Here is a 144,179-nt window from a genome sequence, read left to right on the forward strand (position 1 = left end):
AATAAATTTATTTACATTTATGATAAGCTTCTTGCATTGCCTTACATTATTTTGAATTTGCTGTAGGTATCTTTATTTGCTTAAATAGATTTTTTGATGTCTATATTCTGCATTTTTCTCTTATAGAGAAGATCTCATTGCCCAGCGCCCGTTTAATGAATATTTATTGAGTGAATAATCAATGATTGAATGGATGACAATCACATCAATCCTGTATGAGGCAGAGATTTACCTGACCAGAAAGAGGGAAATAGCAGAGTCCACACACACACACACACACACACACACACACACACACAGAGTGAAATGGCAGATATTGTTTCAATATCGTGCACATGAATATTAAAGTGTTTCACACACAGAAAAAAATCACTATTTCCCTTTCCCCTATTATTCACTTCCTCAGACCAGAGCAGATGTTAGAAAATTTAGATATGCTTTTGATATAACCTTCATAGGGTTAATACCATTGGGTATGAGTGAAGAAGGCATTTAGGACCAAGTAGTAGATGTCTTTCTTTAACATTTTATTCTAGAAGAACCACACCCAGGTTACAGGTAGAGAATGGGTGGCCAGAGTACTAACAGACATGGATACTACAGAAATGATTCCACATTTTCAGAGAAATTAGAAGAGACAATACCAGAAAACTTTTCCCACTCTATGATGGTATGGGTAAACGAAAGCCACTAAAAACCCAGAAATCTAAAAATAACAATTAAGCCTATAGTTTTACTTAGAAGTTAAGTTGGTGATGAACTCTCAGGTCTAAGATATGGAATTGCAACTCAAATATCTCGTAGATTTCAGCTAATAAAATAAATAGAGTTAAGTAAATCTACATCCAACTTTTAAGTTCTTGGATGGAATAAGAAACGTTAAACATGTAAACTTGAATTATGTCTACTTATTTTTCACACACTGTTCAATACCAGCCCACTATTTTTCTTGTAGAATTTGACTCATCTTTTGAGACTTTTTTTTTGAGATTAAATTAAATGTCTCCTTCTCTATGAAACATACCCTTATCTCCTCTGAAAATTTGTCCTTTCACCTCGCACAACACTTTTTTCTTACAGCAGTCAACACACTATATATATATATATATATATATATATAAATGTGCTTCAGATAAGGTTTACAGAGCAAATTAGTCTCTCATTAAACAATTAGTACATATATTCTTTTCTGACATTGTTTGCCAGCCCCACGATATGTCAACACTCTCCTCTTCTCAACCTTGTGTTCCTCCTTACTAGTTTTCTTGTTCCCTCCTGCCTTCTTGTCCTTACCCCTGGGCTGGTGGGCCCATTTAGTCTTGTTTTGTTTTATGGGCCTGTCTAATCCCTGGCTGAAGAGTGAATCTCAGGAGTGATTTCAGTGCTGAGTTAAGAGGGTGTCCGGGGGCCATACTCTTAGGGCTTCTCCAGTCTCTGAGAGACCCGTAAGTTTGGTGTTTTTTCGTGAGTTAGAATGTCCTTCTACACTTCTCTCCAGCTCTGTCCACGACCCTCTATTGTGACCCCCGTCAGAGCAGTTGGTGGTGGTAGTCAGGCACCATCTACTTGTGTTGGACTCAGTCTGGTGGAGGTTGTGGTAGTTGTGGTCCATTAGTCCTTTGGACTAATCTTTCCTTTGTTTCTTTGGTTTTCTTCACCTTTCCTTGCTCCAGATAGGGTGAGACCAGTGGAGTATCTTAGATGGCTGCTCATAAACTTTTAAGACCCCAGATGCTACTCATCAAAATAGGCTGTAGAATATTTTCTTTATAAAATCTGTTATGGGAGGGGGCCAAGATGGCTGACGAGGCAGACACTACCTCGGATCCCTCTTGCAACAAAGACTTGGAAAAACAAGTGAATCAATCACATACATAACAATCTACGAACCCTGACCATCAAACACAGACCTAAAGAGTTGACCTGAGTGACAGGTGAGCGAAAAGCTGAGTCCCGGAACCCGCAACCCACCCCACAGCCTTGAGCCCCGGCGGTTCCCTGGTGACGAGTGGTGGGGATGATTGAGGCTTGCTGAGGTGGGGCAGGCACGGGACACAGCACTAACCCCTAGTCCCCTAGGGTAACCTCCGTAGAGACTCAGCCAGCACAAGCAGGCTGCACACTGACAGGGCTAACGAGAGAATGAACAACCACAGGGAAGCAGTGACTGTTTTCGGAGCCTGGAGCCAGCACCCCAGTCAGAAAACCTTGAAGCTGGGCTTTGGACTGGGTGCAGGGGACTGGAGCACGGCATCCTGAGATGGCGCAAACACGGGTCGCAGCCCTAGCCCCCAGAAGTGACCTCGGGGGAAGCCCGGGCAGTGCAGCACGCAGCGCAGTGATGCGGCTGACAGGAGGAGAAGTCACCGGGAGGCAGCAACTGGTTTTGGAGCCTGGAGTGTAGTGTCCCAGCTGGGGAATCTTGGCGCTGGGCTTTGGACTGGGAGTGAAGGAACTGACCATGGCTTCTGAGACAGCGCAAGCACGGGACGTGGGCCTGACCCTCGGGGGCAATCTCTACCCAGTCAATGCACACAGTCAACGCGCCCCTTGGGAATCTCAGACAAAACAGTCATCCCAAGGAAGATAAGTAACTTTGTATATATTCCAGGGTACTACTCTCTCCTATCTATCTGATCCCTCCCCTCCCCTTCCCAGGCGGCTTCATTAACATTGGAATTTCCTGGGCCAGAGAGTGAAGTGCTCTGCAGTTTTTTTTTCTTGGTTTGTTTTGTCTTTTCCTAATCCATTCTCCTGGCTTGAGAGAAGCAGCTACAAAAAACCCAGGGACCAAGAATCCTTCCCTGACTTCCCAGAATTGGACTACAAATACAGAACCAGCTCCAGCCAAGTATTTGAGATCCATATTCTTGGGCTTTGATCCCTACAGGGAACAAGGTGGCTATTATAATGCAAAGGCAATTCTGATAGGGATCTGACTGTAATTGTTTTAGCGGATTACTGGAAAGACAAGTTTCCCAGGTCTGATATCTCTACCTATTAAACAGAGCCCTCGCTGACCCACAATGGGGAACTAAGGGCTGAAGTTCCACCCAAACCACCTAACCTCCTGCCATAGGGGTCTGAGGATAGTGACATCTACCAATCTGTAGAGGTACGTGCATTGGGTGCCTAAGGTACAGCTGCAGAGCCCACCCACAAAAGTGCTTTAGGAATAGAGACACACCTACCTCACTGGCACTTGGGGGAAGCCTCTCAGCATCCTGCCCCCCCTGGAGTGTGAACCCTTGCTGCTACTAGAATCTGGTGCACACAACTATCACCACTACTCCTCTAAGTGAATAGGTGACAGACTACCCGCCACACTTGGTGACCCAAAATCAGATTCTACTCAAGAATAGTGAATGGACTCTTAGGCTTATATATCTGGTAACAGCCCAAACCAGCTGGTAAGAGGACATAAGTGATTCAGTGGCTACAACAATCAAGGCAGCGCAATCTAGTAGCCCATCTACGTACATTGAAAGAAAACAAAACAAGATAAGTCTCAGTGAGCAAATAAAAAATAAACCACTACAATATCTTATAGATGACTCAGAGACAGCAGTTGATATCAAACCACATAAAGAAGCAGACCATGATTGCTTCTACAACTCCCCAAATTAAAGAATCAAAATCTTTCCCAAATGAAGATACAATCCTGGAATTGTCAGATGCAGAGTATAAAAAACTAATATACAGAAAGCTTCAAAACATCAAGGATGATCTCAGAAATGAAATAAGGCAATCTACAGAAAAAGCCAAGGAACACACTGATAAAGCAGTTGAAGAAATCAAAAAGATTATTCAAGAACATAGTGTAAAAATGAATAAACTACAAGAATCCATAGAGAGCCAGCATTCAGAAATCCAAAAGATTAACAGTAAAATTACAGAATTAGACAACTCAGTAGGAAGTCAGAGGAGCAGAATCGAGGAATTGGAATGCAGAGTGGGGCAGCTGGAGGATAAAGTATTTGACACCAATGTAGCTGAAGAAAAATCAGATAAAAGAATTAAAAAAAATGAAGAAACCCTAAGAATCATGTGGGACTCTATCAAGAAGAATAACTTGCGTGTGATTGGAGTCCCAGAACAGGGAGGGATAACAGAAAACACAGAGAGAATAGTTGAAGATCTGTTGGCAGAAAACTTCCCTGACATCATGAAAGACAAAAGGATAGCTATCCAAGATGCTCATTGAATCCCATTTAAGATTGATCCAAAAAGAAAATCATCAAGACATATTATCATGAAACTTGCCAAAACCAAAAATAAAGAGAAAATTTTTAAAACAGCAAGGGATAAAAGAAAGGTCTCCTACAAAAGAGAATCAATTAGAATAAGTTCAGACTACTCAGCAGAAACCATGTAGTCAAGAAGGCAATGGGATGACATATATAGAGCACCGAAGGAGAAAAACTGCCAGCCAAGGATCATACATCCAGCAAAACTCTCTCTAAAATGTGAAGGTGAAATTAAAACATTTACAGATAAACACAAGCTTAGAGAATTTGCAAAAACCAAACCAAAGCTACAAGAAATACTAAAGGAAATTGTTTGGTCAGAAAACCAGTAATATCAGACACCAGCACAACACAAGGTCACAAAACAGAACATCCTGATATCAACTCAAATAAGGAAATCACAAAAACAAATTAAGATTAATTTTAAAAAGAAAAAAACGCTCAAAACAGGGAATCTTTGAAGTCAATATGTAAAAGATCACAATAATCAAAAAGGGGGACTAAATACAGGAGGTATAGAACTGCCGTATGGAGAGGGATACAAGGCAATATAGGACAATACAAGTTAGGTTTTTACTTAGAAAAATAGGGGTAAATATTAAGGTAACCACAAAGAGGTATAATAACTCCATAACTCAAAATAAAAACCAAGAAAAACATAACGACTCAGCAAACATAAAATCAAATACTATGAAAATGAGGAACACACAATTTACAAAGAAAAACGTCTCAGCACAAAAAGGTAAGTGGAAAAATGAAATTGTCAACAACACACATAAAAAGGCATCAAAATGACAGCACTAAACACATTCTTATCAATAATTACACTGAATGTAAATGGACGAAATGCACCAATAAAGAGACAGAGAGTCTCAGACTGGATAAAGAAACACGATCCGTCTATATGCTGCCTACAAGAGACACACCTTAGACTTAGAGACACAAACAAACTAAAACTCAAAGGATGGAAAAAAATATATCAAGCAAACAATAAGCAAAAAAGAGTAGGAGTAGCAATATTAATTTCTGACAAAATAGACTTTAAAGTTAAATCCTCCACAAAGGATAAAGAAGGACACTATATAATGATAAAAGGGACAATTGACCAGGAACATATAACCATATTAAATATTTATGCACCCAATGACAGGGCTGCAAGATGCATAAAACAAACTTTAACAGAATTGAAAACTGAGATAGACACCTCCACAATTATAGTAGGAGACTTCAACACACCACTTTCGGAGAAGGACAGGACATCCAGTAAGAAGCTCAACAGAGACGTGGAAGACCTAGTTGCTACAATCAACCAACTTGACCTCATTGACTTATACAGAACTCTCCACTCAACTGCTGCCAAGTATACTATTTTTTCTAGCGCACATGGAACATTCTCTAGAATAGATCACATATTAGGTTATAAACAAACCTTTGCAGAATCCAAAACATCGAAATATTAACAAAGCATCTGCGCAGACCACAAGGCCATAAAAGTGGAAATCAATAACAGAAAAATTAGGGAAAAGAAATCAAATACTTGGAAACTGAACAATACCCTTCTGAAAAAAGACTGGGTTATGGAGACATAAAGGAGGGAATAAAGAAATTCATAGAATGCAACGAGAATGAAAACACTTCCTATCCAAACCTCTGGGTCAAAACAAAACCAGTGCTCAGGGTCAATTTATATCGATAAACGCACACATACAAAAAGAAGAAAGAACCAAAATCAGAGAACTGTCCCTACAACTTGAACAAATAGAAAGTGAGCAACAAAAGAATCCATCAGGCACCAGAAGAAATCAAATAATAAAAATTAGAGCTGAACTAAATGAATTAGAGAACAGAAAAACAATTGAAAGAATTAACAAAGCCAAAAGCTGGTTCTTTGAAAAAATTAACAAAATTGATAAACCGTTGGCTAGACTGACTAAAGAAATACAGGAAAGGAAACAAATAACCCGAATAAGAGACAAGATGGGCCACATCACAACAGACCCAACTGAAATTAAAAGAATCATATCAGATTATTACGAAAAATTGTACTCTAACAAATTTGCAAACAGAGAAGAAATGGATGAATTCCTAGAAAAACACTACCTACCTAAACTAACACGAACAGAAGTAGAACAACTAAATAGACCCATAACAAAAAAAGAGATTGAAACGGTAATCAAAAAACTCTCAACAAAAAAAAAAAAGCCCTGGCCCGGTTGGCTTCATTGCAGAGTTCTATGAAACTTTCAGAGAAGAGTTAACACCACTACTACTAAAGGTATTTCAAAGCATAGAAAATGATGGAAACTACCTAAGTCATTCTATGAAGCCACCATATCCCTGATACCAAAATCAGGTAAAGACATCACAAAAAAAGAACCTATATCCCTCATGAACATAGATGCAAAAATCCTCAACAAAACTCTAGCCAATAGAATTCAACAACATATCAAAAAAATAATCCACCACGACCAAGTGGGATTTATACCAGGTTATGCAAGGCTGGTTTAATATTAGAAAAACCATTAATGTAATCCACCATATAAATAAAAGACAAAAACCACAGGATCTTATCAATTGACGCAGAAAAGGCATTCGACAAAGTCCAACACCCATTTATGATTAAAAACTCTCAGCAAAATAGGAATTGAAGGAAAATTCCTCAACATAATAAAGGGCATCTATGCAATTTTTTTTTTTTTATGCAAAGCCAACAGCCAACATCATTCTAAATGGAGAAAGCATGAAAGCATTTCCCTTGAGAATGGGAACCAGACAAGGATGCCCTTTGTCACTGTTCTTATTCAACATTGTGCTAGAGGTCCTAGCCAGAGCAATTAGGCTACACAAAGAAATAAAGGGCATCCAGATTGGCAAGGAAGAAGTAAAAGTATCTCTATTTGCAGATGACATGATCTTATACACAGAAAACCCTAAGGAATCCTCCAGAAAACTACTGAAACTAATAGAAGAGTTTGGCAGAGTCTCAGGTTATAAGATAAACATACAAAAATCACTTGGATTCCTTTACATCAACAAAAAGAACATCGAAGAGGAAATTACCAAATCAATACCATTCACAGTAGGCCCCATGATTATAAAATACTTAGGAATAAATCTTACCAAAGATGTAAAAGACCTATACAAAGAAAACTACAAAGCACTAGTGCAGGAAACTAAAATGGACCTACATAAGTGGAAAAACATACCTTGCTCATGGATAGGAAGACTTAACATAGTAAAAATGTCTATTCTACCAAAAGCCATCTATACATACAATGCACTTCCGATCCAAATTCCAATGAAATTTTTTAAAGTCATGGAGAAACAAATCACCAACTTCATATGGAAGGGAAAGAAGCCCCGGATAAGTAAAGCATTACTGAAAAAGAAGAGGAAAGTGGGAGGTCTCACTCTACCTGATTTTAGAACATATTATACAGCCACAGTAGTCAAAACAGCCTGGTACTGGTACAACAACAGGCACACAGACCAATGGAACAGAATTGAGAACCCAGATATAAATCCATCCACATATGAGCAGCTGATATTTGACAAAGGCCCAGTGTCAGTTAATTGGGGAAAAGATAGTCTTTTTAACAAATGGTGCTGGCATAACTGGATATCCATTTGCAAAAAAATGAAACAGGTCCCATACCCCACACCATGCACAGAAACTAACTCCAAGTGGATCAAAGACCTAAACATAAAGACTAAAACAATACAGATCATGGAAGAAAAAATAGGGACAACGTTAGGAGCCCTAATACAAGGCATAAACAGAATACAAAACATTACCAAAAATGACGAAGAGAAACCAGATAACCGGGAGCTTCTAAAAATCAAACACCTATGCCCATCTAAAGACTTCACCAAAAGAGTAAAAAGACCACCTACAGATTGGGAAAGAATTTTCAGCTATGACATCTCTGACCAGCGCATGATCTCTAAAATCTAAATGATTCTGTTAAAACTCAACCGCAAAAAGACAAACAACCCAATCAAGAGGTGGGCAAAGGATATGAACACGCACTTCACTAAAGAAGATATTCAGGCAGCTAACAGACACATGAGAAAATGCTCTCGATCATTAGCCATTAGAGAAACGCAAATGAAAACTAAGATGAGATTCCATCTCACTCCAACAAGGCTGGCATTAATCCAAAAAACACAAAATAGTAATTGTTGGAGAGGCTGCAGAGAGATTGGAACTCTTACACACTGCTGGTGGGAATGTAAAATGGTACAACCACTTTGGAAATCTATCTGGCGTTTTCTTAAAAAGTTAGAAAGAGAACTACCACACAACCCAGAAATCCCACTCCTCGGAATATACCCTAGAGAAATAAGAGCCTTCACACAAACAGATATATGCACACGCATGTTTATTGCAGCTCTGTTTACCATAGCAAAAAGCTGGAAGCAACCAAGGTGTCCATCAACGGATGAATGGTTAAATAAACTGTGATATATTCACACAATGGAATACTACGCATCGATAAAGAACAGTGACGAATCTGTGAAACATATCATAACATGGAGGAACCTGGAAGGCATTACGCTGAGTGAAATTAGTCAGTTGCAAAAGGACAAATATTGTATAAGACCAGTATTATAAGATCTTGAGAAATAGTACAAACTGAGAAGAACACATACTTTTGTGGTTACGAGGGGGGGAGGGAGGGAGGGTGGGAGAGGGTTATTTACTGATTAGTTAGTAGATAAGAACTACTTCAGGTGAAAGGAAGGACAATACTCAATACACGGAAGGTCAGCTCAACCGGACTGGTCCAAAAGTAAAGAAGTTTCCGGGATAAACTGAATGCTTCAAAGATCAGCGGAGCTAGGGTGGGGGTTTGGGGACTATGGCTTAAGGGGACTTCTAAGTCAATTGGCAAAATAATTCTAATATGAAAACATTCTGCAACCCACTTTGAAATGAGGTGTCTGGGGTCTTAAATGCTAAGAAGCGGCCATCTAAGATGCATCCCTTGGTCTCAACCCACCTGGATCAAAGCAGAATGAAGAACACCAAGGTCACACAATAACTATGAGCCCAAGAGACAGAAAGGGCCACATGAACCAGAGACTTACATCATCCTGAGACCAGAAGAACTAGATGGTGCCCGGCCACAACCGATGACTGCCCTGACAGGGAACACAACAGAGAACCCCTGAGGGAGCAGGAGATCAGTGGGATGCAGACCCCAAATTCGCATAAAAAGACCAGACTTAATGGTCTGACTGAGACTAGAGGAATCCCGGCGGTCATGGTCCCCAAACCTTCTGTTGGCCCAGGACAGGAACCATTCCCGAAGACAACTCATCAGACATGGAAGGCACTGGGCAATGGGTTGGAGAGAGATGCTGCTGAAGAGTGAGCTACTTGTATCAGGTGGACACTTCAGACTGTGTTGGCATCTCCTGTCTGGAGGGGAGATAGGAGGGTAGAGAGGGTTAGAAACTGGCAAAATTGTCACGAAAGGAGAGACTGGAAGGAGGGAGCAGGCTGACTCATTAGGGGGAGAGTAAGTGGGAGTATGGAGTAAGGTGTGTATAAGCTTATATGTGATAGACTGACTTGATTTGTAAACGTTCACTTAAAGCTCATTAAAAATTATTAAAAAAAAAAAAAGCACAGCCATGGTAAAAAGCAGTACTTAAAACAGAGAGATATTCTGGAATGGCAGAGTGAGGACATCAGTGAACCTATTCTCTAACAAATACAGAAAATACCGGCAAAACAACTATTTCAGAACTCTAGAAGTCAACCAAAGCCACAAAATACACTGAAAATTGTCAATCCAAGAGAGACTACTGAACCTTTGTTAGACAACAGAGTCTGTCATTTAACTTGGAGCTATTCCCATTCCCCTTCCCTCTCTAGCTCAGTCGGTGGTGCGGTAGCTGTGAAAGGCCAGCAGTCTTATAGCCAGTGGAAAGGATCGACCTCTTCTGGACCTCTATTAAAAGCCCATTCACAGAACACAGCCAATATATAGTCCAAACTAACAGCTAGCTGGAAAATTTTCACTCCCAGGTGTTGGGGATATTTGATTTGATTTAGAGCTCAGCTCAGAGAGAAAAAAAAAATCCTATCTTCAGGATATTACCCAAAACAATAGCAATTTTCTGGCAACCTCACAGGCACTGTGCAAAGGCTGTGATCATAGTTGGAAAAAAAGAGCATGGCCAACAATTTAAAATGATATTCTGAAGAACTAGACAAATATAGAGAAATTTCAAATGCTCCCACATATTTCTGGGGATCTAGAAAGCAGTGTGCTTGTATAAGGATGGGCTTGGGAAAGGAGAAGGCTCCAGTCACTCCAGGTCATTTCTGACTCACATTGAGGTTTTGCACAAGTAAGAAGTGAAAGCTAAATCTGTCTTGTAAACTGCCTGGAGTTTGATGGCATACTTTTACACACAGATCCCTTTGGCAAAGGGTGAAAGGGATACAGGCAAAGAACTTAAGGAAATCTTTCAACGGATCATTGGCTGACCCAAGAATGATCCCTAAAAATTCAGGCTTAAAAATAAAAACAAGAACTTAAAAAAGAAAAAAAAAAAAGAAAAGCTAGCAGATAACTCAGTGGTCACACATTAAATAATTAGTTCAGCAAAGTTGCTAAACAAATAAGCAGCAACAAGGAAAACCACAACAATGACAACAAAAATCCATCAGCAATACCAAACTTGGGGGGTGGGGTGGGTGGGAGCAGAAGTTGATACCATAGTTGTTACAATATATTATTTAAAATGTCCAGTTTTCAAGAAAAATTGTGAGATGTGCAAAGAAAAATGAGATATGCCACACACATAGGAAAAAAGGCAGTGAAGAAAAATATCCCTAAAGGCCCTGATGATGGAGTTAGTAGACATAGACTTTAAATCAGTTATTACAAATATGTCCAAATAACTAAGAAATTAAAGAAAAAGTTGACAACAATGTCCTATCAATTAGAGAATATCAATAGAGATTGAAATCATAAAATCAGACATTGTGGAGTTGAGAAATATAATAACTGAAATAAAAAGTTCACTAAAAAGGTTCAAAAGCAGATTTGAGCTCACATAAGAAAGAGTCAGTGAATTTGAAGATAGGTCAATCAAGATTATCCAGTCTGAGAAACAGAGAGAGAAAAAAAGGAACATCACCTCAGTTGACACAAGTGTGTGAACACACAAAAACTGAGGATTGCCAAACAGGAGAAGAAATAGATATAAAATCTGAAGAAATAATGGCCTAACCTTACCAAATTTGATGAAAAACATTAATATACACATCCATGAAGCTCAATGAACTGTAATTAAGACAAGTGCAAAAAGATCCACACTAAGATACATTACAAACAAACTGTAAGAAGCCAAAGAAAAAGGGAGAATCTTGAAAACAGACAGAGAGAAGCAACTAATAAAATACAAAAGATCCTCTTCAGAAACCATAGAGGTTAGAGGATAGTGGGGTGACATATTCAAAGTGCTGAAAGAAAAAGTCTGTCAATCAAGAAGTTTATATCCAGAAAAACTGTCTTTCAAAAAAGGACAGAGAAATTAATACATTTCCAGATAACCAAACTTGGGGAGAATTTGTTAATAGCAGAGCTGATCACCACAACTTGTCTGTCAATTTGTCATACTGTGGTGGCTTGTGTGTTGCTATGATGCTGGAAGCTATGCTACTAGTATCTCAAATACCAGGAGGTTCACCCATGGTGGACAATTTTCAGTGGAACTTCCGGACTAAGACAGACTAGGATGAAGGACCTGGAGGTCTACTTCTGAAACAACTGGACATTGATAACCTCATGGACAGCAGTGAAAGATTGTCTGATATAGTGCCGGAGGTGAGCCCCTGAGGTTGGAAGGCACTCAAAATACGACTGAGAAAGAGCTGACTCCTCAAAGGAAAGCCAACCTTAATGATGTGAATGGAGTAAGGTTTTGGAACCTTCATTTGCTGATGTAGCATGACTCAAAATGAGAAGAAATAGCTGCAAACACCCACTAAAAGTTAGAACATGGAAGGTATGAATCTAGGAATATTGAAAGTTGTCAAAAATGAAATAGAACTCTTAAAGATAGGCATTAGAGAGCTGAAATGCACTGGTACTGGCCATTTTGAATTGGAAAATTATATGGTCTACTGTGCTGGGAATAACAAATTGAAAGGAATAGCGTTGAATCCATTGTCAAAAAGAACATTTCAAGATCTATCCTGAAATACAAGGCTGTCAGTGATTACATAATATCTAAATGCCTACAAGGAAGACTGGTAAACGTGACTTTTATTCAAATTTATGCACCAACTACTAATGGCAAAGATGAATTGAAGATTTTTACCAATTTTTGCAGTGTGAAATTGATCAAACGTGCAAGCAAGGTGCACTGATAATTACTGGTTATTTGAATGCAAAAATTGGAAACAAAGAAGAAAGCTCAATAATAGGAAAATATGGCGTTGGTGATAGAAATGATGCCAAAGATCGCATGATAAAATTTTGCAAGACCAATGATTTATTCATTGGAAATATCTTTTTTCAACAACATAAATGGCAACTATACATGTGGAACTTGTCTAATGGCCTACACAGGAATTAAATCAACTACATTTGTGGAAAGAGATGATGGAGAAGCTCAATGTCATCAAATAGAACAAGGCCAGGGGCCGACTGTGGAATAGACTATCAGTTGCTCACATGCAAGTTCAAGTTGAAGCTTAAGAAAATTAAAGTGAGTCCACGAGAGTCAAAGTACGACCTTGAGTATATTCCACCTGAATTTAGAGACTATCTCAAGAATAAATTCAACATGTCGAATACTAATGACCAAAATCCAGATGAGCTGAAGGATGACATCAGGGCATTATACATGAAGAAATCAAAAGATCATTAAAAAGACAGGAAAGAAACAAAACATCAAGGTGGATATGAGAAGAGACTTGTTTCTGAACACAGACTAGCTAAAGCTAGTGGAAGAAATGATGATGCAAAAGAGCTGAACAGAAGATTTCAAAGGTTGGCTCCAGAAGGCAAAATAAAGAATTATAATGAAATGTGCAAAGACCTGGAGTTAGAAAACCACAGGGAAGAACACACCCGGCATTACTCAAGCTAAAAGACCTAAAGAAAAAATTCAAGCCTCGAGTTACAATATTGAAGGATTCTATGGGCAAGTATTGAATAATGCAGAAAGCATCAAAAGAAGATGGAAGGAATAAACAGTTGCTGTACTAAAAAGAATTCGTCGATGTTCATCCATTTCAGGGGGTAGCACGTGATCAAGAACTGACAGTACTGAAGGAAGACGTCTAAGCTGCACTGAAGGTATTGATGAACAAGAAGTCTCCAGGAATTGACAGAATATCAATTGAGATGTTTCAACAAACTGATGCAACACTTGTTTATGCCAAGAAATTTGGAAGACAGCTACATTGCCAACTGCTTGAAGAGATCCATATTTGTGCCTGTCCCAAAGAATGGTGATCCAACAGAATGCTGAAATTATCAAACAATATTGTTAATATCACATGCAAGTAAAATTTTGCTGACAATAGTTTAAAAAATGGCTGCAGTAGTACATTGACAGGCAAGTGCCAGAAATTCAATCCAGATTCAGAAGAGGACATGGAATGAGGGATATCACTGCTGACATCAGATGGATCTTAGCTGAAAGCAGAGAATACCAGAAAGTTGTATACCTGTGCTTTATTGAGTGTACGAAAGCATTCGGCTGCGCGGATCGTAACAAATTATGGATAACATTGGGAAGAATAGGAACTCCAGAACACTTAATTGTGCTCATGTGGCACTTGTACATAGACCAAAAGGCAGTTGTTTGAACAGAACAAGGGGATACCGGATGGTATAAAATCAGGGAAAGTGTGCGTCAGGGTTATATCCTTTCACCATAGTTACCCAATCTGTATGCTGAACAAAGAATCTGAGAAGCTGGGCTACATGAAGAAAAATGTGGTATCGGGATTGAAGAGAGACTCATTAACAATCTGCAATATGCAGATGACACAACCTTGCTTGCTGAAAGTGAGGAGGACTTCAAGCACTTACTGATGAAAATCAAAGACTACAGCCTTCAGTATGAATTACACATCAACATAAAGAAAACAAAAATCCTCACAACTGGACCAATAAGCGACATCATAATAAAAGGAGAAAAGATTGAAGTTGTCAAGGATTTCATTTTACTTGAATCCACAATCAGCACTCATGGTAGCAGCAGTTAAGAAATAAAAACCAAAACCAAACCAAAACCAGTGCCGCCGAGTCGATTCCAACACATAGCGACCCTATAGGACAGAGTAGAACTGCCCCATAGAGTTTCCTAGGAGTGCCTGGCGGATTCAAACTTCCGACCCTTTGGTTAGCAGCTGTAGCACTTAACCACCACGCCACCAGGGTTTTCTAAGAAATAAAAAGACGTATTATTGTATTGGGCAAAACTGCTGCAAAAGACCTGTTTAAAGGGTTAAAAAACAAAGAAGTCACCTAGAGGACTAAGGTGGGGCTGTCTGACTCAAACCATGGTATTTTCAATTTCCTAATATGCATGCATATTTTACTGACTATGCTATGGTATTCGACTGTATGGATCATAAGAAATTATGGATAACATTGCAGAGAATGGGAATTTCAAAACAATTGTGCTCATGAGTAATCTGTACGGAGATCAAGAGGTAGCCTTTGGAACAGAACAAGGGAATACTGCATGGTTTAAAGTCAGGAAAGGTGTGCTTCAGGGTTGTATCCTTTCACTATACCTATTCAATCTGTATGCTGAATAAATAACCCGGGAAGCTGGACTATATGAAGAAGAACAGGACATCAGGATTGGAGAAAGATTCATTAATAACCTGGGTTATGCAGATGACTCAACCTTGCTTGCTGAAAGTGAAGAAGCCTTGAAGCACTTACGGATGAAGATCAAAGACAACAGCCTTCAGTATGGATTACACCTCAACATAAAGAAAACAAAAATTCTGACAACTGGGCCAATAAGCAACATCATGATAAACGGAGAAAAGATTGAGGTTGTCAAGAGTTTCATTTTACTTGGATTCACAATCAATACTCAAGGAAACAGCAGTCAAGAAATCAAAAGATGCATTGCATTGGGCAAATCAGCTGCAAGAGATCTCTTTAAAGTGTTGAAAATCAAAGAGATCACCTTGAGGACTAAGGTGAGCCTGACCCAAGTCATGGTGTTTTCATTTGCCTCATATGCATGTGAAAGCTAGACAATGAATAAGGAAGGCCAAAGAAGAATCGATGTCCTTGGATTGTGGTGTTGGCAAAGAATATTGAATATACCATGGACTGCCAAAAGAATGAACAAATCAGTCCTGGAAGAAGTACAACCAGAATGTTCCTTGAAAGCAAGGATGGCAAGACTGTGTCTCACATATTTTGGACATGTTGTCAGGACGGATCAGTCTCTGGAGAAGGACATAATGTTTGGTAAAGTAGAGGGTCAGTGAAAAAGAGGAAGATCCTCAATGAAATGGATTGACACAGTGGCTGTAACAATGGGCTTACACATAGCAACGATTATAAGGATGGTGCAGGACCGGGCAGGGTTTCATTCTGTTGTGCATAGGGTTGCTATAAGTTGGAACTGACTCGATGACACCTAAAAACAACAACAACAAAACGTATGTGAAAGCTGGACAATGAATAAGGATGACTGAAGAACTGATGCTTTTAATTTATGGTGTTGATAAAGATGTTGAATATACCATGGAGTGCAAGAAGAATGGACAGATCTGTCTTGATAGAAGTACAGCCGGAATGTTCCTTAGAAGTGAGAATGGCAAGACTTCATCTCACGTACTTTGAATACATTATCAGAAGGGACTAGTCCCTGAAGAAGGACATTATGCTTGGTAAAGTGGAGGGTCAGTGAAGAAGAGGAAGACCCTCAATGAGATGGACTGTCACAGTGGCTACAACAATGGGCTTCAAACATAGCAATGATTATGAGGATGGCACAGGATCAGTGTTTTATTCTGTTGTATGTGGGGTCGCTGTGAGTTGAAATCAACTCAGTGGCACCTGAAAACAGCAACAGAACTGCTCAATAAGAAATACTAAAGGAAGACCTTCAGGCTAAAATGAAAGGATACTTTCATATTTTTATGCATTTGTTTGCTGGTCATGCTCCCCTCCCCCTCTCACCACCATGACGTGCTTTTGTTTCAAGCACAGTATGCTGTTTGTTTTTTTAAAGCAACATGTGGAAAAGAATTGGCATGGTGATGCTTTGTGGGTACCTTGCTGGGGGAGGGCACAGCCTGTAAACAAGCGCAGAAGGTGCACATTATGCATAAAAGTGTGGCAGATTATAACTGAAATCTACGTGAAATAATAGAGCACCAGAAACAGCAACTACATGGATAAATATAAAACACAATGTAAACACGTTTTGTTTCTAACTCTTTTCTTTTTCTATGTGAGTTTAAAGACAAATACATTAAAGAATAATTATAAAGCTGAGTTGATGGTTTTATAATCCATAAAGATGTAATTTGTGTGATGAGAATAACACAAAGGAGGTATATTCAAACAAAAATTTTGTATACTATTGAAATACAGTTGGTATTAATCCGAAGTATATTATTTTAAGTTAAGATGCTAGTTTTAATCTCCAGGGCAATTACTAAGAAAATAAATATTTAAAAATATAGTCAATATTGTAATAAAAAACAAGAGAGTCAAAATGGTACAGTAGAAAACATGAATTTAACTCCAAAAAGGCAGCAATAGAGAAACAGAGGAACAAAAAGATACAGACATATAAAACAAATAGTATAATGGCAGACACAAATCCTACCTCATCAGTATTTACATTAAATGTAAATGGATTAAAAATTCTAATAAAAAGCATAGGTTAGCAGAATATGTAAGAAAATACGACCAAATTATATGTTGTCTACAAGAAACACACTTTAGATTCAAAGACACAAATAGGCTGGAAGTAAAAGGAAGAAAAAAGATAGGCCAAGGAAACAGTAACTAAAAGGAGCTGCAACGGCTACACTGTATCAGACAAAGGAGACTTTAAGACAAAAATTGTTACTAGGGGAGAAAAAAGGAATATTTTATAATGATAAAATCATCAATCAATCAGGAAAACAAGATAATTAGAAGCATATATACACCTTACAGAGCCCCAAAATACTTGGAAGAATTGCAGGGAAATTTGTAAAAAGAAATTAAACAATCACAGTTGGAGGCTTCAATACTCCAAAAGATCAACAGAGAAATAGAGAGCTGAACAAAACTATAATCAAGTAAACATGATTGATATCTATAAAACACTCCACTTAACAACAGCAGAATATACATTTCTCATTAACACATAAAACAATTGCAAGAATATATCATATGCTAAACAATAAAACAAGCCTCAGTAAGTTTCAATGGATTGAAATTATACAAAGTATTTTCTCTCATCTCCTTGGAAATTAAAAATGATAAAAGTTTTGGGAAACTCACAAATATGTGATAATTAAATGACATACTCCTAAATAACCAATGGGTCAAAAGAAATCATGAGGGAAGTTTAGAAATACGTTGAGGTGAATTAGAATAAAAACACAACATACTAAATCTTATGAAATACAGATTAAAAAAAAAAGCTCAGAAGAAAATTTATAGCTGGGAAAGCCTACATTAAAAAAGTAGAAAGATATCAAGTCAGTAATCTAATCTTCTACCTTAAGAAACTAGGAAAAGAAGAACTGAACTCAAAGCATGCAGAAGGAATGGGATAATAAAGACTAGAAATAAATGAAATACAGTTGAAAACAAGAGAGAAAATCAAAGAAACCATAATTAATAACATAAGGAATGAAAGAGTGTGCCAAGGGTAGTTGTGCCAGTACCCAACCTACCCATGGGTTATAAGAGGATACTATGGACAACTGTGTGACAACAAGTTATACAAGCTAGGTAAAATTGACAAATTTCTACAAGGGCACAAACTACCAAAATGGATTCAAGGAGAAATAGCATATCTGATCTATTACAAGTAAAGAAATTGAATCAGTAATTTTAAAATTCTCATAAAGAAAAGCCCAGGTCTAGATAGCTTTACTGATGGATTCTACCAAACCTTTAGGAAAAAAAAAACTATAGCAATCTTTACAAACTATTCTAAAAAAAAAATATAGGATGAAACACTTCTTAATTCATTCTATTAGACCAGTATTACCCTGATATGAAAATCAGACAAAGATGTCACAAGAAAAGAAAACTACTGATAAATATCCCTTATAGATATAAATGCAAAAATATACAACAAAATACTAGCAAACTGAATACAACAACATACAAACATATAAAAAGGATTATACACCATGATCAGGTTGATTTAACATGAAAATCAATAAATGTAATACCCCATATTAATAGAATAAAGGACAAAAACTCATCTTAATAGATTCAACAAAAGTATTTGTCAAAATCCAACACCTTTTTATGATAAAAATTGTATTAACTGTTTAATGAGAAACTAATTTGCTCTGTAAAGTTTCACCTAAAGCACACAAAAAGGAAAATCCCAAGGAATCCACACACACACACACACACACACACACACACACACACACAAAACCCCAGTTGGAACGAATAAATGAGTTCAGAAAAGTTGCAGGATATAACATCAACGTATAAAAATCAATTGACATATATTAGCAATTAATAATTCAAAAATGAAATTAAGAAAACATTCCATTCACAATAGCATCTAAAAGAGTGAAATACGAATAAATTTAACAAAAAAGTGCAAGACTTGTACACTGAAAATTATAAAACATTGCTGAAAAAATAAAGATTTAAATAAACGGAGAGACTTCTATGGTTGCGCATTGGAAGACTTAAGAAAATGATGGTAACATTCCTCATATTCACGTACAGATTCACTGCAATCTCTACTAAAATCCCAGATGTCTTTTTTTGCAGAAATTGATAAGCTGAATCTAAAATTTGAATGGAAATCAAGGGACACAGAATAATCAAAATAACATTGAAAAATAACGATTTCAAAACTTACTTCAAAACAGTAATCAATACAGTATAGTACTGGCATAAAGTTAGAAATATAGATCAATAGACTAGAATTGAGAGACTCGATATTAGCTCTTACATTTACGGTAAATTGCTTTTCAGTAAGTGTGCCAAGAAAATTCAACGGGGAAAGAATATTCTTTTCAATGGATGGTGCTGGAATAACTGAACATTTTCTTGGAAAAGAATCAAGTTGGATGCCTACCTCCCACCATATACACATTAACTAAAATTGAATCATAGATCTAAATATAAGAGCTAAAATTACAAAACTCCTAGCAGAAAGCTTGGGAGTAAAATTTTGTGACAGTGGGTTAGGCAACGGTTTCTTAGATATGACACCAAAAGCACAGGTGACAAAAGAAAAAAAATTGAATCTCATCAAAATGAAAAACTTCTGTACTTCAAAGGACACTGTCAAGAAAATGAAGACAACCCACAGACTGGAAAAAATATTTGCAAGTCATATAACTGATAAAGGATTCCTATTCAGAGTATTAAGAAACTCTGATGGTATACTAATAAAAGGGCAAATAAGCCAACTAAAAATGGGCAAAAAAATTTGTATAGTCATTTCTTCAGTAAAAATATACAAATGACCAATAAGCACTTGAAAAGATGCTCAACATCACTCGTGATTAGGTAAATGCAAATCAAAACTCTAATGAGATGCAACTTCATACCCACTGTGTTGTTGTTAGGTGCCAATGAGTCGAATCCAACTGATAGCGACCCTATGTACAACAGACGGAAACACTGCACCATCCTCACAATTGTTGTTACCCTTGAGTCCATTGTTTCAACCACTGTGTTAATCCATCTTGTGGAGGGTCTTCCTCTTTTTCACTAATCCTCAAATTTACCAAGCATGATGTCCTTCTCAAGGGATTGGTCCCTCCTGATAACATGTTCAGAGTATGTGAGACAACGTCTTGCCATTCTTGCTTCTGAGGAGCATTCTGGCTCTACTTCTTCCAAGACAGATTTGTTCATTCTTCTGGCAGCCTATGGTGTATTCAATATTCTTCACCAACACCATAATTCGATAGCATCAATTCTTTGGTCTTCCTTATTCATTGTCCAGCTTTCACATGCATATGAAGGGACTGAAAATACCATGGCTTGGGGTCAGGTGCACCTTTTTTCTTAAAGTGACATCTTTGCTTTTTAACACTTTAAAGAGATATTTTGCAGCAGATATGCCAAATGCAACGCATCATTTGATTTCTGACTGCTGCTTCCACGGATGTTGATTGTGGATCCAAGTAAAATGAAGTCCTTGAAAACTTCAATCTTTTCTCTGTTTATCAGGCAGTTGTGAGGATTTTTGTTATATTTATATTGAAGTGTAATCCATACTGAAGGCTGTGGTCTTTGATCTTCATCAGTAGGTGCTTCAAGTCCTCTTCCCTCTCTGCAAGCAGTTGTTTCATCTGCGTATTGCATGTTCTTAATGAGTCTTCCTCCAATTCTGATGCCATGTTCTTCTTCATACAGTCCGGCTTCTCAGATTATTTGCTCAGCATACAGATTGAATAAGTATGGTGAAAGAATACAGCCCTGACGAATATCATTCTTGACTTTAAACCATGCAGTATCCCCTTGTTCTGCTGGAATGGCTGCTTCTTGGTCATAGTCGCATTCCTCATGAGCACAGCTGAGGGTTCTGAAATTCCCATTCTTCATGATGTTATTCATAATTTGTTATAATCCACACAGTAAATGTCTCTGCGTACTCAATAAAAAAAATAATAAGGTAAAGATAAACATCTTTATGGTATTCACTGCTTTCAACCGTGATCCATCTGACATCAGCATGCTATCCCTTGTTCCACATCCTCTTCTGAATCTGGTTTGAATTTCTGGGAGTTCCCTGATGATGCACTGCTGCAGTGCTTTTAAATGGCTAAAATAAAAAGACAAACAATAACAAGTGTTGAGAAGGGTTTGTAGAATTGGAACCCTCATTCATTGCTGATAGGGATGTAAAATGGAGCAGACACTTTGGAAAACAATGTGGTAGTTACTCAAATTGTTAATGACAGAACTATATGACTCAGCAATTCTACTCCTAGGTTTATATACCCAGGAGGATTGAAAGCATAAATCCAAACAGGAATGTTCATAGCAGCGTTCATCTTAGAGCCAGAAAGCGGAGACAACTCAAATATCTGTCAATTTATGAATAGATAAACCAAATGTGATATATCCATACAAATGAATAACCCAACCACCCAGAATATTATTCATTAATAAAAAAGGAATGAAGTATTAACACTTGCTACAATGTGGATGAACCTTGAATAATTGCTAAGTGAAAGAAACCCATCTCAAAAAGCCAAATATTGTAAGATTTTGTTTATATGAAATGTTCAAACCAAAAACCTGTTGCCATCAAGTCTGTTCAGACTCATAGTGACCTTGTAGGACAGAGTAGAGCTGCCCCACAGGGTTTCCAAGGAGTGGCTGGTGGACTCGAACTGCTGACTTTTCGGCTAGCAGCCGTAGCTCTTAACCACTGCACCACCATGGCTCCATGAAATGTCCAGAATAGGCATCAGAAAGTAGAATAGTGGTTACCAGGGCTGGGAGTAAGGGGTAAGGAGAGTGATTTTTTTTTTTAAATAATTTTTATTGAGCTTTAAGTGAATGTTTACAAATCAAGTCAGTCTGTCACATATAAGCTTATACACACCTTACTCCATACTCCCACTTACTCTCCCCCTAATGAGTCAGCCTGCTCCCTCCTTCCAGTCTCTCCTTTCGTGACAATTTTGCCAGTTTCTAACCCTCTCTACCCTCCTATCTCCCCTCCAGACAGGAGATGCCAACACAGTCTCAAGTGTCCACCTGATACAAGTAGCTCACTCTTCATCAGCATCTCTCTCCAACCCATTGTCCAGTCCCTTCCATGTCTGATGAGTTGTCTTCGGGAATGGTTCCTGTCCTGGGCCAACAGAAGGTTTGGGGACCATGACCGCCGGGATTCCTCTAGTCTCAGTCAGACCATTAAGTCTGGTCCTTTTATGCGAATTTGGGGTCTGCATCCCACTGATCTCCTGCTCCCTCAGGGGTTCTCTGTTGTGTTCCCTGTCAGGGCAGTCATCGGTTGTGGCCGGGCACCATCTAGTTCTTCTGGTCTCAGGATGATGTAAGTCTCTGGTTCATGTGGCCCTTTCTGTCTCTTGGGCTCATAGTTATTGTGTGACCTTGGTGTTCTTCATTCTGCTTTGATCCAGGTGGGTTGAGACCAAGGGATGCATCTTAGATGGCCGCTTCTTAGCATTTAAGACCCCAGATGCCACATTTCAAAGTGGGATGCAGAATGTTTTCATATTAGGATTATTTTACCAATTGACTTAGAAGTCCCCTTAAGCCATAGTCCCCAAACCCCTGCCCTTGCTCCGCTGACCTTTGAAGCACTCAGTTCATCCTGGAAACTTCTTTGCTTTTGGTCCAGTCCAGTTGAGCTGACCTTCCATGTATTGAGTATTGTCCTTCCCTTCACCTAAAGTAGTCCTTATCTACTAACTAATCAGTAAATAACCCTCTCCCACCCTCCCTCCCACCCCCCTCGTAACCACAAAAGTATGTGTTCTCAGTTTATACTATTTCTCCAGACCTTATAATAGTGGTCTTATACAATATTTGTCCTTTTGCCTCTGACTAATTTCACTCAGCATAATGCTTTCCAGGTTCCTCCATGTTATGAAATGTTTCACAGATTCCTCACTGTTCTTTATCGATGCGTAGTATTCCACTGTGTGAATATATCATAATTTATTTAACCATTCATCCGTTGATGGACACCTTGGTTGCTTCCAGCTTTTTGCTATGGTAAACAGAGCTGCAATAAACATGCGTGTGCATATATCTGTTCGTGTGAAGGCTCTTATTTCTCTAGGGTATATTCCGAGGAGTGGGATTTCTGGGTTGTATGGTAGTTCTCTTTCTAACTTTTTGAGATAACGCCAGATAGATTTCCAAAGTGGTTGTACCATTTTACATTCCCACCAGCAGTGTATGAGTTCCAATCTCTCCACAGCCTCTCCAACATTTATTATTTTGTGTTTTTTGGATTAATGCCAGCCTTGTTGGAGTGAAATGGAATCTCATCTTAGTTTTCATTTGCATTTCTCTAATGGTTAATGATCGAGCGCATTTTCTCATAAGCTTGTTAGCCGCCTGAATATCTTCTTTAGTGAAGTGCGTGTTCATATCCTTTGCCCACTTTTTGATTGGGTTGTTTGTCTTTTTGTGGTTGAGTTTTAACAGAATCATATAGATTTTAGAGATCAGGCGCTGGTCAGAGATGTCATAGCTGAAAATTCTTTCCCAATCTGTAGGTGGTCTTTTTACTCTTTTGCTGAAGTCTTTAGACCAGCATAGGTGTTTGATTTTTAGGAGCTCCCAGTTATCTGGTTTCTCTTCATCATTTTTGGTAATGTTTTGTATTCTGTTTATGCCTTGTATTAGGGCTCCTAAGGTTGTCCCTATTTTTTCTTCCGTGATCTTTATCGTTTTAGTCCTTATGTTTAGGTCTTTGATACACTTGGAGTTAGCTTTCGTGCATGGTGTGAGGTATGGATCCTGTTTCATTTTTTTGCAAATGGATATCCAGTTATGCCAGCACCATTTGTTAAAAAGACTATCTTTTCCCCAATTAACTGACACTGGGCCTTTGTCAAATATCAGCAGCTCATATGTGGTTGGATTTATATCTGGGTTCTCAATTCTGTTCCATTGGTCTATGTGCCTGTTGATGTACCAGTACCAGGCTGTTTTGACTACTGTGCCTGTATAATATGTTCTAAAATCAGGTAGAGTGAGGCCTCCCACTTTCTTCTTCTTTTTCACTAATGCTTTACTTATCTGAAGCTTCTTTCCTTGCCATATGAAGTTGGGGATTTGTTTCTCCATCACATTAAAAAATTTCATTGGAATTTGGATCGGAAGTGCATTGTATGTATAGATGGCTTTTGGTAGAATAGACATTTTTGCTATGTTAAGTCTTCCTATCCATGAGCAAGGTATGTTTTTCCACTTAAGTAGGTCCTTTTTAGTTTCATGCTGTAGTACTTTGTAGTTTTCTTTGTATAGGTCTTTTACATCTTTGGTAAGATTTATTCCTAAGTATTTTATCTTCTTGGGGGCTATTGTGAATGGTATTGATTTGGTGATTTCCTCTTCGATGTTCTTTTTGTTGATGTAGAGGAATCCAAGTGATTTTTGTATGTTTCTTTTATAACCTGAGACTCCGCCCCACTCTTCTATTAGTTTCAGTAGTTTTCTGGAGGATTCCTTAGGGTTTTCTGTGTATAAGATCATGTCATCTGCAAATAGAGATACTTTTACTTCTTCCTTGCCAATCCGGATGCCCTTTATTTCTTTGTCTAGCCTAATTGCTCTGGCTAAGACCTCTAGGACAATGTTGAATAAGAGCGGTGATAAAGGGCATCCTTGTCTGGTTCCCGTTCTCAAGGGAAATGCTTTCATGCTTTCTCCATTTAGAATGATGTTGTCTGTTGGTTTTGTATAGATGCCCTTCATTATGTGGAGGAATTTTCCTTCAATTCCTATTTTGCTGAGAGTTTTTATCATAAATGGGTGTTGGACTTTGTCAAATGCCTTTTCTGCATCAATTGATAAGATCATGTGGTTTTAGTCTTTTGTTTTATTTACATGGTGGATTACTTTAATGATTTTTCTAATATTGAACCAGCCTTGCATACCTGGTATAAATCCCACTTGGTCGTGGTGGATTATTTTTTTGCTATGTTGTTGAATTCTATTGGCTAGAGTTTTGTTAAGGATTTTTGCATCTATGTTCATGAGGGATATAGGTCTGTAATTTTCTTTTTTTGTGATGTCTTTACCTGGTTTTGGCGGCTTCATAAAATGAGTTAGGTAGTATTCCGTCATTTTCTATGCTTTGAAATACGTTAGAAGTAGTGGTGTTAACTCTTCTCTGAATGTTTGGTAGAACTCTGCAGTGAACCCGTCCGGGCCAGGGCTTTTTTTTTTGTTGGGAGTTTTTTGATTACCGTTTCAATCTCTTTTTTTGTTATGGGTCTATTTAGTTGTTCTACTTCTGATCATGTTAGTTTAGTTAGGTAGTGTTTTTCTAGGAATTCATGCATTTCTTCTCTGTTTGCAAATTTGTTAGAGTACAATTTTTCTTAATAATCTGATATGATCCTTTTAATTTCAGTTGGGTCTGTTGTGATGTGGTCCTTCTCGTTTCTTATTCGGGTTATTTGTTTCCTTTCCTGTATTTCTTTAGTCAGTCTAGCCAACGGTTTATCAATTTTGTTAATTTTTTCATAGAACCAGCTTTTGGCTTTGTTAATTCTTTCAAATGTTTTTCTGTTCTCTAATTCATTTAGTTCAGCTCTAATTTTTATTATTTGTTTTCTTCTGGTGCCTGATGGATTCTTTTGTTGCTCACTTTCTATTTGTTCAAGTTGTAGGGACAGTTCTCTGATTTTGGCTCTTTCTTCTTTTTGTATGTGTGTATTTATCGATATAAATTGACCTCTGAGCACTGCTTTTGTTGTGTCCCAGAGGTTTTGATAGGAAGTGTTTTCATTCTCGTTGCATTAAATAATGAATTTCTTTATTCCCTCCTTAATGTCTTCTATAACCCAGTCTTTTTTCAGGAGGGTATTGTTCAGTTTCCAAGTATTTGATTTCTTTTCCCTAATTTTTCTGTTATTGATTTCCACTTTTATGGCCTTATAGTCTGAGAAGATGCTTTGTAATATTTCGATGTTTTGTATTCTGCAAAGGTTTGTTTTATGACGTAATACGTGGTCTATTCTAGAGAATGTTCCATGTGCGCTAGAAAAAAAAGTATGCTTTGTAGCAGTTGGGTGGAGTGTTCTGTATAAGTCAATGAGGTCAAGTTGGTTGATTGTAGCAGTTAGGTCTTCCGTGTCTCTGTTGGGCTTCTTACTGGATGTCCTGTCCTTCTCCGAAAGTGGTGTGTTGAAGTCTCCTACTATAATTGTGGAGGTGTTTATCTCACTTTTCAGTTCTGTTAAAGTTTGTTTTATGCATCTTGCGGCCCTGCCATTGGGTGCATAAATATTTAATATGGTTATATCTTCCTGGTCAATTGTCCCTGTAATCATTATGTCATGTCCTTCTTTATCCTTCGCAGTGGATTTAACTTTAAAGTCTATTTTGTCAGAAATTAATATTGCTACTCCTCTTCTTTTTTGCTTATTGTTTGCTTGATATATATTTTTTCCATCCTTTGAGTTTTAGTTTGTTTGTGTCTCTAAGTCTAAGGTGTGTCTCTTGTAGGCAGCATATAGACAGATTGTGTTTTCTTTATCCAGTCAGTGACTCTCTGTCTCTTTATTGGTGTATTTCGTCCATTTACATTCAGCTTAATTATAGATAAGTACGTGTTTAGTGCTGTCATTTTGACGCCTTTTTATGTGTGTTGTTGACAATTTCACTTTTCCACTTACTTTTTTGTGCTGAGACGTTTTTCTTTGTAAATTGTGTGTTCCTCATTTTCATAGTATTTGACTTTATGTTTGCTGAGTCGTTATGTTTTTCTTGGTTTTTATTTTGAGTTATGGAGTTGTTACACCTCTTTGTGGTTACCTTAATATTTACACCTATTTTTCTAAGTAAAAACCTGACTTGTATTGTCCTATATCGCCTTGTACCCCTCTCCATATGGCAGTTGTATGCCACCTGTATTTAGTAACTCTTTTTGATTATTGTGATCTTTTACATATTGACTTCAATGATTCCCTGTTTTGAGCGTTTTTTTCTTTTTAAAATTAATCTTAATTTGTTTTTGTGATTTCCCTATTTGAGTTGATATCAGGATGTTCTGTTTTGTGACCTTGTGTTGTGCTGGTATCTGATATTATTGGTTTTCTGACCAATTTCCTTTAGTATTTCTTGTAGCTTTGGTTTGGTTTTTGCAAATTCTCTAAGCTTGTGTTTATCTGTAAATGTTTTAATTTCACCTTCATATTTGAGAGAGAGTTTTGCTGGATATATGATCCTTGGCTGGCAGTTTTTCTCCTTCGGTGCTCTATATATGTCATCCCATTGCCTTCTTGACTGCATGGTTTCTGCTGAGTAGTCTGAACTTATTCTAATTGATTCTCCTTTTTAGGAGACCTTTCTTTTATCCCTGTCTGCTTTAAAAATTTTCTCTTTATCTTTGGTTTTGGCCAGTTTGATGATAATATGTCTTGGTGATTTTTTTTTGGATCAATCTTGGATCTATCCAAGATGCTCATGTTTGATGAGCATGTTGGATAGATATCCTTTTGTCGTTCATGATGTCAGTGAAGTTTTCTGCCAACAGATCTTCAACTATTCTCTGTGTGTTTTCTGTTATCCCTCCCTGTTCTGGGACTCGAATCACATGCAAGTTATTCTTCTTGATAGAGTCCCCCATGATTCTTAAGGTTTCTTCATTTTTTTAAATTCTTTTATGTGATTTTTTTCCAGCTATATTGGTGTCAATTCCTTGGTCCTCCAGATCTCCCACCCTGCATTCCAATTCCTCGATTCTGCTGTTCTGACTTTCGATCGCATTGTCTAATTCTGTAATTTTATTGTTAATCTTTTGGATTTCTGAATGCTGTGTCTCTATGGATTCTTGCAACTTATTAATTTTTCCACTATGTTCTTGAATAATCTTTTTGAGTTCTTCAACTGTTTTATCAGTGTGTTCCTTTGCTTTTTCTGTAGATTGCCTTATTTCGTTTCTGAGGTCATCCCTGATGTCTTGAAGCATTCTGTAAATTAGTTTTTTATATTCTGTATCTGATAATTCCAGGATTGTATCTTCATTTGGGAAAGATTTTGATTCTTTCGTTTGGGGGGTTGTAGAAGCTGTCATGGTCTGCTTCTTTATGTGGTTTGATATCGACTGCTGTCTCAGAGCTATCACTAAGATATTGTAGTGATTTATTCTATATTTGCTCACTGAGTCTTATCTTGTTTTATTTGCTTTCAATATACGTAGATGTGCTACTAGATTGCTCTGTCTTGATTGTTGTAGCCCTTGAATCACTTATGTCCTATTACCAGCTGGTATGGGCTGTTACCAGATATATAAGCCTAAGAGTCCATTCACTATTCTTGAGTAGAATCTGATTTTGGGTCATCAAGTGTGTGGTGCAGACTGTCAGCTATCCACCTAGAGAAGTAGTGGTGATAGTTGTGTGCACCAGATTCTAGTAGCAGCAGGGATTCATACTCCAGAGGGCCAGGATGCTGACAGGCTTCCCCCAAGTGCCAGTGAGGTAGGTGTGTCTCTATTCCTAAAGCACTTTGGTGAGTGGGCTCTGCAGCTGTACCTTAGGCCCCCAATGAAAGTACCTCTACAGATTGGTAGGTGTCACCCTCCTTAGACCCCTAAGGCAAGAGTCTAGTGGTCTGGGGGGAGCTTCAGCCTTCAGTTCCCTGTTGTGGGTCAGTGAGGGCTCTGTTGAATATGCAGAGATATCAGACCTGGGAAACTTGTCTTTCCAGTAATCTGCTAAAACAATTATAGTCAGATCCCTATCAGAATTGCATTTGCATTATAATAGCCACCTTGTTCCCTGTAGGGATGAAAGCCCAAGACTGTGGATCGCATATGCTTGGCTGGAGCTGGTTCTGTGTTTTTAGTCCAATTAGGGAAGGATTTTTGGTCCCTGGGTTTTTTTGTAGCTGCTTCTCTCACACCAGGAGAATGGGTTAGGAAAAGAGCAAAAAAAAAAAAAAGAAAGAAAGAAAGAAAGAAGAACCGCAGTGCAGTTCACTCTCTGGCTCAGGAAATTCTAATGTTAATGAAGCCGCCTGGGAAGGGGAGGGGAGGGTTCAGATAAATAGGAGAGAGTAGCACCCTGGAATATAGACAAAGTTACCTATCTTGCTTGGGTTGACTGTGTTATCTGAGATTCCCGAGGGGCACTTCGACTGTGTGTGCTGGCTAGGTAGAGATTGCCCCTGAGGTTCATACCCATGTCCTGTGCTTGCACTGTCTCAGAAGCTGTGTTTAGTTCCTCTGCTCCCAGTCCAAAGCCCAGCGCCAAGGTTCCCTGGCTGGGATGCCGCACTCCTGGTTTCAAAACCAGTCGCTGCCCCCTGGTGACTTCTCCTCCTGTCAGTTGGGCTTCTGCGCTGCCTGTGTGCACTGGCTGTGCTTCCCCCGAGGTCACTTCTGGGGGCTAGTGCTGTATCACATGTTTGCACCGTCTCAGGATGCTGTGCTCAGCTCCCCTGCTCCCAGTCCAAAGCCCAGTGCCAAGGTTTTCTGAGTGGGACACTGGCTCCAGGCTCCGAAAACAGTCGCTGCTTCCCCGCCGTTATTCGTTCTCAGTCTCTGACACTCAGGTCAACTCTTTAGATCTGTGTTTGATGGTTAGGGTTCGTAGATTGTCATGTATGTGATTGATTCACTTGTTTTTCCGAGTCTTTGTTGCAAGAGGGATCTGAGGTAGCTTCTACCTAGTCAGCCATCTTGGCCTCGCCTCCGAGAGTGATTTTTTTAATTTTTATTTTTATTATGCTTTAAGTGAAAGTTTGCAAATCAAGTTGGTCTCTCATACAAAAATTTATGTACACCTTGCTATATACTCCTAGTTGCTCTCCCGCTAATGAGACAGCACACTCCTTTCCACTCTCTATTTCCATGTCCAATCGACCAGCTTCTGATCCCCTCTGCCTTCTCATCTCCCATCCAGACAGGAGCTGCCCGCAGGCTCATGTGTCTACTTGGTCCACGAAGCTCACTCTTCATCAGTATCATTTTCTATGCCATAGTCCAGTCCAATTCCTATCTGAAGAGTTGGCTTTCAGAATGGTTGCTGTCTTGGACTAACACAAGGTCTGGGAACCATGACCTCTGGGGTCCTTCTAGCCTCAGTTAGACCATTAAGTCTGGTCTTTTTATGAGAATTTGAGGTCTACATCACACTGATCTTCTGCTCCCTCAGGGGTTCTCTGTTGTGTTCTCTGTCAGGGCAGTCATGGGTTGGAGCCAAGGAGAGTGATTTTGAATGTGTTTGGAATTTCCGTTTGGTGGGATAAAAAATGTTCTAAAGCTAAATTGTGGTCATGATTGCAAAACTCTGTGAATATACTAAAAATCACTGAACTGTATACTTTAAATGAGTGAATTTTATGCATGTGAATTATATCTCGATAAAGTTGTTAAAAAGAAAAGAGTTATATATATACATGTACATATATATGTGCATATATATATACATACACACACACCGTATTTTCACCATATTTTTATGCAAATATCATGTGCCCTCTGAGTTTGTTTGACAACCATGCTGTCCCCCCTTGAGGCACCCTTACAAGCACCACATGCCAAGCTTCTTTTATGTGTTGCTGTAAAAAATTAGCATACTGCACTTATGAAACTATCTTGGGGGACAGGGGGGTAGGGCACAGCCTCCTATATATCACATGTAGGAAGAGGGAGGCATGAAATCTCAGGTTCCCTAAATAGTGCCTACCACCTCAGAGAGCATGGCTCTTTTAACAAGGTGCTATTGGAAAGTCTATAACACACCAAAAATGGCGAGTTCTCTTGCTAATATCTATTTAAGAATCCACATTTCCATATTTCTAGGCACTCAGTTTAAACTACTAAGCTAAATGATATCACTTAACATGGTATCCTACACAGCACAAAGTGCCAGGAACGTAGGTATTATTAATGGTCCAAGAAATTTAAAATTTTCTCTTCAACAAAGCATTTTATGAGAATTATAACCAGAGGCTCAAATAATTGATATGTGAGGTTTTTCAACAGTATTTTCCTGAATGTGTGCCAAGGAACATTAGCTCTGCCAAGTGCTTTGGGGAGAAAAAAAAAGAACAAGCACCACAGTCAAAAATGTTTTGAAAGCTAGTTGCAGCATCTCTTTCTTGGAAATTCACAATGAACTGGAGAATATTAAAGGCTCTGAGATGTTACTCGCTCACTTAAATATTCATGCAACACCTTCTGAATGGCAGGCGCTGCTCTAGGCACTGGGGTTCTAGCAGGGAACAAGACAGATAAAATTCTTACCATTGTGGAGCCTGCGTTGTAATCTGTTTTAACTATTCCTCAACTTATTTAATAAAGGAATAACCACTTCAAGATATATGCCTAAAAATTCTGCAGAACATACTTGTGGAATATGTCTACATTTACCCACTTCTCTCTTCTAATGGAAATGCTGAAAGACATAGAGTCGAGAAGAAGCAGCATATACAAATAGCCTGAATCATACACTAGCTGCATTTTTAGTCCTTGAAATATATGAAATACATGTTAACATATTTTAGGTGATCCAGTTTCCAGCTCTTTGCAGTTACGAACTACATGACAAAAATCAAATATAATTAATTAGGGACAGCAGAGGACCAGGAACATATGTACTAGATTAAGATACTCACCATCTGAGAAACCTGCATGTGTGAAATTGTACATTTCCTCTTTTAACTGTGAGGGGTTAGGAATTATAAATCCCTTCTTAAAAAATATATTGATGTGCTAGTGAACTATAGGGAATTCAGGCGCATGAGTAGATTGGGTTGGATAAAATTATGGCCACAGCAAATTTCAAAATAAACTAATTATCTTTGAAAGAAATACCAAAGATCATGACTTTCTTATTATTCTCTAGTAAAAAAAAGGTCCTTTTTACACCCACACTCTCTCTCCAGTAAAATCCAGTTTCTTCTTCCTAGTTAACTGTACCATGGGTTTCCTGATCATCCTGGTCCCTCTGCCATGGTTGAGGGAAATAGTTTTCTCTTTGAACTATTATAGCCTCCTCCCCAGTCAGCACCATCTTACCTGAAAGACCGCTCCTCTCCTGTGTTTCCTTTTCCATCTTCACTGTGCTTCAGGCTAGGTTTCCATTTCCTATTTTGAAAATTTTTTTTATATATACAGTTCAGTGACATTAATTATGTTCATTACGGTACATGCACAACCTTCACCACTATCCTTTTCCATATTTTCCTATCACCTTTAACAGAAACTTTAAGCAATGACTCTTATTGTCTTTTGCTCAATACTACCGGCTTCCCTCACTCAAAGTCTGATGATGGCATTTTGGACTGTATTTATCCTGCCACATTCTCTTCTCTCTTTACAAGTGATTTTCTTTGTTGCCTCAGAACATAGCTTAACTTCAGAAGTCCTTGACTTTCAAATTCTAAACTGCTTAAAAAACAAAAACAAACAAACCAATGAACAAACAAAAAGGGAGCTACCTTATCTTCTGGAAAGGAGTTCAGACCACCGTCTGTGAGTCCAGGTTGAAATCTGGTCAGCCTACACAGGAATGAGTCTCAGAGTAAGGTCCCTCCTTCAAATATTCCCTGTTATCTCACAGAGTGCCAAGTGTGATGGCATAAGCACTATATTTGGAATCAAAAGATCTGGGTTCAAGTGCCCATTTCACTTGTTTTACTAGTTTTATGTGATCTGGACAATTCTCTTACCCTTGCTGAGTTCTTTGCCTCTGTAAAAAAGAGATGCTAAAGATTCCTGCCCTATCTTATAAGATTTTGAGAATCAAATGAAATAATGTATTCAAAGATACTCTGTAAGCTCCTAAAGCACCATCCAAATGTGTACTATTATTATAAATAAAGCTGTAAAGTACTGTATATACAGAAAATATTATACATTTATTCTCCTAAATAAATTAAACTTTCGTTATGTTCTGTGGGGTAGAAGATGGGAATTTCACAAAAGGGAATAAGACAAGGTTCTTTGTCTGGAAATGCTCGCAATATAGTAGGAGGGGTATATACACAGGCAATTCCAATTCAGCAAGACAAATAATACTGTAATGGTGTAAACAATCGGGATATCGGAATGACTGGTTCCCTGGAGTGTTTTGGGAAGGCTTCAAGGGTTGTGCGTTTCAGCTGGCTCTGGGAAGATATTGGTGGACTCACCATGGGGAGAGGAGGGGATTCCCAGAGTATCACAGTGCAAATAGCATCCTGGATGTGAAGTGATAGCGGCTCCTCTGCCTGAGTTCAGAGCTCCTGAGACTTGAAAAACAGAAGCATTGAGAAAGCAGCATGGGAAACAATTTTTTAAAACTCACTTTCACACCCACAAGCCTCTTTAGTAATACTCCAAATTCCTTTTTTATCCTCTATACGACTTTTATATGAGTTTAAGTTTCTCTCAAAGAGTTAGTCACTTGATAAGATAAAGCTACACCTATGGAGTGAGGCTACTGTATTTACAACAAAGAGCCACCATTCGTCTGTCAGTCAGTTGCACTTTGATGGCTTGTGTGTTGCTATGATGCTAGAAACTACACTACTAGTATTTCAAATACCAGCAGAGACACCTATGGTGGACAGGTTTCAGCAGAGCTTCCAGACTAAGATAGACTAGGAAGAAGGACCTGGCAATCTACTTCTAAAAATTTTGACCAGTGAAAACCTAATGAATTGCAACAGAACATTGTCTGATATAGTGCCAGAAGACGAGTGCCTCAGCTTGGAGGGCACTCAAAATACAACCGGAGGAAGAGGGGCCAAGATGGCGGACTAGGTAGACGCTACTTCGGATCCCTCTTGCAACAAAGACTTGGAAAAACAAGTGAATCGATCACATACATAACAATCTACGAACCCTGAACAAGAAACACAGATTTAGAGACGGAGAACGAACAAATACGGGGAAGCAGCGACTGTTTTCGGAGGCTGGAGCCAGCATCCCAGTCAGGTAACCTTGGCGCTGGGCTTAGGTCTGGGTCCAGGGGAGCTGAACTCAAAATCTTGTGACAGCGCAAACAAGGGGCACAGCCCTACCTCCCTGAACTGACCCCGGGAGGGGGCCCAGCTTGTCCGCGCGGGTGGCATGGGGACGCGGCTGGTGGGAGAAGTCCCCAGGAGGCAGTGACTGGATTTGGACCCGGGAGTGCAGCGTCCCAGCTGGAGAACCTTGGCACTGGGCTTTTGACTGAGCGCTGTCACGGCGCAAGCATGGGGTGCAGCCCTACTTTCCAGAACTAACCCCGGGAGGGGGCCCCGGGAGGGGGCCCAGCCGGTCCACGGAGGCAGCACGGTGACGCGCCGGCGGGACAAGAAGTCCCCGGGAGGCAGCGACTGATTTTGGAGCCAGGAGTGCAGCATCCCAGCAGGGGAACCTTGATGCTGGGCTTTGGATTGGCGGCAGAGGATCTGACCGTGGCTTCAGCGGACCGGACCCCCGGGGACAATCTCCACACAGCCAGCACACATAGGCGACATGCCCCTCAGGAATCTCAGATAAAATAGTCATTCCAAGCAAGATAAGCAACTTCAGCTATACTCCGGGGTGCTACTCTCCTATTTCTCTGAACCCTCCCCCACCCTTCCCAGGCGGCTTCATTAACATTGGAATTTCCTGAGCCAGAGGGAGAACGCTCCGGCTCTGGAGTGGCGTTGCTTTTCCCTTTTTTTTTTTTTTTTTTTTTTTGGTCTTTTCCTAACCCATTCTTCCGGCCTGAGAAAAGGAACCACAAAAAACCCAGGGACCAAAAATCCATCCCTAATTGGACTAAAAACACAGAAACAGCTACAGTCAAGCATATATGATCCAAATCTTGGACTTTCATCCTTACAGGGAACAAGGTGGCGGTTATAATCCAAAGGCAGGTCTGATAGGGATCTGACTGCATTTTTTTTTTTAGGGGATTTTCTGGAAAAACAAGTTTCCCAGGTCTGATATCTCTGCTTATTCAACAGAGCCCTAACTGACCCACAACAGGGAACTGAAGGCTGAAGCTCCCCCCAGACCACCTAGCCTCTTGCCTTAGGGGTCTAAGGAGGGTGACACCTACCAATCAGTAGAGGTACTTGCATTGGGGGCCTAAGGTACAGCTGCAGTGCCCTCCCACCAAGGTGCTACAGGAATAGAGACACACCTACATCACTGACACTTGGGGGAAGCCTGTCAGCATCCTGCTCCCCCTGGAGGGTGAACCCCAGCTGCTAATAGAATCTGGTGCACACAACTATCACCACTACTTCTCGAGGTGGATAGGTGTTAGGGTGCAGCACACACTTGATGACCCAAATTTAGATTCTTCAAGAATAGTGAATAGACTCAGGCATATATATCTGGCAACAGCCCAAACCAGCTGGTAATAGGTCATAAGTAAGTCAAGGGCTACAACAAACAAGACAGCACAATCTAGTAGCCCATCCACATATATTGAAAGAAAACAAAACAAGATAAATCTCAGTGAGCAATTACAGAATAAACCACTACTATTTTTTTTTTTTTTATATCTTAATGATGGCTCGGAGACAGCAGTTGATATCAAACCACATAAAGAAGCAGACCATGACAGCTTCTACAACCCCCCAAACAAAAGAATCAAAATCTTTCCCAAATGAAGATACAATCCTGGAATTATCAGATACAGAATATAAAAAACTAATTTACAGAATGCTTCAAGACATCAGGGATGACCTCAGAAATGAAATAAGGCAAACTGCAGAAAAAGCAAAGGAACACACTGATAAAACAGTTGAAGAACTCAAAAAGATTATTCAAGAACATAGTGGAAAAATTAATAAGTTGCAAGAATCCATAGAGACACAGCATTCAGAAATCCAAAAGATTAACAATAAAATTACAGAATTAGACAACTCAGTAGGAAGTCAGAGGAGCAGACTAGAGCAATTAGAATGCAGAGTGGGAAATCTGGAGGACCAGGGAATTAACACCAACATAGCTGAAAAAAAATCAGATAAAAGAATTTTAAAAAATGAAGAAACCCTAAGAATCATGTGGGACTCTATCAAGAAAGATAACTTCCGTGTGATTGGAGTCCCAGAACAGGGAGGGGGGGACAGAAAACACTGAGAAAATAGATGAAGATCTGCTGACAGAAAACTCCCCTGACATCATAAAAGATGAAAGGATATCTATCCAAGATGTTCATCGAACCCCATTGAAGATTGATCCAAAAAAAAATCACCAAGACATATTATCATCAAACTGGCCAAAACCAAAGATAAAGAGAAAATTTTTAAAGCAGACAGGGATAAAAGAAAGGTCTCCTAAAAAGGAGAATCAATTAGAATAAGTTCAGACTACTCAGCAGAAACCATGCAGTCAAGAAGGCAATGGGATGACATATATAGAGCACCGAAGGAGAAAAACTGCCAGTCAAGGATCATATATCCAGCAAAACACTCTCTCAAATATGAAGGTGAAATTAAAACATTTACAGATAAACACAAGCTTAGAGAATTTGCAAAAACCAAACCAAAGCTACAAGAAATACTAAAGGAAATTGTTTGGTCAGAAAACCAATAATATCAGATACCAGCACAACACAAGGTCACAAAACAGAACATCCTGATATCAACTCAAATAGGGAAATCACAAAAACAAATTAAGATTAATTTTAAAAAGAAAAAAACGCTCAAAACAGGGAATCATTGAAGTCAATATGTAAAAGATCACAATAATCAAAAAGAGTTACTAAATACAGGTGGCATACAACTGCCATATGGAGAGGGATACAAGGCGATATAGGACAATACAAGTTAGGTTTTTACTTAGAAAAATAGGTGTAAATATTAAGGTAACCACAAAGAGGTATAACGACTCCATAACTCAAGATAAAATCCAAGAAAAACGTAACGACTCAACAAACATAAAGTCAAACACTGTGAAAATGAGGATCTCACAATTTACTAAGAAAAACATCTCAGCACAAAAAAGTATGTGGAAAAATGAAATTGTCAACAACACACATAAAAAGGCATCAAAATGACAACACTAAACACTTATTTATCTATAATTAAGCTGAATGTAAATGGACTAAATGCACCAATAAAGAGACAGAGAGTCTCAGACTGGATAAAGAAACACGATCCGTCTATATGCTGCCTACAAGAGACACACCTTAGACTTAGAGACACAAACAAACTAAAACTCAAAGGATGGAAAAAAAATATATCAAGCAAACAATAAGCAAAAAAGAAGAGGAGTAGCAATATTAATTTCTGACAAAATAGACTTTAAACTTAAATCCACCACAAAGGATAAAGAAGGACACTACATACTGATAAAAGGGACAATTGATCAGGAAGACATAACCATATTAAATATTTATGCACCCAATGACAGGGCTGCAAGATACATAAATCAAATTTTAACAGAACTGAAAAGTGAGATAAACACCTCCACAATTATAGTAGGAGACTTCAACACACCACTTTCGGAGAAGGACAGGACATCCAGTAAGAAGCTCAATAGAGACACGGAAGACCTAATTACAACAATCAACCAACTTGACCTCATTGACTTATACAGAACTCTCCACCCAACTGCTGCAAAGCATACTTTTTTTTCTAGTGCACATGGAACATTCTCTAGAACAGACCACATATTAGGTCATAAAACAAACCTTTGCAGAATCCAAAATATCAAAATATTACAAAGCATCTTCTCAGACCACAAGGCAATAAAACCAGAAATCAATAACAGAAAAACTAGGGAAAAGAAATGAAATACTCTGAAACTGAACAATACCCTCCTGAAAAAAGACTGGGTTATAGAAGACATCAAGGAGGGAATAAGGAAATTCATAGAATGCAATCAGAATGAAAATACTTCCTATCAAAACCTCTGGGACACAGCAAAAGCAGTGCTCAGACGCCAATTTTTATTGATAAATGCACACATACAAAAAGAAGAAAGAGCCAAAATCAGAGAACCGTCCCTACAACTTGAACAAATAGAAAGTGACCAACAAAAGAATCCATCAGGCACCAGAAGAAATCAAATAATAAAAATCAGAGCTGAACTAAATGAATTAGAGAACAGAAAAACAATTGAAAGAATTAACAAAGCCAAAAGCTGGTTCTTTGAAAAAATTAACAAAATTGATAAACCGTTGGCTAGACTGACTAAAGAAATACAGCAAAGGAAACAAATAACCCAAATAAGAAACGAGATGGGCCACATCACAACAGACCCAACTGAAATTAAAAGAATCATATCAGATTATTACGAAAAATTGTACTCTAACAAATTTGCAAACCCAGAAGAAATGGATGAATTCCTGGAAAAACACTACCTACCTAAACTAACACAATCAGAAGTAGAACAACTGAACAGACCCATAACAAAAAAACAGATTGAAACGGTAATCAAAAAACTCCCAACAAAAAAAAGCCCTGGCCCGGATGGCTTCACTGCAGAGTTCTACCAAACTTTCAGAGAAGAGTTAACACCACTACTACTAAAGGTATTTCAAAGCATAGAAAATGACAGAATACTACCCAACTCATTCTATGAAGCCACCATCTCCCTGATACCAAAACCAGGTAAAGACATTACAAAAAAAGAAAATTACAGACCTGTATCCCTCATGAACATAGATGCAAAAATCCTCAACAAAATTCTGGCCAATAGAATTCAACAATATATCAAAAAAAAAAATTCACCACGACCAAGTGGGATTTATACCAGGTATACAAGGCTGGTTTAATATCAGAAAAACCATTAATGTAATCCACCACATAAATAAAACAAAAGACAAAAACCACATGATCTTATCAATTGATGCAGAAAAGGCATTTGACAAAGTCCAACACCCATTTATGATAAAAACTCTCACCAAAATAGGAATTGAAGGAAAATTCCTCAACATAATAAAGGGCATCTATATATATATATATATTTTTTTTTATGTAAAGCCAACAGCCAACATCACTCTAAATGGAGAGAACCTGAAAGCATTTCCCTTGAGAACGGGAACCAGACAAGGATGCCCGTTATCACCGCTCTTATTCAACATTGCGCTAGAAGTCCTAGCTAGAGCAATTAGGCTAGACAAAGAAATAAAGGGCATCCGGATTGGCAAAGAGGAAGTAAAATTACCTCTATTTGCAGATGGCATGATCTTATACACAGAAAACCCTAAGGAATCCTCCAGAAAACTACTGAAACTAATAGAAGAGTGGGGCAGAGTCTCAGGTTATAAGACAAACATACACAAATCACTTGGATTCCTCTACATCAACAAAAAGAACATCGAAGAGGAAATCACCAAAACAATATCATTCGCAGCAGCCCCTAAGAAGATAAAATACTTAGGAATAAATCTTACCAAAGATGTAAAAGACCTATACAAAGAAAACTACAAAGCTCTACTACGAGAAATTAAAAAGGACATACTTAAGTGGAAAAACATACCTTGCTCATGGATGGGAAGACTTAACATAGCAAAAATGTCTATTCTACCAAAAGCCATCTATACATACAATGCACTTCCGATACAAATTCCAATGTCATTTTTTAAGGTGATAGAGAAACAAATCACCAACTTCATATGGAAGGGAAAGAAGCCTCGGATAAGTAAAGCATTAGTGAAAAAGAAGAAGAAAGTGGGAGGCCTCACTCTACCTGATTTCAGAAGCTATTATACAGCCACAGTAGTCAAAACAGCTGGTACTGGTACAACAACAGGCACACAGACCAGTGGAACAGAATGGAGAACCCAGATATAAATCCATCCACATATGAGGAGCTGATACTTGACAAAGGCCCAGTGTCAGTTAATTGGGGAAAAGATAGTCTTTTTAACAAATGGTGCTGGCATAACTGGATATCCATTTGCAAAAAAATGAAACAGGACCCATACCTCACACCATGCACAAAAACTAACTCCAAGTGGATCAAAGACCTAAACATAAAGACTAAAACAATAAAGTTCATGGAAGAAAAAATAGGGACAACCTTAGGAGCCCTAATACAAGGCATAAACAGAATACAAAACATTACCAAAAATGACGAAGAGAAACCAGATAACTGGGAGCTCCTAAAAATCAAACACCTATGCTCATCTAAAGACTTCACCAAAAGAGTAAAAAGACCACCTACAGATTGGGAAAGAATTTTCAGCTATGACATCTCTGACCAGTGCCTGATCTCTAAAATCTATATGATTCTGTCAAAACTCAACCAGAAAAAGACAAACAACCCAATCAAGAAGTGGGCAAAGGATATGAACACACACCTACTAAAGAAGATATTCAGGCAGCTAACAGATACATGAGAAAATGCTCTCGATCATTAGCCATTAGAGAAATGCAAATTAAAACCACGATGAGATTCCATCTCACTCCAACAAGGCTGGCATTAATCCAAAAACACAAAATAATAAATGTTGGAGAGGCTGCGGAGAGATTGGAACTCTTGTACACTGCTGGTGGGAATGTAAAATGGTACAACCACTTTGGAAATCTATCTGGCGATATCTTAAACAGTTAGAAATAGAACTACCATACAACCCAGAAATCCCACTCTTCGGAATATACCCTAGAGAAATAAGAGCCTTCACAGGAACAGATATATGCACACGCATGTTTATTGCAGCTCTGTTTACAATAGCAAAAAGCTGGAAGCAACCAAGGTGTCCATCAGCGGATGAATGGTTAAATAAATTGTGGTATATTCACACAATGGAATACTACGCATCGATAAAGAATAGTGATGAATCTGTGAAACATTTCATAACATGGAGGAACCTGGAAGGCATTATGCTGAGTGAAATTAGTCAGAGGCAAAAGGACAAATATTGTATAAGACCACTATTATAAGATCTTGAGAAATAGTATAAACTGAGAAGAACACATACTTCTGTGGTTACAAGGGGCAGGGGGAGGGAGGGTGGGAGAGGGTTTTTTTACTGATTAATTAGTAGATAAGAATTGCTTTAGGTGAAGGGGAAGGACAATACTCAATACATGGAAGGTCAGCTCAACTGGACTGGACCAAAAGCAAAGAAGTTTCCGGGATAAAATGAATGCTTCAAAGGTCAGCAGATCAAGGGCGGGGGTTTTGGGACCATGGCTTAAGGGGACTTCTAAGTCAATTGGCAAAATAACTCTATTATGAAAACATTCTGCATCCCACTTTGAAATGTGGCGTCTGGGGTCTTAAACGCTAACAAGCGGCCATCTAAGATGCATCTATTGGTCTCATCCCACCTGGATCAAAGGAGAATGAAGAACACCAAGGTCACACTACAACTAAGAGCCCAAGAGACAGAAAGGGCCACATGAACCAGAGACCTACATCATCCTGAGACCAGAAGAACTAGTTGGTGCCCGGCCACAATCGGCAACTGCCCTGACAGGGAGTGCAACAGAGAACCCCTGAGGGAGCAGGAGATCAGTGGGATGCAGACCCCAAATTCGCATAAAAAGACCAGACTTAATGGTCTGACTGAGACTAGAGGAATCCCGGCGGTCATGGTCCCCAAACCTTCTGTTGGCCCAGGACAGGAGCCATTCCCGAAGACAACTCATCAGACATGAAAGGGACTGGATAGTGGGTAGGTGAGAGATGCTGATGAAGAGTGAGCTAATTATATCAAGTGGTCACTTGAGACTGTGTTGGCATCTCCTGTCTGGAGGGGGGATGGGAGGATAGAGAGAGTTGGAAGCTGGCAAAATTGTCATGAAAGGAGAGACTGGAAGGGCTGACTCGTTAGGGGGAGAGCAGGTGGGAGTATGGAGTAAGGTGTATATAAACTTATATGTGACAGTCTGACTTGATTTGTAAACGTTCACTTGAAGCTCAATAAAAATTAATAATAAAAAAAAAATACAACCGGAGAAGAGCTGCTTCCTTAAATAGAGTCGACCTTAATGACCTGGATGGAGTAAGCTTTTGAAACCTTCGTTTGCTGATGTGGCACTACTCAAAATAGAAGAAACAGCTGCAAACATCCATTAATAATTGGAACTTGGAGTATACAAAGCATGAATCTAGGAAAACTGGAAGTTGTCAAAAATAAAAGAGAACACTTAAAAATACATATTCTAGGCATTCTAGGTATTAGTGAGCTGAAATGACTGATATTGGTCATCTTGAATTGCACAATCAAATTGAAGAGGAACAGTGTTGCATTCATTCACAAAAAGGATATTTCAAGATCTATTATGAAGCACAACACTGTCAGTGATAAAGGAAGACTAGTAAACATGACTATTATTCAAATTTATGTACCAACCACTAATGCCAAAGGTGAAGAAATTGAAGATTTTTATCAACTTCTGCAGTCTGAACTTGATCAAACATGCAATTTAAATGGGCTGATAATTACTGGTGATCGGAATGAGGATGTTGGAAACAAGGAAGAAGGATCAGAGTTGGAAAATATGTTGTCATAGATTGAGTTATGTCCCCCCAAAAATCTGTGTATCAATTTGGCTGGGCCATGATTCCCAGTATTGTATGGTTATCTTCCATTGTGTGTTAGTAATCTTATGTTAAAGAGGATTAGGGTGGGATTGTAAGACACTTACTAAGATCACATCCACGATTCAATGTAAATGGAGTTTCCCTGGAGTATGGCTTGCACCACCTTTTATCTTACATGGAAAGGGAAGTAAGCAGAGAGTTGGGGACCTCATATTACCCTGAAAGCAGTGCCAGGAGCAGAGCTCATCCTTTGGACCTGAGGTTCCTGCTCTGAGATGCTCCCAGACCAAGGGAAGACTGATGCATCAAAAGGACATTTCTCCAGAGCCAACAGAGAGAGAAAGCCTTCCCCTGGAGCTGCTGCCCTGAATTTGGACTTTTAGCTTACTTTACTGTGAGGAAATAAAATTCTCTTTGCTAAAGCCATACACTTGTGGTATTTCTGTTATAGCAGCACTAGATGACCATGCAACAGGGAGCATCAGTGAGAGAAACAAGGTGGAAGATCGCATGACAGAATTTTACAGGACTGACAATCTATTCATAGGAAATATCTTTTTCAACAGCATAAATGGTGACTATGCATGTGGACCTTGCGAGATGGAATACATAGGAATCGAATTGACTACATCTGTGGAAAGAGATGATGGAAAAGCTCAATATCATCAGTCAGAAAGAGTCTAGGGACTGACCGTGGGACAGGCTATCAATTACTCAGGTGCAAGTTCAAGCTGAAGCTTACGAAAATTAAAATGAGTCCATGAGAGACAAAGCACAACCTTGAGTATATCCCACCTGAATTTAGAGACCATCTCAAGAATAGATTTGACACATTGAACACTACTGACCAAAGACCAGAGACTTGTGGGATGACATCGAGGACATCCTGCATGAAGACATCAAAAAGTCATTAAAAAGACAGGAAAGAAAGGAAAGACCAGAATGGATTTCAAAAGAGACTCTGAAACTTGCTCTTGTAAGTATAGTAGTTAAAGTGAAAGGAAGAAATGATGAAGTAAAAGAGCTGAACAGAATATTTCAAAGGGTGACTTGAGAAGACAAAGTAAAGTATTATAATGAAATGTGCAAAAACCTGGAGTTAGAAAACCAAAAAGGAAGAACATGCTCAGCGTTTCTCAAGCTGAAAGAACTGAGGAAAAATTCAAATCTCAAGTCGCAATATTGAAGGATACTATGGGAAAACTATTATTGACTGATGCAGGAAGCATCAAAAGAAGATGGAAGGAATATACAGAGTCATTGTATCAAAAAGTATTGGTTGACATTCTGTCATTTTAGGAGATAGCATGTGATCAACAGGCAATGGTATTGAAGGGAGAAGTCCAAGCTGCACTGAAAGAATTTGTGAAAAACAAGGCTCCAGGAACTGACGGAGTACCAGTTGAGATATTCAAACAAATGGATGCAACACTGGAAGTGTTCACTCATCTATGCCAAGAAATTTGGAAACCAGGTACCTGGCCAACTGACTGGCGTATTTGTGCCCATTCCAAAAAGAAAGATGATCCAACAGAATGCAGAAATTATTGAACAATGTAATTAATATCACACACAAGTAAAGTTTTCCTGGAGATAATTCAAAAATGGTTGTAGCAGTATGTTGACAGGGTACTACCAGAAATTCAAGCTGGATTCAGAAGAGGACGTGGAATCAGGGGTATCATTGCTGATGTCAGATGGATCTTGGCTGAAAGCAGAGAATACCAGAAAGATGTTTTCCTGTGTTTTATTGACTGCGCAAAGGCATTCGAGTGTGTGGATTATAACAAATCATTGATAACAGTGTGAAGAAGGGTAATTCCAGAACACTTAATTGTGCTCACGCGGAACCTGTACTTAGACCAAGAGGGTGGTCATTTGAATAGAACAAGTGACTGCAACAGTGAGCATGGTTTAAAATCAAGAAAAGGTGTGCATCAGGGTTATATCCTTTCACCATCCTTATTAAATCTGTATGCTGAGCAAATAATCCAAGAAGCTGGACTATATGAAGAAGAATGTGGCATTAGGATTGGTGGAAGACTCATTAATAACCTGCAATACATGGATGACACAACTTGCTTGCTGAAAGTGAAGAGGACTTGAAGCACTTACTGATGACGAACAAGACTACAGCCTTCAGTATTGATTATACCCCAACATAAAGAAAAATTCTCAAAACTGGACCAATAAGCAACATCATGATAAATGGAGAAAGATTGAATTTGTCAAAGATTTCATTTTACTTGGATCCATAATCAACACCGATGGAAGCAGCAGTCAAGAAATCAAAAGACATATTGCATTGTGCAAATCTGCTGCAAAAGACCTCTTTAAAGTGTTAAAAAGCAAAGATGTCACTTTGAGGACTAAAGTGTTCCTGATCCAAGTCATGGTATTTTCAATGTCTTCATATGCATGCAAAACCTGGGCAATGAATAAGGGAGGCTGAAGAAGTGATGCCTTTGGATTGTAATGTTGGCAAAGCATATTGAATATACCAGGGACTGCCAGAAGACTGAACAAATCTGTCTTGGAAGAAGTACAGCCAGAATGCTCCTTAGAAGGGAGCATGGCAAGATTTTGTCTTACGTACTTTGGACACGTTATCAGAGGGGCCAGTCCCTGGAACAGGTCATCATGCTTGGTAAAGTAGAGGGTCAGCAAAAAAGAGGAAGACCCTTAGTGAGATGGATTGATACAATGACTGCAACAATGGGCTCAAACATAGCAGCAATGGTGAGGATGGCACAGGACCAGGCAGTGTTTTATTCTGTTGTACATAGGGTCACTACGAGTCCGAACCAACTCGAAGGCACCTAACAACAAAAACAACATAGAGTGAGGCAACTCCTTTACATTCATGAAAAAATAATAGTAATGATAATAATAATAAAGCAGCTGGAAGGGCACAGGCTGGAGAAAAAACTATTTTCACAGGGTCAGGCCACAACTTGATTTGAGTTGACTTTTAACCTCCTTTAGACCTCAGATACTGAGACCATCCACTAACAACATTACACTGACCCATAGCACTGCCAGCATCTTCCACTGACTATCTGGGCAGTTAACTAATTCCACTGGGGTTGCAATGTAATAAGTCCAGCAGCCAGATCAGGGTTCCCTTGAGAAATAGGACCTCAGGAATCTATTACATACAGAGCAAGCTGAGAAAGGCAAAACCAGAAAGTTTTACTCACCAACTTTCTTCAAGCAGAGAATTCTTGCCAGTTGTAGATTGCAGAGATGAAAGCCCTGACTTTCTCTGTTGATTCCCCAGAGTATAGCACATGGTAAAAACCAGTTGCCATCTTGAGTCAATTCTGACTCATGGCTACCCCATGTGTGTCAGAGTTATAACTACACTCTATAAGGTTTTTAATGGCTGATTTTTTTCAGGAGATGATATTCAGGCCTTTCTTCTGAGGTGCCTCTGGCTGGACTTAAACCTCCAACCTTTCAGTTAGCAGTAAAGCGTGTAAACCATTTGTACCATCCAGGGATTCCTAGTACATAAAAAAAAAAAAAAAGTACATATAGGGTGACAATAAATATATTTGTAGTGAATGAATGGTCCAGAGAATGCTGATGTACTAAGAAAGGATTAAACTGGAAGTAAAACTGGGTCTGAGCAAAAATGTTCCTTTGTTAACGGAGGCGTTTCAACTCTCTTGCCCTTCCTCAATTTAGTGAAGAATTTGTGTCTTTGAAAGAAAAGATGGGAGACTTGCCTTCTTGTTCCACAACTTTCTTGTTCCTTCTAAACCCAGGTTTTTTTTAAAAAAAGACCAAACCCGTTGCCATAGAGTTAATTCCGACTAATATCGACCCTATAGGATGGAGTAGAACTGTCCCATAGGGTTTCCAAGGAGTGCTTGGTAGATTCGAACCACGAACATTTTGGTTAGCAGCCTTAGCTCTTAACCACTACATCACCAGGGTTTCCAGACTCAGATTAGTCTCCAATAATACCCCTCCCATACACTGTCCTAACCACAGAAACTAGGGTTAACATCCTTCATTTGGGCCCCTTTTCTTGTCTCAGCTTTTGGCTAATGTTCCACAGGTACCACCTGTGGATTAAGGTAAAAGGGTGGCAGTTTTCTCTTTAAATCGTGACCTTTCACCATTCTTTTTCAGAAGTAGCCTTTTTTCCTCCTCATATTCCAGGAAACACCGTCTCTGAAAATTAAACTTCCTGATGATTCCAGGGCCAAGTTACATCCAAAAATGCTAAGCCATAAGCATAGACTCACATGTTTGGCCCTGTCATTAGGAATCTTGTTTTCTACCACCCACCCAGCCCTCCCCCAACTCTCCTCCTGGTTCTCCAGCAGCCCCTTCCTTCTTCCTCTCTGCTCTCAAAATTCCTCTTCTTATGCTTCCCCTCAGTGTAGGAAACCCAATGGTAAACTTCCTCTTATTAAGGCACAGCACTGCCCCTGAAATCATATTCTTGCCTGACTCACCTGTTCAGCATATTTCTTTTCAGGGATTGCCAGTTACATCAGCATATTAGAAATTATTTAAGACCCCACATTTCCATTCTAATGCATAAACCTCCATCATTTGTCTTCCTTATTCTCAATATGTCTACTGGGGTGCTGGTCATTTTTCCAAAGGGCCAGAGTTCCCATGACATCATTAATCGATTTATATCCTTAAATGTTGAGTAACGAATCCGAAGGCAATGCTTTCTGAAGCCTGAGTTGGTGGCTGACAATTCAGCCCTGGACATTGGGGACACCAGTTGGCCTTACGTGCTTACAGTCTCCACCACGTGCTTGAGTGGAAGCTATACCATTGGCTTGAAACCCCAATATCCGTTTTGTCTAGAGAGCTTTGGCAGAAGGTTTGCTGTTCTGGCAGGAGAGGAAGGTAGAAGACTGGTGGGGCAGCGCCCTACATTTGTATATCGGTGTATTCTGAGGCTCGCCTTTGGGATATAAATGAATACAGCTCATGAAGGAACACACACAGCAAAAACTTTATGAGCCAACATGAACATTCCAAAAAGGCAAGCATGGCCAGCAAAGCTCTGCTTCTGGAATAAATGGGCCTACAAACTCACAAAGCTCTCCTGGAGAAATAAAAACAGGAAGTAGTGGAATAGGGCCTGGAAGTCTTTGTTCCATGAGGGTAGGAAAATGAAGAAGCAATTTGTCTGGGCAGACTCAACTACAAGAAGGTTCTGTGCAATTGAAGTAATTCCGGACTCTGAGTCCACAAACCTCTAGGCAATAATAACTGGGAGCTTCCCAGTTATTATTCTGCTGGGAACCTGCCACTCCCAGAAGACCTGATCAGGCCCTGGTTTGTGGCTGGCTGGATCTCTGTGTAGTGCCTAGAGTCCTAGTATTTGTTTTCTCAGTAACCCCTGGCCTCTGTGGTATTTAGTGCCCCTTTGCACTTGAGAAAAAAAAAAAAAGAGAGCAATGTTTAATACTTCCAGTTGAAAATTTTATGTCGAAATATAAGTTGGCAAGTGTTTTCTAGAGCTTTGGGCCTCTTTGCTAAGTATTCCTTCCTATCTTAGGTGCCCACCTGTGTAGGGCACCAGCCACATAATCCATGTCCTCTGAACACCTTTGCAAAAATCTTTTCTTCCCTTCCTAATTGGGGATTTTACATTCTGCCATCATCTTAAAATCTTGTTCATTTGGGCTGGCATTCTGCACATTTCCCTGGGGGTAGGTAAGAGATTAATTCAGATGGAGATTTATTTAAGTAAATTTAAAACATAGACATACCCAAAGCAACACCACACACACATATATACTTTCTCTCACACATTCACATACACGCACTCACATGTGTATGTATATTGGACATATTACATTAAGTCCTTGAGGAGGTAAAAGGGATAGGGATGGAGATTGGACATTAAAAAAAAAGAGAGAGAGAGTGAGAGAGGGTGTTCTAAGGACCAGTAATGATAATGTACCTGAGGCCCAAAACAAAACAAAAAATGGGGAGAGATTTTTCTTAACTGGGGGAAAGAATAGGAGAATATAGTAGGCAGGGGGCATGGTATAATAAGATTTATTCACTTTTTAATGAATTCAATCCGTATTTATACAGCATCTAACACAGTGCTAGACATTAGGGATATGACAGTAAACAAGACAGACATTGAGCCTAAGCTTGCCAGGGACATTTCTCTTTCACAGGGTTATTATGAGGACTATATCAAATACATCACACACTTTGTGCCTGGCAAGTTTAGGGTCAATGTCTAAGATGGGGATATAATAGTTGCTATAGAAAAAAAAAATTTTTTTTTTTCTTTATAGGTTTGCTATGAGTCGGAATTGACTCTATGGCATGTAACAACAACATCTCTCACCATAGGGTTTTTGTGAGGACTATACTGAGACATCACAAAATTAAGACACCACACACACACAAGAAAGTTAAATCTGTTGCCATCAAGTCGATTCTGACTCATAGCGACCCTATAGGAGGGAGTAGAACTGCCCCATGGGGTTTCCAAGGAGCGGCTATTGGATTCAAACTGCCGACCTTTTGGTTAGCAGCCAAGCTCTTAATCACTGCATCACCAGGGCTCCTAATTAAGATGCAGAGAGGTTAAACAACTTGTTCAGGGACACAGAATAAGTAAGTGACATGTCTGTCAGTTTGTCGTACTGTGGGAGCTTCTGTGTTGCTGTGATGCTAGAAGCTATGCCACTGGTGTTCAGATACTAGCAGGGTCACCCATGGAGGACAGGTTTCAGCTGAGCTTCCAGACTAAGACAGACTAGGAAGAAGGACCCGGCAGTCTACTGAAAAGCATTAGCCAGTGAAAACCTTATGAATAGCAGCGGAACATTGTCTGATATAGTGCTGGAAGATGAGCCCCCCAGGTTGGAAGGCACTCAAAAGATGACTGGGGAAGAGCTGCCTCCTCAAAGTAGAGTCGACCTTAATGACGTGGATGGAGTAAAGCTTCCGGGACCTTCATTTGCTGATGTGGCATGACTCAAAATCAGAAGAAACAGCTGCAAACATCCATTAATAATCGGAACCTGGAATGTACGAAGTATGAATCTAGGAAAATTGGAAATCGTCAAAAATGAAATGGAATGCATAAACATCGATATCCTAGGCATTAGTGAGCTGAAATGGACTGGTATTGGCCACTTTGAATAAGACAACCATATAGTCTACCATGCTGGGAATGACAACTTGAAGAGGAATGGTGTTGCATTCATTGTCAAAAAGAATGTTTCAGGATGTATCCTGGAGTACAATGCTGTCAGTGATAGGATGATATCCATACGCCTGCAAGGAAGACCAGTTAATACGACTACTATTCAAATTTACACAACAACCACTAGGGCCAAAGATAAAGAAAAAGAAGATTTTTACCAGCTGCTGCAGTCTGAAATTGATTGAACATGCAATCAAGATGCATTGATAATTACTGGTGACTGGAATGTGAAAGTTGGAAACAAAGAAGAGGGATCGGTAGTTGGAAAATATGGCCTTTGTGATAGAAACAATGCTGGAGATGGAATGACAGATTTTTGCAAGACCAACGGCTTCTTCATTGCAAATACCTTCTTTCACCAACATAAACGACGACTATACACATGGACCTCGCCAGATGGAACACACAGAAATCAAATTGACTACATCTGTGGAAAGAGACGATGGAAAAGTTCAATATCATCAGTCAGAACAAGGCCAGGGGCCGATTGTGGAAAAGACCATCAATTGCTCATATGCAAGTTCAAGCTGAAACTGAAGAAAATCAGAGCAAGTCCACGAAAGACAAAATATAACCTTGAGTATATCCCACCTGAATTTAGAGACCCTCTGAAGAATAAATTTGATGCATTGAACACTAGTGACCGAAGATCAGACGAGTTGTAGAATGACATCAAGGACATCATCCATGAAGAAAGCAAGAGGTCAGTGAAAAGATAGGAAAGAAAGAAAAGACCAAGGTGGATGTCAGAGGAGACGCTGAAACTTGCTCTTGAGCGTCAAGTAGCTAAAGCAAAAGGAAGAATTGATGAAGTAAAAGAACTGAACAGAAGATTTCAAACGGCCTCTTGAGAAGACAAAATAAAGTATTATAATGACATGTGCAAAGAGCTGGAGATGGAAAACCAAAAGGGAAGAACACGCTCAGCATTTCTCAAGCTGAAGGAACTGAAGAAAAAAATTCAAGCCTCGAGTTGCAATAGTGAAGGATTGCATGGGGAAAATATTAAATGATGCAGGAAGCATCAAAAGAAGATGGAAGGAATACATAGAGTCATTATACCAAAAAGAATTAGTCGATATTCAACCATTTCAAGAGGTCGCACATGATCAGGAACCAATGGTACTGAATGAAGAAGTCCAAGCTGCTCTGAAGGCATTGGCAAAAAACAAGGCTCCAGGAACTGATGGAATATCAATTGAGATATTTCAACAAACAGATGCTGGAGGTGCTCACTCATCTATGCCAAGAAATATGGAAGACAGCTTCCTGGTCAACTGATTGGAAGAGATCCATATTTATGCCTATTCCCAAGAAAGGTAATCCAACCGAATGTGGAAATTATAGAACAATATCATTAATATCATACCCAAGCAAAATTCTGCTGAAGATCATTCAAAAATGGCTGCAGCAGTATATCAACAAGGACCTGCCAGAAATTCAGGCTGGTTTCAGAAGAGGACGTGGAACCAGGGATATCATTGCTGATGCCAGATGGATCCTGGCTGAAAGCAGAGAATACCAGAAGGATGTTTACCTGTGTTTTATTGACTATGCAAAGGCATTCGACTGTCTGGATCATAACAAACTATGCATAACACTGCACGGAATGGAAATTCTTTTTTAATTGTACTCATGAGGAACCTTTACATAGATCAAGAGGCAGTTGTTCGGACAGAACAAGAGGATACTGATTGGTTTAAAGTCAGGAAAGGTGTGTGACAGGGTTGTATTCTTTCACCATACCTAGTTAATCTGTATGCTGAACAAATAATACGAGAGGCTGGACTATATGAAGAAGAACCGGGCATCAGGATTGGAGGAAGACTCATTAACAACCTGCGTTATGCAGATGACACAACCCTGCTTGCTGAAAGTGAAGAGGACTTGAAGCACTTACCAATGAAGATCAAAGGCCACAGCCTGCAGTATGGATTACACCCCAACATAAAGAAAACAAAAATCCTCACAACTGGACCAATGAGCAACATCATGATAAATGGAGAAAAGATCGAAGTTGTCAAGGATTTCATTTTACTTGGATCCACAATCAACACCCATGGAAGCAGCAGTCAAGAAATCAAAAGACACATTGCATTGGGTAAATCTGCTGCAAAAAAAAAAAAAAAAAAAAAAAAACCTCTTTAAAGAGTTGAAGAGCAAAGATGCCACCTTGAAGACTAAGGTGCGCCTGACCCAAGCCATGGTATTTTCTCGATCGCATCATATGCATGTGAAAGCTGGACAATGAATAAGCAAGACCGAAGAGGAGATGACGCCTTTGAATTGTGGTGTTGGCAAAGAATATTGAATATACCACGGAGTGCCAAAAGAACGAACAAATCTGTCTCGGAAGAAGTACAGCCAGAATGCTCCTTAGAGGCAACAATGGTGAGACTGCGTCTTACCTACTTTGGACATGTTTTCAGGAGGGATCAGTCCCTAGAGAAGGACATCATGCTTGGCAGAGCACAGGGTCAGTGGAAAAGGGGACAACCCTCAACGAGGTAGATTGACACAGTGGCTGCAACAATGAGTTCAAACATAACAAGTATTGTGAGGATGTCGCAGGACCGGGCAGTGTTTCGTTCTGTTGTGCATAGGGTCGCTAGGAGTCGGAACTGACTCGATGGCACCTAACAACAACAACAACAGAGCCAGAGTTTGTATTCCAGCAGTGTGACTCTAGAGCCCACACACCCACTGACTTAGTCACTTGTTATGTTGTTGCCGTTCTCAGATGCCGTTGAACCAGTTCCGACCCATAGTAACCCCACGTACAACAGAACGAAACATTGCCTTGTCCTGGGCATCCTCACAATTGATATTATGTTTGACCCCATTGTTGCAGCCACTGTGTCTAATCATATCGTTGAGTGTCTTCCTCTTTTTCTCTGTCTACTTTACCAAGCATGATGTCATTCTCCAGGGACTGGTCCCTCCTGATAATATGTCCAAAGTATGTGAAATGAAGTGTTGTCATCCTTGCTTCTAAGGAGTATTCTGGCTGTACTTCTTTCAAGAGAGATTCATTCATTCTTCTGTCAGTCCATGGTATATTCAATATTCTTCGTCAACACTATAATTTAAAGGCATCAATTCTTCTTCAGGCTTCCTTTTTCGTTGTCCAGCTTCCACATGTATATGAACAGATTGAAAACACCATGGCTTGGGTCAGGCTCACCTTAGTCCTTAAAATGACATCATTGCTTTTTAACAGTTTAAAGAGGCCTTTTGCAGCAGATTTGGGCAATGCAATGTGTTCTTTGATTTCTTGACTGCTGCTTCTATAGGCATTGATTGTGGATCCAAGTAAAATGAAATGCTTGGATCCACAATCTTTTCTCTGTTTATCATGATGTTGCTTATTGGTCCAGTTGTGAGGATTTTTGTTTCCTTTATGTTGAGGTGTAATCCATACTGAAGGCTGTGGTCTTTGATCTTCATTGATAAGTGCTTCAAGTCCTCTTCACTTTCAGCAGTACAGGTCGAATAAGTATGGTGAAAGGATACAATCGTGATGAACTACTTACTTGATTTTAAACAACATAGTATCCCCTTGTTATGTTTGAACAACTGCTTCACGGTCTATGTACAGGCTCCTCATAAGCACAATTAAGTGTTCTGGAAATCCCATTCTCTGCAGTGGGATTTCATACTTATGCAAGGATTGCATGCCTTTGCATACTCAATAAAACATAAGTAAACAACTTTCTGGTATTCTCTGCTTTCAGCCAAGATCCATTTGACATCAGCAATGATATCCCTTGTTCCACATCCTCTTCTGAATCCAGCTTGAATTTCTGGACGTTCCCTGTTAATTTTCTGTTACATCTGCTTTTGAATGATCTTCAGCAAAATTTTACTTGTGTGTGATATTAGTTACAGTGTTCGATAATTTCTGCATTCTATTGGATCACCCTTTGTCTTAGTCATCTAGTGCTGCTGTTGTTGTTGTTAGGTGCCATCAAGTTGGTTCCTACTCATAGCGACCCTATGCACAACAGAACAAAACACTGCCTGGTCCTGAGCCATCCTTACAATCGTTGTTATGCTTGAGCTCATTGTTGCAGCCATTATGTCAATCTACCTCGCTGAGGGTCTTCCTCTTTTCCGCTGACCCTGTACTCTGCCAAGCATGATGTCCTCCAGGGACTGATCCCTCCTGAAAACATGTCCAAAGTATGTTAGACGCAGTCTCGCCATTCTTGCCTCTAAGAAGCATTCTGGCTGTACTTCTTCCAAGACAGATTTGTTTGTTCTTTTGGCAGTCCATGGTATATTCAATATTCTTTGCCAACACTACAATTCAAAGGCGTCAACTCTTCTTCGGTCTTCCTTATTCATTGTCCAGCTTTCACATGTATATGATGTGACTGAAAATATCATGGCTTGGGTCAGGCACTCCTTAGTCTTCAGGATGACATCTTTGCTCTTCAACACTTTGAAGAGGTCCTTTGCAGCAGATTTACCCAATGCAACGTGTCTTTTGATTTCTTGACTGCTGCTTCCATGGGTGTTGATTGTGGATCCAAGTAAAATGAAATCCTTGACAACTTCGATCTTTTCTCCATTTATCATGATGTTGCTCATTGGTCCAGTTGTGAGGATTTTTGTTTTCTTTATGTTGAGGTGTAATCCATACTGCAGGCTGTGGCCTTTGATCTTCATTGGTAAGTGCTTCAAGTCCTCTTCACTTTCAGCAAGCAGGGTTGTGTCATCTGCATAACGCAGGTTGTTAATGAGTCTTCCTCCAATCCTGATGTCCGGTTCTTCTTCATATAGTCCAGCTTCTCGTATTATTTGTTCAGCATACAGGTTAACTAGGTATGGTGAAAGAATACAACCCTGACACACACCTTTCCTGACTTTAAACCAATCAGTATCCTCTTGTTCTGTCCGAACAACTGCCTCTTGATCTATGTAAAGGTTCCTCATGAGCACAATTAAAAAAGAATTTCCATTCCTTGCAGTGTTATGCATAGTTTGTTATGATCCAGACAGTCGAATGCCTTTGCATAGTCAATAAAACACAGGTAAACATCCTTCTGGTATTCTCTGCTTTCAGCCAGGATCCATCTGGCATCAGCAATGATATCCCTGGTTCCACGTCCTCTTCTGAAACCAGCCTAAATTTCGGGCAGGTCCTTGTTGATATACTGCTGCAGCCATTTTTGAATGATCTTCAGCAGAATTTTGCTTGGGTATGATATTAATGATATTGTTCTATAATTTCCACATTCGGTTGGATCACCCTTCTTGGGAATAGGCATAAATATGGATCTCTTCTTCTAGTGCTGCTGTAACAGAAATACCATAAGTGGATGGCTTTAGCCAAAAGAAATTTATTTTCTCACAGTTTAGTAGGCCAAAGTCAGGGTGTGAGCTCCAGGGGAAGGCTTTCTCTCTCTATAAGCTCTGGAGGAAGGTCCTTCTCATCACTCTTCCCCTGGACTAGGAGCTTCTCCTTGCAGGAACCCCAGGTCCAGAGGATGCGCTCTGCTCCCTGCACTGCTTTCTTGGTGGTACAATGTCTTCATGTCTCTCTGTTCACTTCTCTCTTTTGTATCTCTAAAGAGATTAGCTTAAGACACAAACTAATCTTGTAGATCTCATCAACATAACTGCTGGTAATCCATCTCATTAACATCATAGTGATAGAATCAACAACACATAGGAAAATCACATGAGATGACAAAAAGGTGGATAATCATACAATAGTGGGACTCATGGACCAGCTAAGTGACAGATATTTTGGGGGGACATAGTTCAATCCATGACACCCTTCTTTGAAATGGGTACAAATATGGATCTCTTCCAGTCAGTTGGCCAGGTAGTTCTCTTCCAAATCTTGGCATAGACAAGTGAGCACCTCCAGTGCTGCATCTGTTTGTTGAAACATCTGAATTGGTACTCGATCCATTCCTGGGGTCTTGTTTTTTGCCAGTGCTTTCAGTGCAGCTTGGACTTCTCCCTTCAGTACCATTGGTTCTTGATCACATGCTACCTCCTGAAATGGCTGAACGTCAACCAATTCTTTTTGGTACAGTGACTCTGTGTATTCCTTCCATCTTCTTTGTTGCTTCCTACATCAGTCAATAGTTTGCCCATAGTAGCCTTCAATATTGCAACTCAAGGCTTGAATTTTTTCTTCAGTTCTTTCACCTTGAAAATGCCAAGGATGTCCTTCCCTTTTGATTTTCTAATTTCAAGTTTTTGCACATTTCGTTATAATGCTTTATTTTGTCTTCTCAAGTCACCCTTTGAAATATTCTGTTTGGCTCTTTTACGTCATCACTTCTTCCTTTTGCTTTAGCTACTCTACTTTCAAAAGCAAGTTTCAGAGTCTCTTCTGACATCCATTCTGGTCTTTTCTTTCTTTCATGTCTTTTAAGGACCTTTTGCTTTCTTCGTGTATGATGTCCTTGATATCATTCCACAACCCATCCAGTTTTCAGTCAGTAATGTTCAATGTGTCAAATCTATTTTTGAGATGGTCTCTAAATTCAGGTGGAATACACTCAAAGTTGTACTTTGGCTCTCATGGACTTATCCGAATTTTCTTCGACTTCAGCTCAAAATTGCGTATGAGCAATTGATGGTCTATTCTGCAGTTGGCCCCCGGCCTTTTTCTGACTGATGGTATTGAGCTTTTCCATTGTCTCTTTCCATAGATGTAGGCTATTTGATTCCCGTGTATTTCATCTAGTGAGGTCCACGTGTATAGTTGCCATTTATGTCATTGAAAAAGGGTATCTGCAATAAAGAAGTTATTGGTCTTGAAAAATTCTATCATGCAATCTCCAGCAACATTTCTGACACCAAGGCCATATATTCCAACTACCAATCCTTCTTCTTTGTTTCTAACATTAGTATTCCAATTACCCATAATTATCAGTGCATCTTGATAGCATATTTGATCAATTCCAGACTGCAGAAGTTAGTAAAAATATTCAGTTTCTTCTTCTTTGGCCCTATTAGTCAGTACATAAATTTGAATAATAGTCATATTAACTCATCATCCCAGATAGTATCTTATCATTGACTGTGTTGTATTTAAGAATAGATCTTGAAATGTTCTTTTTGACATTGAATGTGATACCATTCCTCTTCAATTTGTCATTCCTGGCATAGTAGACCATATGACTGTCTAATTCAAAATGGCCAATACCAGTCCATTTCAGCTCACTAATGCCTAGGATATTGATGTTTTTGCATTCCATTTCATTTTTGATGATTTACAATTTTCTTAGATTCATACTTACACTCCATGATCTTATTATTAATGGATGTTTGCAACTGTTTCTTCTCACTTTGAGTCTTGCCACATCACCAAATGAAAGTCCTGAAAGCTTGACTCCACCCACATTATTAAGGTCGACTCTCCTTTGAGGAGTCAGCTCTTCCCCAGTTGTATTTTGAATGCCTTCCAGCTTGAGGGGCTCATCTTCCAGCCCTATATCAGACAATGTTCTGCAGCTATTCATAGGCTTTTCACTGGCTAATTTTTCAGAAGTAGACTGCCAGGTCTTTCTTCCTAGTGTGCCAGTCTGGAAGCTCAGCTGAAAACTGTCCACCATCGGTGACCCTGTTGGTATTTGAAATACTGGTAGATAGCGTCCAGCATCACAGCAAGATTCAAGCCACCACAGTATGACAAACTGACAGGTGTGTCGGTGGCACAAAACAACAGCAAAATCTCCCTCCATAGTGTTATCGTGAGGGCTATTGTTAGGCATCACAAAATTCAGACACAGAGAGGCTAACTAACTTGCACAGGGCCACAAAATCAGTAAGTGGCAAAGCCAGAGTTTGAATTCCAGCAGTGTGGCTCTAGAGCCCACACATCCACTGACTTAATCACTTGTTATACTTGCTTATAAACAGGCAATGTACTGTGTAAGATAAGCATTAATGCAATCCAAATGTTCCAAATCCTCCAGTCACCTTTTAATTTATTATCAGATGGCCTGGTTTAAGTCCCATCCCAGAAACTGTAGGAAGTCTATTGTGTTGTTACATTGTTAGGTGCCATTGAGTTGATTTCAACTCATAGTGACCCCATGTGACATAGTAGAACTGCTCCATAGGGCTTCCTAGGATGTAACCTTTATAGAAGTAGGTTGCCTGGTCTTTCTTTGCAGAGCTGCTGGATGGGTTTGAAATGCCAACCTTTTGGTTAACAGCTGAGCACTTAACCACTGCACCACCAGGGCTGTAGGAAGGCTGGTGTATTTCCCATGATTTCCAAGTCTTTTGTGGGCGGGAGGAAGTAGGTGAATCTACATTCTCCTGGTCAGTCAGTACTGCAGCAACTTCCCCACTCTGTCTTTCCTCTCTGCCTTTATCAACCCTGGCATGAAATACTATCTGGTTCCTTCTGCTCCTTGAAATCCTGGACCCTGCTCCAGCATTGTTTATAAAATATATTTGCAGCAGAGTTATTCTAACAGTTTGGGAGTAATGGGAGAAGTCTGCAGAGCAGCTCAGCACAGGCATCAACTTAAATCGAATATTAGATGTTATTGTCTCAAAAGTCCATCAACCATTTTGGGAGGCCCTTTGAACAGTTAGTTCTAGTTTGCTGCCAGATGCTCAGTCTCTTCCTTTTTCTGAAGACCTATTCCAAACCCTAAATTCTTTTTGTGTTTCCTATGAAGAGTAATTCTGCTCTCTGTATTAGCTCTATCCTCCCCAACTGGACCTAGCAATTTGGGGGTGACAGATGGGTGAGTAAAGAGCATGTTTCACATCCAAAAGATTTCAAAACATTTTCTATGACAAGGAGCCCCTCATCTGTTGTGAATTGTGCCACCATCCTAATATGTGGAGGTTGCTACAATCTAATATTGCTCTAAAAATTTGTTTCTCTCTATGCTGTACTAGCAGAGAGTACAACATGCAGTAGGAGCACATAGAATAGGCAGCTAATTTAGACTGCGGTAGAGGGTGTGGGGTGTGTGTGGAGGGGATGTCCAGCAGAGGTGCAAACTCTACATTGAAATCTTTAGGATTAGGAGAACTGGGCCGGGTGAAGGGGATGGAGGGAATGGTAAGTGTTCTAAGCAAACAGCCTAGTCTAAAGCCCTGGGATAAAAGAATGCCTATTTAGAAGCCCCAAAATAGTTTTGGGGCTTCTTATTATTAGAGATTAAAGATTGGTAAAGAGAATGGCAAGAGATAAGAAAAAGTGAGCAAGGTTGTTATGGATTGAATTGTGTCCCCCCAAAATATGTGTTGGAATCCTAACACCTATATCTGTGGGTGTAAGCTTGATTAGAAACAGAATTTTCTTTGTTATGTCAATGAGGTCATATCAGAGTAGAATGTGTCCTAAAACTGAACATTTCTGAGTTATAAAAACAGTAGATGAACCGCAGATGGAGGCACATACTGGGAAAGACAGATGCCATGTGAGGATCCTCTACAAGTGAAGTAACCAAGGAACACTGGGCTACTGACAAGGAAGGAATCTACACCACTGAACCACTGGGACTCTAATTGGGTTTTTAGTCTCCAGAACTAGGAGAAAATAAATTTCTGAGGCCACCCTCTTGTTGTATTGGTCTTACAGCAGCACTAGGTAACTAAGACAAAAGTCTTGGCATCCAGACTAAGGAATCAAGACTGATTCTTATGGCAGTGAAGATTCACTCAATAGTTTTAAGTAGGGACCATTGTACTCAAAGTTTCCTCCCTTCCTTCTTTCCTCCCTCCTTCCCTCCCTCCCTTCCATCTTTCCTTTCCTCCTCCCTTCCACCTTCTCTCCCATCTTTCCTCTCCCTCTTTTTCTTTCTTTCAGCAAAGTTCTGGTGGCTATAGTGTGAAGAATGAATTGGAGGAAAGCAAGAGTAGAAGTTACTTCTGTAGCCCAGAGAATATTCTAAACTTGGATAATGGCAGTGGGGCTGGAGAAAAGTGAATAGATTCAAGAGTTATTCAAGATTGGGTGGCAGGGAAGCAATGAGGAAGAAAGAGGCATAAAGAATGGGCTACTGGATGGATTGGGGGTGGGATGAGGAATTCACTAGAATAGGGAATCCAAATGCAGAAATTACTTTGAATTCAATTTTGCACATTGTCTTAGGCTGGGTTCTCTAGAGAAGCAAAACCAGTAAAGTGTATAAAGAGATTTATATCAAGGAAATGGCTCATGAGATTGTAGAAGCTGCAACAGGACCACATCCTCAAGGAATCTCCCTTTCAATTGATTAATTAATCATGTCATGTCCATGGGATAGAGGCTTCTTCTGATTCACATGTAGCCACAGGGGCTGGTGAACCCGAGATCGGCATATCAGAGAGAAAGGTTCTTGCTCGCAGGCCACGAAGATCAGCAGGAAGACCTCATGCCCCAAGAATCAGAGGTCTGATGAACAGGAACCAGTTATAGGGTCCAGAGCAAGCAAAAGCCCCTGAGCCTTGGCGAAATGTCCACTTATATTCAAAGCAGGCTACATGCTCAAGAAAACTCCCTTTCAACTGATTGTCTACTCACAGCAGATCCATCATGGGGATGGTGGTGTCACATTATATCAGACCTCATCAAGGAAGTGGTCACAACATCATATGACTGCCAAACTACATCATAACTGCCAAATCACTAAGAATCATGGCCCAGCCAAGCTGACACACAACCTTAACTATCATAGACATATTGAGCAATAAAATTCCCAGATGGAGATATCAGTGGGAAGTTGGCTACATGCATCTGGAGCCCAAAATGTATCTATCCTGAGACATAGCTTACCAGGAAATATGTGGTAATTGATGCCCCTGGTGTGGATAATATAATATAATTAGAGTGGACACACAAGAAGAGAAAAGGGCTTTGTACCAAATGTCAAAAAATACCATATTTTAGGAACGGGCTAGGAGAGAGGACCCACTATAAAGACTAAAGAAGATGGAATAGAAATGTGGAAAGTAGGATAATGTAGTGACAGAAAACTTAAGTATTGTTGTTGTTAGGTGCCATCGAGTCAGTTCCGACTCATAGTGATCCTATGCACAACAGAATGAAACACTGCCCGGTCCTGAGCCATCCTTACAATCGTTGTTATGCTTGAGCTCACTGTTGCAGCCACCATGTCAATCCACCTCGTTGAGGGTCTTCCTCTTTTCCACTGACCCTGAACTCTGCCAAGCATGATGTCCTTCTCCAGGGACTGATCCTTCCTGACAACATGTCCAAAGTGTGTAAGACACAGTCTTGCCATCCTTGCTTCTAAGGAGCCTTCTGGTTGTACTTCTTCCAAGACGGATTTGTTTGTTCTTTTGGCAGTCCATAGTATGTTCAATATTCTTCGCCAACACCACAATTCAAAGGTGTCAATTCCTCTTTGGTATTCCTTATTCATTGTTCAGCTTTCACGTGCATATGATGCGATTGAAAATACCATGGCTCGGGTCAGGTGCACCTTAGTCTTCAAGGTGACATCTTTGCTCTTCAATACTTTAAAGGGCTAAGAGTGTTTAAAGAAGAGAGCAGTCAGTCCTGTCATAGCTCAGAGACGTGTTCTAGAAATAGTGCTCCTGTGAATAATGTTCCTGTGACTTGGTTATAAGCTTCTTGTGCCATTGCTGAGTTTGTTGTTGTTGTTGCTAGGTGCTGTGGAGTCGGCTCTGATTTATAGTGACCCTATGCACCACAGAATGAAGTATTGCCCGGTCCTGCTCCACAGGTAAACATCCTTCTGGTATTATCTGCTTTCAGCCAGGATCCATCTGACATCAACAATGATATCCCTGGTTCCACATCCTCTTCTAACTCTGGCCTGAATTTCTGGCAGTTCCCTGTTGATATACTGCTGCAGCTGCTTTTGAAGGATCTTCAGCAAAATTTGCTTGCATGTGATATTAATGATATCATTCGATAATTTCTGCATTTGATTGGATCACCTTTCTTGGGAATAGGCATAAATATGGATCTCTTCAAGTCAGTTGGCCAGGTAGCTGTCTTCCAAATTTCTTGGCATGTTTGAGATTAGTGCTCAATAAATACTTCTTGGTTGACAGCACACTCTCCCTCCCAAAACACAAACATCGCAAGTTGTGATAGTTAATTTTGTGTGTCAGCTTGCCTAGGCTATAATTCTCAGTGGTTTGGTCGGATACTGAACTGGTTGGTGTACCATAAGATAATGTAATCATCTTCCATAGGTGATCTGATGTGATCAATCAATCATTTGAAAGGGGAGTTTCCTTGGGAATGTGATCTATGTCCAGAATGTAAATGGATATTCTGGCAGAGCTTGCTCTCTCTCTTTTGACCCTGCACTTTTCTCATTGCCTGACCTATGATCTTGGGATGTATGACTTTCAAACCCACCTAGTGGCTTCATAGGAGAAAGACCTGATGATCTGCTTCCATGAAGATTACGGCCAAGAAAACCCTATGGGACATGTCTACTGTCATATGCTGTGAGTCAAAACAGACTCAATGGCACCTAACAACAACAACGACGACATATATGCTGATTTTGCTCCTCTAGAGAACACCAACAATCCATACTCTTCTGATAGTACAGACATTGTTTTCCTTTGTGAAGAAAACTAGTCATTGCCTTGAAAGAACTTAATTTCTAATTTTAATTTAAGGCTTTTTTTTTTTTTAATAGCCTCCTGCCTGAAAGTTGCAAATTGAGCACTTTGCACAGATAGAGCAGCAATTAATCTTCTGGCATGCTGTCTCATTACATGGCAAATGCCCTATCCTTTAGGAAAGAGTGACTCTTCTCCTAACATTGTTTTACTGCCTACTAGGGTCTCTGAGTGAATCTCATATTCCTATGGCAACAAAACACTTAAATAATTTATTATTTGTTGATAAATACAGGAAATTGATACTGCGTATAGAAAAAAATTTTTTTTTTTTTTTATAGGGTTGCTATGAGCCAGAATCGACTCGGCAGCACGGGGTTTGGTTTTGTATGTGGTCAAAAGTCAGCCTCTTAGGTTATATACTGCAAAGCATGGTTGGCATCATATAATTTCCTAGAGCTAAGGAAAGGAGTCCTGGTGGTACAGTGGTTAAGATCTCAGGGTTAATCCAAAAGTGGTTAGAACCCACCAGCTGCTCTGCAGGAGAAAGATGTGGCAGTCCACTTTCATAAAGATTTACAGTCTTGGAAACCCTATTGGGGAGTTCTACTTTGCCCTATGGGATCACTATGAGTCAGCGTTGACCCGGTGGCAACAGGTACTGGTACTAAAGTTTCACGGATGTTTTGATTTCGGGGTCCATGAAGAAGTTCCACTTGGACTCAGTAGCACTTTGAATCAACTGACTTTAAGTCTGGTCACATTTCTAGAAATGGGATATCCCACTAACCGTGCAGAGAAAGGAAAAATAAATTGGGAAAAATACATCTTGTAGTTAAAAACAGGAAAAAAAAAAAGCTTTCATTTCTCTTAACTGGTGTGAAATTTATCTGCTCAGGCTGTGAGTGCTTGGAAATTGCCTTTATTTCTTTTTTGTTTTGTTTTCACTTGGGCTAATTTCAATCATAGAAAAACACCCAAAAGCCTATAAGAAAATCTGTGGCTTTGGCAGCCATACTTGTATATCTCTTTAAGAGGAAACTCAGCTGGGCTGAGTTTATAGAGGGTGGGTATTATAATACAATTGTTATAACACAATACAGTACAATATAATACAATATTGAATGATCTCAAAGTCCTGCCTCAAAAGAAAGTAGTCCATTCACTTTCAAGATGTGCTGAGAAATCCAGTCTTGTATACAAGTTAGAAACGATTGCTAGATTGCATCAAAACATATTTGTTTGCTTGGCTCATTGTTCTTCAGAGTGCAATTAGATGACTGAAACCTTATTTTCCTCCTTTTATATTTCTCACCCACCATTAGGCAATGTCAGCCTGTGAAATGGCATAAAACAATTTGTCAGCACAAGTGAGGCCTTCTCATTTTTTGATTTGTCTGAGGCTGAGTGGGTTCTCGTCCTTTTTTCTAGGAATTAAGTTTTCTGGGCCTCATTATTATGAGCTTCTATAGAAATGGTTTTCTGACCTTTATGTGACATTTTATACAGTGTCCTCTGCCTTTATAAGAGGTCATTTGATGCATTTGGGAGCATTTTACAGTGTTAGGTAAAACCATAGTAGACAATATTATCTTCATGACACAGAGGTAGCTCCAGGAAATCTTTTTATTTTATTTTTTTTGCAGATGAACTGAGACCTTTTTTTTAAAATTAGAAAATGAAACTATATCACTTAATGTGTTTACTTCCTTTTTTGCCGTAGCTCTCAGAGAATTCAGAGTCAAACATATGGCTCAAATGCCATAAGGTAGTTGATCCTTCACCGATAATGTTCCATCTTTTCTGTGTCATAATGGGCTCCAGTACTGGAAATAAGCAAGGCTTTTTGCCCACAGTCAGACCACAATTTGAATCTCAGCTCTGCCTCTTGCCACTTGGGTGAACTTGGCAAGCCACTTGACCTCTATGTGTTTCATTTTCCTTATATGCAAAATGGACATACTTATCCTCATCTCATCAAGTCATGTGTGAGAATTAAATGAAAACTATGCTGTGGTTCATGGCCCTCAGTAGGAACTCAAGATACATTAGTTTCCTTTCTCTAAGATGGACCCCTTTGAGTTTTATTCTTAAATGCTTTGTTGATTTTAAACCTGTGCGTGCTGGGTGCCAACTGGAAAGAACAAGTGCATCTTTCCAGCAAGAGTTGAAAGCCATTTCATATAAAAGAGAAATAAAGTCTGGGTGTTTTGCAATCTCCTGCATGGAAGTTGAAAATTGAACTTTCTTTGTAATTATTATAGTCCTGCTTTCCAGATCCTTCATCATGAAGGAGAGGGACATGCATACAAAAAATCGCCAGGCAATACTGATGTGCTGGAATGGAATAGAGAAAGGAGCAGAACACTGTGGGATTATAGAATGGGAAGTGTCTAAGTTTTCTTAAGAACATCAGGGAAGCCTTCAAGAATAAGGACAAATTTCACTCTGGGCTTGAAGAAGGAATTTATATTGTTCAGATGGAGAAGGGTGATGGCTTCCAAGCAGAGAGAAGAACTTGAAGGGCTGGGTGGGCACAACCTTTAGGGATATAGAGAGATGTTCAGTGACTTGGAGGCCTGACAAGGCCTGTAGACCAGTGGCAGGAAAGAGTCTGTCAAAGCAGTTAGTTGCGAGAAACTCTTAAAGAAAGAGCTCAGACCTAAACTTCTAGGAATTGGGAAGTTAATGGAAATTTTGAAGAAGGAAACAACATGACCACCTTTTCAAGAAGATACTCCAGGGGGAACAGGAAAACAAAGTGATGATAAATGGACCAATGAAGAGTTTGCTACAATAAGTCAGCAAAGATAAAACGAAGGCTTGAACTAAGGCAGTGTCATTGGGGATGGTGGGGAGAGGTACAACTTATAGGCTAAATGTGCGGGAATAGGAAACTGATAGGACTTGAAGTCTGAGGGAAAGAGAAGAATTAAAGTTGATTCCAAGGTTTCAGGATGGATAAATGGGTGGATAGTATGGCCAAGGACAAAGTTCTGGAACACAGAAGATGTTGGTGAAGAAAATAAAAGAAAGTTTGAACAGGTTAATTTGAGAAGCCTTGGAACAGAAAGATTGGAGAGGTCCAGTGGACAATTTGGAAACACAGATCAAGAAATCAGAAGAGAAGTGTAAAAGATAGATTCTGCAGTGGATAGTAATGGCTGAAACCACAAAAAGGGAGATCATCCAGAACTATTTTTTAATCTGAACAGAGAACTAAGAATTGAACCTCAAGGGACTTTGGCATTAAGGTGAAAAGAGGAAGAATCTATAAAGATGCCTAAGGATGAGGTGAAAAAAGTAGGAGAGAATCAGAAGAGAATGGTATTCTAGAAGCCAAGATGAGATGTATTCTCAAGAGATGTTTGGTTCATAGTGTTAAAGCTTGCAATATCAATTGAGATGATGACTGAGGTAAGATGACTGGATTTGGTACTGTAGAATGATGGGTGGAAGCAGCATTGTGTGTGTCGATGAAGAGAGACCACCTTAACAGTCAAGCTGCATAGAATAATTACTATGGTTTCAAAAAAGTGAAACTTGAATGCCACTTTTCCAAAGTGTGTTCAGCAGAGGGCTGAAACATCTAGGCTGTATGAAATCATTTGCATAGCTAATCAGAAAACTGGTTTCCAAAACAATTCCAACAAAATGCTCTCTTTCTATTTGACTGTACCCATTTCTTTGAAGTCTGTCTTCTAATCATGTGTCACCTCTTGTTTACTGCTGCTGTTTCAAGTGATGCTTTTGTGGTTAAGAAATTGAAGGCCAGAGTTCCCTTTTCTTTATAATATGAATTCCACTTAATCACTTTAATTTTCTGAACTTCTCTTTGTATCCCATCCTGTGTCTTAGGGGCATTAGAGATTTCTCCTTCGGTGGTGTCAGATTCTTGTGTTTCTTATCTAAACCTAATTGAATAATTCATCTTTATATACTTGTTCAGTCAGAATTAAAAGAAACAAGCAAAGATGTGGTCCTCAGGAGGCCAAGATGTTGAGTCTTACTACAGTAGGGGCCAGTTAAATATGTTTTGATCCAAAGCCAGAGAATGCGCTTGTCTCATAACCCTAGCCTGTGGCTTCACCAATATATGTTTTTGGCCATAAAGCAATATTTGTGAATGTGTGAATGGTGATGGGCAAGCCCATTCCTACTTGGAAAGATAGTTCAAATTATGTGTAATATTTTATTCAAAAAGAGTCAACATATTCATTCATTTATTCACTCACTCATTCACTCACTGTTCCTATACACATTTATTGAACATCCACACTATGCCAGGTACTGTGGATATAGAGATAAAACTTAGTCCCAGTCTCTCGGGAGCTTGCAATTTAATACAGAGGCATAGATACTATTATAGATACAGGTACAATGCACTGTGGTATGTGAAAGGAAGCAGTGAGAAATTCTACAATAACAAGCTGAGAGTGAACTCAAGAGTTGCTGGGAAGCATGCCAGCTGCTCAGTCCATTTTAAATGACTGATCACTGTCATCCCTCTTGGTAAGAATCTACCCACTATATTTACTTCTTCGACAAGGATGTGGTTTTGTGGTAGGGTTTACATTACAACATGGCTTGATACACATCAGGAAACAGATGTATGGAGTAATAACTCAATGCCTACAGGGTGTTTAGCAAGATCCTGGTAATTACAAACCACAGGCAAGGTGCTACTGGGCCTCCAGTATGGACAAGAGCAATGTGAGTCAGGCTGTTTATACAACAGGCTTTAGGCAACATGATGAGTACCAACGGTGCTCTCCTTCCGTTCCTTGTCATACCTCACAGCCCTCAGCAATCACAAACTCACAGAAGGAGAGTGTGGAGTATTATAGCTGGCATAAGACCACCAGATTTTAGTCATACATAAAAAATGTTGTATTAGTGGTATGATGTTTAGGGGGTAAATAATCATGGAGTTCAACATGGAGCAAAAAATTAAACATACTCTTGGGCCTGATGATAGCATGTTAGTGTGGGTTCAATGGGGTAAACATACTATCTACACACTCACGATTTGGGAACTAAATCTGGTCTGTTGCTGGTCTGTGATAGCCTAATGTCAGTAAAGCTTTATATCTGTCCACTCCTCCATCCACCCGTCCATCCATCCATCCACCCAACCATCCATACATCCATCCAGTATTTACTGAGCCTCCAGAGCCTTTAGATAAGAGGAGAGGGAGGTTGACACTTAGATTTCAGCCTTATGAGCCCCTAAACAGAGTACCCAGAAGAGCTCACTGGAGTTCTGTGAGATAATAAATGAGTGTTTGTTTTAAGCCACTAAACTTGTGGTACTTTGTTACAGCAGCAATAGGAGACTAATGTACATTCCAAGACGAATTAATGGGCTACCCAGAGGGATCACTGTCCAGTAAAGCTACTTCAGAACTCCACTAATGGCCTTCACTGGTCTATGCAGTCTCCGTTCTCCACCTCCAACACCTCATGTGTATCCCTGTCCCCTGCCTGCCAATGCTGATGGACGGAGGCACAGGGAATGTGAGAGAAAGCAGGTCAAATCCATACCTTCCCTTCCTCAATTGCTATGAGCTCGTGTGTGTGTGTGTGTGTGTCTACATCTGACTACAAAAAGGGCAGAATTCAGTGACAATTATTGGAACAATAAAACTTTCTATGTGTGTATATTGATGAGTTTGGACTCTTAGTCATATTTGTTTTACAGATATAAAAAAGTAGGAAACTAATGAAATATGCAGGTTAACAGTGACTGTCTCTGGGATGTATAATTATGTATGATTTTAATTATTTATAGTACTTCCCTGGATTTTCCAATTTTTTTTTTTACCATTACGTTATTAAACTATTATTTTAAAGAATGCATATTTGTTGAAGAAATTCAATTTTTGTTTCCACTAATGACTGTGCATTTTTTTCTTTTTTTCTTAAATATTTTTTTTTCTGTTTTCCAAAGTACTTAGTGCTTTTCATAACCTTTGTTATTTGAAAATTTGAGAAAAAAATTATCATTCGAATTTTTTATATCAGTAAACCTTGCATGTGACTTCATTCTTATCAGTCACTATGTTATTGTAATCATTTTAAGTATTTCTAAGTAAATAATTACATAGCAGATTCATAGTTGTTCATCATCAATCTGAAATCATTTCCCTCATTGGTAAAATGAAGGTGTAGTTAATCACGTCCAGATTTTACACTCTGTGATTACAGATGACGAAAGAACATTCTAAGTGTCTCATCTGTACACTCATATTTTAGACTCAACAAATGTCCAAAATGCTCTGCCAGTATTTTCAGATAAGTATTCACAGCCACCAAATAAACAGTCAAATATTTGGCCGCTTTATAATTTCATGTATTTCTCATCACATAATGATGGGTGTGGTGGGAAATGTGGAGGGGTTCTCTAAGGAAACACATATCAAATTTTTTGTAACACTGAGAAAAATAAAATTAACGGTGAACTATCGAGTGACCTGTCAAATTAAATAGCAATGGCGGGAGAGTTTACATTTGTATAGAGCTTTAGAGTTTGAGATACACTTTCCTTTACATTCTTTTACAGATAAGGAACCTAAGGTCCAAAGAGATAAGGCAGCTAAGTGGAAAGAATCAAACCTAGGACCTAGGACAATGGATCCTTGGGCTGGGGTCTTTTCACCTCAACGAGATGCTACCATGGGGCTCTCTCCACTACCTGAAAATCCTATTTCACACAGTGGAGCAATACAAACTAAGAAGGCCTTCCCTCCATGTCCACTAGTTCCAAGCCACTGTGTGAGATTGAGGTAGATGAAGGCAGTCTGAGCTTAGAAAAGGGAAAAGATGGGGTCAGAACCCAGCTCTCCTTGCATTAGCCCACTCATTTTAATAGTCCATGCTATTTAGTCTTCTTGGATCTCTGAAAAAAAAAAAAAAAAACCTGTTGCCGTTGAGTCTATTCTAACTCATAGCCACCCTACAGGACAGAGTAGAACTGCCCCATAGAGTTTTGAAGGAGCGCCTGGTGGATTTGAACTGCCGACCATTTGGTTAGCAGCTGTAGCTCTTAACCACTACCCCACCAGGGTTTCCTCTTGGACCTCCAGTCACTGGCAAACCAAGCATTTTATGGGTTCATGATAAATAAAATTGTTGGTGAGAATTTACAGATTCCCTGCTTTGAACGTTAAATGGTCTTCCACATTGGCTGTCTTTCAATCATCAGGGTCAAGTCTTTATTTTGGGCTGATTAACTGCTGTTCAATGGAGAGAAAGTGCTCAATAGATGTTAGCTGTGGTTGTTGCTTCCGTGGTTGCTGTTGATATTGCCATTACTAACAGAATCTTCACACCAGGTTTGTGCTTCCAGCATATCTCATGAGTGACTCAAATGGTTGTCCAGATCATCTGTCATTCCCCACCCCACAATTACTGTCTTTCTCCCTTCCCTTTGTACACTCTGATACCTCCATTTTCTTCTACTTTAAAACTACCACCATTAACCTCTCCATTTGGTTCCCACAGCTCTGCTTAGATACAGACTACTTTTTCAGTTAATACTTCCTCAGACTCTACGTTTGCCCACAAATTTAGTATTACTCTCATTCTTAAATTAATGCGGTAGGTAAGAATAAAGATAAATGGAGGCTATACATAGAATATTGGGATATAAAAAAATTTTTTTTTCCTCTGAATTGGCATCATTTTCTGCTAATAAAAATTATGCACTGTGGGAAACATCTGTGGCTAAAAATAGGTGTGGTATTTCCTCTGCATTCAGGATCTTCATCCTAATTTAAAATTTGATTTCAAATCAGGTTTTCACCTGGAAACCAAAGTCATTTTCAGATTAAAGAAGAAAATGAAGAAGTATATGAAATTGAAAACAACAAAAAAATTTCTATGCCTGTTTAAAAAAGATAAATTTATTTAGTAAGAGCTTTTCCTGTGAAAGATATACTGGTAAATGTCACATTCAGAAGTAGGGCACATGTTTAATATTTTTAATTTTTTTCATTTTAAAATCCTTTCCCTACCCAAGCCAAATTCAGTTACTCATTTATGCATTAAAGCACAACAGAAAGAATAGGTTTTGGAGTTAAACAGATCGGGATTTGAATTTTACTAGTTGTGTGACTTTGAGTGTATTGTTAAACATTTCTTAACCTCAATTTTCTCATCTGTAAAATGGGACTAATAAAACTTACTTTGCAATGTTGTGAGGATTAAATAAATAAAATAATGCATTAAAGGTTATTCTTTAAACACAGTGTTTGGAAGAGAGCAGGCTTTTAACATATATTTGTTTCCTTGTTTTTACTCTCCATCATTTATTATCTTCTTTTTTTATGGTTGATATTTGAAATCACCAATTAGTGGTGTTGCAATCAGAGAAGCAGGTGCCTGACATGATCTAGGAATTCTTGGGATGAGGGACGGGGGTTGGAAGGTTGGGATATGGGGGTGGGATGTATGAGGCTGTGTATGTGTGGTGAAGTAGAATATCCCTACTTTCAGTCAAAGAGATTTCCCTTAGGCTTGTTGAGTGAAGAAAGACTTGAAATAGTTTGGATTTTACCTTAGCATAATTTTCATATCTAACTCCTCGAGGTTGTTTGTTCTTTATTTAGCAAATAGAAACTGCCTTTTCACCTCCAGCTGGCACCATTTCATCAAGCAGCATCCCAAAATGCTGTCTGCGATTCAGTGGTTTTCTTTCTCATTGGCATACCAGCCTGAGATTTCGTTCTTGTAGTGGGACATCCTCCTGTATTCAGGGCTAGAGTCACAGAACTGGATGGGCAAGTAGTCTGGCCTAATCAACTGTAGATACTTTGCCAATTCTTACCTGAATTGAATTACCTGGTAACTCCGGGGAAGTTACATACAATCATACAAAAAATATTAGTGTTTGAAAACTTACATTTTCAATGCAGTTTTGGAAAGCTTGAATGTACGAGGACAAACAGTAATTGGACAATGAGTTCCTTAGATCAGAGACCTTGTCTTATTCCTCTTTATTTCTTCACTGCCTAGTAAAGTGCCTGAAGCATTGTAGTTTGTATACCGTATACATAATATATAACATTGTCTATATATACACACCGCCAGTTCCAGTTGCCATCTAGTTGATTCCAACTCTTGGCGAGCCCATGTACTGCATAGTAGAACTGTGCTCCTCAGGATTTTCAAAGCCGTGACCTTTCAGAAGCAGATCACCAGGCCTTTCTTCTGAGACAACTCTGGGTTGGTTTGAACTGCCAACCTTTCAGTTAGTTGTTGAATACTTAACCATTTGCACCACCCAGGGACCCCTATAAGGAGCCCTGGTGGTGTAATGATTAAAGTTCTTGGCTGCTAACTGAAAGATTGATGGTTCAAACCCACCAGTGGCTTTGCAGGAGAACAGGCCTGGTGATATGCCCCCATAAAGAATATAGCCTGGGAAACCCTATGGGACGGCTCTACTCTGTTATATAGGGTTACTATGAGTCAAAATCAACAGCACACAACAATGACAGAGACCCCTATATATAAATACAAACACATGTATATTTAAGTATTTACTTATAATTTATGCTATATTTAGTATATATAATATGTACCCAGTAATTCATTTACTCAATATTAAGTATTATGCATTATATATTAATGAATTTATGGGACAGGAATTGATTGGCTTAAGGGAATAGAATATTAAGAAGTTTTTTCACCTGGCTTATTTTTTTTTTTTTTACCTCTGTTCAGACTTCATATCTCAGCCTAGGTATTTTCTCCTTCAAAAGCTTCCCCTCCCCCTGAGCAAATTCAGGTATTTGTTGCTTACCCTATTACCACACTTCTGTCTGTATTGGCCTTGTACATTTGTCTCTTTTCCCAGCTACCTACAAAAACATAAAAAATGAAATAAATAGACAAACAAAAAGAAAACAATAAAAATTTGATGACAGGAACTGACCCTTATCTGGCAGGATTCAAGCTCCTCACATTGTACTTGGCACATAGCAGGCATTCAATAATGTTTTCTAAATAAACAAGGGGAATACAATGGCCTTTTGGTATATACAGGAATCATTTCATCATAGAAAATCCAAAACCTTTCTTTACTTATTCAAGCTCTCAATGCCCAAACCAACAAATCTAGCCTTGTGTCATCTGTACCTAAATGTCTAAATTGAATGGTGCAAGGCCAGTGCTAAAAATGGAAAAACAGGAGCAAAATATCCTCTACATGTCTACATGAGTACGTCATAGTTGAGTGTTGAAAGCAGTGAATGAGTTGATTGTTATCTAACGGAGCTGGTGTACAGTAGTATCTTGGAGGGGGTAACTAGCATCCTGTCAAATGGAGAGATCAAGTAACGGATAAAAGCAAAATATCTCCTCACTTTCCTCCACCAGTGCTGCTTAAGGAAACCCAGGATATTTTAGGGAAATACGCAGTCTCAGCAGTCTTAAGACCCTTTTATTGCAACTAGGTTGGTAGGTGAAATACACAGTTCTCTGGCAATCTACATGATATTGGGCAAGAGAGAGTTTTAAGCAATGCCCATTCACTACGCCTTCTAGGGTGCTGTTGATGTCATGCCATATTGTGCAATGGAAAATCTGTTTTTAGTTCAGATTCTGAGCAGTAAGTCACTCTTCCCATCAAAAAGTACTTAAGATGCTCCTCCCCTGGCCAGGATACTGACAGAATGCTGACTAGGCAAGAGAGGACATGTACATACTTATACATAAAACAAAAACAACCAACCATAGACACAGAGGGCTCAAGCTGGTGAGATGGGGATTTAGAATATCACACAGTCATCCTCGAATCTTAGTGGTAAGACAGGTAGCTAGAACAGAAAGGCTTCCATACCAATGGGCCGATAGACCTGCTACTTAAGGGCTGTACTTGAGACAATAAAATATAGACAACTAATGAAGAATTTGGTAAGGGTTCCAAAAAGTGGATACAAAAATAGCACAAAGCAAGACAACGTGGGGCACAGAAAAGAGTCCCCAGGTCATGGAAGAAAAAACATGGTTTAGATTCAAACTATTTCCTAGACCACCCCGATTAAGAACTATTACTATTTCTTTAGAGACGATGATGTTAAGATTGATATGAGAGGCTCCTGTATCTCTTTTAGAATTTATTATACATATAATATGTATATATGTGTATAGATCGTATATAAATAGATGTATATATGTACATATGTCTATTTATGTACAACCCTTTAGTTACCAAATTTTTAATTTTTAAAAAAAATTTTGATGGCATGTGTCTTCAGTATTGGAATGCATACTTACCAATTGATTGTGTTTAAATTTTTGGTCGGTAATACGGCTTTTGAGAAATATAATCTTGTAATTCAATCTACCAATGAGACTAGTGTCACTTTGGTGCCAGTGATCTGTGGTATCACAATATACCAGTAAGAGATAAATAGAGAATTTACTGCGAGTACCTTTCCATTTCTGTTAGGTTACTTGGGAAACCTGTGGTTTTCTAAGTATGACACCAAAAAACCAAAACAAACCCATCGGGGCTCCCTAACTATCACACAGAAAAGTCAATTCTGCTTGCAAACCTTATCTCACAGAAATAAAGGAAAAAAAGGCAAAAGTTACAAAAGTTCATGAAACTAACACATCCAGGAAGCACCACCTACATAACAGTGAGGCCCCAGCTCTGGTCTGCTGAACTTCATGCATTTCAAAACGAACTCATCTTCGCACTAAATGCGTTAGAACTGGAATAACATACTAGCGATGAGCCCTGGTGGCCAACCGGCTAAGAACTCAGCTGCTAACCAAAAGGTTGGCAGTTTGAACCTACCAGTTGCTCCTTGTAAACTCCATGAGGCATTTCTACTCTGTCGCCTAGGGTTGCTGTGAGTTGGAATAGCTGTGAGACAGCAATGGGTTTGGTTTGGTTTTGGAATGAGGTCCAAAGGCATAAAAAGTGGCTGGCATACTGTTACACCAATGGTAGTGGAAGAGTTATAATGAACTGTACATAATTCTTTTCACAGAGTAAAAAGGAGAGTAGGCATTTACTAATCTTAACAGACACTGTTGTCCCTTTCATCAAATCCTAAGTTTAAAACCCTCTTTATATTTTATGTTTATCTATCAATCTGGAAATGCTGGTGGCGTAGTGGTTAAGTGCTAAGGCTGCTAACCTTAAAGTTCAGCAGTTCGGATCCACCAGGCACTCCTTGGATACTCTATGGAGCAGTTCTACTCTGTCCTATAGGGTCGCTATGAGTTGGAATCCACTCGATGGGTTTGGTTTGGTTTTTTTTTTTTTTTAATCTATCAATCATCTCTCTCTCTCTCTCTATCAAGTGCCTATCATCAAGCCAAAAGGACCCTAATTGTGGTGACAATGAATATTCTGATATCCACAGTAGGCAAATCAGATTTGTAGCATTCCTTATTGAGTTCTTATGTATTGGATACTTCTGGATGAATATACTGCACCAAACAGTATCACAAGGATAAAATCATCACAGTCGTATAAGGGGAATGTGGTGAGGAGTGCAGACTTGAGAAACACAGGATTTTGTAGGAAACTGGAGTCCCACCTAGTGCACACTCCCAGGTTTTAATACATTTCTCACTCTGTTTACTCCACACAGAACTTCCTTAACTCATACAGTTCAACATGAGAGGTGGAAATAATATGGGTGGGGTTTTGGAATCCAACAGATAGGGATTCAATCCCTGTTCCGCTTCTATGAGCCAATCATTTATGCTCCCTAAGGGCCGGTTTCATCATTTGTAGGAACGGAGATATCAATACAGGGCTACCTGGTGTTCAATGTAATTGTTTGTGCACCCAGAAGCCAGCCAGAAGGTGCCCAATTCATTTTAGGATAATCTAGTCAACAGTGAAACTAAGGGTAGGTTGATGTATAACTAATTCATTCTGAATTAAAGCAACAGTGAATACAGTTATAATTTCTCAGTCAAGCATATCTTGCTGCTTTTTTTTTTTTAATTGGAAAAATACAGACGGAAGGTTTTCTTTTACTGCTCTTTCTGAAACGCTTCATTTTGGTGTTTAGTTCTTTTCTCATACTGAGTTCTCGTTTAAATTTCTAGCATTTCCAGATGTGTGAGGACACTGCATATGTTAGTCACTCGTTTACACCCCTGTATCTTTACTTCCCATGTTTCACCACTCCCTCAAGAAAGAGCTCCCTCCTTTTCCCTCTAAATCTAATTTTAACCCATCTTTTCAACTATTTCAGCTTATCTAAATCTTTCTGTTTGTCTGAGGCTCTGTCCCATATGATGTATTTGGGACTTCTGCCCTTCTATTTATAAGGTGTTAATCTAGTTGGGTGACAAATTCCTTCACAACTGTGACTCTGTGTATTTTTTGTTTCCCTCATAGCTGTTAGCGCGGTGGCGAGTGGGCAGTAGATATTCAACATAGATTTGCTAACTGAACTTAATTTAAAAAAAAAAAAAACTCTTTCCAAGTACCTAAGACAGTGACAGACCATAAATACACATCTTGGATTTGGTGGCCTTGTTACTTCTTGTCAAGCTCTGAGATGGCACATGAAATTCTGACAGCTTACACCAAAGATGTACAAATTGTGACTCATTACTCTAGAATTTCAAAAAATCTTTCCACTTCCACCTGTCTTAACTTGAAGTTTCTTCCTCATTTCAGAGCCCTGGAATATATTCTTCTTGAGGTAAGCATGTTATCATTTTAAAGATACTTTCATAAGGTCAAAATAATAAATCAGGAAATACCAGAGCTTAACCTTGGGTTAAAGGCAGAAGAAGGAACTGGGTTTTATTTGGACAAGACCCTCAAATGAATAAATGTTTACTAAAGTGAGCAAGCAGGGGTAGCTCCATCTAAGATTTGGAGAGGAGACAGGAGAAGGAGCAGACCAGATAAACAGGAAGGAAATAGTCCAGCCTAACAGTGTTTACTTTTAAATTGTGTTCTTTGCTTATCTGCGGTCCAGGTACAAGTGCAAGAGTTATAGCGGCAAGACATCATTTAAAGTGAGCTCAGTTCCCAGCCCTGCATCATAGCATCGAGTGTACAAAGCCACAGAAGTGATTGTCTAGAAAAATTACTCCTGTATGACTCCTCTCTTCAGAGGTAGTCTATGGATCAAGGTCAAATAGTATCAAGTTAAACTGTGAAACTAAGCAAGAAATATTACTGCAAACAATGACGTTCCAAGAGAAGATGGTGGGTTAACTAAACAGTATGGGCTTGGGTTCCCACTCCACCATTAACCAGTTATTTGTGGTTTGAGATACCACTTAACCTCTATTATCCTTAGCTTCCTCTTCTATAAATGAAGACAATAAATCCCTAGATGTTTTTTTTTAATTAAAAAAATCTTTGATTCTCTCTTTGATTAAAAAAAATTATTTTCTTCAAAATAGTTTCATTTTACCTCTTTTCATTTAAATGCATCTCAATTGAATTACCCTGTGTGGTATATAACAATAAAGAATGATCTTTCTTTTCTAGGATTTCGTAATTGATTTGATCTTCACAAAATCCCTAAGGGGGCCAGGGAGAGAAAAATTAACACTTGTCAAATACCTGGTATGAGCCAAAGCTTTCACATATACGTAATTTTCACTCACAAAAGCATTACGAAGTGAAAAGTTTCACTTCTCCATTTTATAACTCAGGAAATTGAAGCTCAGAGAAGTCAAGGAATGTGTCTAAGGCCACACACAGAGCGGGTGAGGGCTGGGCAGCACTAGGTTCCACTGTCAGGTCCACCCAATTTAAAAACCACATTCTTTCTTGCATATGATGCTGAAATTCTGTAAAGTGGTAAAATGGTAAGTATTTCATTTTAACGGATGAAGAAACTGAGGTACAGCGAACCGGGAGGACCGCCTCAATTTTGCGGTAAATCAGCATTTTGGGTGCCAAGAAGAAATCCTATTTTTTTTTTGGTATAGAGTATAAGCTCAGGCCTGTGGTAAAGGTGCAGACAAATATCCTTTTATTTGAGAATTCTATTTTTATTTGATACCAGCATTGAATTTTCAGGTTTTTAAAGTTGTGAGATATGAGCAAATTGAGCTCACTATACTTATAAATTTTTATTAAATTCTAGTAATATATTTGATCTTTCCTAGAGAAAACCTCAGAATGAACACATTTTATATCCTAGAAATCGATGAAGCTCTTTATTTTTCCAAACCATGTACTTGTCTCTCCAGCCCGAAACTCTTTACCCCACATGTACATTAAATATTTGGAGTATCTATAACCTGATCTTGAACTTTATTTTTTGTTATAAAATGTAATTTTCTTATCTGGAAATGCATTTGGAGCCCTGCACAGCACTGAGAGTATTGAGCTCCATTGCACTTCCTCTGGCTTCTTGAAAGAGGTTTTATTTTTTTTTCCCTCTGACAACTTCCTTAGTGTTGGTTCTTTTATCCCGTGTGTTTGTGCTGGCATTTAGCCTTCAGACCGTTCCTTCCAGTTGGCCAGGCTCCAAATGAGAGTCAGTGCTTAGCCTAGAAGTATCATTTTCCAATACAGTGTCAGAAGGAAAACTCCACCTCTACACCCACTACTAATTACCATAATGCTACAAAACATGACATGTTGCATCGTTCACCTACCATTCATGAATATCTGCTTTTCACAGCTCTCGTTCTTCCAGAAAATGAGCTTGAGCCACTTGGAAAATATGCCTTTAAACCATTCAAGTCCTCAAGGAGCACAGAGATCATCCTGGAAGCTATGGCTCCTCTGCTCAACAATAACTTTTCTATTGCTTTGCCTCTTCATTATACTAATCTTTATTTTTCTCCCACTCAAGGTAAGGAGGAAACAGTATATTAGGTTGCTGTTTATTATAATTCCTTTTTTCTTTTTTTATTCTAGTTGTTATCATTGTCACTCAGTATTGTTATAGCTGGTTGGAAGGAAGAGACATGTGGGCACAAATAATGTAAATATGATTCCAGTCTTGTCATGAAATATGGATTTAGAGGTTTATCTAAGTGTCCTGAGAGGGAAGGTGTCAGAAAGGACTAAGAGTTAGTTATAGAACTGAGTTAGATGGAATGACTTGATTAAATGAGTCAATTGACAAATGCCTGTGAAGTATTTTCTCCTCTCCTGGAACTCCGCTAAACACTCTTGGTGGAATGAGAAAGGTATCAAACATTATCCTTTCCCTCAAGGAATAAAATGTATGCTGACAGTACTAAATAATAATAATAATAACAATAAATAAGCCAAACCCATTGTGGTTGACTCGATTCTGACTCATAGTGACCCTATAGGACAGAGTAGAACTTCCCTACAGGATTTCCAAAGAGCGGCTGGTGGATTCGAACTCCCGACCCTTTGGTTAACAGCCTAGCTCTTAACCACTGCACCACTATTGAAGGAAAATACATAAAGAGATAATAACTCAAGACAGAATAAGATGACAAATGGTTAGTGTATCATTTGCGGGGGAAATGGCAACTGAACTAGAGCAAGAAGATCTGGATTCTGGTTCTAGGTCTTCCAAGAACCAGTTTATGAATTTCAGAAAGCCATTTAATTTTTCTGATTGCAAGTTTCTTCATCTGAAAAGATGGTGGTGGGGGAATAGATTTGTTTATCATAACATTCCTTTCCAACTGTAAAATATAGTGATCAGTAGTTTATCGAAGGGTAATACAGAGAGAGGATAAGTGAAGTCTGAGCTTTCATGGGCAGTGAAGTTTTGAGCAGAAGGAAAAGAATTATTAGATATTCTGAGCATTTAAATTTGTGAAAAATGTGTAGTGTGATAATATTAGCTTAAACTTGGAGGTGCTTTTTCCTTCTAAAAGCCATCTGACATTTTGTTAGCCAGATGAACTTGGATATGTCTCCTTAGTTCTGTCATTTGACTAAGAAACCAATTCATAGAGGAGGAAAATGACTTTTTCAAGGGCACACCGTAGCTCCTGGAAAGGAAGAGAGGAAGTCTAATAAAGCTCGAGGCATCTAGGACATCTCCTGCCAGAACTGAATTTAAGCAACCTCATGTCTTTAAGCTCTGATCCTGGATTCTTTCTCCTAGTGAACATGCAGCTTTTCCTTGAAAGTTTCTGTCTCCAAAGATATATTTCAGAGTTTGTGCCAAATTTGGGGGAGTTTAAAAGGTTTTCAGGGTATTGTCCTGACAGGATGCCATGGAGGCTGTAGTTCCTCTGGAGAAAGGCCAGTGGCCTGGCTTCCAGCGTGATGAAATTAGCTCATGCATTCCACTTTTCACATGCCTGCACTTCCCTTCCTATGGTGACCACACAAAAGTATCTTTGGGAAAGAGGATTGAGCAGCCTGTGGGTGATGAGTCATTATGAGGTGGCTGCTTCTGCCTCTTCACAATATCCATGATCCTTGGGGTTTTATGTTATCTTGGTCTCCACTCTAGCTTTTACTGTACATTTTCCAGATTATCTAGGTACTAATTCAAAAAGTGTAAGATAGGAAGCCTAGCTTCCTTCTAGATCAACAGAGAAATTTCCTGGGGATAATTTTCTTTTTTTTCTTCCTCCAGGAGACATTCAACTAAAGGGGTAGGTTAGGAATCTAAGGAATTTGGCTTATTTCTCAGTGAAAATAACCTCACAGAAGTTGTCTCTAAGAAACTTAGTGTTTAGGAGAGTCCTTTGTTTCAATGAAATGAAGGATACTTCCAAATGGGGATCTGTAGCTGTACTTAAAAGGACAGTAGATTCTATTTCAAAATGATTTGATTAAGATTGGTTCGAAGCAAGAATTATTAAGTTTTGGCCTCTTTCAGCCCAATTATGTGAATTTTGGCTTAGATCAAATGGAATTACAGGACCAACTGATCCCTCTAAGCAAAAATGAACTAAACTAAACTGGAAGTCCTCTTTCGTGTTTTTTTTATAAGGGGGTATGTACCCCTTGCAAACGTCACCAGAGTTATAAATAGAAACTCTCTCACTGGTGAGATTCTTGAGTCAGACAGGGTGGGTTTGGCTCTTAGCCTGGTCTCTTATCCAGTGACATCTCTTGGGTTGGTGTCACACGGTGTGGTAACTCATGGTGTCAAACCCCCCCCACCCCGCAGGGACAGATTATCCAATAAGCAAGGTAAGCATGGACTTACTTGTGCTTACATGCTAATCTGTAGTGGACAATTTCACTTGGGTCTCACCACATCTCCACATACTGGGAAACCCATGTGAAATTGTTCACTACAGATTAGTAGGTAAGCACAAGTAAGCCTGTGCTTATCTTGCTTACTGGATCACCCACCCCTGACAGGGACTGTAAATTTGAAAAGAGGCTTTGATTCTATAGGAAGATGCTGTAGGGTTGGGAGAGAGACAGTAGATGCCAGCTATACCTAGAAGCAGAATCTTTGATGTGGTGAAAAATGTGAAATTGTTTACTATAGATGGTCTGGCATGCAAGGTAAGCATTGTGCTTACCTTGCTTATTGGCTAATCCACCCCTACCCCTCATGCTAATTACCAGAGTATTGTAGCTAAAACCCCAAAACATTCAACAAAATCAGTGACTATAAAAACACTGGCAGCAACGAAAACAAAAGCGCTTGCTTGTAGTGTCTTCAGACAAAAACACGATTTGAAGTGTCGTTGTAATTGGGTAATAATGACAGCTCTCACTCAGGCACATTTAGAAGGTTCCAAAAATAAATTAGCACAGAGTTGTAGCCTTGTAGGTATATTGATATGTGTAAGCGGGGCTTATGAAAAATGTTTTCATTGTTATAACTGCCTACGGGGGTATTTTTATAAAAAATAATAAATCTCTACTGAAACAATGCACGAAAATTTTATAGACAGTTATTTTTGTCTCACACCCTCTGAGACTACCACCTGGTGCGTTTTGCACCCCCCTCACTCCCCTAGAGAGGCCACTGCTTTTATCAGCTGCATGACTTTAGGCAAGTTACTTAATCTCTCTCATTCTCATTTCCCCATCTGCAAAATGAGTGTGGTAATACGTATCTCATATAACTGCTGTAAGGATTTTTTTTTTTATGGAACAGTACAGTGCCTGGTACATAGTAGGTCTTTAATAGTTGGTAGTGTTTAATATTTTACCTTTAGTATTAATGACATTACAGTAAAGATAAAAAGATATTTTAAAAATATGAATTTCTTTACTTATCTGCTTCACTTACTCAACCAGAGACTATATGTCACTGCCAAATTGATGGTTTTTGTGATTAAATTATTTATTTTAATTTGTGGCAATAAGTAGAGACTAACACAATGGTGATTTCTATAGCTCTAAATAGACCTTAAAGGAGCCCACAGTATAATATCTGGAATTTTTGGCTCTGGCCAATAATTTGTCTGTGGTCTTCAGTTTCTCCACACACACGTTACACATTATGGTAGATGGAACAGATATTTGGCACCGTTTACATTTAGATTGTTCTTTAATTACTTCATATGTGTAATCATGCCTTTCTGGAAGGATTATAAACTTCTCGAGAGGTAAGGACCATAAATTACAGTTGTTTCTCTCACTCACAACACTAGTATAATGTTGGAAATCTATGTGCTTCAATTTTTTGTGCAATTCTTCGCCATCATCAGTATCATTATCAAAATAGCTAATATTTATTGAGCAGGCCCTGATATCTGGGCAAAGCACTTCACAAGAATTACCTTACTGAAGTCCAACAATCTCAATGAGATAAAAAAAAAAAAGATAGCTACTATTATTTCCCCCATTTTATAGATGAGGAAATTGAGGTTAAGGGAGTCTCTGTCACATGCCTACCATGGGTTCAATTAAATTGAATTTCAGTAAATCTTCTAAGAAATGCCAAAATGAGAATGAAATAATTTTAAGAGCAATAATTTTAAGAGAGTAGTGCCTTCTAAATTTATTGACTGAACCTCTCTATCAATAAAGTCCAATTCCAGTATTTGTATACTTATTTTTATAAATTATAATTAAATGTTAATAATATGTATACAAAAAAGATAAAAAATAGAAATTTGTAAGGATAAGCTCATTAAGCATATTATTTATTCAAAGCAAAAAAACCACTTTGATTTTGCTAAAACATTAATATATTTTATATATTAATATATTAACGTTATAAAATAAATGGATATTTTAGTAGAAAATCTGGCAAATATGTTTCTTTTGTTTTTTTAATGTTAGTTTAACACTTTGTGATACAGCAATTTGAAGGTCATGTTCCTTGCTAATTTTTCTTAATTCATGGTTTTATTGATTTTCGTAACTGAGAAATTTACCTCATAAATAGAGATCAAAACAGAACACTGCATGTTTGAGTGTGCTTACCATATCATGACACTCAATTTTCAATTCTTTATTCAATGATGCCAAATCATTATCATTCCTAAAATAACATTGTTCCACCCCCCATTCATGTCTTTCCTTCCTTATACCACTGAAATTTCATTTCCTTCCTCATACAACTTATTATTCCACAGTCTATAATTATAATCCTTCCTTTGCATAAACCCACTTACTTACTTCTCTCTTTCTTGATCATACTCTACTGGCAATACCCCAATCCTGGAAAAACCCCCACCCTGCTTAAATCCAACTGCTCTATGTCTTTCATAGTTGAGTGTAGCTAAAGAAAAACACATGATCTTGCTGAAGGGTCATGACCACTAACCACGAGTGACACGTCACTGTTGCTATGCAAACAACCTACATTTCTCCAGTCTATTTACTCTCCTGCTTCTCTACCAGACTATTTCATATCTTCTACTTCTTTTTACATATCCAATACCTCTTTGCCCATTCTCACTCTCAGCTAATGTTTCTCACTCCAGGTTCTGTGAGATAGCAGAAGCAGACAGGAAAAGAACTTCCAAAGGCCCACATCATGTCTACTACTCACTTGCATTTTTGTCTATATATACTGCATTTTGGAGCCCTGGTGGTGCAATGGCTAAGCATTTGGCAGATAATCAAAAGGTCGGCAGTTCTAACCCACCAGCAGCTCCATAGTAGAAAGATGTGGCAGTCTGCTTTTGTAAAGATTACAGCCTTGGAAACCCTTCTCTGCCCTATAGGGTCAGTATGAGTAGGAATCAACTCTACAGCAATGGGTTTTTTTTAAGTGCATTTCCTTCTTGTTACTATGGGTGAGTTGTTCATGTGCTTATCCAAGACCACCTATACACTAGATTCTAACCCCTCTTGCCTACCCAAAGCTCCAATATTTCTCTTCTATCTCTTACACACTCTCTTACAACCTCCCCTTCCACTTACTGGAGTATTCCCATCAACATATAAACATGTCACCATTTCTCTCATGTTAAAACAAACACACACAAAACCACAAAATATTTTTGACTTGACATCCTCATCCAGGCTCCACTCAATTTTTCTGCTTTTCATTGCAATAAAACTCCTCCAATTTCTCTTTCCCATTTACCCTTAAACCCATTCCCTTTAAGCTTCTGTCCTCATCACACTCAGAAACTAGTCTTGTCAATAGTCCCAATGACTATCATGTTACCAAATCTATCAGTTAATTCTCTTTCCTTATTTTACTTGACCCATCAGCAGCATTTGACATAGCTGGTCAATCCTCTTCCCTAAATACTTTCTTCTCTTGGATTTCCAATACCACACTCTCCTGGTTTCCTTTCTGACTCACTGGCTGTTCCTTCTCAGTTTCCTTTTCTGGTTCCTCTTCATCTCCCCAACCTCTAAACATTTCAGTGTCCCAGTACTGCCACTTCTGTCTATCTACACTCACTGACTTGATGATCTTGTGAGTCTCATGTATTAAAGCATCTCATATAAGCTGAAGATTACTAACCGTATATCTTCAGAACTCCCTAAATTCCAGCCTCATTCATCCAACTGCTTACTTGACACCTCTACCTAGATAGCCAATAAACATTACAAACTTAACATGTCCAAAAAAAAAGCTCATGATTGCTTCTTTCCCCCCCAATCCACTCCTTTCACAAAGTGGCTCCATGGAAAAAAGACCTGGTGAACGGCTTCCATAAAGATTATAGCCTAGGAAACCCCAGGGGGCAATTCTACTCTGTCACATTGGATTGCTATGAATCGGAATCGACTCAACGGCACCTAACAGCAACAACAGTACCTTTTAAATCTTGCCCATTTCAGGAAATAGCAACTTTATCCTTGCAATTTCTCAGGCCAAAAAATCTTGGAGTCATGTTTGTCTCTTCTCATTTTGTCACCCATTTCTTTCTCTTATCCATGTTAGAAACTCTTTTTGGCTCTATTTTCCAATCACTTATTTCCATCTCCACTGCTAGCACCTTGGTTAGGGGCACCATGCTCTCTTGCCTGGATTACTGCAATTGTTTTTAGCTGGTGTCTTGCTTTTGCTCTTGCCTCCCTTTAATTTATTCTCAGCATGGCACGCAGAGAACATTCTAAAAGAAAAATGTGCAGCATCTCTTAAGAACTTAGCCACAAGAAAATCAATGAACTCTGTGTGGTACAAAAAAAAAGTGGATACCTTCTATCCTCTTACAAAGTGTTTTAGAGCATTTACCATTTAAATACTTATATTTATAAAATTAACCACACTGATGGCATCCTGTAGCATATAAACTGTGCTATGTTGCAACAGATTAAAAGTGAGGTCTCCTAAGGGCATCTCAGTTACTGTTTATGACACAGAATTGTCTGAATATTGAGTGAGGGTAGCTGTATCAATTTGAATTGTAAATATTTGTATAGCTTGATTTTTTATTACTTAAAATAAACATAAATAGAAGTTCCATTATTTTCTTCCCACGTTTGAATATATCACCTTGTGCAGTCACTGGGGTGTGGAAACCACTGTTGATAGAAAACCACTATAGCCCAGTAGCAGAAGAGTCCAGGAATGAACAGTTCTCTTGTGGGTGGAGGTTAGGTGGATGGAATAAATCCCATTTTTTGCCTAAAAGACCCAGGGAAGCTAGGTAATGAAGATATATGGAAGTGATAGGAGGCAGGGATTCTTAGCTACAGAAGAGTCTATTGCTTCAGGAATCTGAAGCTCTAAATAAATCAATCAACAAAGCAGTGACACTGCTATTATCCTGACCTGTTTCTCTTTTTCTCCCCCAGCAGACTGTCAACAAGCCCTGCGTAGCTAAGTTTGGTGAGTAACCTTTCTTGCATGCTTCTCTTTTACTTTTCTTAGTTTTCAATGCAAGAAGAAGGCTCCAGAAAGGTCAAGAAAGCCTGAATTATCTTTTATTCATTCTTCAGCTACTATTAATTGCTGCAGCGACTCATAACAATCCTGTAGGACAGGGTAGAACTGCCTCATAGAGTTTCCAAGAAACAGCTGTTGGATTCAAACAGCCCATCTTTTGGTTAGCAGCCAAGCTCTTCAGAATTGACCCAATGGCAATGGGTTTGGGTTATCACATGCCACGCCGTATTCTAGGATCTGGGGTTTTGCAGATGAACTAGACAGACAAGCCCATAGCCTGATGCAGCTCACATTCAAGGTCCCTTCTTTGGGCAGGAATGCCTATCACTCTTATAGGCCTGGGGATATGTGACCCAGGAATCTACTTTTAAAATTCTATATTTTAATAAGCATAAAAATCCACAGATTTCCAAAACTTCTTTCTTTGACAAGCTCTCATATCCTGCATTGCTAACGTCCCATCAAGTAGGTGTGGTGGTGCTGGTATTGTTTCCAAATTTATAGGAAATGAGAATGAGAGGGGAATGGCCACTCCTTCTCATTCTTTCTCTTAGCTTCTGACTCGCTTTCTCTTATTGCGACCTTGTATTTGCAGAGAAACACACTGAAGTTTACAAATACACTGAGCCTTAGAGCATTTCTTAGAATATGCACAAATCCTTAAATAAGTACATTCTGCATTTTTTACAGGTTTCAGACTAAATACACTCTTTCCCGCTAAGAGCAGAAAGTTTCTAGGGTTAACTCTGCAGCCCCTCTCTACGCATATAGCTCAAATAGTCAGGTTTCCTAGTCTTGTGAGACTTAGGCATTTCTTTTTATTTGTCTCTTCCTTTGTGTGTGTGCGTGTTTCAGTCAGTGGAATGAAACTCATATGTTTAAAATTCCCCGTTGATGTGGTAAAAGTTAAGAACCTCAAGTGATGTGAAGGTGGTCTTTAAGTAACCCCTAGAATTAAGTTGGAGAACCAGTGACATTTCTTCCTAGTGACTTGCCTTGCTTACAACACGTCAAGCAGGAAGACATTTCCTGGGCCCGTTGGAGACACATGGAAACATTTCCTTTTGTCCTAGAGATCTCTCTCTCTCTCCTTCGGAGTCTTCTCTCAGAGTTTTATCAGTCATTCACACAGGAATGAGAATTTAAGTCAAAGTGTTACCTCTTCTAGGGTATTTTCTTAACAAGGTTTCTTTTTAATTATGGGACAAAGACCTTGCCACCTATAACAAAAATTATGGAGAATTAGAGACAATCCAGGTGAGTATTTTGGGTGGTTAAAGCCCTTCCTGGGGCCCTGAAATCACACTACTGTGTAAAACCGAACAATTGACAGATAAATATTTAAATTTCATGTATACCTATGATAATAAATAACTAGACCTTAATCCTGGACCCACTGCCTTGTGACAGTATTACACTAGGTATACTTATATTGAAATAGTCAAGTAATTTCCATTTATAAACTCATGAACTTATTGTAGTTGTGGTTTTGGTGGAGTTTGGATAAAGATATCCCAGGCAGATCTGGAATGATATATACCTGTGAAGTGATATGTGTCTTGGACTGCCAGCCCTGCCTATCTCGGGGTAGAGTGTGTGTGTGTGTGAGTCCTCCCTCTCTTTCCCCTCCCTTCTTCCTCCTTTTCATTCTTGTTTTTCCTTCTACAGATTTTAATTAACAAGAGGCGTGGTACCTACCACCTGAAGCAAGAGATACCCTTAGGATTTGCAACTTCTCTGAAACAAGGAGTAGACACTTAAAATATTACAGTTGACATTGCAGAGCACTAGTATAGGCCACATAAAAGAAAAGAATTTGCTATAACCAGGAAGAAAATGAAATAACTATACTTTTCATTTTTTCCTCCCTTGTAAATTCCTTATAGGACCATTACCCTCAAAATGGCAAATAACACCTGAGTCTCTTTGCGTGCACGTGGATAAGGATACGGATATGGACATGGATATGGATGAGATATATGATTGGAAGCTGAAAATACGTCACAGTGGCTTGTATATAATTTACGGCCAAGTGGTGCCCAATACAACCTACAAGGAAAAAGCTCCTTTTGAGGTGCAGCTACGTAAAAACGATGCCACCATACAAACTCTCACAAACAACTCAAAAACTCAGAGTGTGGGAGGAACTTATGAATTGCATGCCGGAGACACAATAGCCTTGAGATTCAACTATAAATATCAGTTTCTAAAAAATGATACATACTGGGGGATCTTCTTGCTAGCAAATCCCCCATTTGTCTCCTAGTAACTTGGTTGGGTCTCCTCATCCTCCTCAGCACGTGCAGGGATGCCGAGGGGTGAGGTGGAAGAGGCAGAGTTTCAATGCCTGTGGTTTGTCTAGGTACACAAATCAACACAAAGAAACCTCCTCTGTGTGGTGAATTTTCATCGCTCATGGCTATCTGAAGGAGACCCAGACATTTGGCTAAAGATATTTCGTTACCCCTATTGTTGGATCCACAAAGACACTTCACTAATCCATGATAAAATGAATGTTAGAATATGAGTGACAGAAGCTCCTCAAAGAGTCTTTGTCTAATCTTTGAATCCCTGGTTGGAAAAATGAAGTCCTATTACCATGGGAACCTTGCCTAGTGTGATGGTTAAAGGTGTGTGTCAACTTGGCTGGGCCATGGTTCTCAGTGGTTTGGCAGTTATGTAATGATGTAATTTGCCACTTATGTAGTGATGTAATAACTCTCTATTTTGTGATCTGAAGTGGGCAGCCAATGAGTTGAAAAGGGAGTTTCCTTGGGAGTGTGGCCTGCATCCAATATATACGGATGTTACGGCAAAGCTTGTGTGTATCTGACACGTCATCCTCTGATCTCTGGTTCTCGGGACTTGAGCCAATAGCCTGCCACCTGACAGCATGTCTTGGGATTTACCAGCTCCCGAAACTCTGTGAGCCAGAAACCTTCTGCCTGGCCTGCAGATCTTGGAATTCGCCAGCTGCTGCAAACCTATGAGCTAGCAGTCTCCCACCTGACCTACCAATTTTGGGTTCATTATCCTCTGCCACCACATGAGTCAGAAGAAGCCCCCAGCCTGACGCCTTTCCCATGGATTTGGGACTTGCCAGCCTCTGCAACTAAGTGAAATAAGTCTCTCTCTTTAACCAGTTTCACTGATTTTGCTCCTTTAGAGAACCCAGCCTAAGACAATGGTCCCGGGTAGTAACAGTGTCTTATTCTCATGTACTTGGACTGCTTCACTTAATCCTTCCCACATGCCCATCTTCTGAGGCCCTCCTCATAAAAAGTAGTCAGACTGGTAGTGTGGTCATAGATATGCCATCAGTACCCTTCTTTAGATGTGATGATGTTAAAGGGTAGAGAACACTCCATGGAGCTATTGGGACGGAGGTACATGTGGCATGGAACGGAATGTACTTTATCTGGGAATTTTCCTTGGTTTCATCATGCTTAGAATTCAGGGTGCTTTATAAAGCCAATTAGGGTTAAGAGGTTATTCTGAACTTTCACTAGGGCTTCATGAAAACTTTGTGTGTGTATCTAAACATTTTCGATTACAAAGAGTGATCATCAGTGACCATTAGGTTTAACCTCAGAAATTGGTGTTACCAATGTTGTATTATATCATGTAATGATTTCATATTTTTAGCTAGCTCTCCACAGTTTCAAAAATGCTTTCATAAATCTTGTGACAACTTTATGACATCAACAGGGCAGGTATTTTGGGCACAGTTTTACCAATACGAATACTGAGGCAGATGGAGCATAAGTAATTTACCTGGACTCCAAACCTGTTGCTGTTGTTTCGATTCTGACTCATAAAGACCTGAACCAGAGCTCTTTCCACTGTATCACAGTATCTTGGCATTAGAGTTGGTGTTCCAGCTATTAAGTTATACATGTAGAGAGTTTAGCAGATTCAGTTTTCAGAAGGCATATTCCTCTTCACCCCCAGGTGGGTAGAGGGAGACCACACATGTCTTTTCCTTTCTCAGCAAAGTTTCTTTCCCTGCCTGGAGCAGGGAGCTCTAAGGTGCTGCTCAGGGCTTACTCAACCAAATCCCCTTTCCCACCTTGAAAACCCTGTCTCAGTCAAATGTGTTAACTTCTAAAATTAGTCAATAGCACTCGATTCAATGAAAGCCTACTAAAGTTTTGAACTGTATTACATTAGCTGCTTGTGAGTTCTTGTTAAAAGATGTATACATGATTACATGTTAACACAATTTAAAATATTTGTAGATACTTGTGAAAAGCTACATTATGTTAATTATTATCACATACAAAGTTAATTTAAAAATATTTGTATTGTTTGCAACAAAAACTGCTCAGGAGCAATCTAAGGGTTTGAAACCAAGATGCTTCTTAGTAATTTTTTTGTTTTGTTTTTTTAAACATATGCTGATGGGTTGTGCAGCAAAAGACTTAGATGCCTTGTTTCTCCTGCATTTGCATATTTTCTCAGGAAATTAAAGTTTTGTCACTTGTATATTTATAGAGACTTTGTGATATTGATATTGTGTTGTAAGCAGCAGTGTGCTGGAGCTTTCTAGCACTAGCTCATGAGAGCTGATGGTTAAATTCTCAAGAATTTGCAATTCAGTTGTTAAATACTGCCATCCTTGAAAATGGCCTTGGTGGGAGAAGTACTACCATGGAAATAGGCAAATGCTGTAAATCAGGGCTTCTCTGTCTGAAGAACCTATTCAGCAACTCACTACTCTTTGTAAAACTTGCCTTCTTAATGACCTTTGATTCCTCTCTGCCTCTGCCTTGTTCCTGGCAGAATCAAGGCAGGCTAAGGGGGAGAGTAAAATTGCCTTTGTCTGTAGCCAGAGAGATAGCTACCAACAGGCAATGTTTGCATTCTCCTGGTATTGTAATTTCTGCCTTTGTTTTCAATGTATGCTCTGTTTCCTTGCTTCTCCTGTTGTCTACATTTTAAACCTGTAATAAAATATATGTTCATAACTATAGTGGAACTGATTTATTTGTGGGTTATCAGACTACAGTTAGTGATCTATAGAACACAGAGATGCATCAGAGAAATCCTTGCCCATATGATACCTTTCTTGGCAAGAATTAGGCAAAACTGAGAGCAAAATTAGGAGGCAGGGGTGGATTATTTAATAGGCAAGGTAAGCACGGTGCTTACCTTGCTTACTAGATCATCTGTAGCGAACAATTTCACATGGGTTTCACCACATCATCAAGTAGCAAAAGTCTCCTGAGATGAGTTGGCCCTGTTCTTCCTGTCAGATTTCCTGGCTGGGGTCAGACTTCAGCCCACTGATAGCTTTAGCTTTCTCAGATTGAAGTCAGATGCCAGTTCCTCTGTATCTCCCAATTACAAGAAGCCCTAGGGTAGCACAAATGGTTTCTGCCCGACTACTAACAAAAGGTTGGCAGTTCTAATCTACCCAACAGTGCCACAGAAGAAGGTCTGGTGGTCTAATTCTGTAAGATTACAGCTGTTGAAACTCTATGGAGTGCAGTTCTACACCGAAACATGGGGGTCATCATGACCAGGAATTAACCCTATGACAATGGAGTCCAAAAGATTCCCTTGAAGTCCCCTACCAGGTTTGAGTTAGAAAGTTTGCTTCTTTCCCATCTGTGATGAATTGAATTGTGTCCACCAAAAATGTATGTCAGCTTGGCCAGGCCATGGTTCCCAGTATTGTGTGGTTGTCCACCATTTTGTGATCTGATGTGGTTATCCCGTGTGTTGTAAATCCTAATCTCTATAACCTTAATGAGGCAGGACTAGAGGTAATTATATAAATGAGACAGGACTCAGTCTACAAGATTAGGTTGTATCCTTGAGTCAATCTCTTTTGAAATATAAAAGAGAGAATTGAGCAGAGACTAAAGGGACCTCGGCACCACCAACCAAGAGAAGCCAGGAGTGGAGTGTGTCCTTTGGACCTGAGATCCCTTTGCTGAGAAGCCCCTAGACCAGGGGAAAGTTGATGACAAGGACCTTCCCCCAGCGCCAACAGAGAGAGAAAGACTTGCCCTGGAGCTGGTGGCCCTGAAATTGGACTTCTAGCCTCCTAGACTGTGAGAGAATAAATTTCTGTTTGTTAAAGCCATCCACCTGTGGTATTTCTGTTATTGCAACAGTAGATAACTAAGACACAATTCCTCCTGCAAAGGGAGTGGGTGTGGACTCACAGTATGGCCACAGATCTCTCTTTTCAAGTGTTGTCACTGAACTCTACTTTTTCTCCCTTTGGCCTCATTTTATATCCTTGATCTGACTGAGCTGTCCAAGGGTAGAAGAGGGATTTAGCTTCAGTCCTTTTGTAGATTCTGCATATTGGAGGTGGTATCTGACTCTCACATTGATATCCAGGTACCAATATATTGGTGTTTGAGTTGAAACTGGGTCAGGAAGAGTCCCATTTTTAACATCCGGTTATACTTTTATATGCCTAAAAATTAGGATATTGGGAGGCTTATAATAAAAAGCAGAAATACAAAAGGGCCCAAACCAACATCACAAGAGTAATAAAACTAGAGCTAAATAATAATTACAAAGAAAAGCAGAAGGAAAGAAAAATCATTGTTAAGAACATTATTACAAATGAACATAAAACATAGCTTTTAACTTTTTGATAGCCAAGGAATATTAGAGAAGCATGAAGGAATAAATAAATGAATAAAATTGTTTTACCTAATGAGAATAAAGCATACCATTTCATTGGGAGAAAGGAACTTTATCCTAGTGCTGAATTCTAAGCAGACTCTGTCCCAAGTCCACACTGAATGATCCAGACAGCAGCTTTTCCCCCAAAATACAGACTCTTCCATTCAGCTTATTTGAACCTATTGGTTTCTGATAGCAGTTGATAAATTTAAGGGGTTAAAAACAGGTTAGTTGAGCTATCACTCCAGAGCCAGACAGCAGTATTAATGAATCTCATTTTATTTGTTGGGAAAGTAAATCAGGAAGTGTTTGACAATAGAAAAATGAAAATTCAACAAATGGAGTCCATTAGATTTAACCAAATTTTTCATCTTTTCCATAGCATAATCAGAATGCAAAGCTCTGATTTCAGCATCCAAAGTTAATGTTTTTACCCAGCTTTGGTGTTGTCCAGGGACACTATAGAAGTGGCATAAACTTCAGACAATACCCCAGCATGCACAGCCTGGGTGGGACTAAGGGGAACTGACAGGTTTTGTTTGTCAGAATGGAAGACAAAAAGAGCCTCTTCCCCCTGCTTGCTCTTGGATTGTCCCTTTTGACCTCTAGTCTTTGAAGAGAAACTTCTGACCTAGAGTCTAGGGTTTGACAGAGTGCCTGGTTCATAATCCCTACTGTTTGTTGAATGAACAAATCAATGACTTATAAAGTTACTTGAGGGCGGTGTGAATTTAGCACTATCTTGTGTACTCTGGACAAAAGAGTCCAATGGGCAGAACCTTCAGCCTCTCTTTCCTCTTTTTCTCCCACCCCACCATCTGTTGTTCTCAAGTGCTCTCCTACCCCACCCCCCTCCATTAAAATTTGTTCTGAGGAACATTGTTAATGTAATTAAGGGAAGGAACCTTATAAACTCATTTACATTAAGGGAAAGTGGCCAATAAGTTACCTTGTCCTTCACCTAAAAGAGGACTGTACCCAATTCGTTTAAGCTTTGACTGGGCAGATGCACCAAGAAGCAACTTCCCTTACAGGTTCCTAAGGCTAAACAATTTCTTCAATACTTAATGGCAGAGTTTTTCAAAGTGAGTTCCATGGACTTGACTTTAGATTCACCTGGGAGACTTGATAAAAATGGTCATTTCCTAGGCCTCATCTACAATCTCCTGTGTAAACATTTCTAGAAGTAAGGCCTAGGAATCAAACTTTTAGCAAGCCTTAACCTTTGATTTATTCTTATGCACACTGCAATTCAAGAACCTCTGCTTTATGGTATGCAGCTCTGGATCTCAGCTGAACATTTCTCCAAGTATTCAAAAAGAGCCAAAAATTTCTAAACAGAACAAAACAAACAAAATCCACAGTTGTTGCTACCCACAAGACTTCCCATAACCTATTTCTCACCACAAAAACAAGTAACCCTCTATTCTCTTTTTGAGTCTGAACAAAGATAAGGTCCTTCATTTTTTTATAACCTAATGGCAACTTTGCCACTTGAATGCTGGCCATCTCAGTTATATGAGCCTCGTTGCAATCAACATTGCGTTATCTACTTGTATACTCTCAAGTCCCGAATATTTACCTCTAGCCCAAGTTGCTCTCCTTTATTTCAGACTTGTAAATCTAACTGCCTACTCAAGAATTTCACTTGGAGGTATAATGGACACCTCCTGCCCAACATTTCCAAAACAGATCTCCCAATGTTTCTCCAAACCAGTGTTTATTGAAGCCCTGTCCATCTCAGTTGAGTTGCTGAAACCCAAAACTTCTGAATCATGGAGTTGTGCTTGATGTCTGTCTGTTTTTTTACACAGCACTTACTGTATAACCTGCGGGCATCGAGTTGATTCCAACTCATAGTGACCCTATAGGACAGAGTAGAACTTCTCCATAGGGTTTCCAAGGAGAAGCCGGTAGAGTTGAACTGCTGATCTTTTGATTAGCAGCCGAGCTCTTAACTACTGTGCCACCAGGGCTCCTCTTGCTGTACAGTGCTGTTAAAAACCAACTAATTCAGTCTCTAAATATGGTCTGGGGTCTCTCCTGAAAGAAGTAGACTTTTCCACTGTCAATCACTCTGAAATGAAGAAGATTCTTTGTCTGGAAATGAAGGCTTGGGAGGTGGGCCTGAGGTTAGAGTGAACCAAAAATTCTTTATCTCTTTGGTATTTGAGGGCAATCCCAACTGTTGAGGAAAATTCAGTCTCTGCCACAACAAGGCAGGTTGGGAGTTAAGCGGGGATGTAGCTTAAGAACTGGACAGGAAAGGCATTGAAAAGGACCCCATCTGGGCAGGCCTAGGCCTGTGGACAGATACTTAGAGCACGCCAGTAACCAAATACTATTTTCGCAGCCTAGTTCCCTTATAATGTGTCTGAGCTTTTAAAACGCCATAGGATACTGGAGTAGCAGCAGAAGGAGGAGATCCAGAGATCAGAAAAAGAAATGAACTCCAGATCCAACTGCTTCCATGAACTCATTTGCCATGAGACCAGAAATAATGGATGGTGCCTAGCTACCATTACTGAACATTTTGATCAAGCACTCAGTAGATGTATTTTGATCAAAAGGAGGAATATCATGAAACAGAACTTCAAGTTCATTTGGAAATCAGACTTACGGATCCACTGAGAATGGAGTAATCCTTGAATCTATTGCCAGGAAATAATCTTTAAACCTTGAACCAAAGCTGTTCCACGATGCCACTGTTAAACTAAATAACACTTTAGCTTAATTAATAAATAACGTTTGCCTAAAGTGCTGAGCTCTTTTAAAGAAGTATCTATGCAAGTTCAAATCGACAATAGTTCATCTAAAGCACAGATGAGAACTTTTAACGGGCAGAGAGTCTAAATTGGTGATGAAAGAATATGGGTAAATATAGTGAGAATAGTGACACGATGTGAAGTACGTAAGCAATGTCACTGAACTGTACATGTGGAAATTGTGAATGGATGAATGTTTGGCTGGATATTCAGGCAGTCCCCAGGTTAGGAAGGTCTGGCTTACATAAAACCCATAGTTACAAACCAACTTCCGTAAAGCCTATTATGTTAAAAATTCAAATTGCATACAATGGTTTGTAATAACAAATGGGTGCCACTTTGCAATGTACATTAAAATATTATTATTACACGTTAAAGACATTTTAGTGTATCTGGAAGTATTTCTTAAATTTTTTTGTGCATAGGAAGGTACACTATTTGACTAACTGATGTTAGATATGAATCGTACCTAACTGTGCTGACTTACATATAAATTCGACTTAAAGACAGACTTAGGAATGGAACTCATTCATAATCTGGGGACTGCCTTACAGTAAAACTTGTGAAAACTGGAACCTGTGTAAGATGGAAACCCGTGAGAGAAGGAAAACTCAAACATTTTCCACTAAAACTAGATACAGAAAAATGGTAAGGCTACGCTGTCAAAGGCAGAAAACTTTTGAGACCCTGAAAAACAAGGTAGTCCCATCGAGTTCTGGCTCTCGCAGGTTTCACCATTGTTATTGTTGTTGTCAGGTCCCGCCAAGTTGCTTCTAACTCATAGCGACCCTACATACAACAGAACAAAACATTGCCTGGTCCTGCACCATCCTCACAATGGTTGATGTGTTTGAACCCATTGTTGCACCCACTGTGTCAACCCATCTCATTCAGGGTCTTCCTCTTTTTGGATGACCCTCTACCAAGCATGACGTCCTTCTCCCGGGACTATGTTCCTTCCTGATAACATGTCCAAAGTACCTAAGATGAAATCTCTCCATCTTCACTGGCAACGAGCACTCTGGCTGCATTTATTCCAAGACAGATTAGTTTATTCTTCTGGCAGCCTAACACCATAATTCAAAGACATCAATTCTTCTTCCATCTACTTTATTCATTGTCCAGCTTTCTCATGCCTCTGAGATGATTGAAAATATCACGACTTGGGTCAGGTGCACCTTAGTCCTCGTAGTAACTGTCTTAGTCATCCAGTACTGAAAAATACCACAAATGGATAGCTTTAACAAAGAGAAATTTATTCTCTCAGTGTAGTAGGTTACAAGTCCAAATTCAGAGTGTCAGCTCCAGGGGACAGCTTTTTCTCTGTCAGCTCTGGAAGAAGATTCCTTGTCATTGATCTTCCTCTGGTCGAGGAGCTCCTCAGGAGCAGGGACCCTAGGTCCAAAGGACACGCTGTGATCCTGGTGCTGCTTTCTTGGTGGTATGAGGTCCCCAACTTTCTGCTTGCTTCCTTTTCCTTTTATCTCTTGAGAGATAAAAGGTGGCAAAGGCCGCACCCTAGGGAAACTCCCTTTACCTTAGATCAGGGAGGTGACCTGTGTAAGGGTGGTGTTACAATCCCACCCTAATCCTCTTAACATAAAATTACAATCACAAAATGGAGGACAACCATACAATACTGGGAATCATGGCCTAACCAAGTTGATAAACATATTTTTTGGGGGACACAATTCAATCCATGACAGTAACATCTTTGCTTTTTAACACTTAAAGAGGCCTTTTGCAGCAGATTTGCTCAATGCAATATATCATTTTGTTTCTTGACTACTGCTTCCATGGGCATTGATGGTGGATCCAAATAAAATTAAATCCTTGACAATTTCTATATTTTCTCCATTTATCATGGTGTTCCTTACTGGCCCAGTTGTGAGGATTTTTGTTTTCTTTATGTCGAGGTGTAATCCATACTGAAGGCTGTGGTCTTTGATCTTCATCAGTAGGTGCTTCAAGTCCTTTTCACTTTCAGCAAGCAAGGTTGTGTCATCTGTATAACACAGGTTGTTAGTGAGTCTTCCTCTAATCCTGATGCCCTGTTATTCTTCATGTAGACCAATTTCTCAGATTATTTGCTCAGCATACAGATTGAGTAAGTATGGTGAAAGGATACAACCCTGACACACACATTTCCTGATTTTAAACCATGTAATATTCCCTTGTTCTGTTCAAACAACTGTCTCTTGGTCTATGTACAGGTTTGTATGAGTACAATTATGTGTTCTGGAATTTCCATTCTTTGCAATATTACCCATAATTTGTTATGATCCACATGGTTCAGTGTCTTTGCATAGTCAATAAAACACAGGTAAACCTCTTTATGGTATTCTCTGCTTTCAGCCATGATCCATCTGGCGTCAACCATGATATCCCTACTTCCATGTCCTTTTCTGAATCCAGATTGAATTTCTGTCAGTTCCCTGTAGATGTACTGCTGCAGCAGCTTTTGAATTATCTTCAGCAAAATTTTATTTGCGTGTGATTTTAATGATATTGTTTGATAATTATTGCATTCTGTTGGACCACTGTTCTTAGGAATGGGCAAAAATATGGATCTCTTCCAGTCGCTTGGCCGGGTAGCTGTCTTCAAAGTTCCTTGGCTTAGACAAGTGAGTGCTTCCAGTGTTGCATCCATTTGTTGAAACATCTCAGTTGGTATTCCGTCAATTCCCAGAGACTTGTTTTTCACCAATGCCTTTAGTGCACCTTTGTCTTCTTTCTTCAATTCCATTGGTTCTTGATCATGTGCCACCTCCTAAAATGGGTGAACACTGAACAATTCTTTTTGGTACAGTGACTGTGTATTTCTTCCATCTTCTTTTGATGCTTCCTGTGTCTTTCAATATTTTGCCCATAGAATCTTTTGATATTACAACTCAAGGCTTGAATTTTTTCTTCAGTTCTTTCAGCTTGAGAAATGCTGAGCATATTTTTGCCTTTTGGTTTTCTAACTACAGGTCTGTGCCCATTTCATTGTAATACTTGGTCTTCTCAAGGTGCCCTTCGAAATCTTCTGTTCAGCTCTTTTACTTCATCATTTCTTCCATTCACTTTAGCTACTCTGTATTCAAGAGCAAGTTTCAGAATCTCTTCTGACACCCATCTTGTTCCTTTCTTTCTTTCCTGTCTTTTTAATGACCTTTTGCTTTCTTCATATATGATATCCTTGATGTCACTCCACAACTCCTCTGGTCTTTGGTCATTAGTGTTCAATGCATAAAATCTGTTCTTGAGATGGTCTCTAAATTCAGGTGGAATATACTCAAGGTTGTACTTTGGCTCTCATGGACTTCTTTTCATTTTCTTCAGCCCACCTTGAACTTGCATCTGAGCAATTAATGGTCCTTTCCACAGTCAGCCCCTGGCCTTGTTCTGACTGATGATATTGAGCTTCTCCATTGTCTCTTTCCACAGTTGTAGATGATTTAATTTCTGTGTATTCCAGTCAGTGAGGTCCACATGTATAGGCACCATTTATGTTGTTGAAAAAAGGCTGGAATCAAGAAGGCCAATACTAGTCCATTTCAGCTCACTAATACCTAGGATATTAATCTTTATGCATTGTATTTCATTTTTGATGACTTCCGAATTTCCCAGATTCATACTTCATACATTCCACATTCTGATTATTAATGGATGTTTGAGGTTGTTTCTTCTCATTATGAGTTGTGCGACATCAGCAAATGAAGATCCCAAAAGCTTTACACCATCCACATCATTAAGTTTGACTCTACTTTGAGGAGGCAGCTCTCCCCCTGTCGTATTTTGAGCGTCTTCTAACCCGAGGGGCTTATCTTCCAGCACTATATCAGACAGTATTCTGCATTCTTGAGGCCTTCACTAGCAAAATTTTTAGAAGTAGGTACCCAGGTCCTTTTTCCTAGTCTATCTTAGTCTGGAAGTTCTGCTGAAACCTGTCCACCATGGGTGACCATGCTGGTATTTTATTACCCATGGTATAGCTTCCAGTATCACCCAGACCCAGTGCCATCGAGTCAATCCTGTATCACAGCAACATGCAAACCATCACAGTACAACAAACTGACAGACAAGTAGCAGAAACTACAAATATGATCTTTATTTATGTCAATTTTATTGACAAGGCTACAATTAAGTACTGTCCTTCATTCTTTTTTTGACCTGAAAGATAAAATCCTTGAATCTTGCCCTGCTCTCGACCCTCCTTAAGAAGCCACCTTGCAGTTTCTGCTGTCCAGGTTTTATACCATGAGTATCATGGTGAGATATCTACTTACCCTGTCTTCTCCTCAAACAACTAATTAGACCAGGAACAGCCACTTGATCCAAGAGTAGCCAATCAATTCATTAGCCAGAGACCCCAGGCCCTGTGATCCATGGTCTGGTACAACAAAGTGAGCTTAGTACATTCGATTCCCCTTCTTAGGAATTTGAACTAGAACATAGAAGAAATTTTTATCATTTAGCAGTGAAGAAAAGTTAAATGGTGCTATGAATCTGTTGATAGGAGGGAAGAATAGAGCTGAAGAAAGAGAATAAGCGGGGACTGTCATACAGACGGGAAAGAGAGGGAATGACTGTGTAGCTCGTGAGGCAGAAAGCATCGAAAAGGAGTCAGTGCACAGAACTGCTTCTGTTTCTGACATAATTTTAGTTCCTGTTCAAGCCTTGTAAATCGTTTTAACAAACTGCACTTTCTCCTTGAATTAAAGTAAATGGATCTCTTTCCTTTCAACAAAATTAGTTCTACTAAAACAACCATATCAACTCTATAAGATTTCTGTCCAAGATATGTAAAATCATTTGTTATTTCTAGGCTGCATCACCTTTGGGGAGGCAATGAAGTACAGTGCCTAGGAAGATGGGTTTAGGTTTAGATTGGCCTGCATTTAAATCCTGATTTTGTGTAAGTGTGGGAAATTTGTGTGAATTCTCTGGGGCTCCACATCCTTATCTGTAAAGCGAGGGTGATTATTTCTACCATATGGGATAGTTTAAGGAGTTAAATAAAAGAATGTAAAGAAAAAGTTCAGTGTCTGGCATATAGAAAGAGTTCGATATATGTCAATTTTTATTATATTATTATCACTTTACAATTAGCTATAATAGGTTTTTTTTTTTTATAATAGGTAGACTTCTATGTTTGTCTTAAATTTCTGATTTCTTTTTTTTTTTTAGCTTCAACAGATTTCTTCTACCAACCAAGTACATACTTAATCTCCTCATACTTTATATATTTTCATATTGGATATTTGCATGGTGCTTAGAAAGAGAAGATTGAAGAGTTTTAATCTCCATGACCTGTTCATATTTGTTGTCTTTTCTTTGATCTTCTGTAGAAATAAATACAGTCAGGTAGAGGGTATACTTTATTTAAATAAAATTTATTTAAAAGACAAAACAGTAGTGACTCATTTTAATCTATTTTATATAAAGTAAATAAGTAATCATTCATTTATTCACTTTTTCACTCTGCAATATTTACAGGGTTTTTTATGTACAAAGCACAGTTAGGTGCTAAAGGCTATGCAAAAACTTATAAAATATTGTAGCTGCCTCAAGAAGCCACGTCTAGTAAGGGAGACAGAAGGATTTAAATCACAGAATTATACAGCTAAAAGTTACAAAGGTAATTAACTCCAAACCTCTCATTTACAAATGGAGAAACTGAGACATCATAAGGTTAAGTACTGAAGCAGTAATTGCAATCTGGATTGTCTAAATTCTACCTAAGTTCTTTTTCCACTAGATCATCCAATACAATAAAAATGAAGCAAATGCTACAATAAACAAAGGGCTATAATAAAAAAAAAAATTCTAACCAAATGGGAGAAGAAGGTAGTATTTCAATTTATGTCTGATGAAAGAGTAGGAGGTGGGCCCTCTAGGCAGAGGGTGAAGTGCTAACAAAGGCATGGAGGTGTGGAAGCAAATGTGTGTGGTCCCGTGGCTTGGTGAAGATGAAGCGTGGAGAGATGAGATGGGAACTTACACTGGACAAAAAGGAGGCCAAATCTAGCACAACTAGAGCACTCATTCATGGAATCTGGGCTCTGCTATTTATGTTTTTTCTTTCCTTTTTAATTTATTTTTTTAGATTAAATTATGGTATTGGCAAAGAATATTGAATGTACTACGGACCGCCAGGAGAATAAACAAGTCAGTCTTAGAAGAAATACAAGAATGCTTCTCAGAAGCAAGGATGGTGAGACTTCAGCTAGCTTACTTTTGACATGTCACCAGGAAAGACCAATTGCTGGAAAAGGACATCATGTTTGGTAACACAGAAGATCAGCAAAAATGAGGGAAACCCTCAATGAGATGGATTGACCCAATAGTCACAATGGACTCAAACATACCAACGATCGTGGAGGTGGCACAGGAGTGGGAAATGTTTCATTCTGTTATACATAAGGTCACCATGAGTCAGAGTCGACCTGACAGCGACTAACAACAACAACAACAACAACAAGGCTTGAGTGAACCTTTGTTTTAGAGAGAGTAGCTCAGGTGGTATGGTGAAAGATGGATGGGAGAGACAGAACAAGACAGCTCAAGTGAGAAATAGACTGCTCTGGCAGAAGCTATGGATGAATAAGAGACTCTGTTGTAGTAGCAATACTAAGAAAACACTGATCTTCAAAAATGATACCATAATGGCGTTCATTATAACTAACGCAGTCACCTAAACATTTTGGATTGCTTTGTTTTAGCAACAAATGGAGAGAATTATTTTCATCAAAACAACCAGATGCCTTTTGAAGTTTTGGTAACTTTAAGAATATTAGAAGATGTTTTTCAAAATCATTGAAAAAGGCCAAGAATTCAGCCTTCAAAATTAGGTCAAGCATTTCCCTTTTGGGAGGACTTGGCCTTTCACACTCACTATGGTACTGAATATATATTTGTTATTATAGTAATTATTTGTATAAACATTTTTCTTAATTGTTATAGAATTCTAACATTTTTCTTAATTATTTGTATAAAACTGATTTTCCTTAATCTAAAAAAAAAAAAAAGAGAGAGAATAGGAATATGATTTTATTTTGCTTCTCCAGTGTCTGGCGTAGTTCCTCCTCTGGTGTGTTACTAAAGTACTCTGTGTACACTCCTTTCCTGGGTACTTGGCAAGCTCCATTAATCCACACTTAGTTATAGATAGGCCTAATCAGTACACCTGTACACATTCTCCCTTTTTTTATACCCGGAGGGCAAAATTCCTTGGTAAAATCCATATGAGCTGGATGTATAGAGCACCTCTTATATGCCAACAAAACATATGTGCCAAAGAGGAAATGTGTTGGGGTCTGAAAGGATTTGATAGCAGTGAACCCACTTGGGCCTAATATATCACCCCTTTCTTTTCTATGTTGCAAGTCTTTTAAATCTTCTATTTTTGGAAACTTTTCTGTGACTGACATCAATGAGTTAAGTCTACTATTTGTAGAATTATTTTTACTGAGAGCTTACCATGTGCCAGGTACATTGCTGAGGACTTTCCATGTAATTTTCACAATGATTTCTTGAAATATATCTTATTATTCTCCCATTTTATAGATAAGGAAACTGAAGAACAGAGATGGTCAATAACTTGGTTAAGGTCAAGCAGCTAGTAAGCAGCGAAGTGAAGATTCAGTCTTAGGAGCCTAAATCCAGAGCTCATTCTCTAAAACACTCCACAACATTGTCTTTCATCAAGTCCTTTCTCTTAAAATTGAAAATATAAATAACATTTACCAGTTTTTAGCTTCTGGAATTTTTCTAGTTCTGTACTGGTCTCCAGGGTTTTTCCAGGCTTCATGAAGTATTGGCAAATTCTCTCAGCAAACTTAGAAAGAATTTACTGGGATCGACAGAATTTAATTCATTCAAAATGATGGGAAGCTCTAGTGTATTCTTATCTCTTATCTGTGTTACTCATTCTAGTTTGCCCAGCATTTCATTGAGGGAAATGTCTTAGCCTAAATGCTATGCTGTCTGTGTACCCTGCTCTAGACCCCTCAGACAGATTTGGGTATTTTTTTTTTTTTTATGTTCCCTCTGTGTTTTGTCCTCACCTTTACTGTGATAATTATTATACTATATTTTATTATATATTGGATATTTATTTATTTGCATGTCTATCTCAACTTTTTTTTTTATCTCACTATGGGATTATCAACTTCTTGATACAGGAGTTCAAATCTTTTTTATTATACAATAAAATCTGCAAAAACTGGAACCTGGGTAAGATAGAAACCCGTCAAAGAGGGAAAACTCAAATATTTTTCGCTAAAATGAGCAATAGAAAAGTGATAAGACTGCACCATGTCAAAGGTGGAAAACTCGTGAGACCCAGAAAAACAAGGCAGTCCTGCTGAGTTCCAGCTCTCACAACTTTCACTGTAATATTCCTAGCATTTGGTATAATGCCTGACACATAGTGGTAGTGGTATTGATAATTACCATGGAGTCAGCTCTGACTCATGGTGACCTTATGTATAATAGGGCCGTGACAGGGCCGTGGTTAGCCATCTCCATGACCTTTGATACATTTGAGCCCATTGCTGGAGCTATCATGTCAACCTACCCCATTGAGGTTTTTTTTCATTTTTGCTGACCCAATACTTTATCAAACATAGTTGGTTTCCAATAAATATTACTGATGGAAATGGGAGGAAAGCAAAACAGGTCCTGAGAAACTCAGGTTACTCTGTCCTAAAAGTTAACACGGCACTTTATTCCCAAGGAGTCAGGTTATTTTTCTCTGTTAATCTTCTTTATACAAATAAGCTAAAAACAAAAAAACAAACCACAAATGAGTCCGTCTTTTTTCTTGCTTCGGCATTTTTTTTTCCTCACAAGCCTCAGTTCTTTGTGGACTGCAGCTCCTGGCTCTGGTCTGAGAGGTTTGTGCCACTCTTTGTAAATCACCTTGATTATGTATCCCATCTCTCATTTTTATTTATATGCTTTTGGTCTGAGCCCCTCAGTAAAGCTCTTTGTGTGGCCATATATAATCTATACATGCCCCTCTTTACTCGTCTGGGTGATATGCTGTTGTAATCCCAAGGGTTTATCTGTATTACTTTCTTATCTCTCCTGATCCACATAGCCTTTCTCTTCAAACTGCACCTAACTGAATTTCATCTGAACTTTTTTGAGGTTTTTGAAATCTGCCTTTTCCAAAATATGGGGTTTATGGCTCACTACTCTTTTCACTGGCATAATTTCCATGATGCTTTCATATGCATTTTTATATCCATAACTTTAACATGAAGTTTGCAGAAATTAGCAAAGTGCTCAAAGTGAGACATCTAAGTGTGAGAGACTTTCTTAAAGCCAGGTCTGTATGATGCTAAAGGCTGTGCTCTTAACTGGTGCTGCTCAGTGTATCCTCATAGGTCCTACGTGAGGTGCAGCAGAGCTTCGCAAACCCTATTGCTTTAAGGGAAACCCGAGTGCAAAAGAAGAAGTGACTTGTCAGTGGCCAGTCATGTCATGCCTCACTGTTGTTGTTGTTGTTAGGTGCCTTTAGGATCCAACTCATAGTGACCCTGTGTACAACAGAATGGAACACTGCCTGGAACTGCGCTGTCCTCATAATTGTTATGCTTAAACCCATTGTTGCAGCCACTGTGTTAATCCATCCCATCAAGGGTCTTCTTCTTTTTGGATGATCCTCTATCTTACCAAGCATGATGTCCTTCTCCAGGAATTGATTCCTCCTGAGAACACGTCCAAAGTATACTTCTTCTGAGACAGATTTGTTCATTCTTTTGGCAGTATACTTCTCCAACAACACAATTCAAAGGCATCGATTCTCCTTCGGTCTTCCTTATTCATCGTTCAGCTTTCAAATGCATATGAGATGATTGAAAACACCATGGCTTGGGGCAGGCACACCTTAATCTTCAAAGTGACATCTTTGCTTTTCAACATTTTAAAGATGTCTTTTGCAGAAGATTTGCCCAATGCAATGGATCATTTGATTTCTTGACTGCTGCTTGTATGAGTGCTGATTGTGGATCCAAGTAAAATGAAATCCTTGACAACTTCAATCTTTTCCCCATTTATCGTGTTGTTTCTTATTGGTCCAGTTGTGATTTTTTTTTGTTTTCTTTATGTTGAGGTGTAATCCATACTGAAGGCTGTGGTCTTTGATCTTCCTCAGTAAGTGCTTCAAGTCCTTTTCACTTTCAGCAAGCCAGGTTGTGTCATTTAAAGCAGGTTTTTAATGAGTCTTCCTCGAATCCTGATGCCCCGTTCTTCATATAATCCAGCTTCTCAGATTATATGCTCAGCATACGGATTGAATAAATATGGTGAAAAGATAGAACCCTGATGCACATCTTTCTTGACCTTAAACCATGCAGTATCCCTTGTCCTGTTCAGATGACTGCCTCTTGATTTACGTGCAGGTTCCTCATGAGCACAATTAAGTGCTCTGGAATTCCCATTCTTTGCAATGTTATTAATAATTTGTTATGATTCACACAATCGAATGCCTTTCTGTAGACAATAAAACACAGGTAAACATCTTTCTGGTATTCTCTGCTTTCAGCCATGATCCACCTGACATCAACAATGATATTCTTCATTTGAAGTCCTCTTCTGAATCCAGCTTGAATTTCTGGATTCCTGTCAATATGCTCCTGCAGCTGCTTTTGAATGATCTTCAGCAAAATTTTATTTGCATGTGATATTAATGATATTGTTTAACAATTTCCACTTTCCGTGGGATCATCTTTCTTGAGAATAGGCATAAATATGGATCTTTTCTAGTCAATTGGTCAGGTAGCTGTCTTCCAAATTTCTTGGCATAGACCAGTGAACACCTCCAGCACTGCATCTGTTTGCTGAAATGTCTCAATTGGTATTCTGTCAATTTCTGGAACCTCGATTTTTGCCAATGCCTTCAGTGCAGCTTGGACTTCTTCCTTCAGTACCATCGGTTCCTGATCATATGCTATCTCCTGAAATGGTTGAATGTTGACCAATTCATTTTGGTATAGGTACTCTGTGTATTCCTTCCGTCTTCTTTTGATGCTTCCTGCGTTGTTTAATATTCTCACCATAGAATCCTTCAATATTGCAACTCGAGGCTTGAATTTTTTCCTCAGTTCTTTCAGCTTGAGAAATGCTGAGCGTGTTCCTCCCTTTTGTTTTTCTATCTCCAGGTCTTTACACATGTCATTATAACACTTTGTTTTTTCGAGCCACCCTTTGAAATCTTCTGTTCAGCTCTTTGACTTCATCATTTCTTCATTTAGCTTTAGCTGCTGGACATTCAAAAACAAGTTTTAGAGTCTCTTCTGACAGCCATTTTGGTCTTTTCTTTCTTTCCTGCCTTTTAAATGATCCCTTGCTTTCTTCATGTATGATGAACTAGAATTGTAAGAGAAATTTCTGTCTGTTTTTTTGAGTGTTTTTCTACTGTCATGACATCTTTCATGGCTGGAATCGGGTAGAGAGACCAAACACTGACTTAGAAGTTATTTTTCTACTTCTGCTTTCATAATGAAAGGCCCCAAAAATCCAGCGCCATGGAGTAGATTCCAACTTATAGCGACCCTGTAGGACAGAGTAGAACTGCCCCATAGAGTTTCCAAGGAGCGCCTGGTGGATTCAAACTGCCGACCTTTTGGTTAGCAGCCATAGCACTTAATCTCTATGCCACCAGGGTTTCCATAATGAAAGTAGAGACACATTTATTAAAAAAAAAAATTGAGAGTAAGGGAAAAATTTATACAAACTCTTGTTCAGGAATTTTCTCTGGAGATTTTTTTCTAAGATCCAAAATTTATCAAGGAATACAGTTTAGTCTACTAACCCCTTTCAGTTACATGGGTTTTGTCTTTCCTCCTTCTTCTTTAGCTTTCTACCCCTTCGATACAGATAGCCATCTAGCCTTTTTTGATATCCAGTTCTCTTAACATTTATCTGCTAATTCATTCGAGAGTAAGTGTAATTAATTTCTTACATAATGGTTCTGCCAGTGTTTGAAGATATTTGCCATGAATCGCTGTCTTCTCTCCCTAAGCTAAAACATCAAAGTTGTTTAGAGATGGAATAGAAGTCTAGGAATCAATAACCTGGCTCTGTTACTTATTAACTGCGTCAGCTTGGTCAAGGCACTTATACAGTATCATCATTTATAAAAATGGATATAATAACATTTAAATAATAGGATGGTTGCAGAGATCAAAATTAGTATCCAAGATGGTGTCCAAGACTTGCATAAGGTAAAGTGGTATGTAAATATGATCATGGCCGCCCTGCTTCTGCTCACAGTTTCATTGTTTTTACACTCAAACTGCAATAATGTATTTCAGAATGAGATTGTCCCATAAAGGGTATAGGGAGATAATATGCTCTCTTGAAGAAGACACTATTCTATGTGTATACCTAAAATAGCAGTGGATACTATTAGCAGCTATGCTAAAAAAAAAAAAAAAATTCTTACAGTCATCTAAAATTCCCATTTTTTTTTTCTCAGTTGTACTCCACTTTGTATGTTATCATGACATTTACTCTAGATACAGGAATTTACCTTTGTGTCAGTTAAATTTCACACTGTTGGTCTTGATCCAATGCTTGACTGTTGAGGCTATTTACAGTAATTGAGTAAGTCTTCTGGGTGAGTTCTCCTTCTCAACTTTGCAGCGTCTGCAAATCAATCATTTTCTTTCCAATATTCTTTGCCTATGGCCTGTGTAAGTTTGTCTTCTACTTTTACACTATAGGACTGGAAGAACTTGTACCTATAAATGAAGGAGGTCCTGAATTATTCTGTGATGGGACCATCCAGGATACTTGACTTTTTATAATCCCTTGAAAGGCATAAGAAAAGTCCATTGCTGGAATTTTTGGATTGGGTTGGTGATGATGAGAAATAAGAATTAAGTTGCTTATTTTTCTTGTCACTGCTTAAAAGAGGTCTCTGTTCTTTGATGAAGGACTGAGAATGCTCTAGTGGAAGATAATTATTTGGAAAGTTTCCATTTTGGTTGCTCCAGTGATGAAAGAAAACAGCTTGTGGTCTGACTCATCTCACTTCAAATTCTGAAAACCTTTCCACACCCATTTACTGTATATGAACACTTCCTTTTTATTATGGAAATGGAGAAGAACATGTTTATTTGCTAGGATTTATTTTTTATGTTTCTTCTCACATCCGAACAACATGTGACTTAACAATTCACTTATCTCCATCTTACCTTCTGAAACAGCGATCAAGGTTAGGAAGTTTCAGCCACAACTTCCCAGCTTTGGGACTATAAAAATCTAACTTTCTGTAGAGTATAGAACAATGAGTTGCTTAAAAATCTTGGTGGCAAGCAGAGAAGATTATTTCTCAGAACTCTAGTTTCCTTGTGTGAAAAGAGGATGACCATGCTTACAAATTTGATATGTTGATAATTTGCCTAGGCTGATTTCGCCTGTATATTAAAAAAATATATATATATAGTATTATGAAAATACCTATGTTGTTGTTGCTAGGTGCTGTTGAGTCAATTCCAACTCATAGCGACCCTATGTACAATGGAAAGAAACATTGCCTGGTCGTGCATCATTCTTACAATCATTGCTATGTTTGAGACCATTGCTGCAGCCACTATGTCAGTCCTTGTCATTGAGGGTCTTCCTCTTTTTCGCTGACCCTCTACTTTACCAAGAATGATGTCCTCCAGGGACTGATATCTCCAGATTACATGTCCAAAGTACCTGAGCCAAAGTCTCACCATCCTCTCTTGTAAGAAGCATTCTGGCTGTATTTCTTCCAAGATAGATTTTTTCATTCTTCTGGCAGTCCATGGTATATTCAATATTCTTTGCCAACACCGTAATTCAAAGACATCAATTCTTCTTCAGTCTTCCTTATTCATTGTCTGGTTTTCACATACATAAGAGGCAATTGAAAAGACCATGAACTGGGTCAGGAGCACCTTAGTCCTCAAAGTGACATTTTTGCTTTTTAACACTTTTAAGAAGTCCTTCATAGCAGATTTGCCCAATGCAATACGTTGTTTGATTTCTTGACTGCTGCTTCCATGGGTGTAGATTATGTACCCAAGTAAAATTAAATCCTTGACAATTTCTATATTTTCTCTTTTTATCATGATGTTGCTTATTAGCCCAGTTGTGAGGACTTTGGTTTCTTTATGTTGAGGTGTAATCCATACCGAAAGCTGTAGTCTTTGATCTTTATCAGTAAGTGCTTAAAGTACTCTTCACTTTCAGCAAGCAAGCTTGTGTCATCTGCATGTCGCAGGTTCTTAATGAGTCTTCCTCTAATCCTGATGCCCCCGTTCTCCTTCATATAGTCTGGCTTCTTGGAAAATACCTATAGTTCTAGATGTTACACTTTGATTGATATGTTGGGAACTAAAAGTCCAATCTTGAGCCCATCATGAAAATGTCCCACTAGAGACGTATCAAGTGATTTTAAAAAATAAAGCTTTTCTGGAGTAAGATGATAGATTAAGTAGCCACCAAGGATTGGTGTTGGTACTTGGGCTTTGAAAATATGTATATGTATCTTTTTCTGAGTCTTCTTGATCACCTGAGAGTTTCATTTTAACTCTTTCCATGTATCTCATTTCCTTAATCTTCAATGATTTCATGACATTTTTAATTTCCACCTTTATAGTCAACTTTCCCCTGTGCCTTCAAGCATGTTTAAATTTTTCTGTCTTGTAACAACTGTTTGACTCTGAAACCCACCCCAGCAATAGATGAGTTGGACTTTCCAGATCATGCTATACACACACCCTTTGCTTCTACTTTCTTGCCTTTCAGTCATGCCTGATTTCCTTGGAATTTGTCTTCCACCTCTACCATCAAACTGAAAATGTTAAGGTCATCTATGATGCCTTATCTTAAATGGTCTAGTCTAATTCTCTTACTCTGTGACATCTTTGAAGCATTAACCCAGTTGACTATATTTCTGAAATTCTTTCTGTCCCTTGACCTCCAAAATTCTTTACTATCCTAGCTTTTGTGTTGCCATAGTTTTTGTCTTCCCATTGCTCTTAAATTCCAAGCTACTTATGATGGTTTATAAGGTCAAAAAAGATTTTGGTCCTTATCTGAATCTCTAGCTCCATTGATTGCCATTTTCCATCTTACATTTTACACTCGCCATGCCAAAATTGTTTTGGTTTCTTGATAAGTGCTATTTATTTTCACTCAACTCTGGTCTTTGGGACATGCTGGTCTCTACCTCAGGAGTAATCATCCTTAATTCTCCTTCATCAGACTAATTCCTTACTTATACCTTATGCACCAGTTCAAATGTAAGTTCTTCAAGGAGGCTTTTCCAACCTTTAAAGTAGGTCCAACTTTCTGCTCCATGATTCCATAGATCCATATCACAACATTTATCTTATTTTATTGCTATTATCTCTTTAACTGTTCGTCAGCTCTGTTGGACTATAGGCTTTGTAAAAATTTTGTTTATCGCTATATCTTCCCAGAGCTTGGCACATGTAATCAATTACTAGTGGTTGTAGAATGAATGAATAAATGAACAAGTGGCCATTCCTTCTCTATCATCTATACTGAGGCCTTTTCTTTTTTTCTATCTTCTCATGTCTAAAAACCGAGGTAATTATATCTCATAATTAATTTCACGGCTTTGTTGTAAGGATTAAATGAGGTTATATATGTATATATAATGACTTACTTATAAATTATACAAATTTATGAATTAGCATGTCTCTTTATATATAACTTATAAAGAGATATACTAAAATGGCACTTGCTATTATTATTGTTCCCTCACTAGCAAGACTTAGTCTTTGTTCTGTCATGAAGAATGCCTTCAGAAATGCCTATATTGGAATTCCCAAGGACTTCTTAGACTGGGTGAATTTTTGTTATTTTGGTTAACCAAAGACCAGGAGGACTTGGATGAGAATTGTAAAATCATTGACACACTTGTAGAGGGTTCTCAGGATGATCTGTGATTTACTTTTTGCAATATTAACTCAGGAAATTTTTAACAAAATAATAATTCCTACCTGAAGTTATTCTATCCTGAAAGTGAGTTCATATTGAACAATGCCTTTTCTTGCACTACAGGATCCTTTTTCTGAATTTTCTTTATTTTTGATCCCAGAAATTTATCTTTCTTGTTAATTTTTTTTTTTTCCTCATGGAGACACAGAAAGACAGGTTTAAAAAGTTACTGAATCAGGAAGGATCTTTATTTCCTTGCATTCAGCTACTGGTTTGGGGGGTACTCATAGAGTGCTTTTAAATGTTCTCTGACAAAAGAAAAAAACCAACCAAACTCATTGCCATCGAGTCAATTCCAACTCATAGTGACCCTATAGAACAGAGTAGAACTGCCCCACAGGGCTTCCAAGAAGCAGCTGGTGGGTTTGAACTGTCCAACTTTTGGTTAGCAGCCAAGCTATTTAACCACTCCACTACCTTTTCTAGAGTTTATCTTGGAGAAAACTCAAATCCAAGAAGGAAGTATTTTGCCTAAATTTCTCCAGAGAGTCAGTCTCAGAATTAAAAATAGAACTAAGATAATTTCTTGACATCCACTTTAAGAAGCTAATTGCCACTGTTTTCACGGGTCATGTTTGATTACAACAGATCCCAAAGTACCACCCAATTCTTACTTTTTATACTGAACTTCGGTCTGATTAGATAACATTAAAACATAAACCATCTAAGTGAAGCCCTAGGAATTTCTTTTTGTACAGTAGCTCTGGCTTGTACTAGTGTTTTACTAAAAGGGAAGCAGTGAGGAAAGAGGAAACAAATGCAAGTTGATGACATGTTATAGAATGTGTCCTGGATGAGCGATGTTCATTTGAACTTGGGCAAGTCAGCAGCCCTGGCCCACACATTGCTTCCTGCTCCAGCTTCATAGAGTAGTAGAATGTTCATTGTCCTTCCACAGACGACCATGCTGGTGTAGCAGTGTGTACCTTTCCTAGGCCAATAAGGTGGAATAAATGTCTCTACTTCAGTGTAAATACCTATGATTCAGAGTAGAGAGTGAATGTGTCTGCAACTCCAGGTGGCTGACACACCTTCTGGAGCTTGTTGTTGCTGTGTACTGTCAGATCGATTCTGATTCATAGCAACCCACAGGACAGAGTAAAACTGCCCCATAGGGTTTCTAGGCTGTAATCTTTACCGAAGCATATGGCAGGTCTTTTCTCCCATGGAGTTGCTGGTAAGTTTGAACCCCTGACCTTTTAGTTAGCAGCTGAGTGCTTAACCATTTCACCACCAGGGCACCTTCTCTGGAGCTAACAATAAGAATAACTAACAATAACTAATACCTACTGAGGGCTTAGAATCCCTGGATGATACAGTTAACATGCTCAGCTGCTAACCAAAAGGTTGGTGGTTTGAGTCCACTCAGAGGCACCTAGGAAGAAAGGTCTGGTGATCTACCTCCAAAAAATCAGTTATTGAAAATCCTTTGGAGCAAAATTCTACTCTGACACACATGGAGCTGCCATGTGTCAGAGTCGATTTGCCAGCAACGAGTTTTCTTTTTACTGAGCACTTAGTGTACCAGGCACTGTTCTAAACACTTTGTGTGTACCATCTCATTCAAGCCTCACAGCAAGTCAGTGAGGCAGCTACTATTATCTACATATGCCAAATAAGGAAACTGTGGTACAGAGAAGATAAGAAACCTATTCAAGTTCAAGTAACAAGTAAGTGGCAAAGCCAGGCTACAAGCCTAGGTAGTTTGACTCCTGAGACTGAACTCTTCACCATTCTGCTATATTGGTGCACGCATTGATACAAGCCTGGTTTAAGGCATAAAATCCTTACAAGATGCCATGTTAACAGGGAGAGAGAATTACTGCCTAGTCTGAGAGTTACTGTCACGATGCATACTGTTGATCGACATAAAAACTTCAAAAGAAGGTATCGTTTAATCAAGTATTTACTTAGGACAGCATAATTGATCACTGGGAGACACTGAAGGGGCTGAAAAGAATGGGAATTTGACCTTGGCCTGAAGGGACTTTCAAACTAAAGGCAATACAAGAGATATCAAGGAGGACGTGTCCTTTGGAAATTGTCCATTGATGAAATATGTCTGTTATTATGGTTGTACAATAGGTCTGTCATTGTCATTTTTAGTTGCTGTCAAGTTGAGTCAAACCCATGGTGACCCTAAGTATACAGAGTAGAACTGCTCCATAGGGTTTTCAAAGCTGTGACATTTTGGAATCAGATTGCCAGACCTGTCTTCTGAGGTGCTTCTGGGGGTTCTAACAGCCAACCTTTTGGCTAGCAGTCGAGTGCTAAGCCCTTTGTGCCATCCAGGGACTCCGGTATGTCTGTTATCACTAGGGAATGGAGTTCTCACGTGATATCTGACACTCAGACTTTCCTCGGTGGGAGTGATACCAGAGTCTGCGGATGCACACCTCGTTGTTGTTTTCTTTCCTTTCTGGAGTGCTTTTGAGTCTCAATGACACAGTCATCCCATGACACAGGGAATATATTCCAGTGAGGGAAACAAAATCAGACAAGAAATTCGGGGAAATTTTCCTTGAGTATGATTTGTTTTGTCACTTTTTTTTTGGTCACACTAGGGAAAGTGATAGTAAAATCTAATATCTCTTTTCTCTTATGGGCTTCAGAAGACATTGTTTGAAAAGATTTCTCTTAAGATAGAGATGCTAAATGGGACTTCAGGGAGAGGAGCTCCATCTAGAACAATCTATCAACCATTGCTTTCTAAGTGCTTAGGACAAGTTCGACACAGTGTAAGGACCAGGTGAGGGCCCCAAGAGAGGTGCTATATAAACTCAGTCCCAAATCTAGAAAGACTTGAAAGTTTGATTAAAGAGACAGAAAGTATTTATATAAAATTCTAGAAAACCGACCAACCAAACAACAACAAAAAATCTGTTGCCGTTGAGTTGATTCCAACTCATATCAACCCTGGAAGGCCCTGATAATAAAATGCAAACTAAGTAGTGCTATATAGAGATGTTTACAGAAAGGAGAGGTGAGTGAGAGCTGGGTAGCCAGGGAAAGCCCCAAAAAGGAAGACGGGATGAGGGTGTACAAGTATGTTGTGGGGGGTGGGAATGAGGCACATTAGATTTTAGGGAACATGAGGCTTAGGGCTGTCTTGCTGTAGTATAAAAGCCAAAGGAAGCACCTGTGGTCTCCAGCCTCAAGTATTTCTTTTGTCACTTTGGCTAAATCATTCTACCTCTCTGCTCTTTTCTTTGTGGAATTACCAAATGACCTAAACACAATGTCACTGAATGATGTGCCCAAACACTGTAACAAATTGGGACAAGATAAATTCTTTTTAGTTAGCACATGAACTGGTGATAAAAAGTATTAAAGTCCAAAGAAAAATATATAAAAATTAGGTAGTGGACCTGTTGGAGAGAGCTGAGCAAGTACCTTGAGGCATTCTCTCAATGTTTAGACAGTTGGCCTCTAGAGGAGGCCACCAAATTGTCAGATTTATCCTGGCCAATTCTCAGGGAGCTTGGGGAATTTTCTTAAAGGCCATACTGCAGTTTCTTGGAAATTGGTCTGATGACACATATTTTCTTAATAAGCCCATGTAGTGTCTTGTTTTCATCCTTCTCTAGTTCCTATCTGGTTTAAGAATGCTCATTATTGTATCTCCCTCACAGAAAGATTAATTTTTGTGGAAAAATAAAAGAAAATAGATATATTCTGTATTCAGAGGAAGGGATGGCTTTCTAGGGATGAAAACAAATTCTCTTCCTTGAATATGGCAAAACTGTGCAACTTGGTTAACTGGTAGGTTGAACAAACAACTAATGGTGATCTTTTTTATGTTTTCATCTCCCGCCTTAGCACACTTTCCCCAGCCTGGGTCCTTTCCTCCATCACAGAAGACACTATCTTCTACTTTCCCAAGAAATACCCTAAACTCTAGCAAAATTACCCTGTGTGGCCATAAGATATTGTGGATATCTAGCTGACACTTTGGAATAGACCTAATACTTTAATAGGGATATGCACTTTTTTTCCAATTGAAAGGAATCATTAACCTAAAAGAATTTAATGGTGCTGGGTTGGGTAGTATAAGCAGCATCCCTCCTTCCTTCCTTCATGGTCTGTTATGTCCTAGAAAGAATTTCGGGTGGTTAGAAATTCTTTTGGGGTCTTTCCTTGTTTTTCATTTGTTGAAAATAAGTATCAGCCACAATGTTAAGCAATGGGGTGCAAAGAAAACATGGCGCAGTAGCCTGTCCTAAGACAGCTCACAGTCCAGTCAGAAAGGCATACAAGTAAATTCTCCTTCTGGATTATACCAGACCATGGAACAAGTGAGAATCTGCATTCTGGTAATTAAGTACCCCGAGTTGAAAATGACTTGAAGACAACTGGTTTGGTTTTTGTTGACCTTTTCCTGAGAAAAGTAAATATTAAAAAAGATGATTCACTCTTCTGCCTCTTTCACTGAGGGAGTGTCAAAAGAAAACTAAAATTAAAGGCAAAAGGTGTGAATGTTGGTTTTACTGTCTTGAAGCAGAAAAGCTATTGACAAAAGCTTCTCTAGAAAGCCATCTGTCATTGACTATGCACTTAATGTGCAAGAGTATTTGAGAGCCTGCACTTTTGCTCCTGGTTGGTAATATGCACAGTCCACCCATACCCTGACTGCTGTAAACAACTCTTCTTGATGATGGGGTAGTGGTGGTGGTGTTGGGTGGCAGTGAGAGAGAGGAGTATGGAGAGATGAGAGTTTTCTGTACCAAGCTCTCAGTACAGCCCTAACGAGAAGGTAAAGCAATTATCTATCTCACTCTTCTTCCCTTCTGGCTTCATGCAGTGCCCTGAACAATACTTTCTGTTCTTCCAGTTGCCTCCTTCAAAACAGGTCTTTAGATTCATAGATGAACTTCAATGAAGAATGATGGATAGCTAGAATCTGGGGGAGGCCAATTTAATTTTCTACAACTTTTTGTTCTTGTTATTTGATCTTACCATGGCCCCAATTCCACACCCACTCTGCACACTTTGACCTTCATGTTTTTCGTTCCCACTGTTTGAAATACTTGTTCCCCTGCCTTCCTTCTCTAAACCTGCCAATTCTCTAAGATTCGGCTGAATTCCTCTTCCTTAGATCTTCTCTGTCATGTAACTACAGTCTACTTTGGACACTGTTATTTCAGAACTCCCATCCTTGAGGTTTGCATTAGTATATAGATATGTCATGGCTCTTCCTTTGTTCTGAATTAGGAGTTCCTGGGTGGTGCAACTGGTAAAGTGCTTTACTATTCAGCAAAAGGTGGGAGTTTGATCCCAATCAGAGGTACCTTAAAAGAAAGGCCTGGTAATTTGTTTTTGAAAGATCACAGTCTTGGAAACCTTATGGAGCACAGTTCTTCTCTGAAATGCATGAGACCATTATGAGTTGGAGTCTACCTGATGGTAACATTTTTTTTTTTTTTTATGTCATTGCTTTGGATGATTCAATTTGTCTTCCTAATTGCACATAAAAGGGCCAAGTCACAGAATTCTTTTGTATCCACACTGGAAGTTTATGCACTCAGCCCAGAGCTGACCCCTATAGTTGCTTGGTCGGTTTATTCTGGTGGCCTGTACCGTTAGACAACTGGAATGGGTGGAGTTGTAGAGACTATTGAGAGAAGATTCAAGGATAAGCAGGATGAGGGTAACGATGGGGTGGAACCCTCAGAGAGACACCTGCATATCATAGCTTGCTTATGGGTGTTCCGTGGAAATTCTCATTTCATTAAATTGCTTAAGAAGAGGCTCTCTCCTCAGGGACACAGAGGAATGGACATGGATGATCTCCGTGTTTCCCAGACAGAGACAGGCTAGATAGCAAAATATGCTTGTCAGCACCTCCCTGCTCAGCTCTTGGCTGATTCATCCCACTCTTTGTCTTAATCAGCTCGGGTATTTATAGCACTGAAATCATGGTGCTTCATTCACATGGATCTTGGTAAACCTTGTAAAATAATGAAACATATTTTCTACCATTTTGAAGTCTGTAACACACTTGTGAAATTACTGGAATACCCAGGACCCAGCAGAGACGGGAAATGAGGGGCTTATCCTGGCTAGTGCCTCATAATATTGTTTCTGGTGGTGAGATGCTAACAACAAGGATCAAAAACATGCAACAAACCATCCAGATAGGAGCTAACATTTGGAGAAATAAGAATAATTGCTATGATTTATCTTGAGAAATGAGTCAAAGATGAGCGTGTGTGTGAGTGGAAACATATTCTCCCTTACCAAGAAACAAAATCATAATCAGCAAAAGTAAGGAGGACATTCTATAAATCCTCTCATTTCCTGAGCATCCACAGGGAGTGAAGGAAAGGTCAAGATTCCGGAAGTTATACTCACCAGAGCCTGGCCAGGCTAAGAATTTCTTGAGAATCTGTGACTTGGTGTGGGCTTTGTATCACAACACCTGCAAGCAGTTTCATCCCATTGGTGGAAATAAAATCATAGGGTCCCAGGCAAAAGTTCCAAGAAAAAGTCCCTTTCCGCTAGATGAAAACATTAATAATGACATTGATAAAAGTAATAGCAACTAATATTCATTGAGTAATTACTACGTGCTAGGCACTGTTCTTGGTGCTTTAAACAGTCTAGTTCATTTAATCCTCACAGCAACTCTGTAAAATGGTTCCTATATTACTCCCATCTTACAGATGTGAAAACTGAGGTACGGAATGAATAAAGGACTGGCCTAAAGTCACAGAGTATGTTAGTGAAGGAGGTAGACTTCAGGCTCTAGAGTCTGCTCAAATATATGCAAAATAAAGATGAGTCCTTGTCATGGATTGAATTGCGTCCCCTCAAAAATGTGTGTATCAATTTGACTGGGCCATGATTCCCAGTATTGTGTGGTCGTCTTCCATTTTATATTAAAGAGGATTAGGGTGGGATTATAATACTCTTACTAAAGTCACAGCCCTTATCCAACATAGAGGAAGTTTCCATGGGGTATGGGCTGCACTACCTTTTATCATACGAGAGATAAAAAGAAAGGGAAGCAAGCAGAGAGTTGGGGACCTTATACCACCAAGAAAGCAGCACTGGGAGCAGAGAAGGTCCTTTGGACCCGAGGTCCCTGCACCTAAGAAACTGCTCAACCAGAGGAAGATTGAGGACAAGGACCTTCCTCCAAAGCTGACAGGGAAAGAAAGCCTTCCCCTGAAGCCGACACCCTGAATTTGGACTTTGAACCTACTTTACTGTGAGGAAATAAGTTTCTCTTTGTTAAAACCATCCACTTGTGGCATTTCCGTTATAGAAGCACTAGATAACTAAGACGGTCCTTGAGCTACCAGATGATGGGATCTAAGCCTTTCATCTCAGTATCTGTAGGATCTTGCATAGTGCTTGGCCTGACACAGAAGTTTAATAAATATGCATCTTGTGGCTGACAGGATCAGTGAATAAATGGCAAAGCAATCAGAGACTTGCTCTTTCATGTGCTCTTCTTGCTGTGGTGATATTTATACCCAGGTGGTAAGGAGTATAAGCTCCCATGACATGAGAACCCTAAATGGTTTCAAGAGCCATAGGGACATTTATTTCCATCTATGTATTTGCTAGGCTAGAAAAAAGTACAGAGAGAATGGAAAAGAGAGGAAGTTGTACATTCCAGCCATATTATAGCCAATTTTCTGCTTGGTTTCAGGGATTTTTTCACATGAGATCCTAAGAACGTGCTCTGATGAGGACTACCTTTTCATTTGTTGTTGTTGTTTGATTGTTTTTTCCCTTTTCTTCTCTCTCTCTTTTTTTCTTTTGGGTCTTTTATTCATCTTTCCTCTTCTTCTCTCCTCTCCCTTTAACTTTCTATTCATTTTTTATTACAGCCATAGTTATTTATAGCTCAGTAAAGCTGTTGTCATATATTTTTTAGTCCTCAGGCCTAATTCTGAAGTTGTGTGATTCACACACACAAGATCTCTAAAGAGGATAGACAGCCATATAGCTACAAACACCAGCCTGATTCTCAGCCCAAGTGATCTTAGATTGAGGAAAATATGTTGTTATTATTGGCTATTGAGTTGATTTCAACTTTTGGCAACTCTGTGTGTGTAGAGTAGAACTGTGTTCCATAGGGTTTTCAATGACAGATTTTTCAGAAATAGATTGCTAGACCTGTCTTCTGAGGTGCTTCTAGCTGGATTCAAACCATCAACCCCTTAGCTAGTAGTTGAGCACTTAACTGCACCAGACAAGGTGAAAGCACATCATTTTAAAAATCTTCTTCACAAGTAGACTGTTATTATTCAATCACAATTAGAGCATTTACCCTGAATGAGAATCACAGGATACTGACAGAGGCAACGAACAGTCTAACCAGACATAAGCACAGTGACTGGATGATCTTGAAGATGTGTCCTTTGGACTTCTGGACTCACCTATGACTTTTACTTCTGCTCTCAAGGTATTTTCCATGGTAGAAGCCTAGAACTTGCAACTAAAGAAAATATGTAAATATTTTCATTAAGATACTGTTTGCTGGAAGACGGAGCAAACATGACACTATACACAGAAGCACCATGCCACCCCTCCACAGCAAAAACCTGAAAAACTAAGTAAAATAGAGATAAACGTCAATTCTGGAACCCTAAGTGCCAAATGAGGAGATAAAGAACTCAACCAAGCACTGAATGGAATAAGAAACTGACAGAGGACAGAGAGTGAGGAGAGATAGGAGTAGAGGTCCCTTATCAGCTAACGCAGCACAGATTTGCCACCTTGAACTCCTGTCAGAGATTGGGAGACAGGGGGTATGGGAAAGCTCCCAGCAGGAGACAGAGCTCCTGGTAACCAGCGATACATACATGTTTTCCCACCCCCCACTCTCCCCTCCTCCTGCTCAGCCTCTGCTGCTTCTCCACTGGCCTAGGGAGGTGCCAGCTTAATGCTGTGCAGATTTGCTGTGCCCACACTGGCTGGCTCCTTCAGTGCTATTTCTTTGTTGCTTGGGTTGCTTTTTTTTGGCTTCTTTTGGTTTCTTCCTTGCCTCTCACTCCCTACTTTCTCTTGAACACCTGATTCCATGTACCATCTTTGCTTCTTCCTGACAGGCTGTAAAGTGCCATTTGCCTGGGGAACTGCTTCCCTAGTCTGTACCACCATGCTGGTGGATTTCTTAGAGGCTTTTTTTGTTTGTTTTCTCTTTCTTTTTCTTCATTTCTTGTCTCTCTCTACTTACCCACCGGCATGGTGGCACAGACTAGGGAAGCAGTTCCCCAGCCAAGTGGTACTTCATAGCCTGTCAGGAAGAAGCAAAGATGGTACATGGAATCAGGTGTTCAAGAGAAAGGAGGGGGAGGAGGTGAGAGGCAGGGAAGAAACTGAAAGCAGACAAAAAAAAAAAAAAAAAGCAACCCAAGCAACAAAGAAATGGCACTGAAGGGGGCAGCCAGTGTGGGCACAGCAAATCTGCACAGCATTAAGCTGGCACCTCCCTAGGCCAGTGGAGAAGCAGCAGAGGCTGAGCAGAAGGAGGGGAGAGTGGGGGGTGGGAAAACATGTATGTATCGCTGGTTACCAGGAGCTCTGTCTCCTGCTGGGAGCTCCATGAATCTGGTCTCCCATACTCCCTGTCTGCCAATCTCTGACAAGAGTTCAAGATGGCAAGGTAGCACCAGCCAGATACCAGCCTGGGAAATGAACTCTCAAGGTTATTCAAAACCAGAAGATTTACAACAGGGAACCAGAAAGGTTAACCTGTAAAAGACAACAACGTCAGAATAACGAAAGAGGGAATAAATGGTGTCGGTACAGAACTTTCTAATGGAGAGGAAGGCAAAGCAATATTATATAATAATAGACTGGTTCAAACCTAGGAAGGTAAGGGTACATTTGAAGGTAACCACGAAGTTAAACCTACTCAACAAAATAAAGAAGAAAAACATACAGTCTCAGTAAAAACAAAATCTACAAAAGCCAAATAAATGAAAAAAAAGTTACAAACAAAAGGAATTCAGCACAGGAAAGTAAAAGAAACAAAGAATATGTGAGCACCACCAAAAAAAAAAAAAGCACTTCAAAATGACAGCAATAAACTCACAGCTATCAATAATTACGGAAACCCTAGTGGCGTAGTGGTTAAGTGCTATGGCTGCTAATCAAAGGGTCAACAGTTCGAAGCTATCAGGTGCTCCTTGGAAACTCTATGGGGCAGTTCTATTCTGTCCTATAGGGTCACAATGAGTTGGAATCGACTCGATGGCAATGGGTTTGGTTAGGTTTTTTTTAAATCAATAATTGCACTGAATATAAATGGCCTAAGTGCACCCATAAAAAGACAGAGAGTGTCAGAATGGGTAAAAAAACAGGATCCACCAATATGCTGTCTACAAAATACACACTTTAGAACCAAATACATAAATTTATTAAAAAATTAAAGGATGGAAAAGAATATAACAGGCAAATAACTATTAAAAAAGAGCAAGAGTGGCAATACTAATCTCAGATAAAATAGTCTTTAAAACAAAATCCACCATAAAAGACAAAGAAGGGCACTATATAATGATTAAACAGATGGTCCAGCATGAAGACATAACTATAATAAATATCTATGCACCCAATGACGGGGCTCTAAAATACATAAGATAAACTCTAAAAGCAATGAAAAGGGAAATTTAAAGTTCCACAGTAAGAACAGAAGACTAACACACCACTCTTGGTAAAGGACAGAACATCTAGAAATAAATTCAGCAAAGACACAGAAGCTCTAAAGGCCACAATCAGCCAACTTGAACTCATAGACATATATAGAACACTCCGCTCAACAGCTGCAAAGTACGCATTCTTTTCCAGTGCACATGGAATGTTCCCCAGAATAGACCATATCTTAGGCCACAAAGTAACCCTCAGAAAAATCCAAAACATCGAGATAATACAAAGTATCTTCTCTTATTACAATGCCGTTGAATTAGAAATTAACAAAAGGAAGAGCAAGGAAAAAAAAATTGATTACATGGAAACTGAATAATACTCTGCTTAAAAACCCCTGGGAAATAGAAAAAATCAAAGATGGAATAAAAAAATTCCTAGAATCAAATGAGAATGAAAACACATCATACCAAAACCTTCGGGACACAGCAAAGGCAGTGCTCAGAGGTTAATTTATAGCAACAGATACACACATCAAAAAAGAAGAAAGGGACAAAATCAAAACATTAGTTACACAACTTGAACCAGTAGAAAGAGAACAGCAAAAGAAGCCCACAGCCACCAGAAGAAAGGAAATAATAAAGGTCAGAGCAGAAATAAATGAAATAGACAATAGAAAAACAATAGAAAAAAATCAACAAAACCAAAAGTTGGTTCTTTGAAAAGATCAACAAAATCAATAAACCACTGGCCAAATTGGCAAAAGAAAAGCAGGAAAGGATGCAAGTAACCCAAATAAGGAATGAAATGGGGGAACATTACAACAGAAGACTCAACTGAAATAAAAAGGATCATAACAGAGTATTATGAAAAACTATACTCTAACAAATCTGAAAACCTAGAGGAAATGGACAAGTTTCTAGAAACACACTACCTACCCAAACTAACACAAAATGATGTTGAAAATCTGAACAGACCCATAATAAGAGAAGAGATTGAAAAGGTGATAAAAAACACTCCCAACAACAACAACAAAAAAACGGCTGGCCTAGGTGGCTTCACTGGAGTATTCTACCAAACATCCAGACAGGAGATTATACCAGTACCATTCAAGCTATTTCAGAACATAGAAAAGGAAGAGACACTTCCAAATTCATTCCATGAAGCCATCATAACCTTGATACCAAAACCAGGAAAATGCACCACAAAAAAAGAAAATTACAGACCAATATCTCTCATGAATATAGATGTAAAAATTCTCAACAGAATTCGGCATCTTATCAAAATAAATAAATAATAATACACCACAACCAAGTAGGATTCACACCAGGCCTACAAGGATGGTTCAACATTAGAAAATCAATGAACATAATCCACTACATACATAAAATAAAATAAAAGAACCACATGATCATCTCAGTTGACACAGAAGAGGCATTTGGCAATGCCCATTCCTGATTAAAAAAAAACTCTCAATAAAATAGGTATAGAAGGGAAATTCCTCAACAGAATAAAGGGCATCTATACAAAGCCAATGGCCAACATCATTCTTATTGGAAAGAGGCTGAACACTATCCCCTTGAGAACAGGATCAAGACAATGGTGCCCTTTATCACCACTCCTATTTAACATTTGCTAGAAGTCCTAGCTAGAGCAATAAGGCAAGAAAAAGAAATAAAGGGCATCCAAATTGTTAATGAAGAAGTTAAACTGTCCCTATTTGTGGATGATATGATACTATACATAGAAAATCCAAAAGACTCCACAAGAAAACTACTGGAACTAATAGAAAGACTCAGCAGAGCAGCAGGATACAAGATAAACATAAAAAAGTCAGTTGGATTCCTATGTGCCAATAAACAGAATGACAAAAAGGAAATCAGGAAAACAATATCATTTATAATAGCCCCTAAAAATTAAAATACTTAGGAATAAATCTAACCAGGGGTGTAAAAGATCTATACTAAGAAAGCTACAAAACAGTACTGCAAGAAACCAAAAGAGACCTACATAAAAATGCGAAAACATACCATGCTCATGGATAGGTAGACTGAACACTGTGAAAATGACAATTGTACCCAAAGCAATCTATAAATACAATGCAATTCTGATCCAAGTACCAACAACATTCTTTAAAGAGATGGAAAAACTTATCATTAACTTTATGTGGAAAGGGAAGAGGCCCTGGAAAAGTAAAGCTCTATTGAAAAAGAAGAATAAAGTAGGAGGACTGGCACTACCTTACTTTGTACAGCTACAGTAGTCAAAACAGCCTAGTACTGGTATGATGACAGATACATTGACCAATGGAACAGAATTGAGAACCCAGATGTAAGTCCATTCACCTATGGTCACCTGATCTTCGAAAAGGGCCCAAAGTCCATGAAATGGGGAAAAGACGGTCTTTTTAACAAATGGTGCTGACAAAACTGGAGGTCCATCTGCAAAAAAATGAAACAGTACCCACACCTCACACCATACACAAAAACTAACTCAAAATGGACCAAAGACCTACATATAAAACCAAAACTATAAAGAGAATTAAAAATACAATCAACACTAGAGGCCCTAATATACAGCATTAACAGGATACAACTCATAACAACCAATGCACAAACTCCAGAAGGTAAGCTAGGTAACTGGAATCTTCTAAAAATTAAAAGCTTATGCTCATCAAAAGGCTTCACCAAAAGAGTAAAAATAAAACCTACAGACTGGGGGCAAAAATTTGGCTATTACAAATCTGACAAAGGTCTAATCTCTAAAATCTACAAGAAAATCGAACACCTCCACAACAAAAAGACAAAAAATTCAATTAAAAAATGGTAAAGGAAATGAACATACACTTTATCAAAGAAGACATTCAAGTGGCTAATAAACACATGAGGAAATGCTCCTGATCACTAGCCATTAAAAAAGCAAAGAAAATCAAAACCATAGTGAGATACCATCTCATCCCAGCATTAATAAAAATAAATAAATAAATAAATAAATAATACTGGAGAGGCTGTAGTGAGGCTGGAACTCTTATGCACTGCTGGTGGGAATGCAAAATGATACAGCCACTTGGGAAAATGATATGGTGCTTCCTTAACAAGTTAGAAACAGAAATACCATATGGTCCAGCAATCTCACTCCTAGGAATATATCCTAGAGAAATGAGAGCCATCACTGGAACAGACATATGCACACCCATGTTCATCGCAGCATTGTTCGCAACAGCAGAAAGATGGAAACAACCTAGATGCCCATCAACAGATGAATGGATAAACAAACTATGGTACATACACACAATGAAGTACTACACAGCGATAAAGAACAATGATGAATCTGAGAAGCATTTCACAACATGGATGAATCTGGAGGGCATTATGTTGAGTGAAATGACAATCACAAAAGGAAAAATATTGTATGAGACCATTACTATAAAAACTCATAGAAAGGTTTACACACAAAAAGAAACAATTTTTGATGGTTATGAGGGAGGGGAGGGGTGGCGATGAAAAAACACTAAATAGACAATAGATAAGTGGCAACTTTGGTGAAGGGTAAGACAGTACACAATTGTAGGGAAACCAGCACAACCTGTACAAGGCAAGGTCATGAAGCTCCACAGACACATCCAAAATCCCTGAGGGACTGAATTGCTGGGATGGGGGCTGCGGGGGCCATGGTCTCAGGGGACATCTAGCTCAATTGGCATATCATAGCTTGTAAAGACAATGTTCTACGTTCTACTTTGGTGAGTAGATCCTGGTGTCCTAAAAGCTTGTGAGTGGCCATCTAAAATACTCTACTGGTCTCACCCCTTCGGGAGTAAGGGAGAATAAAGAAAACTAAAGACGCAAGGGAAAGATCAGTCCAAAGGACTAATGGGCCACTTCTACCACAGCCTGTACCAGTCGGAGTCCAGTACAATTAGATGGTGCCCACCTCCCACCACTGCCTGCTCTGCCAGGAATCATGATAGAGGGTCCCGGACAGAGCTGGAGAAAAATGTAGAAGAAAATTCTAAGTCACATACACACACACACACACACACACAAGACCAGGCTTGCTGACCTGACAGAGACTGGAGAAACCCTAAGAGTATGGCCCCTGGACACCCTTTTATCTCAGCAATGAAGTCACTCCTGAGGGTCACCCTTCAGCCAAAGACTAATGTTAACCAATGTCATAAAACAATATGTGTACCAGCTGTTTAAGGAGAAGCTAGTTTGTTCTGTAAACCTTCATGTAAAGTACTATTAAAAAAAAAATCCTGCTTGCTATCACCTCCATATGGAATAATACGCACAAATTCAAAGTATGATCAATATTGTATCTGACAATACTAAAAAGATGGAGTTGGATGGGCACACTTCCTCTTATTTACTCTGCATGTACAGTTTTGTCTTTCCAGCTCCTGTACTCAGGGAAGTGCTCAGGTTTTAGCTACTGAGGACTTCTGAATAGTCATATAAAGGACACTTAACCGTCCTTTTTTTTTTTTTTTTAGCAGTCCTTACCTTACTTGACCTCTTTGTGGTACTTTTCGCAATTGACCATTTCCTCCTTTTAAATAGCTTGGCTTCTGAAACACCACTTTCTCGTGATTCCTCTCCTACCTCTTCAACATCTTCTCAGCCCCTATCACAGGGAATGGGGTATTTTTTATTATGGTAAAATATATATAATGTATTTATGAATATAAATACAAAGTATATGTAACATAAAATTTGCCTTTTTAACCATTTCTAAGTGTACAATTCAGTGACATTAATTACATTTGCAATGTTGTGAAACTACAAAATCTATTTCCATTTTTTTTAATCACCCCAAAGAGAAACTCTGTACCCATTAAGCAATAATTCCCCATTCCTTCCTCTCCCCACCTGCTGGTAACCACTTTCTGTCTCTATGAATCACTGTCAAATCTAAGGTCATAGAGATTTGCCCCTATGTTTTCTTCTAAGAGTTCTATACTTTCAGTTTTTAAATATAAGTATTTGATTCATTTTTAGTTAATTTTTGAACATGTGTAAGGTAAGAGTACAAACTTCATTTTTTTTGCATATAGATACTCAGTTTTTCCCAGCACCATTTATTCAAGAAACTACTCTTTCCCCATTTAATGATCTTGGCATTCTTGTCAAGATCAATGGACCATAGATGAGAGCGTTAATTTCTAAACTTTCAATTATATTGCATTGGTCTATATGTCTATCATTATGTCAGTACCAAACCATTTTGATTATTGTAGCTTTATAAAAAAAAAAGCTTTATAGTGTGTTGGAAATTGGGAGATGTGAGTCTGCCAATTTTCTTCTTCCTTTTTAAGTTGTTTTCTTGTTGGGGGGGTCGGCAGTTTTTATATTCCCAGACCCACCCAGTTTTGGTCCCTTGAAATTCCATAAGAATTTTGGGATGAATTTTTCCAGTTCTACAGAAAACACTGTGGGATTCTGATGGAAATTGCATTGGAAATATAGATCATCCTGAGTAATATGGTTATCTTAACAATATTAAGTCTTCCAATCCATTAACATGGATTGTGTTTCCATTTATTTTAGCCTTTTTTAATTTTGTTCAGCAATGTTTTATGGTTTTCAGTGTACAAGTCTTATGCCTCTTTGGTTAAATTTATTCCTAATTATTTAAAATTTTTGATGCCACTGTAAATAGAATCATTTTCTTAATATTTTAGGATACTTCATTGTTTTTGTTGTTGTTAGGTGCTGTCAAGTCAGTTTCAACTCACAGTGACCCTGTGTACAAGAGAATGAAACACTGCCCAGTCCTGTGCCATCCTCACAATGGTTGCTATGCTTAAATCCATTGTTGTAGCCACTGTGTCAATCCATCTCATTGAGGGTCTTCCTCTTTTTTGCTGACCATCTACTTTACCAAGCGTAATGTCCTTCTCCAGAGACTGGTCCCTCCTGATAATACGTCCAGAGTATGTGAGAGGAGGTCTTGCCATCCTTGCTGCTAAGAGGCATTTTGGCTGTACTACTTCCAAAACAGATTTGTTCATTCTTCTGGCAGTTCATGGTATATTCAAGATTCTTTGCCAACACCAAATTCAAAGGCATCAATTCTTCGGTCTTCCATATTCATTGTCCAGCTTTCGTATGAGGCAACTAAAATACTATGGCTTGGGTCAGTGCACCTCAGTATTTAAGGTGACGTCTTTGCTTTTCAACACTTTTAAGAGATCTGTTGCAGTACATTTGCCCAATGCAATATGTCGTTTGATTCCTTAACTGCTGCTTCCATGGTGTTGATTGTAAATCCAAGTAAAATAAAAGCCTTGACAACTTCAACCTTTTCTCCATTTATTATGATATTACTTACTGGTTCAGTTATGAGTATTTTTGTTTTATGTTACGGTATAATCCATACTGAAGGTTGTAGTCTTTGATCTTCATTAGCAAGTGGTTCAAGTTCTCTTCACTTTTAGCAAGCAAGGTTGTGATATGTGCATATTCCGGATTGATAACAAGCCTTTCTTCAATTCAGATTGTGCATTCTTTTTTCAAGTAGTCAGTGTCTCAGATTATTTGTTCAGCATAGAGATTGAATAAATATGGTGAAAGGATACAACCCTGGTGCACGCTTTTCCGGATTTTAAACCACGCAGTATCCTCTTGGTCTGTTTGAACAACTGCCTCTTCGTCTATGTACAGGTTCCTTGTGAGCACAATCAAGTGTTCCGGAATTCTCATTCTTCAAAATATTATCCATAATTTGTTATGATCCACATAGTCGAATGCCTTTGTGTAGTCAATAAAACACAGGCAAGCTTCTTCTGGTATTCTCTGCTTTCAGCCAAGATCCATCTGACATCAGCAATTATATCCCATGTAACATCTCATCTTCTGAATCTGGCTTGAATTTTTGTTAGTTCCCTGTCGATGTACTGCTGCAACAGTTTTGAATTATCTTTAGCAAAATTTCACTTGCTTGCAATATTAATGATATTGTTTGATAACTTCCGTATTCTGTTGGATTGGCTTTTTTTGAAATGAACACAAATATGAATCTCTTCTAGCCAGTTGGCTAGGTAGATGTTTTCTAAATTTCTTACAATAGACAAGTGTGCACTTCCAGTGTTTCATCCATTTGTTGAAACATCTCAATTGGTGTTCTGTCAATTCCTGAAGCCTTGTTTTTCACCAATGCCTTCAGTGCAGCTTGGACTTTTTCCTTCAATACAGTAAAAAAAAAAAAAAGCATGGGGGTGGAGTCTGACCTCCTCTCTCTTCACAAGATGGGGAGAGAACCAAGATCAATAGCCCAAGGCTGATTCTTCAGAGGTGGAGGTCAGACATTCCTCCTCTCTCTTCACCATCTTTACCAATTCTAACACCAACTGTCCCTCCCATGGCAGCCTCTCTTTCTCTGCTGGGTTTGATAATTCCTTGCAACAGCCACACAGAACTCACAGACAACACTCACGATTATGGGGTTTGTTAGGGAAGTAACAGTTACAGTTCAGGCTCAGGAACACTCAGGATATAGTTCTCCTATCAGGACAGCCTTTTCCCAGCAGTGTTCGCAGGCATGCCTCTTTCTGACCCTCAGCCTCTGCCCAAAGGTACTCAACTTTCTCCTTCTGTGTCCAGAAAGCCCACTACACAGTCCCCTGCTGCCGCAGCTTCTCACTGCTTTCAGTGTTACAGATATCTCTGTCTGTCTCCTGGTTCCAGGAGCTTCTCAGCACAGGGATCCTGGGTCCAAAGGATAAGTTGGCTTCTGGCTCTTCTTCCTTTGTGGTGGCGGGATCCTCTCTTTCACACCTCTGGTGTGGCTCATTTCAAGCCCAGAGGGATGGCAAAACTGACTAATCCTTTGGGGGGGCCAAATTACCCTATCACCCAGTCCTACCCAATCACTTGGGTGGGAGTTACAAGACCATGGTGAAAAAGGCCACACAAAAGAGATCCATCATTCCACAAACACCACCAGTTCTTGATCATATATTACCTCCTGAAGTGGTTGAATGCCAACAATTCTTTTTGGTACAGTGACTCTGTGTATTCCTTCCATCTTCTTTTGATGCTTCTTGTGTCATTCAATATTTTGTCCACAAAAATCCTTCAAAATTGCAACTCAGGGCTTGAAGTTTTTCTTCAGTTCTTTCAGCTTGAGAGATGCCCTTTTGATTTACTAACTCCAGGTCTTTGCATATTTCATTATATTATTTTACTTTGTCTTTTTGAGCCTTCCTTTGAAATCTTCTGCTCAACTCTTTTATTTCAATTTCTTCCATTTGCTTTAGCTACTCTACATCAAGACCAAGCTTCATAGTCTCTTCTGCCATCCATTTTGGTCTTTTCTTTCTTGCCTTTCTTTTTAATGACCTTTTGCTTTCTTCATGTATGATGTCCTTGATGTCTTCCCACTACTTGTCTGGTCTTTGGTCATTAGTGTTCAATGTGTCGAATCTATTCTTGAGATGATCTCTAATTTTAGTTGGGATATACTCGTTTGTACTTTGGCTCTCGTGGACTTGTTTTAATTTTCTTTAGCTTCAACTTGAACTTGCACATGAGCAACTGATGTCTGCTCTGCAGTCGGCCCCTGGCCTTGTTTTGACTGATGATACTGAGCTTTTCCATTGTCTCTTTCCACAGATGTAGCCTGTTTGATTCCTGTGTATTCATTCCATCTGGTGAGGTCCACATCTATAGTTGCTATTTATGTTGTTGAAAAAAGGTATTTCCAATGAATAGGTTGTTGGTCCTGCAAAATTCTATCATGCAGTCTCTGGTGACATTTCTATCACCAGGGCCATGTTTTCCAACTACTGATCCTTCATCTTTGTTTCCAACATTTGCATTCCAATCACCAGTAATTGTCAATGCATCTCGATTGCATGTTTGATCAATTTCAAATTGCAGAACTTGGTAAAAACCTTCAATTTATTCACCTTTCACATTAGTGGTTGGTGTGTAAATTTGAATTATAGTTGTATTAACTGGTCTTCCTTATAGGCTTATGAATATTATCCTATCACAGGGTTGTGTTTCAGGACAGACCTTGAAATGTTCTTTTTGAGGATGAATGCAATACCGTTCCGCTTCAATTTGTCATTTTTGGCATAATAGACCAAGTGATTGTCCAATTTAAAATGGCCAATACTGGTCCATTTCAGCTCACTAATGCCTAGGATATCTATCTTCAAGTGTTTCATTTCATTTTTTGACAACTTCCAATTTTTCTAGATTCATACTTAGTGTATTCCATGCTCTGATTATTAATTGATCATTCATTACTAGTGTATAAAAACACTATTTTTGTATGTTAATTTTTTATCCTGAAACGGCTGAATTTGTTAATTCTAAGAGTTTTTGTGGATTCTTTAGGGTTTTCTACACATAATGTTATGTCATCTGTGAATAGAGATAATTTTACTTCTTTCTCTTCTATTTGGATTCTTTTATTCCTTTTTTCTTACCTAATTGCATTGACTAGAATTTCCAGTTGAAAAGGAAGACTGAAGAAGAACTGATGCCTTTCAATTATGGTGTTGGTGAAGAAAATTGAACATACCATGAACTGCCAGAAAAAAGAACAAGCCTGTCTTGGAAGAAGTACAGCCAAAATGTTTCTTAGAAGCAAGAATGGCGAGACTTTCATGTCCCTTACTTTGGACATGTTATCAGGAGGGACCAATCCTTGGATTAGGACATCATGTTAAGTACAGTAGAGGGTCATCGAAAATGAGGAAGACTGTCAAAGAGATGGATTGACACAGCAGCTGCAAAAATGGGCTCTAACATATCTACTATCACTATGATGGCACAGGACCAAGCAATGTTTTATTCTGTTACACATAGGGTTGCTGTGAGTTGGAACCTACTCGACAGCACCTAACAACAGAACTTCCAGTAGTATGTTGAAAACAAGTGGCAAAAGTGGGCATCCTTGTCTTGTTCCTGATTATAGATAAAATGCTTTCAGTGTTTTTCATTGAGTATGATGTTAGCTGGGTTTTTCATATATAGTCTTTGCCATGTTGAGAAAGTTCTCTTCTATTCCTGGTTTGTTGAATTTTCTTATCAGGAAGAGATGTTGGATTGTCAAATGCTTTTCCTCATCAACTGAGATAATTTTTTTTTCTTTGCTTCTCTTAATGTGGTGTATTACATTGATTGATTCTCTCGTGTTGAACCACATCTGTGTTCCTGGGATAAATTCCATTGTGTATAATCTTTTTGGAAACGCTGGTGGCGTAGTGCTTAAGTGTTATGGCTGCTAACCAAGAGGTTGGGAGTTCGAATCCACCAGGCGCTCCTTGGAAACTCTATCGGGCAGTTCTACTCTGTCCTATAGGGTTGCTATGAGTCGGAATCGACTCGACGGCAGTGGTTTTTTTTTTTTTTTTGGTTATAATTCTTTTAATATGCTGTTGAATTTGGTTTGCTAGTATTTGGTTGAGGATTTTTGCATCTATATTCAGAAGGCATAATGGTCTATAATTTTCTCCTCTTCTGGTGTCTTTATCTGGCTTTGGTATCGGGGTAATGCTGCATTCAGAGTTAGTAAGTGTTTTCTGCTCTTCTAATTTTTGGGAGAGTTTGAGGAGGATTTGTGTTTTATTTCTTCTTTAAATGTTTGACAGAATTCTTTAAATATTTGAAGCCATTTGGTTCTGGGGGTTTTCTTTATTGGGAGCTTTGTGATTACTATTTAATGTTGTTATAGTTTTACTCAGATTTTCTACTTCTTGAGTCAGTTTTGGGAGCTTGTGTATTTCTGGGAATTTGTCCATTTCATTTAGGTTATACAACTTGTTTGTGTGCAGTTGTTCATATTATTCTTTTATAATGTCTATAATGTTGGTAGAAGTATTTCCTCTTTTGCTTCTGATTTTAATAATTTCAGCCTTCCCTCTTTTTGTCTTAGTCTATGTAGCTAAGGGTTTGTCAATTTTGTTGCTCTTTTCAAATAATTAACTTTCGGTGGTGTTTATTTTCTCTGTTGTTTTTCTATTCTCTTTTTATTTACCTTTGCACTAACTTTTATTATTTCCTTCTTTCTGCTAGTTTTGGGTTTAGTGTGACTTTTTTTCTAGTTCTTTAAGGAGTATAGTTAGATTATTTACTTGAAATCTTTCTTCTTTTTTAAAGTACGTGTTTACAGCTTTAAATTTTCCTCTGAGCACTGCTTTTGCTGCATCTCATTTGTGATGGTTAAGGTTGTGTGTCAACTTGACTAAGCCATGATTCTTAGTGGTTTGGCAGTTATATGATGTTGTGATCACTTCCATGATGAGATGTGATATAATGTGATCACCTCCATGATGTGGCCAATCAGTTGAGAGGGTGTTTCCTTAGACTTGTGGCCTGCATCTAATATACGTGGACATTCTGGCAAGGCTCGGGGTTTTTTGCTTGTTCTGGATCCTGCAGCTGGCTCCTGTTCATCTGACCTCTGGCTCTTGCGACATGAACTAGCAGTTTACCTGCGGTCTTGCCTGCTGATCTTGGGATTTTTTGATCTTTGCGGCCTGTGAGCAAGAGCTCTGCTGCCTGACCTGCTGATACTGGGTTCACCAGCCCCTGTGGCTAAGTGAATCAGGATAAGCCTCTATCCTGACTCATGGACTTGGGATGTTACAGCCTCTACACCTGCATGAACCATTTCCTTGATATAAATCTCTCTCTATATATATTTTACATGCTTTGCTATTTTTGCTTTGCTAGACAAACTAGCCTAAAACACCATTAGCTTCTGTATATTGTGAGTTTTTTTTTTCCATTCACCTTACAGTATTTTATAATCTCCCTTGTGATTTCTTCCTTGACCTACTGCGGTATAAGAATGTGCTGTTAATTTCCACCTATTTGTGAGTTTTCCAGGTCTCCTGTTATTGATTTCTAGTCTCATTCCAACGTGGTCAGAAAAGATACTTTGCATGATTTTAATATTTTAAAATTATTAAGGCTTGTTTTGTGGTCTAACACGTAGTCTATCCTGAAAAACGTTCCATGTACTCTTGCGAAGAATGTGTATTCTTTTGCTTTTAATGTTCTGTTTATATCTATTAGGTCTATGATATTCAAGTCTTTTATTATTGATCTTCTGTCTGGTTGTTCTATCCAACCAAACAGAACTTTTTTGGTTACCAGTGATGGAAACTGAATTCAAAGCAGAAAGAGAATTTATTAACCCATGTATCTAGTAAGTCCTGGGATTGATCAAACTTCAGGCACAGGACTCAGATAATATTACTAGGACTCTATCTTTCCCTTCTTTTTGCTCTCCTCCATTACATCCCTGAATTCTCCTTTCCTCTGTGTATTTGCCTCATTTTGCACAACTACTAGGCAGCCTGGAAAGGTACTTACTTACAACTCCAGGCTTGCATTATTCATACACTTGAAGATTCCAAAGGAGGAAGGATCTTTTATGCCAATTTCTATACATGTATATCTTAAGAAAGGCTTTGATTGGCCTAGCTTAGCTCGTATGTCTTGAATGAATCACTGTAGCCAAGCAGGGTTGAATCCTATGACAGTCCAGCCTGAGTCATTGTTTACCACTAGAAGGTTGCCAGGAAAGAAAGCCCAAACAAAATCACAAGCAGTTGGTAAATGTGGTTGCCTAAAGAAAATCAGGATGCTATTATTACTTGAAGGGGGAAGAGGTGTTTTTCAGATAAAAACACTATGTACACTACCCATGACATACACATCTCATTGTAATTTTGGCTACTGTCAGTTTCTTTGGTCACCACTCTTTCCCTTCACCCACTGAACTGTTTGTGGTGCCTTGAATATGCTAGTCTATTTCAGGCCTTCATGCCTTTGCAGGTGCTATACTCTTTGCCTAGAATGCCTGACTGGCTAAATTTTATTCCTCTTTAAAGATCCAGCTGAAATATCTCTTCTGAGAGGCTTTTGTTGACCTCCATCTCACAAGCTGATTGCTGTCTCTTCTGTGCCACACTATCAGACATAGTACTTATTCATCTTATTATGCTTTTATCATTCTATGGTTCAGTTATTCATTTATGTGTCTGTCTAGTCCAATAGCCTTGGAAAATTCTACTCAATCTCTAAAATGTAAAACAAGCACAGAATAAGTATTCAATAAATTAGCGCATTAATAAATGTTGAGCGAATGCTCAACGGCTACAAATAATGTATAAAGCTTATATATTTTTCTGGTATTTCAGAAAATATGTATGGGTGTGTGTGTGTGTGCAGTGGGGTGTGTGCTGTTATGTAACCCTATTTAAAACACCAATTGTGCTGGCAAAAGTAAGTATCTAGTTTGGGAGTTTTGGAGAAGTTTTAGAGGCAGAGGAAAGTGAGAGAATGTGGGTACCATGTTGTGGATTTTGGAATGAGAAGAGGTTGGGTTGTTCTCATTCAAGGAAGGTAGAGGAAGGGGATCTCCACCAATATCAGGAAGATTCTAGTTTCTGGGAAAACCTAGGACACAAATTCTAGGGAAATTGTGTGCTAGGGGGCAGATTAGATACTTGTGACCATTCTTCAACTTATTCCTGTACTTCAACCTGCCCCTTGACACGTGCACACATAGACACATATGCATAACAATTTCTCCTAGGCAAAGAGGGAGACATTTCTTAGGAACACACAGAGGCTCTCCTTTCTGACTGTTCCTTTATGCCTTTTACGCACAGAAGTATAGCATATTGATCTTTGAAATGTATTTTTCTTTTTGGGTAGGTGGAAAAGTATGAAGCAAGCAGAAGGTCAAACACTTTCTGAAGGTAGGAAGGGAAAGCCACGATGGAGGGGAATGGGCAAAGAAGGAGAATGATAGAATACCAAATAACAAATTTCTGGATGTCTTAGTTATCTAGCACTGCTATAACAGAAATACCACAACTGGATGGCTTTAACAAAGAGAAATTTATTCTCTTACAGTCTAGGTGGCTAGAAGTCCAAATTCAGGATGCCAGCTCCAGGGAAAGACTTTCTCTGCCTGTTGGCTCTGGGGGAAGGTCCTTGTCATCAGTATTCCATGGTTGGTGGAGAAGCTTTTCAGCACAGGGGCCACAGGTCCAAAGGAAGCACTATTCTCCCAGCTCTTATTTCTTGTTCATGGTATGAAGTCCCCTTGTCTCTATGCTTGCTTCTCTCTTATATATCTCAAAAGTGATTAATTTAAGAGAAAACCTAATCTTGTAGATTTAGTCCTGCCTTATTAACATAGCTCCCTCTAATCCTGACTCATTACTATCATACAATTAAGATTTACAACACATAAAAAAATCGCATCAGAAGACAAAAGGGTGGACAATCACATAATACTGGGAATCATGGCCTAGCCAAGATGACATGAATTTTGGGGGGACATAATTCAATCCACCCCACGTGTCTGTCAGTTTGTCGTACTGTGGGGGCTTGCATGTTGCTGTGAAGCTGGACGCTATGCCACCAGTATTCAGATACCAGCAGGGTCACCCATGGAGAACAGGTTTCAGCTGAGCTTCCAGACTAAGACAGATGAGGAAGAAGGACCCAGCAGTCTACTTCTGAAAAGCATTAGCCAGTGAAAACCTTATGAACAGCAGCAGAACACTGTCTGATATAGTGGTGGAAGATGAGCCCCCCAGGTTGGAAGGCACTCAAAGGATGACTGGGGAAGAGCTGCCTCCTTAAAGTAGAATCGACCTTAATGACGTGGATGGAATAAAGCTTTTGGGACCTTCATTTGCTGATGTGGCATGACTCAAAATGAGAAGAAACAGCTGCAAATACCCATTAATAATCAGAACCTGGAAAGCATGAGGTATGACTCTAGGAAAATTGGAAATCATCAAAAATGAAATGGAACACATAAACATCGATATCTTAGGTATTAGTGAGCTGAAATGGACTGGTATTGGCCATTTTGATTTGGGCATTCATACAGTCTACTATGCTGGGAATGACAACTTGAAGAGGAGTGGTGTTGCACTCATCATCAAAAAGAACATTTCAAGATCTATCCTGAAGTACGACACTGTCAGTGATAGGATAATATCCATCGCCTACAAGGAAGACCAGTTAATATGACTATTATTCAAATTTACGCACCAACCACTAGGGTCAAAGATGAAGAAACAGAAGATTTTTATCAGCTGCCGCAGTCTGAAATTGATTGAACATGCAATCAAGATGCATTGATAAATATTGGCAATTGGAATGTGAAAGTTGGAAACAAAGAAGAAGGATCAGTAGTTGGAAAATATAGCCCTGGTGATAGAAACAATGCCAGAGATGGAATGACAGAATTTTGCAAGACCAATGACTTCTTCATTGCAAATACCTTCTTTCAAGGCCAGGGGCCGACTGTGGAACAGACCGTCACTTGCTCATATGCAAGTTCAAGCTGAAACTGAAGAAAATCAGAGCAGTCCACGAGAGCCAAAATATGACCTTGAGTATATCCCACCTGAATTTAAAGGCCATCTGAAGAATAGATCTAATGCATTGAACACTAGTGACCAAAGACCAGACGAGTTGTGTAATGACATTAAGGACTTCATCCATGAAGAAAGCAAGAGGTCATTGAAAAGACAGGAAAGAAAGAAAAGACCATGATGGATGTCAGAGGAGACTCTGAAACTTGCTCTTGAATGTCGAGCAGCTAAAGCGAAAGGAAGAATTGATGAAGCAAAAGAACTGAACAGAAGATTTCAAAGGGCGTTCAAGAAGACAAAGTAAAGTATTATAATGACATGTGCAAAGAGCTGGAGATGGAAAACCAAAAGGGAAGAGCACGCTCGGCATTTCTCAAGCTGAAAGGCCTGAAGAAAAAATTCAGGCCCCAGCTGCAACAGTGAAGGATTCCATGGGGAAAATATTAAACGATGCAGGAAGCATCAAAAGAAGATGGAAGGAATACACAGAGTCATTATAGCAAAGAATTAGTCGATGTTCAACCATTTCAAGAGGTGGCATATGATCAGGAACCGATGGTACTGAAGAAAGATGTCCAAGCTGCTCTGCAGGCATTGGCAAAAAACAAGGTTCCAGGAATTGATGGAATATCAATTGAGATGTTTCAACAAACGGATGTAGCGCTGGAGGTGCTCACTCACCTATGCCAAGAAATATGGAAGACAGCTTCCTGGCCAACTGACTGGAAGAGATCCATATTTATCCCTATTCCCAAAAAAGGTGATGCAACCGAATGTGGAAATTATAGAACAATATCATTACAAGCAAAATTTTGCTGAAGATCATTCAAAAACAGCTGCATCAGTATATCGACAGGGAACTGCCAGAAATTCAGGCCAGTTTCAGAAGAGGACGTGGAACCAGGGGTATCATTGCTGATGTCAGATGGATCCTGGCTGAAAGCAGAGAATACTGAAGGATGTTTACCTGTGTTTTATTGACTATGCAAAGGCATTCGACTGTGTAGATCATAACAAACTATGGATAACACTGCGAAGAATGGAAATTCCAGAACACTTAATTGCGCTCATGAGGAACCTTTACATAGATCAAGGGGTGGCTGTTCGGACAGAACGAGGGGATACTGATTGGTTTAAAGTCAAGAAAGGTGTGTGTCAGGGTTGTATTTTTTCACCATACCTATTAAATCTGTATGCCGAGAAAGTAATCTGAGAAGCTCGACTATATGAAGAAGAACAGGGCATCAGGATTGGAGGAATTCTCATTAACAACCTGTGTTATGCAGATGATACAACCTTGCTTGCTGAAAGTGAAGAGGACTTGAAGCACTTACTAATGAAGATCAAAGACCACAGCCTTCAGTTTGGATTGCACCTCAACATAAAGAAAACAAAAATCCTCACAACTGGACCAATGAGCAACATTGTGATAAACGGAGAAAAGATTGAAGTTGTCAAGGATTTGATTTTACTTGGGTCCACAATCAACAGCCATGGAAGCGGCAGTCAAGAAATCAAAAGACACATTGCATTGGGTAAATCTGCTGCAAAGGACCTCTTTAAAGTTTTGAAAAGCAAAGGTGTCACCTTGAAGACTAAGGTGTGCCTGACCGAAGCCATGCTATTTTCAATAGCATCACATGCATGTGAAAGGTGGACAATGAATAAGGAAGACCGAAGAAGAATTGACGCCTTTGAATTGTGGTGTTGGCAAAGAATATTGAATATACCATGGACTGCCAAAAGAACGAACAAATCTGTCTTGGAAGAAGTACAACCAGAAGGCTCCTTAGAAGCAAGGATGGCAAGACTGCATCTTACATACTTCGGTCATGTTTTCAGGAGGGATCAGTCCCTGGAGAAGGACATCATGCTTGGCAGAGTACAGGGTCAGCGGAAAAGAGGAAGACCCTCAACGAGGTGGATTGATACAGTGGCTGCAACAACGAGCTCAGGCATAGCAACGATTTTAAGGATGGTGCGGGATCGTGCAGTGTTTTGTTCTGTTGTGCATGGCGTCGCCATGAGTCGGAACTCACTCGACGGCACCGAACAACAACAACAACAATTCAATCCATAACACTAGACATTTCACTTTTGCTCACGGTTGGTCAAGTTCATCTCAATGATGAGAAAGTGGTGTATCAAACTGTTTCTACTACTTGTGTGTGCAACACATGGCTCTGTTTTGTGTGTTTTATAAGCAATTCAGTTTTGTTTAGCACAACCTAATTCCTTGCATAGAAGCATTGTTCTCTGAAAATACATTAGTAGTGTAAGAAGACTTGGATTTCCCCAATAGTACTTGAGTGATCTTAGATCATCAATCACCAAACTCCACATCTCTTTAATCTCTTGAAAAGTCTCAAGAATTATCCTGCCTTGCCTTGCGGTCTTCGAAGTGCTATGTGAAATAGTCAAACGAGTTGTGTGTGAAGCTATTTTGCAACATGTTAAGTTCATTATGTTCAAATGTGAGTCATTAATACCAGAGAATGGATACAACTCCTTCATAGAATGAGGTTGAGGTAAACTCAAATTGTCGTTTTTTTCTGAAGTTTTATATTTTGCTTTATATTAATTTTCAGCCATTGGGTTTTAAGATGTAATAAGGGTGTGAGTATGTTTATTACATTTTGTCTGCTGAGTTTGTGAATCGGGTAGATGGTTTTCTATAAGAATTTGTCATAATTTGGCTGATAACATACAAATTTATAAGTTTTATCCAGGTTAAAAAAAAAAAGAGAGAAAAATGAAAGGAGGGGAAAAAGAACCAAAAAAAAAAAAAATCTACAGCCAAATTTGTTAATATGGATGCACTTGTTAAAAGTGCCTAAGAGTTTTGGTGATCTAAAAAAAAAAAAAATTTTTTTTTTTTTGTTATTTTAAGGTCACAATTAGCTGCAGTGTGACCAGGTACAGAGAGGACTCTAGAAGGCTGCGTTCAAATCCTGAGTCTGTTTCTGTTCCACGCTGTGTAACTGTGGGAAAACACTCTACCTTCTATGTGGACGGAAACCCTGGTGGTGTAGTAGTTAAGTGCTACGGCTGCTAACCAGAGGGTCGGCAGTTTGAATCTGCCAGGCACTCCTTGGAAACTCTATTGGGCAGTTCTACTCTGTCTTATAGGGTCGCTATGAGTAGGAATCAACTTGACAGCACTGAGTTTGGTTTTGTTTTTGGTTCTATGTGGAAGTGTCTGAAGGGATTCTCAGTTGGAAAAGCAAAGCAAAAACAATACCAGCTTCAACTGATAAATATCATATCGTTGTCAAGATATCAGTGCTTTTTGCAGATCAGGGCTCACTAAATATTTATTGAGTAATTAAATGAGTATGGGAGTCAGGGGTAGGAAACAAGGAGAAGACCATCAGACACTTGACTCTCAACATATTGCTAAATTTAGCTTATCACTCTGTTTTCCTGTCTGCAATGTGGAGCAAAGACAATTTTTATTTTGCAAATTAATGACAAAGGAAGCTTGCTAAGTAACCACAAGATAAAAATAACCTTGTTAGTTGTTATCATTACTTGTCATTGAGTCGGCTCTGACTCACGGAGACCCCATGTAAAACAGAATGAAACACTGCCTGGCCCTGTACAGGTTTCAAGCATTTCCAAAGAATGATGTCAGATTCCACCTGCAGATCTAGATGCCAGAGATAAGTGTGGGCAATTTGGCAAGAGCCCAAATCCTGCAGCATTTCATAATGATTTGTAGGTATGAGAAACTTACTCTGAATTTATTGCCTCAGCAGGGCTGGCAATGACCTAAAGAAACTCTTTCTTCAGACTCTCCCCTCCCTTTCCCACTTCCACAGTGGTGTAAATGGCATTACCTGGAGGGTAGGAGTGGGCAGAGAAAAGGGGTGGAGATTAAACAGGAATAAGACCAGAATATCACATAGCAAACCTGACCTAAAACTAGGCACTCACTCCCAAACTCATCTCAACATCACTGTCATTCAGCATGCGCAGCCTCCATTCAGCATCAAATTGCCACACGGGAAAATGAGCCCCAATTCATGAATGCTCATGGGAATGGGGCTTTTCGTTCACTTAATTATGTATGTGGTTCAGATTTGGGTGAGCAAACGGATGTCACGTGCCTTACCTTTTGGGGCCAGAATCGAGATGCTGAGCTTTATCTTCAGACCTGTGGGAGTCTTAACTATTTGGAGGATTCTGCAACCTCAGTATAAAAAAGAAGAATCTGACAATTTCTGCAAATTGGATCCTGGATATTTTCAAAAGAATTCAAAAGACTAACATCTGAATGCAGTATGGTCTATCCGTTGCTTGGCCTTCCTTTGGATTTCTCAGCTGTGATGTGGTGGAGATCATGTTGTATGGCTGTTTGTGTTATTAATACCTGGGTTATGTAGGTGCTATCTTTGCAAATACTTGATGATGATGACAATTTCTGATATAGTAATGAGCTGGCAGCAAACAGAAAAAAGAAACTTTGGAAGTGTCTTAAATCTCTATTTTGATCTTGTTAATACTGTGCTAAAATCTGAGAGTTGTTGATGTTTCCTGGAGGGGAAAAAATTGGGAAAAGTGAACTGCACTCAACAAGCGAAATGTCTCTGCCTTTTGGGTTCTGCCTTCTTCTAGCTAATTGCTCCATAAACTCCCACCATCAGGCCAAACCCACCTTGTTGTTAGGCATTGTTGTGTCAGTTCCGACTTATAGTGACCGTATATACAACAGAACGAAACATTGCCTGGTCCTGTGCTAGTTCTCAGAATCATTGCTATGTTTGAGCACATTGTTGCAGCCACTGTGTCAATGGCTTTTTTTTTCCCCCTCTTTTTTGATGACCTTACTAAGCATGATGCCATTCTCCAGAGGACAGTTCCTCCTGATAAAATATCCACAGTACGTGAGATGAAGTCCTGCCGTCCTCGCTGCCACAGAGCACTCCGGTTGTACATCTTCCAAGACAGACTTGCTCTTTCTTCTGGCAGCCTGTGATATATTCAATATTCTTTGCCCATGCCATGATTCAAAGGCAACAATTCTTCTATCTGCCTTAACCATTGTCTAGCTTTCACGTGCATAAGAAGCAATCAAAAATATCATGGCTTGGGTCAAGAGCACCTTAGTCCTCAAAGTGACACCTTTTCTTTTTAACACTTTAAAGAGATCTTTTGCAGCGGATTTGCCAATTGCAATACATCATTTGATTCCCTGACCACTGCTTCCATGGCTGTTAATTGTGGATCCAAGTAAAATGAAGTCCTTGACAACTTCAATCTTTTCTCTGTTTATCATGATATTGTTTATTGATCCAATTGTGAGGATTTTTGTTTTCATTATGTTGAGGTGTAATCTATACTGAAGGCTGTAGTATTTGATATTTGTCAGTAAGTGCTTCAAGTCCTCTTCACTTTTAGCAAGCAATGTTGTGTCACCTGCATATTGCAGGTTGTTAATAAGTCTTCCACAAATCCTGATGTCACGTTCTTCTTCATATAGTCCAGCTTCTCAGGTTATTTGCTCAGCAGAGATTGAATATATATGGTGAGAGGATATAACCCTGACCCACACCTTTTCTGACTTTTAACTACGCAGTATCCCCTCATTCTGTTTGAATGACCACCTTTTGGTCTATGTACAGGTTCCTCATGAACACGGTTAATGTTATCCAAATTTATTATGATCCACACAGTTGAATGCCTTTGCATAGACAATAAAACACAGGTAAACCTTTTTCTGGTATTTTCTGCTTTCAGCCAAGATCCACCTGACATCAGCAATGATATCCTTCATACCATGTCCTCTTCCTAATCTGGTTTGAATTTCTGGCAGTTACTTGTTAATGTACTGCTACAACATTTTTAAAAATTATCTTCAGCAAAATTTTACTTGTGTGTGATCTTAATGATACTGTTTGATAGTTTCTGCACTCTGCTGGATCACCTTTCTCTGGAATGGGCAAGAATATGGATCTCTTCCAGTCAGTTGGTCTTCCCAATTTCTTGGCATAGATGAGTGAGTGCTTCCAGTGTTGCATCCATTTGTTGAAACATCTCAACTGGGATTCCATCAGTTCCTAGAGGCTTGTTTTGACCATTGCTTTCAGTGCAGAGTGGACTTCTTCCTTCAGTACCATTGGTTCTTGATCACATACTACCTTCTAAATGCTGAACCCTGACCAACTCTTTTTGGTACAGTGACCCTGTATTCTTTCCATCTTCTTTTGATGCTTTCTATATCGTTCAATTTCTTGACCGTAAAACCTTTCAATATTGCAACTTTGGTTCTTTTAGCTGGATAAATGCTGAGTGTGTTCTTCTCTTTTGGTTTTCTAACTCCAGATCTTTGCACATTTTGTTATAATGCTTTACTTTGTCTTCTCAAGCTGCCCTTTGAAACCTGCTGTTCAGCTCTTTTCCTTCATCATTTCTTTGGTTTGCTTTAGCTACTCTACGTTCGAGAATATAGCTACTCTACATTCAAGAGCAAGTTTTAAAGACATTCATTTTGATCTTTTTTTCCTCTTCTGTTTTTTAATGACCTTTTGTTTTCTCCATGTATGATGTCCTTGATATCATCTCACAACTCATCTGGTCTTCAGTGCATCAAATCTGTTCTTAAGATGGTCCATAAATTCAGTTCAGATATACTCAAGGCCATACTTTGGTTTTCATGGACTTGTTTTAACTTTTTTCAGCTTCAACTTGAACTTGCATATGAGCAATTGATGGTCCATTCTGCAGTCAGCCCCTGCCTTGTTTTGACTGATGATATTAAGCTTCTCCATTTTTTTCCACAGATGTACCATATTTTTTTTATGCAAATAACACACACTTTCTATGTTTGTTTGTCAACTGCTTCCTCCCCCGCAAGGTATTTTCGTAAGTGCTGCTATGCCATTTTTTTTTTTTTTACATATCATAAGCACGCTAAGCTAAATTTTTTTTTTTTTTTAACAGAAAAGTAAAAAAATTGGCATGGGGAACTTATGAAAATACCTTGTGAGGGGAGGGAGTCTCTGGCAAAAGTAGAAGAGGTGCACATTTGCCTAAAAATACAGTAGTTGGTTTGGTTCTTGTATTCCACCTGGTGAGGTCCACATGTAGAGTCTTGTTTATGTTGTTTAAAAAAGGTTTTTGCAATGAATAAGTCGTTGGTCCTGCAAAATTTTATCATGTGGTCTCCTGCATTGTTTCTGTCACCAAGGCCCTATCTTCCAACTACTGATGTTCTGTTGTTTCTTTCACATTCTAATCACCAATTATTGGTGCATCTTGATTGCATAATTGATCAGTTTCGAACTGCAGAAGTTGGGAAAAATCTTCAGTTTATTCATCTTT

The 144,179-nt window shown here is 39.0% G+C and overlaps 1 protein-coding gene and 1 long non-coding RNA gene across 4 annotated transcripts; one reads left to right on the forward strand and one right to left on the reverse strand.

The window, feature by feature from the left end:
- Positions 1 to 10,961: 10,961 nt before the first annotated feature.
- Positions 10,962 to 85,503, reverse strand: LOC111750903 (uncharacterized). 2 transcript variants are annotated; one of them, XR_010319400.1, is made up of 6 exons: positions 72,116 to 85,503; positions 45,755 to 46,060; positions 33,275 to 33,373; positions 32,582 to 32,642; positions 32,160 to 32,228; positions 10,962 to 21,236 (listed from the first exon to the last, which is right to left on the reverse strand). It is a non-coding gene; the product is annotated as an uncharacterized LOC111750903 (long non-coding RNA). The 2 variants fall into 2 exon arrangements; XR_010319401.1 differs by lacking the exon at positions 32,582 to 32,642.
- Positions 77,944 to 90,461, forward strand: TNFSF18 (TNF superfamily member 18). Of its 2 annotated transcripts, none has more exons than XM_064276630.1 (3): positions 77,944 to 78,119; positions 85,391 to 85,421; positions 87,365 to 90,461. In XM_064276630.1, the coding sequence occupies exons 1-3, from the start codon at positions 77,964 to 77,966 to the stop codon at positions 87,742 to 87,744; spliced, it is 567 nt and encodes a 188-aa protein (XP_064132700.1). In that variant the 5' UTR covers positions 77,944 to 77,963; the 3' UTR covers positions 87,745 to 90,461. The 2 variants fall into 2 exon arrangements, 1 of the variants encoding a protein (XP_064132700.1); XR_002785998.2 differs by having other exon boundaries at positions 78,006 to 78,119; positions 85,388 to 85,421; positions 87,365 to 87,444.
- The last annotated feature ends 53,718 nt before the right edge of the window (positions 90,462 to 144,179 follow it).

Source organism: Loxodonta africana, chromosome 25, assembly GCF_030014295.1.
Source record: "Loxodonta africana isolate mLoxAfr1 chromosome 25, mLoxAfr1.hap2, whole genome shotgun sequence".
NCBI lineage: Eukaryota > Metazoa > Chordata > Mammalia > Proboscidea > Elephantidae > Loxodonta > Loxodonta africana.

Excerpts from the sequence above, each read along its gene's own strand:
- TNFSF18 (XM_064276630.1), top strand. The coding sequence starts at position 77,964 with ATGAGCTTGAGCCACTTGGAAAATATGCCTTTAAACCATTCAAGTCCT. Across the intron at positions 78,120-85,390 it reads TTATTTTTCTCCCACTCAAG|ACTGTCAACAAGCCCTGCGT; the intron begins GTAAGGAGGAAA and ends CTCCCCCAGCAG. Across the intron at positions 85,422-87,364 it reads GCCCTGCGTAGCTAAGTTTG|GACCATTACCCTCAAAATGG; the intron begins GTGAGTAACCTT and ends AATTCCTTATAG.